This window comes from Miniopterus natalensis, unplaced genomic scaffold, assembly GCF_054644295.1.
Source record: "Miniopterus natalensis isolate mMinNat1 unplaced genomic scaffold, mMinNat1.hap1 Scaffold_75, whole genome shotgun sequence".
NCBI lineage: Eukaryota > Metazoa > Chordata > Mammalia > Chiroptera > Miniopteridae > Miniopterus > Miniopterus natalensis.
Window position 1 is genome coordinate 2,431 of NW_028270002.1, and position 141,317 is coordinate 143,747.

The following is a 141,317-nucleotide window of genomic DNA, read 5'->3' on the forward strand; positions in this document are numbered from 1 at the left end:
AATTTAACCTGGCAACAAAGAGACCACAATCAATCATATTTCTCCCCAACAAATCCCATCCTTTCCCCATCGCCCCCACTCTCCACACATACCCCGAGAATGCTCTAAGGAAACATGGGGTGTGTGGCCTTGAGCCTCCCGGTAATGGCGCTGCTGGAAGCGCAGGAGCCGGTCCCTGGGATGCCACAGGGCTGATCTGACAGCTGCCTATCAGGTATCATTGCCTAAGACTCCTGCTCTCACTGCCCAGTCACTGTTGCAACATCAATGTGGAAACCCCTGTCCCTGGGCACTTGTCCTCATTGACAGAACTCTCAGGAGGTTACGGTGAGAATTATCAGCCTGGTATCACAGCCCAACAGTCTTCACCTGTTCCCTTAACCATGGGATTGGAATTACGTGTTCTGTGCATCCTGGGGAGTGACAGTTTATTTTTCTCTTTTGACCTTAAGTAAGCTTCTCCCGGTCCTTGTATTCGGAGTTGATCGTGTCCCCGGTGTGTCGCTACAGAGCAGGTGGCGAGCACTTGTAAGACCACCGCCGTGGGTCTGCTGCGACCGAGCAATTAGACGATGCAGGAGAACGCTGTAGCTCACAGATTACACCGAGTTTCAGAAAAGCAAATACCTGAGCGCCCACCTTGTGGCAAACACTGGGTGCGCACACACAAACATACCCACAGGTAGGACGTCTGTCCTATGCACAGCTGTATGTCCCCTTAAGTGACTGGTACCTTTTCCACTTTATTCCTATTTAATCTCTTCATTGACTAATTTATCTCATCATTTTCAAATACAATTGGGGGTAAGGAGAGGAAAAACAATAGCAAGACCTTCTTGAAGGTGACTTGTAAGTCTTTTGCAGTATAAATGCAAGTGGATTTCAAATGAAAACCCCCTTTGATGAATCAAGGCCTTATTCAGGAAACGCTAACATCCTAGATGTCGATTGGTAATACACGCGTCCCCGGAATTCTAGAAACAAACGGGTTCCAGTCAGCTGAGCGATATCAGGTATTATATCCGAGTTGCAAACTTTTAAAAAGGCAAACCGACAGTCTTTACGTCCTACCTCATTGCCCCTTCTCGTCTCACCCAGTGGCAAACAGAAGGAAAAGCAAGGAAGGCGGCCACGCTTCAGAAACACTGTTTGAAAACCAGAGAAAGAGCTTTGCTTGACCATTAAAGCACAAATAGAAAATAGTAAATCTCCTTCCCTCCCCCTGGCCTCCTCCAAGCAAAGCACTAGCAGCAAAGCCCATGTAAGGTTTGACAAATACTCAAGGACAAGGCAGGGCGGCTGAGTAAGAGGGCTGGGCTGCGTGTTCAGCCCGTGTTGGCTTAGATCTGGTTCTGGGAAGAGGTTCCCCAGTCCAGCCTCGCGGGCACCCTCGGAGACCAGAGAGGGGGGTGGAGGGGCATCAGATGAGGCAGGCCTAGGTGCAGAGGCATCAGATGACCACGCTGAGTGTCATGCTCTGGTCCTGGGGCGGGATCCTGCGGGACCAGCGAGCAAGAGATTGCCCAGCTGCTCGCAAAAACTTGCGTGCTCAGCAGGGCCCCCTGGCGCCGGGGCCCGGTACTGCAGCGCCCCCTTGCATCAGGCCCCTGCACAGCAGCAGCGACTTGCATCATGCTCCGGTACTGCAGCGCCCCCTTGCATCAGGCCCCTGGACTGCAGCACCCCTGCACCGCAGAGCTCCCTTGCATCATGCCCCGGTACTGCAGCGCCCCCTGCACCACCCTCCATAACGCCGGACATGCCACAGTGCCCAGGGGCCGGGGCCTGTGAAAGAGCAAGGGCGGGGCCGAGATTCAGGGCATAGCCTCTAGACTCACTTGGATTGGAGCATTAAGAGTGAGGGAGAAAGGCAGGGGATGGGGTGTGAGGAAAGACCCAGAGTTTGGCAAGAAGTGGAGAGCCTCGTGGGTGACACAGGTGCGGGTGGCCCCAGGGACAGAGCAGTTGCAGGACACTGAAAAATGTGGGAGATGAGGCTCTGGCCCACCCAGTCTCTGGAGCAGGTGAAAGACATTCTATGGGTGGGATTGGGGGCAACAGATTGCAGGCGCCCGAAGCCGTGGAAGGAGCAGGGACTTGTGCGCCAGCGCCCCACCAGGAGCGCACGCTTGCGGGGTCCTGCCGTCCTCAGACGGGGCCCGAGCTTGCAAGACTCCAGCAGAGGCGACCACGGCGTAGCCTTGGTGTGGGTCTGGCGCTCTCGGCCACAGTGAGATCTGCTACAGAGGTGCCGGGGGCGCCGGCAGTGCGCAGCTCAGCTGGGGAACGGCCATGAACTCGTGGAGATCCACGAGGAGGACAGGAAGCCGAAACAGCCACACACACACACACACAGGGAAAGGGTGCAGGGCAAGGGCTGAGGGAGGACCCCTGGGTAGCAGAGGAAGGCGCTGTACACTAAGCGCTGCGATTCAGGGGCATAGGCCAAGGTCAGCGGCACGCTGCTGGGCACAGGAGAGGGTCCTGGAAGGCCAGGAGCTGGCCACTTTGCACAGGGTCCGTCTGCTGCTGCTGACCCAAAGGAAGTTGGTTGCTGGTGACTCCCTCCAAGACGTGGAGAGCACAGCCCACGACGAGCAGTGGCTTGCACACCCCAGGGGCCACAGGCCTGCCAACCACCCACCAGCGTGCTGCGAAACACCCTTTGCTCTGCGGCAGGAAGAATGACCCCAGCAGCCCAGCTGTGGACACTCAGCCAATCCTTGGAGCCCGCTCGCCCTTGCAGGTGGCCGAGGCACTCGTGGTGGCACTAGACGCGCTGATGCAGCACGCAGGCTCCACCAAAACTCCCGCTTCCCGATCCTCTTCCTCCACTCAAGCCAAACGCCTCCTTTGCCACGACGTGAGACCACAGGCACCTGCATGCTGCTGACCCAGCCCATTCCCTGGTGGCTCCGTCAGGCCACAGGACGTGCATCCAGCCAGGCTTTGGCTCGGCTGCACTTCAAGACTGCTTGTTATTAGTGTCATTTTAAGCCTAAGTAGACATCCGTCTCCCAGGAAGTAATCTTGATGTGTTATGAGTTCTGTTATTATGTCACAGAAAGGAAAAGCGGTTTGCTGGAGAAGCCTGGCGCAGGAAGCAAATGGGAATAAATAAGGGCGTGCTCTAAAGAAACAGTTATGGCCTTTGAAGGCGCTTACAAGGGCTGTCATTTCCCACCTGCGCCTGCGTTGAGTCTTGTAAGAAGCAGGAGGGCAGTGTGACCCCACGTTTGTTCTGCAAGGGCAGGGCCCCAGAAGGACTGGCGCCGCACAGGAACCTGCCTGCTGCACACCCAGCATGGCCAGGCCGCCCATCTGGCCGCCCTGGGGCAGGGGACGCTGCAGCCCTGTGCCTGCTACCCAGGTGCCTGGGCGAGCCTTGTAGTACGTGACCAAGGGCAACTGTGCTGTCCTGGGCTAGAGAAGGAGCCCAGCGCCTGCTTCTAACCCACAGCAGGTTTTACTTAATTTTTGTAGCTCAAAGGATTTTTTTTATTATTATATTACTTGGCAATAACTAATTGTGTGTGGTGAGAAAGAGTGTAGCTTTCCATTCATCATTAGATGCCGTTCCAGAAGGAAGAGATGAATTCATGGGTCGGTGAGTGGGGGGGGGGGGGCAGGCTTGAGTCACCAGCAATGAAGGATAGGGTTTTTGAGAGCTGAAGGAGGGCAGGAGGGGATGCCTAAAAGACTCTGTCACCCGGCCCTCGGGGCTCAGCAGTTGAGCATCGACCTATGAACCAGAAGATCGTGGTTCAATTCCCAGTCGGGGCACATGTCTGGGTTGTGGAAGCCCCAGTGTGGGGCATGCAGGAAGCATCAGATCAGTGACTCTCTCATCACTGATGTTTCTCTCCCTCTCTCCCTCTCTCTCTCTCTCTCTCTCTTTCCCTCCCTCCCTGTCTCTGAAATCAATAAAAACATATTTAAAATTAAAAAATAAAAAAAGACTGTTAAGTGCTTATTCTGGCTTAGGTGTCCGGGCTTCAACCCCAGACATCACAATGAAACACACTTGACCTCTCCTTGTTAGGCCCCTCTTGCAAGCTCTCGAGGAGATTTGTCGCATAAAGGGCCCTGCAGAGATTCTGAGCAAACTCTTGTTACTCACCTCTGCTTGGAGTCACCTGTGAAACGTTCAGTTGTGTGAGCTCCAAGGGCCCACAGTGGACAGGAAGTGCAGTGACCGCAGCCCTCCACTTGTTGGGTGCAGTCCGCCCTCTGCAATGGAATTAGCCAGGGTGGCTCTCCAACGCGACTCACCGTAGAAGGACCCACGGGAAGATGGATGTTTGAATCCCACCCGCTCCCCTTCACTCGGGTGGAGGTAGATTCAGAACGGACGTATTTCATAGATAATATGGGAAAGTAGCAGAAAAAAAAGGCAGAATAGAGATATCAAGAGTGGGAAATGAGAAATCGATTTGGAAAGCAGAGGAGAACCATTGAAAACCTGTTGGAAGTGTGCACGCGCAGTTCAAAATAAGGCTTTCTACTTACGAAGTCCGGTTGGGGGTGTGTGGTCTTTTAACAAACCAAGATGGCAACGCTCATCCATCCAAATAAATATTTTGCATTTCCAACATCTGCAGACTAGCTTATCTTAGCAAAATATATGGATCCCTGGGAAGGTGTGCCCAAATCCATTTTAAACTTTTATTTTGGATGTACCAGAAAATCCTGTTTGTGACTCTGTCGTGAAGGATTTGGAATCTGATCCAATTTTGTTTAAAGGCCCAAGTGTTGAATGTTCTTTAAATTTCACAAATTATGTGTGGAAGAGTGTGAGTAAATGCTAACACTTAAATAATGATCCAGATTCATGATGGTATAGAAATTAATCCTGGCCCTGGCCGGTTTGGCTCAGCGGTTAGAGTACTGGTCGGGGCTCCGACTGAAAGGTCGCGGTTCCGTTCCTGCTCAAGGACACGTACCTCAGCTGCAGGTTCACTCCCCAGCCCCAGTTCAGTCTCGTACTGAAGGCAAGCAATTGATGTTTCTCTCTCTTCTCTCTCTCTTCCTTCCTTCCACTCTCTAAAAGTCAATGGAAAAAAATATCCTCAGGTGAGGTTTTAAAAAAAGATACAAAAGAAGTTACTCCTGAAATGCTCTACTCTGTCTTTGATGAACCTGTGGATTTAGGCACATTCAGTCTTGGAGAGAACAGACAGAGCTTGGCGCCATGTACTGAGATGCTGTCCTTCCTGGGGTTGGGTCCAGAGGCTCACAGAAGACCCCAAATAACAGTTCGTTCCTGGAATTGCTGGAATTGACAAATCCAGATTGAGTAGCGTGTTTTTCTGGGCATGATTTATCCTTGCTTTAACCATGGCCATCTGAGGTTGTGAGTTATGCTGTGTGTGTAACTGGCTTGGTTTATTAATCCCACAACTGGAGACTCTACTACTGATTTAATATTTACTGAGCACCCAAAATATGTCAAACACAGTACAAGCCCCAGCTTGAAGAGCTTCACAAAGTGAGTCAGCCGCACATGCATCTTATACACATAGCAAAGGCATCAGCGCATGAAGGAAAATCAATGGAGGCACTGCCTTGGGGAACAGGTGCTCCTGACCTCTCATCTGTGGGGAATGGACCCTGGGCTCACTCCCAGATCTTTGCCTGGGTCCCCTTGACGTCAGTTCTGTGACTTGCCTTTGCAAGACTGCTTGATGTTCAGGAATGCAAGCCACAGGACAGAGGTGGTTAACTGGCCCACCTGAGAAGATAAACCTGGAACTCAGCACCCCCTCTAGAGGAGCAGGCTGAAAATCCACAAGAACAAAATTCAGGAAGGTTACATCAATCGGAATACTGTTACCTTAGCACCCCTCACAGTTGCTAATTCCAGGTAACTGTTGCCAACACATATTGAAACACTCCCCAGCCGATTTAGTGAGCTGCATCTATTGATTGACTGCCAAAAGTGAGACCTGGTGACAATGCTTGCAAAGCGGATTACAGACCCTCCCGTCAGCCTCGGAGAGGGCTGCTGCCAAGTGCCAGACTGGCTCAGTTCCCAGCTCTATGGCCCGTATGGCTCCTTGCAGGAGAGGATTGGATGCTCCGTATTACCTAAAGTGGATTATATTAAATAAAATTTTCTACTTTCAACCCTGTGTGGATTTCTCTAGGACTCACTTCTGATAGACTTTTTTAAAGTTAGTTTTTTCGTAACATTTTAAAAAGATATGTTCTTAAATTGTTTAGAACAATTTTTTTAAATATATATTTTTATGTGTTTTAGGGGGAGAGGGAGGGAAATGGAGAGAGAGAGAGAAACATCAATGAGAAAGAGACATCCATCGGCTGCCTTCTGCATGCAGCCTAGTTGGGATCGAGCCTGCAACCTGGGCATGTGCCCTGACTGAGAATCAAACTGGCGACCTCTCCGTGCATGGGACAGCACTCACCCAACTGAGCCACACCGGCCAGTGCTAAAGTTAGGTTTATAGCCAAACTAGTCCCAAAGAGATTTCACATAAGGTAAGAATTAATTAGTTGCTATTCATTTGCCAATTTGCTTAGTTTGTAAAAATGTTTATAAACAGCATAATTCTCCAACCTCATTGGGCTCTCCATAAAATCCATATAAATATTAAAAAGGTTAAGTTGTAAGCATGATAGAAACAGGTGGCAGCTTTTCTAGTAATTATTGGGATACCTTCTTCTCACAGTTGATATAGACTTACTTACATCAAGCTACTCAGGGAACACTTCAATTTTTGGATTTGGAATAATCCGTAGTGTATAACTTTATAATGCAGTTGATCTGACTGGACTCACGCAGTGCCTTACACATAGAAGACACGTAAGGAAATTGTTGAAAGCATACCTATATATTCCTGATGACAACGAGTTGTCTCTACGTGATTCATCAGGTATTCTCTGAAGGCTTAAAAGAGTTTTCCCCAAGTAACTCACTGTCAGAATTCAACTTCAAATTCTTAACACCCGTGACAGGTACAATGACAGCTTCACTCAGGTGTTTCTGAGACTAATTAAAAAGAGGATACTGCTTACCCTGGCCAATGTGGCTCAGTTGGTTGGAGGGTCATCCTGTCCACCAAAAGGTCACAGGTTCAACTCCCGTCAGGGCACGTACCCAGACTGCAGGTTAGAGCCGCAGTAGGGGCATGTACAGGAGGCAACTGGCCGATGTCTCTTTCACACATTGATGTTTCTCTCTCCCTCTCCCTTCCTCTCTCTCTAAAGCCAATTTTAAAAATTATAAAGTTGAATCTTGAACGTATATTCAAACCAACGAAAATGCTTTGAAAAGCCCTTATGCCCAGGCCCATCTCAAATCGACTGGACTCTCTGAGGACAGGGCCTAGTCAGTGATGTTATCTGGAAGCTCCCCAGGTGATTCTAGGAGCAACCAGAGCTAAGAAGCAGTGAATTTAACCTGGCAACAAAGAGACCACAATCAATCATATTTCTCCCCAACAAATCCCATCCTTTCCCCATCGCCCCCACTCTCCACACATACCCCGAGAATGCTCTAAGGAAACATGGGGTGTGTGGCCTTGAGCCTCCCGGTAATGGCGCTGCTGGAAGCGCAGGAGCCGGTCCCTGGGATGCCACAGGGCTGATCTGACAGCTGCCTATCAGGTATCATTGCCTAAGACTCCTGCTCTCACTGCCCAGTCACTGTTGCAACATCAATGTGGAAACCCCTGTCCCTGGGCACTTGTCCTCATTGACAGAACTCTCAGGAGGTTACGGTGAGAATTATCAGCCTGGTATCACAGCCCAACAGTCTTCACCTGTTCCCTTAACCATGGGATTGGAATTACGTGTTCTGTGCATCCTGGGGAGTGACAGTTTATTTTTCTCTTTTGACCTTAAGTAAGCTTCTCCCGGTCCTTGTATTCGGAGTTGATCGTGTCCCCGGTGTGTCGCTACAGAGCAGGTGGCGAGCACTTGTAAGACCACCGCCGTGGGTCTGCTGCGACCGAGCAATTAGACGATGCAGGAGAACGCTGTAGCTCACAGATTACACCGAGTTTCAGAAAAGCAAATACCTGAGCGCCCACCTTGTGGCAAACACTGGGTGCGCACACACAAACATACCCACAGGTAGGACGTCTGTCCTATGCACAGCTGTATGTCCCCTTAAGTGACTGGTACCTTTTCCACTTTATTCCTATTTAATCTCTTCATTGACTAATTTATCTCATCATTTTCAAATACAATTGGGGGTAAGGAGAGGAAAAACAATAGCAAGACCTTCTTGAAGGTGACTTGTAAGTCTTTTGCAGTATAAATGCAAGTGGATTTCAAATGAAAACCCCCTTTGATGAATCAAGGCCTTATTCAGGAAACGCTAACATCCTAGATGTCGATTGGTAATACACGCGTCCCCGGAATTCTAGAAACAAACGGGTTCCAGTCAGCTGAGCGATATCAGGTATTATATCCGAGTTGCAAACTTTTAAAAAGGCAAACCGACAGTCTTTACGTCCTACCTCATTGCCCCTTCTCGTCTCACCCAGTGGCAAACAGAAGGAAAAGCAAGGAAGGCGGCCACGCTTCAGAAACACTGTTTGAAAACCAGAGAAAGAGCTTTGCTTGACCATTAAAGCACAAATAGAAAATAGTAAATCTCCTTCCCTCCCCCTGGCCTCCTCCAAGCAAAGCACTAGCAGCAAAGCCCATGTAAGGTTTGACAAATACTCAAGGACAAGGCAGGGCGGCTGAGTAAGAGGGCTGGGCTGCGTGTTCAGCCCGTGTTGGCTTAGATCTGGTTCTGGGAAGAGGTTCCCCAGTCCAGCCTCGCGGGCACCCTCGGAGACCAGAGAGGGGGGTGGAGGGGCATCAGATGAGGCAGGCCTAGGTGCAGAGGCATCAGATGACCACGCTGAGTGTCATGCTCTGGTCCTGGGGCGGGATCCTGCGGGACCAGCGAGCAAGAGATTGCCCAGCTGCTCGCAAAAACTTGCGTGCTCAGCAGGGCCCCCTGGCGCCGGGGCCCGGTACTGCAGCGCCCCCTTGCATCAGGCCCCTGCACAGCAGCAGCGACTTGCATCATGCTCCGGTACTGCAGCGCCCCCTTGCATCAGGCCCCTGGACTGCAGCACCCCTGCACCGCAGAGCTCCCTTGCATCATGCCCCGGTACTGCAGCGCCCCCTGCACCACCCTCCATAACGCCGGACATGCCACAGTGCCCAGGGGCCGGGGCCTGTGAAAGAGCAAGGGCGGGGCCGAGATTCAGGGCATAGCCTCTAGACTCACTTGGATTGGAGCATTAAGAGTGAGGGAGAAAGGCAGGGGATGGGGTGTGAGGAAAGACCCAGAGTTTGGCAAGAAGTGGAGAGCCTCGTGGGTGACACAGGTGCGGGTGGCCCCAGGGACAGAGCAGTTGCAGGACACTGAAAAATGTGGGAGATGAGGCTCTGGCCCACCCAGTCTCTGGAGCAGGTGAAAGACATTCTATGGGTGGGATTGGGGGCAACAGATTGCAGGCGCCCGAAGCCGTGGAAGGAGCAGGGACTTGTGCGCCAGCGCCCCACCAGGAGCGCACGCTTGCGGGGTCCTGCCGTCCTCAGACGGGGCCCGAGCTTGCAAGACTCCAGCAGAGGCGACCACGGCGTAGCCTTGGTGTGGGTCTGGCGCTCTCGGCCACAGTGAGATCTGCTACAGAGGTGCCGGGGGCGCCGGCAGTGCGCAGCTCAGCTGGGGAACGGCCATGAACTCGTGGAGATCCACGAGGAGGACAGGAAGCCGAAACAGCCACACACACACACACAGGGAAAGGGTGCAGGGCAAGGGCTGAGGGAGGACCCCTGGGTAGCAGAGGAAGGCGCTGTACACTAAGCGCTGCGATTCAGGGGCATAGGCCAAGGTCAGCGGCACGCTGCTGGGCACAGGAGAGGGTCCTGGAAGGCCAGGAGCTGGCCACTTTGCACAGGGTCCGTCTGCTGCTGCTGACCCAAAGGAAGTTGGTTGCTGGTGACTCCCTCCAAGACGTGGAGAGCACAGCCCACGACGAGCAGTGGCTTGCACACCCCAGGGGCCACAGGCCTGCCAACCACCCACCAGCGTGCTGCGAAACACCCTTTGCTCTGCGGCAGGAAGAATGACCCCAGCAGCCCAGCTGTGGACACTCAGCCAATCCTTGGAGCCCGCTCGCCCTTGCAGGTGGCCGAGGCACTCGTGGTGGCACTAGACGCGCTGATGCAGCACGCAGGCTCCACCAAAACTCCCGCTTCCCGATCCTCTTCCTCCACTCAAGCCAAACGCCTCCTTTGCCACGACGTGAGACCACAGGCACCTGCATGCTGCTGACCCAGCCCATTCCCTGGTGGCTCCGTCAGGCCACAGGACGTGCATCCAGCCAGGCTTTGGCTCGGCTGCACTTCAAGACTGCTTGTTATTAGTGTCATTTTAAGCCTAAGTAGACATCCGTCTCCCAGGAAGTAATCTTGATGTGTTATGAGTTCTGTTATTATGTCACAGAAAGGAAAAGCGGTTTGCTGGAGAAGCCTGGCGCAGGAAGCAAATGGGAATAAATAAGGGCGTGCTCTAAAGAAACAGTTATGGCCTTTGAAGGCGCTTACAAGGGCTGTCATTTCCCACCTGCGCCTGCGCTGAGTCTTGTAAGAAGCAGGAGGGCAGTGTGACCCCACGTTTGTTCTGCAAGGGCAGGGCCCCAGAAGGACTGGCGCCGCACAGGAACCTGCCTGCTGCACACCCAGCATGGCCAGGCCGCCCATCTGGCCGCCCTGGGGCAGGGGACGCTGCAGCCCTGTGCCTGCTACCCAGGTGCCTGGGCGAGCCTTGTAGTACGTGACCAAGGGCAACTGTGCTGTCCTGGGCTAGAGAAGGAGCCCAGCGCCTGCTTCTAACCCACAGCAGGTTTTACTTAATTTTTGTAGCTCAAAGGATTTTTTTTATTATTATATTACTTGGCAATAACTAATTGTGTGTGGTGAGAAAGAGTGTAGCTTTCCATTCATCATTAGATGCCGTTCCAGAAGGAAGAGATGAATTCATGGGTCGGTGAGTGGGGGGGGGGGGGCAGGCTTGAGTCACCAGCAATGAAGGATAGGGTTTTTGAGAGCTGAAGGAGGGCAGGAGGGGATGCCTAAAAGACTCTGTCACCCGGCCCTCGGGGCTCAGCAGTTGAGCATCGACCTATGAACCAGAAGATCGTGGTTCAATTCCCAGTCGGGGCACATGTCTGGGTTGTGGAAGCCCCAGTGTGGGGCATGCAGGAAGCATCAGATCAGTGACTCTCTCATCACTGATGTTTCTCTCCCTCTCTCCCTCTCTCTCTCTCTCTCTCTCTTTCCCTCCCTCCCTGTCTCTGAAATCAATAAAAACATATTTAAAATTAAAAAATAAAAAAAGACTGTTAAGTGCTTATTCTGGCTTAGGTGTCCGGGCTTCAACCCCAGACATCACAATGAAACACACTTGACCTCTCCTTGTTAGGCCCCTCTTGCAAGCTCTCGAGGAGATTTGTCGCATAAAGGGCCCTGCAGAGATTCTGAGCAAACTCTTGTTACTCACCTCTGCTTGGAGTCACCTGTGAAACGTTCAGTTGTGTGAGCTCCAAGGGCCCACAGTGGACAGGAAGTGCAGTGACCGCAGCCCTCCACTTGTTGGGTGCAGTCCGCCCTCTGCAATGGAATTAGCCAGGGTGGCTCTCCAACGCGACTCACCGTAGAAGGACCCACGGGAAGATGGATGTTTGAATCCCACCCGCTCCCCTTCACTCGGGTGGAGGTAGATTCAGAACGGACGTATTTCATAGATAATATGGGAAAGTAGCAGAAAAAAAAGGCAGAATAGAGATATCAAGAGTGGGAAATGAGAAATCGATTTGGAAAGCAGAGGAGAACCATTGAAAACCTGTTGGAAGTGTGCACGCGCAGTTCAAAATAAGGCTTTCTACTTACGAAGTCCGGTTGGGGGTGTGTGGTCTTTTAACAAACCAAGATGGCAACGCTCATCCATCCAAATAAATATTTTGCATTTCCAACATCTGCAGACTAGCTTATCTTAGCAAAATATATGGATCCCTGGGAAGGTGTGCCCAAATCCATTTTAAACTTTTATTTTGGATGTACCAGAAAATCCTGTTTGTGACTCTGTCGTGAAGGATTTGGAATCTGATCCAATTTTGTTTAAAGGCCCAAGTGTTGAATGTTCTTTAAATTTCACAAATTATGTGTGGAAGAGTGTGAGTAAATGCTAACACTTAAATAATGATCCAGATTCATGATGGTATAGAAATTAATCCTGGCCCTGGCCGGTTTGGCTCAGCGGTTAGAGTACTGGTCGGGGCTCCGACTGAAAGGTCGCGGTTCCGTTCCTGCTCAAGGACACGTACCTCAGCTGCAGGTTCACTCCCCAGCCCCAGTTCAGTCTCGTACTGAAGGCAAGCAATTGATGTTTCTCTCTCTTCTCTCTCTCTTCCTTCCTTCCACTCTCTAAAAGTCAATGGAAAAAAATATCCTCAGGTGAGGTTTTAAAAAAAGATACAAAAGAAGTTACTCCTGAAATGCTCTACTCTGTCTTTGATGAACCTGTGGATTTAGGCACATTCAGTCTTGGAGAGAACAGACAGAGCTTGGCGCCATGTACTGAGATGCTGTCCTTCCTGGGGTTGGGTCCAGAGGCTCACAGAAGACCCCAAATAACAGTTCGTTCCTGGAATTGCTGGAATTGACAAATCCAGATTGAGTAGCGTGTTTTTCTGGGCATGATTTATCCTTGCTTTAACCATGGCCATCTGAGGTTGTGAGTTATGCTGTGTGTGTAACTGGCTTGGTTTATTAATCCCACAACTGGAGACTCTACTACTGATTTAATATTTACTGAGCACCCAAAATATGTCAAACACAGTACAAGCCCCAGCTTGAAGAGCTTCACAAAGTGAGTCAGCCGCACATGCATCTTATACACATAGCAAAGGCATCAGCGCATGAAGGAAAATCAATGGAGGCACTGCCTTGGGGAACAGGTGCTCCTGACCTCTCATCTGTGGGGAATGGACCCTGGGCTCACTCCCAGATCTTTGCCTGGGTCCCCTTGACGTCAGTTCTGTGACTTGCCTTTGCAAGACTGCTTGATGTTCAGGAATGCAAGCCACAGGACAGAGGTGGTTAACTGGCCCACCTGAGAAGATAAACCTGGAACTCAGCACCCCCTCTAGAGGAGCAGGCTGAAAATCCACAAGAACAAAATTCAGGAAGGTTACATCAATCGGAATACTGTTACCTTAGCACCCCTCACAGTTGCTAATTCCAGGTAACTGTTGCCAACACATATTGAAACACTCCCCAGCCGATTTAGTGAGCTGCATCTATTGATTGACTGCCAAAAGTGAGACCTGGTGACAATGCTTGCAAAGCGGATTACAGACCCTCCCGTCAGCCTCGGAGAGGGCTGCTGCCAAGTGCCAGACTGGCTCAGTTCCCAGCTCTATGGCCCGTATGGCTCCTTGCAGGAGAGGATTGGATGCTCCGTATTACCTAAAGTGGATTATATTAAATAAAATTTTCTACTTTCAACCCTGTGTGGATTTCTCTAGGACTCACTTCTGATAGACTTTTTTAAAGTTAGTTTTTTCGTAACATTTTAAAAAGATATGTTCTTAAATTGTTTAGAACAATTTTTTTAAATATATATTTTTATGTGTTTTAGGGGGAGAGGGAGGGAAATGGAGAGAGAGAGAGAAACATCAATGAGAAAGAGACATCCATCGGCTGCCTTCTGCATGCAGCCTAGTTGGGATCGAGCCTGCAACCTGGGCATTTGCCCTGACTGAGAATCAAACTGGCGACCTCTCCGTGCATGGGACAGCACTCACCCAACTGAGCCACACCGGCCAGTGCTAAAGTTAGGTTTATAGCCAAACTAGTCCCAAAGAGATTTCACATAAGGTAAGAATTAATTAGTTGCTATTCATTTGCCAATTTGCTTAGTTTGTAAAAATGTTTATAAACAGCATAATTCTCCAACCTCATTGGGCTCTCCATAAAATCCATATAAATATTAAAAAGGTTAAGTTGTAAGCATGATAGAAACAGGTGGCAGCTTTTCTAGTAATTATTGGGATACCTTCTTCTCACAGTTGATATAGACTTACTTACATCAAGCTACTCAGGGAACACTTCAATTTTTGGATTTGGAATAATCCGTAGTGTATAACTTTATAATGCAGTTGATCTGACTGGACTCACGCAGTGCCTTACACATAGAAGACACGTAAGGAAATTGTTGAAAGCATACCTATATATTCCTGATGACAACGAGTTGTCTCTACGTGATTCATCAGGTATTCTCTGAAGGCTTAAAAGAGTTTTCCCCAAGTAACTCACTGTCAGAATTCAACTTCAAATTCTTAACACCCGTGACAGGTACAATGACAGCTTCACTCAGGTGTTTCTGAGACTAATTAAAAAGAGGATACTGCTTACCCTGGCCAATGTGGCTCAGTTGGTTGGAGGGTCATCCTGTCCACCAAAAGGTCACAGGTTCAACTCCCGTCAGGGCACGTACCCAGACTGCAGGTTAGAGCCGCAGTAGGGGCATGTACAGGAGGCAACTGGCCGATGTCTCTTTCACACATTGATGTTTCTCTCTCCCTCTCCCTTCCTCTCTCTCTAAAGCCAATTTTAAAAATTATAAAGTTGAATCTTGAACGTATATTCAAACCAACGAAAATGCTTTGAAAAGCCCTTATGCCCAGGCCCATCTCAAATCGACTGGACTCTCTGAGGACAGGGCCTAGTCAGTGATGTTATCTGGAAGCTCCCCAGGTGATTCTAGGAGCAACCAGAGCTAAGAAGCAGTGAATTTAACCTGGCAACAAAGAGACCACAATCAATCATATTTCTCCCCAACAAATCCCATCCTTTCCCCATCGCCCCCACTCTCCACACATACCCCGAGAATGCTCTAAGGAAACATGGGGTGTGTGGCCTTGAGCCTCCCGGTAATGGCGCTGCTGGAAGCGCAGGAGCCGGTCCCTGGGATGCCACAGGGCTGATCTGACAGCTGCCTATCAGGTATCATTGCCTAAGACTCCTGCTCTCACTGCCCAGTCACTGTTGCAACATCAATGTGGAAACCCCTGTCCCTGGGCACTTGTCCTCATTGACAGAACTCTCAGGAGGTTACGGTGAGAATTATCAGCCTGGTATCACAGCCCAACAGTCTTCACCTGTTCCCTTAACCATGGGATTGGAATTACGTGTTCTGTGCATCCTGGGGAGTGACAGTTTATTTTTCTCTTTTGACCTTAAGTAAGCTTCTCCCGGTCCTTGTATTCGGAGTTGATCGTGTCCCCGGTGTGTCGCTACAGAGCAGGTGGCGAGCACTTGTAAGACCACCGCCGTGGGTCTGCTGCGACCGAGCAATTAGACGATGCAGGAGAACGCTGTAGCTCACAGATTACACCGAGTTTCAGAAAAGCAAATACCTGAGCGCCCACCTTGTGGCAAACACTGGGTGCGCACACACAAACATACCCACAGGTAGGACGTCTGTCCTATGCACAGCTGTATGTCCCCTTAAGTGACTGGTACCTTTTCCACTTTATTCCTATTTAATCTCTTCATTGACTAATTTATCTCATCATTTTCAAATACAATTGGGGGTAAGGAGAGGAAAAACAATAGCAAGACCTTCTTGAAGGTGACTTGTAAGTCTTTTGCAGTATAAATGCAAGTGGATTTCAAATGAAAACCCCCTTTGATGAATCAAGGCCTTATTCAGGAAACGCTAACATCCTAGATGTCGATTGGTAATACACGCGTCCCCGGAATTCTAGAAACAAACGGGTTCCAGTCAGCTGAGCGATATCAGGTATTATATCCGAGTTGCAAACTTTTAAAAAGGCAAACCGACAGTCTTTACGTCCTACCTCATTGCCCCTTCTCGTCTCACCCAGTGGCAAACAGAAGGAAAAGCAAGGAAGGCGGCCACGCTTCAGAAACACTGTTTGAAAACCAGAGAAAGAGCTTTGCTTGACCATTAAAGCACAAATAGAAAATAGTAAATCTCCTTCCCTCCCCCTGGCCTCCTCCAAGCAAAGCACTAGCAGCAAAGCCCATGTAAGGTTTGACAAATACTCAAGGACAAGGCAGGGCGGCTGAGTAAGAGGGCTGGGCTGCGTGTTCAGCCCGTGTTGGCTTAGATCTGGTTCTGGGAAGAGGTTCCCCAGTCCAGCCTCGCGGGCACCCTCGGAGACCAGAGAGGGGGGTGGAGGGGCATCAGATGAGGCAGGCCTAGGTGCAGAGGCATCAGATGACCACGCTGAGTGTCATGCTCTGGTCCTGGGGCGGGATCCTGCGGGACCAGCGAGCAAGAGATTGCCCAGCTGCTCGCAAAAACTTGCGTGCTCAGCAGGGCCCCCTGGCGCCGGGGCCCGGTACTGCAGCGCCCCCTTGCATCAGGCCCCTGCACAGCAGCAGCGACTTGCATCATGCTCCGGTACTGCAGCGCCCCCTTGCATCAGGCCCCTGGACTGCAGCACCCCTGCACCGCAGAGCTCCCTTGCATCATGCCCCGGTACTGCAGCGCCCCCTGCACCACCCTCCATAACGCCGGACATGCCACAGTGCCCAGGGGCCGGGGCCTGTGAAAGAGCAAGGGCGGGGCCGAGATTCAGGGCATAGCCTCTAGACTCACTTGGATTGGAGCATTAAGAGTGAGGGAGAAAGGCAGGGGATGGGGTGTGAGGAAAGACCCAGAGTTTGGCAAGAAGTGGAGAGCCTCGTGGGTGACACAGGTGCGGGTGGCCCCAGGGACAGAGCAGTTGCAGGACACTGAAAAATGTGGGAGATGAGGCTCTGGCCCACCCAGTCTCTGGAGCAGGTGAAAGACATTCTATGGGTGGGATTGGGGGCAACAGATTGCAGGCGCCCGAAGCCGTGGAAGGAGCAGGGACTTGTGCGCCAGCGCCCCACCAGGAGCGCACGCTTGCGGGGTCCTGCCGTCCTCAGACGGGGCCCGAGCTTGCAAGACTCCAGCAGAGGCGACCACGGCGTAGCCTTGGTGTGGGTCTGGCGCTCTCGGCCACAGTGAGATCTGCTACAGAGGTGCCGGGGGCGCCGGCAGTGCGCAGCTCAGCTGGGGAACGGCCATGAACTCGTGGAGATCCACGAGGAGGACAGGAAGCCGAAACAGCCACACACACACACACAGGGAAAGGGTGCAGGGCAAGGGCTGAGGGAGGACCCCTGGGTAGCAGAGGAAGGCGCTGTACACTAAGCGCTGCGATTCAGGGGCATAGGCCAAGGTCAGCGGCACGCTGCTGGGCACAGGAGAGGGTCCTGGAAGGCCAGGAGCTGGCCACTTTGCACAGGGTCCGTCTGCTGCTGCTGACCCAAAGGAAGTTGGTTGCTGGTGACTCCCTCCAAGACGTGGAGAGCACAGCCCACGACGAGCAGTGGCTTGCACACCCCAGGGGCCACAGGCCTGCCAACCACCCACCAGCGTGCTGCGAAACACCCTTTGCTCTGCGGCAGGAAGAATGACCCCAGCAGCCCAGCTGTGGACACTCAGCCAATCCTTGGAGCCCGCTCGCCCTTGCAGGTGGCCGAGGCACTCGTGGTGGCACTAGACGCGCTGATGCAGCACGCAGGCTCCACCAAAACTCCCGCTTCCCGATCCTCTTCCTCCACTCAAGCCAAACGCCTCCTTTGCCACGACGTGAGACCACAGGCACCTGCATGCTGCTGACCCAGCCCATTCCCTGGTGGCTCCGTCAGGCCACAGGACGTGCATCCAGCCAGGCTTTGGCTCGGCTGCACTTCAAGACTGCTTGTTATTAGTGTCATTTTAAGCCTAAGTAGACATCCGTCTCCCAGGAAGTAATCTTGATGTGTTATGAGTTCTGTTATTATGTCACAGAAAGGAAAAGCGGTTTGCTGGAGAAGCCTGGCGCAGGAAGCAAATGGGAATAAATAAGGGCGTGCTCTAAAGAAACAGTTATGGCCTTTGAAGGCGCTTACAAGGGCTGTCATTTCCCACCTGCGCCTGCGCTGAGTCTTGTAAGAAGCAGGAGGGCAGTGTGACCCCACGTTTGTTCTGCAAGGGCAGGGCCCCAGAAGGACTGGCGCCGCACAGGAACCTGCCTGCTGCACACCCAGCATGGCCAGGCCGCCCATCTGGCCGCCCTGGGGCAGGGGACGCTGCAGCCCTGTGCCTGCTACCCAGGTGCCTGGGCGAGCCTTGTAGTACGTGACCAAGGGCAACTGTGCTGTCCTGGGCTAGAGAAGGAGCCCAGCGCCTGCTTCTAACCCACAGCAGGTTTTACTTAATTTTTGTAGCTCAAAGGATTTTTTTTATTATTATATTACTTGGCAATAACTAATTGTGTGTGGTGAGAAAGAGTGTAGCTTTCCATTCATCATTAGATGCCGTTCCAGAAGGAAGAGATGAATTCATGGGTCGGTGAGTGGGGGGGGGGGGGCAGGCTTGAGTCACCAGCAATGAAGGATAGGGTTTTTGAGAGCTGAAGGAGGGCAGGAGGGGATGCCTAAAAGACTCTGTCACCTGGCCCTCGGGGCTCAGCAGTTGAGCATCGACCTATGAACCAGAAGATCGTGGTTCAATTCCCAGTCGGGGCACATGTCTGGGTTGTGGAAGCCCCAGTGTGGGGCATGCAGGAAGCATCAGATCAGTGACTCTCTCATCACTGATGTTTCTCTCCCTCTCTCCCTCTCTCTCTCTCTCTCTCTCTTTCCCTCCCTCCCTGTCTCTGAAATCAATAAAAACATATTTAAAATTAAAAAATAAAAAAAGACTGTTAAGTGCTTATTCTGGCTTAGGTGTCCGGGCTTCAACCCCAGACGTCACAATGAAACACACTTGACCTCTCCTTGTTAGGCCCCTCTTGCAAGCTCTCGAGGAGATTTGTCGCATAAAGGGCCCTGCAGAGATTCTGAGCAAACTCTTGTTACTCACCTCTGCTTGGAGTCACCTGTGAAACGTTCAGTTGTGTGAGCTCCAAGGGCCCACAGTGGACAGGAAGTGCAGTGACCGCAGCCCTCCACTTGTTGGGTGCAGTCCGCCCTCTGCAATGGAATTAGCCAGGGTGGCTCTCCAACGCGACTCACCGTAGAAGGACCCACGGGAAGATGGATGTTTGAATCCCACCCGCTCCCCTTCACTCGGGTGGAGGTAGATTCAGAACGGACGTATTTCATAGATAATATGGGAAAGTAGCAGAAAAAAAAGGCAGAATAGAGATATCAAGAGTGGGAAATGAGAAATCGATTTGGAAAGCAGAGGAGAACCATTGAAAACCTGTTGGAAGTGTGCACGCGCAGTTCAAAATAAGGCTTTCTACTTACGAAGTCCGGTTGGGGGTGTGTGGTCTTTTAACAAACCAAGATGGCAACGCTCATCCATCCAAATAAATATTTTGCATTTCCAACATCTGCAGACTAGCTTATCTTAGCAAAATATATGGATCCCTGGGAAGGTGTGCCCAAATCCATTTTAAACTTTTATTTTGGATGTACCAGAAAATCCTGTTTGTGACTCTGTCGTGAAGGATTTGGAATCTGATCCAATTTTGTTTAAAGGCCCAAGTGTTGAATGTTCTTTAAATTTCACAAATTATGTGTGGAAGAGTGTGAGTAAATGCTAACACTTAAATAATGATCCAGATTCATGATGGTATAGAAATTAATCCTGGCCCTGGCCGGTTTGGCTCAGCGGTTAGAGTACTGGTCGGGGCTCCGACTGAAAGGTCGCGGTTCCGTTCCTGCTCAAGGACACGTACCTCAGCTGCAGGTTCACTCCCCAGCCCCAGTTCAGTCTCGTACTGAAGGCAAGCAATTGATGTTTCTCTCTCTTCTCTCTCTCTTCCTTCCTTCCACTCTCTAAAAGTCAATGGAAAAAAATATCCTCAGGTGAGGTTTTAAAAAAAGATACAAAAGAAGTTACTCCTGAAATGCTCTACTCTGTCTTTGATGAACCTGTGGATTTAGGCACATTCAGTCTTGGAGAGAACAGACAGAGCTTGGCGCCATGTACTGAGATGCTGTCCTTCCTGGGGTTGGGTCCAGAGGCTCACAGAAGACCCCAAATAACAGTTCGTTCCTGGAATTGCTGGAATTGACAAATCCAGATTGAGTAGCGTGTTTTTCTGGGCATGATTTATCCTTGCTTTAACCATGGCCATCTGAGGTTGTGAGTTATGCTGTGTGTGTAACTGGCTTGGTTTATTAATCCCACAACTGGAGACTCTACTACTGATTTAATATTTACTGAGCACCCAAAATATGTCAAACACAGTACAAGCCCCAGCTTGAAGAGCTTCACAAAGTGAGTCAGCCGCACATGCATCTTATACACATAGCAAAGGCATCAGCGCATGAAGGAAAATCAATGGAGGCACTGCCTTGGGGAACAGGTGCTCCTGACCTCTCATCTGTGGGGAATGGACCCTGGGCTCACTCCCAGATCTTTGCCTGGGTCCCCTTGACGTCAGTTCTGTGACTTGCCTTTGCAAGACTGCTTGATGTTCAGGAATGCAAGCCACAGGACAGAGGTGGTTAACTGGCCCACCTGAGAAGATAAACCTGGAACTCAGCACCCCCTCTAGAGGAGCAGGCTGAAAATCCACAAGAACAAAATTCAGGAAGGTTACATCAATCGGAATACTGTTACCTTAGCACCCCTCACAGTTGCTAATTCCAGGTAACTGTTGCCAACACATATTGAAACACTCCCCAGCCGATTTAGTGAGCTGCATCTATTGATTGACTGCCAAAAGTGAGACCTGGTGACAATGCTTGCAAAGCGGATTACAGACCCTCCCGTCAGCCTCGGAGAGGGCTGCTGCCAAGTGCCAGACTGGCTCAGTTCCCAGCTCTATGGCCCGTATGGCTCCTTGCAGGAGAGGATTGGATGCTCCGTATTACCTAAAGTGGATTATATTAAATAAAATTTTCTACTTTCAACCCTGTGTGGATTTCTCTAGGACTCACTTCTGATAGACTTTTTTAAAGTTAGTTTTTTCGTAACATTTTAAAAAGATATGTTCTTAAATTGTTTAGAACAATTTTTTTAAATATATATTTTTATGTGTTTTAGGGGGAGAGGGAGGGAAATGGAGAGAGAGAGAGAAACATCAATGAGAAAGAGACATCCATCGGCTGCCTTCTGCATGCAGCCTAGTTGGGATCGAGCCTGCAACCTGGGCATTTGCCCTGACTGAGAATCAAACTGGCGACCTCTCCGTGCATGGGACAGCACTCACCCAACTGAGCCACACCGGCCAGTGCTAAAGTTAGGTTTATAGCCAAACTAGTCCCAAAGAGATTTCACATAAGGTAAGAATTAATTAGTTGCTATTCATTTGCCAATTTGCTTAGTTTGTAAAAATGTTTATAAACAGCATAATTCTCCAACCTCATTGGGCTCTCCATAAAATCCATATAAATATTAAAAAGGTTAAGTTGTAAGCATGATAGAAACAGGTGGCAGCTTTTCTAGTAATTATTGGGATACCTTCTTCTCACAGTTGATATAGACTTACTTACATCAAGCTACTCAGGGAACACTTCAATTTTTGGATTTGGAATAATCCGTAGTGTATAACTTTATAATGCAGTTGATCTGACTGGACTCACGCAGTGCCTTACACATAGAAGACACGTAAGGAAATTGTTGAAAGCATACCTATATATTCCTGATGACAACGAGTTGTCTCTACGTGATTCATCAGGTATTCTCTGAAGGCTTAAAAGAGTTTTCCCCAAGTAACTCACTGTCAGAATTCAACTTCAAATTCTTAACACCCGTGACAGGTACAATGACAGCTTCACTCAGGTGTTTCTGAGACTAATTAAAAAGAGGATACTGCTTACCCTGGCCAATGTGGCTCAGTTGGTTGGAGGGTCATCCTGTCCACCAAAAGGTCACAGGTTCAACTCCCGTCAGGGCACGTACCCAGACTGCAGGTTAGAGCCGCAGTAGGGGCATGTACAGGAGGCAACTGGCCGATGTCTCTTTCACACATTGATGTTTCTCTCTCCCTCTCCCTTCCTCTCTCTCTAAAGCCAATTTTAAAAATTATAAAGTTGAATCTTGAACGTATATTCAAACCAACGAAAATGCTTTGAAAAGCCCTTATGCCCAGGCCCATCTCAAATCGACTGGACTCTCTGAGGACAGGGCCTAGTCAGTGATGTTATCTGGAAGCTCCCCAGGTGATTCTAGGAGCAACCAGAGCTAAGAAGCAGTGAATTTAACCTGGCAACAAAGAGACCACAATCAATCATATTTCTCCCCAACAAATCCCATCCTTTCCCCATCGCCCCCACTCTCCACACATACCCCGAGAATGCTCTAAGGAAACATGGGGTGTGTGGCCTTGAGCCTCCCGGTAATGGCGCTGCTGGAAGCGCAGGAGCCGGTCCCTGGGATGCCACAGGGCTGATCTGACAGCTGCCTATCAGGTATCATTGCCTAAGACTCCTGCTCTCACTGCCCAGTCACTGTTGCAACATCAATGTGGAAACCCCTGTCCCTGGGCACTTGTCCTCATTGACAGAACTCTCAGGAGGTTACGGTGAGAATTATCAGCCTGGTATCACAGCCCAACAGTCTTCACCTGTTCCCTTAACCATGGGATTGGAATTACGTGTTCTGTGCATCCTGGGGAGTGACAGTTTATTTTTCTCTTTTGACCTTAAGTAAGCTTCTCCCGGTCCTTGTATTCGGAGTTGATCGTGTCCCCGGTGTGTCGCTACAGAGCAGGTGGCGAGCACTTGTAAGACCACCGCCGTGGGTCTGCTGCGACCGAGCAATTAGACGATGCAGGAGAACGCTGTAGCTCACAGATTACACCGAGTTTCAGAAAAGCAAATACCTGAGCGCCCACCTTGTGGCAAACACTGGGTGCGCACACACAAACATACCCACAGGTAGGACGTCTGTCCTATGCACAGCTGTATGTCCCCTTAAGTGACTGGTACCTTTTCCACTTTATTCCTATTTAATCTCTTCATTGACTAATTTATCTCATCATTTTCAAATACAATTGGGGGTAAGGAGAGGAAAAACAATAGCAAGACCTTCTTGAAGGTGACTTGTAAGTCTTTTGCAGTATAAATGCAAGTGGATTTCAAATGAAAACCCCCTTTGATGAATCAAGGCCTTATTCAGGAAACGCTAACATCCTAGATGTCGATTGGTAATACACGCGTCCCCGGAATTCTAGAAACAAACGGGTTCCAGTCAGCTGAGCGATATCAGGTATTATATCCGAGTTGCAAACTTTTAAAAAGGCAAACCGACAGTCTTTACGTCCTACCTCATTGCCCCTTCTCGTCTCACCCAGTGGCAAACAGAAGGAAAAGCAAGGAAGGCGGCCACGCTTCAGAAACACTGTTTGAAAACCAGAGAAAGAGCTTTGCTTGACCATTAAAGCACAAATAGAAAATAGTAAATCTCCTTCCCTCCCCCTGGCCTCCTCCAAGCAAAGCACTAGCAGCAAAGCCCATGTAAGGTTTGACAAATACTCAAGGACAAGGCAGGGCGGCTGAGTAAGAGGGCTGGGCTGCGTGTTCAGCCCGTGTTGGCTTAGATCTGGTTCTGGGAAGAGGTTCCCCAGTCCAGCCTCGCGGGCACCCTCGGAGACCAGAGAGGGGGGTGGAGGGGCATCAGATGAGGCAGGCCTAGGTGCAGAGGCATCAGATGACCACGCTGAGTGTCATGCTCTGGTCCTGGGGCGGGATCCTGCGGGACCAGCGAGCAAGAGATTGCCCAGCTGCTCGCAAAAACTTGCGTGCTCAGCAGGGCCCCCTGGCGCCGGGGCCCGGTACTGCAGCGCCCCCTTGCATCAGGCCCCTGCACAGCAGCAGCGACTTGCATCATGCTCCGGTACTGCAGCGCCCCCTTGCATCAGGCCCCTGGACTGCAGCACCCCTGCACCGCAGAGCTCCCTTGCATCATGCCCCGGTACTGCAGCGCCCCCTGCACCACCCTCCATAACGCCGGACATGCCACAGTGCCCAGGGGCCGGGGCCTGTGAAAGAGCAAGGGCGGGGCCGAGATTCAGGGCATAGCCTCTAGACTCACTTGGATTGGAGCATTAAGAGTGAGGGAGAAAGGCAGGGGATGGGGTGTGAGGAAAGACCCAGAGTTTGGCAAGAAGTGGAGAGCCTCGTGGGTGACACAGGTGCGGGTGGCCCCAGGGACAGAGCAGTTGCAGGACACTGAAAAATGTGGGAGATGAGGCTCTGGCCCACCCAGTCTCTGGAGCAGGTGAAAGACATTCTATGGGTGGGATTGGGGGCAACAGATTGCAGGCGCCCGAAGCCGTGGAAGGAGCAGGGACTTGTGCGCCAGCGCCCCACCAGGAGCGCACGCTTGCGGGGTCCTGCCGTCCTCAGACGGGGCCCGAGCTTGCAAGACTCCAGCAGAGGCGACCACGGCGTAGCCTTGGTGTGGGTCTGGCGCTCTCGGCCACAGTGAGATCTGCTACAGAGGTGCCGGGGGCGCCGGCAGTGCGCAGCTCAGCTGGGGAACGGCCATGAACTCGTGGAGATCCACGAGGAGGACAGGAAGCCGAAACAGCCACACACACACACACAGGGAAAGGGTGCAGGGCAAGGGCTGAGGGAGGACCCCTGGGTAGCAGAGGAAGGCGCTGTACACTAAGCGCTGCGATTCAGGGGCATAGGCCAAGGTCAGCGGCACGCTGCTGGGCACAGGAGAGGGTCCTGGAAGGCCAGGAGCTGGCCACTTTGCACAGGGTCCGTCTGCTGCTGCTGACCCAAAGGAAGTTGGTTGCTGGTGACTCCCTCCAAGACGTGGAGAGCACAGCCCACGACGAGCAGTGGCTTGCACACCCCAGGGGCCACAGGCCTGCCAACCACCCACCAGCGTGCTGCGAAACACCCTTTGCTCTGCGGCAGGAAGAATGACCCCAGCAGCCCAGCTGTGGACACTCAGCCAATCCTTGGAGCCCGCTCGCCCTTGCAGGTGGCCGAGGCACTCGTGGTGGCACTAGACGCGCTGATGCAGCACGCAGGCTCCACCAAAACTCCCGCTTCCCGATCCTCTTCCTCCACTCAAGCCAAACGCCTCCTTTGCCACGACGTGAGACCACAGGCACCTGCATGCTGCTGACCCAGCCCATTCCCTGGTGGCTCCGTCAGGCCACAGGACGTGCATCCAGCCAGGCTTTGGCTCGGCTGCACTTCAAGACTGCTTGTTATTAGTGTCATTTTAAGCCTAAGTAGACATCCGTCTCCCAGGAAGTAATCTTGATGTGTTATGAGTTCTGTTATTATGTCACAGAAAGGAAAAGCGGTTTGCTGGAGAAGCCTGGCGCAGGAAGCAAATGGGAATAAATAAGGGCGTGCTCTAAAGAAACAGTTATGGCCTTTGAAGGCGCTTACAAGGGCTGTCATTTCCCACCTGCGCCTGCGTTGAGTCTTGTAAGAAGCAGGAGGGCAGTGTGACCCCACGTTTGTTCTGCAAGGGCAGGGCCCCAGAAGGACTGGCGCCGCACAGGAACCTGCCTGCTGCACACCCAGCATGGCCAGGCCGCCCATCTGGCCGCCCTGGGGCAGGGGACGCTGCAGCCCTGTGCCTGCTACCCAGGTGCCTGGGCGAGCCTTGTAGTACGTGACCAAGGGCAACTGTGCTGTCCTGGGCTAGAGAAGGAGCCCAGCGCCTGCTTCTAAACCACAGCAGGTTTTACTTAATTTTTGTAGCTCAAAGGATTTTTTTTATTATTATATTACTTGGCAATAACTAATTGTGTGTGGTGAGAAAGAGTGTAGCTTTCCATTCATCATTAGATGCCGTTCCAGAAGGAAGAGATGAATTCATGGGTCGGTGAGTGGGGGGGGGGGGCAGGCTTGAGTCACCAGCAATGAAGGATAGGGTTTTTGAGAGCTGAAGGAGGGCAGGAGGGGATGCCTAAAAGACTCTGTCACCTGGCCCTCGGGGCTCAGCAGTTGAGCATCGACCTATGAACCAGAAGATCGTGGTTCAATTCCCAGTCGGGGCACATGTCTGGGTTGTGGAAGCCCCAGTGTGGGGCATGCAGGAAGCATCAGATCAGTGACTCTCTCATCACTGATGTTTCTCTCCCTCTCTCCCTCTCTCTCTCTCTCTCTCTCTTTCCCTCCCTCCCTGTCTCTGAAATCAATAAAAACATATTTAAAATTAAAAAATAAAAAAAGACTGTTAAGTGCTTATTCTGGCTTAGGTGTCCGGGCTTCAACCCCAGACGTCACAATGAAACACACTTGACCTCTCCTTGTTAGGCCCCTCTTGCAAGCTCTCGAGGAGATTTGTCGCATAAAGGGCCCTGCAGAGATTCTGAGCAAACTCTTGTTACTCACCTCTGCTTGGAGTCACCTGTGAAACGTTCAGTTGTGTGAGCTCCAAGGGCCCACAGTGGACAGGAAGTGCAGTGACCGCAGCCCTCCACTTGTTGGGTGCAGTCCGCCCTCTGCAATGGAATTAGCCAGGGTGGCTCTCCAACGCGACTCACCGTAGAAGGACCCACGGGAAGATGGATGTTTGAATCCCACCCGCTCCCCTTCACTCGGGTGGAGGTAGATTCAGAACGGACGTATTTCATAGATAATATGGGAAAGTAGCAGAAAAAAAAGGCAGAATAGAGATATCAAGAGTGGGAAATGAGAAATCGATTTGGAAAGCAGAGGAGAACCATTGAAAACCTGTTGGAAGTGTGCACGCGCAGTTCAAAATAAGGCTTTCTACTTACGAAGTCCGGTTGGGGGTGTGTGGTCTTTTAACAAACCAAGATGGCAACGCTCATCCATCCAAATAAATATTTTGCATTTCCAACATCTGCAGACTAGCTTATCTTAGCAAAATATATGGATCCCTGGGAAGGTGTGCCCAAATCCATTTTAAACTTTTATTTTGGATGTACCAGAAAATCCTGTTTGTGACTCTGTCGTGAAGGATTTGGAATCTGATCCAATTTTGTTTAAAGGCCCAAGTGTTGAATGTTCTTTAAATTTCACAAATTATGTGTGGAAGAGTGTGAGTAAATGCTAACACTTAAATAATGATCCAGATTCATGATGGTATAGAAATTAATCCTGGCCCTGGCCGGTTTGGCTCAGCGGTTAGAGTACTGGTCGGGGCTCCGACTGAAAGGTCGCGGTTCCGTTCCTGCTCAAGGACACGTACCTCAGCTGCAGGTTCACTCCCCAGCCCCAGTTCAGGCTCGTACTGAAGGCAAGCAATTGATGTTTCTCTCTCTTCTCTCTCTCTTCCTTCCTTCCACTCTCTAAAAGTCAATGGAAAAAAATATCCTCAGGTGAGGTTTTAAAAAAAGATACAAAAGAAGTTACTCCTGAAATGCTCTACTCTGTCTTTGATGAACCTGTGGATTTAGGCACATTCAGTCTTGGAGAGAACAGACAGAGCTTGGCGCCATGTACTGAGATGCTGTCCTTCCTGGGGTTGGGTCCAGAGGCTCACAGAAGACCCCAAATAACAGTTCGTTCCTGGAATTGCTGGAATTGACAAATCCAGATTGAGTAGCGTGTTTTTCTGGGCATGATTTATCCTTGCTTTAACCATGGCCATCTGAGGTTGTGAGTTATGCTGTGTGTGTAACTGGCTTGGTTTATTAATCCCACAACTGGAGACTCTACTACTGATTTAATATTTACTGAGCACCCAAAATATGTCAAACACAGTACAAGCCCCAGCTTGAAGAGCTTCACAAAGTGAGTCAGCCGCACATGCATCTTATACACATAGCAAAGGCATCAGCGCATGAAGGAAAATCAATGGAGGCACTGCCTTGGGGAACAGGTGCTCCTGACCTCTCATCTGTGGGGAATGGACCCTGGGCTCACTCCCAGATCTTTGCCTGGGTCCCCTTGACGTCAGTTCTGTGACTTGCCTTTGCAAGACTGCTTGATGTTCAGGAATGCAAGCCACAGGACAGAGGTGGTTAACTGGCCCACCTGAGAAGATAAACCTGGAACTCAGCACCCCCTCTAGAGGAGCAGGCTGAAAATCCACAAGAACAAAATTCAGGAAGGTTACATCAATCGGAATACTGTTACCTTAGCACCCCTCACAGTTGCTAATTCCAGGTAACTGTTGCCAACACATATTGAAACACTCCCCAGCCGATTTAGTGAGCTGCATCTATTGATTGACTGCCAAAAGTGAGACCTGGTGACAATGCTTGCAAAGCGGATTACAGACCCTCCCGTCAGCCTCGGAGAGGGCTGCTGCCAAGTGCCAGACTGGCTCAGTTCCCAGCTCTATGGCCCGAATGGCTCCTTGCAGGAGAGGATTGGATGCTCCGTATTACCTAAAGTGGATTATATTAAATAAAATTTTCTACTTTCAACCCTGTGTGGATTTCTCTAGGACTCACTTCTGATAGACTTTTTTAAAGTTAGTTTTTTCGTAACATTTTAAAAAGATATGTTCTTAAATTGTTTAGAACAATTTTTTTAAATATATATTTTTATGTGTTTTAGAGGGAGAGGGAGGGAAATGGAGAGAGAGAGAGAAACATCAATGAGAAAGAGACATCCATCGGCTGCCTTCTGCATGCAGCCTAGTTGGGATCGAGCCTGCAACCTGGGCATGTGCCCTGACTGAGAGTCAAACTGGCGACCTCTCCGTGCATGGGACAGCACTCACCCAACTGAGCCACACCGGCCAGTGCTAAAGTTAGTTTTATAGCCAAACTAGTCCCAAAGAGATTTCACATAAGGTAAGAATTAATTAGTTGCTATTCATTTCCCAATTTGCTTAGTTTGTAAAAATGTTTATAAACAGCATAATTCTCCAACCTCATTAGGCTCTCCATAAAATCCATATAAATATTAAAAAGGTTAAGTTGTAAGCATGATAGAAACAGGTGGCAGCTTTTCAAGTAATTATTGGGATACCTTCTTCTCACAGTTGATATAGACTTACTTACATCAAGCTACTCAGGGAACACTTCAATTTTTGGATTTGGAATAATCCGTAGTGTATAACTTTATAATGCAGTTGATCTGACTGGACTCACGCAGTGCCTTACACATAGAAGACATGTAAGGAAACTGTTGAAAGCATACCTATATATTCCTGATGACAACGAGTTGTCTCTACGTGATTCATCAGGTATTCTCTGAAGGCTTAAAAGAGTTTTCCCCAAGTAACTCACTGTCAGAATTCAACTTCAAATTCTTAACACCCGTGACAGGTACAATGACAGCTTCACTCAGGTGTTTCTGAGACTAATTAAAAAGAGGATACTGCTTACCCTGGCCAATGTGGCTCAGTTGGTTGGAGGGTCATCCTGTCCACCAAAAGGTCACAGGTTCAACTCCCGTCAGGGCACGTACCCAGACTGCAGGTTAGAGCCGCAGTAGGGGCATGTACAGGAGGCAACTGGCCGATGTCTCTTTCACACATTGATGTTTCTCTCTCCCTCTCCCTTCCTCTCTCTCTAAAGCCAATTTTAAAAATTATAAAGTTGAATCTTGAACGTATATTCAAACCAACGAAAATGCTTGGAAAAGCCCTTATGCCCAGGCCTATCTCAAATGGACTGGACTCTCTGAGGACAGGGCCTAGTCAGTGATGTTATCTGGAAGCTCCCCAGGTGATTCTAGGAGCAACCAGAGCTAAGAAGCAGTGAATTTAACCTGGCAACAAAGAGACCACAATCAATCATATTTCTCCCCAACAAATCCCATCCTTTCCCCATCGCCCCCACTCTCCACACATACCCCGAGAATGCTCTAAGGAAACATGGGGTGTGTGGCCTTGAGCCTCCCGGTAATGGTGCTGCTGGAAGCGCAGGAGCCGGTCCCTGGGATGCCACAGGGCTGATCTGACAGCTGCCTATCAGGTATCATTGCCTAAGACTCCTGCTCTCACTGCCCAGTCACTGTTGCAACATCAATGTGGACACCCCTGTCCCTGGGCACTTGTCCTCATTGACAGAACTCTCAGGAGGTTACGGCGAGAATTATCAGCCTGGTATCACAGCCCAACAGTCTTCACCTGTTCCCTTAACCATGGGATTGGAATTACGTGTTCTGTGCATCCTGGGGAGTGACAGTTTATTTTTCTCTTTTGACCTTAAGTAAGCTTCTCCCGGTCCTTGTATTCGGAGTTGATCGTGTCCCCGGTGTGTCGCTACAGAGCAGGTGGCGAGCACTTGTAAGACCACCGCCGTGGGTCTGCTGCGACCGAGCAATTAGACGATGCAGGAGAACGCTGTAGCTCACAGATTACACCGAGTTTCAGAAAAGCAAATACCTGAGCGCCCACCTTGTGGCAAACACTGGGTGCGCACACACAAACATACCCACAGGTAGGATGTCTGTCCTATGCACAGCTGTATGTCCCCTTAAGTGACTGGTACCTTTTCCACTTTATTCCTATTTAATCTCTTCATTGACTAATTTATCTCATCATTTTCAAATACAATTGGGGGTAAGGAGAGGAAAAACAATAGCAAGACCTTCTTGAAGGTGACTTGTAAGTCTTTTGCAGTATAAATGCAAGTGGATTTCAAATGAAAACCCCCTTTGATGAATCAAGGCCTTATTCAGGAAACGCTAACATCCTAGATGTCGATTGGTAATACACGCGTCCCCGGAATTCTAGAAACAAACGGGTTCCAGTCAGCTGAGCGATATCAGGCATTATATCCGAGTTGCAAACTTTTAAAAAGGCAAACCGACAGTCTTTACGTCCTACCTCATTGCCCCTTCTCGTCTCACCCAGTGGCAAACAGAAGGAAAAGCAAGGAAGGCGGCCACGCTTCAGAAACACTGTTTGAAAACCAGAGAAAGAGCTTTGCTTGACCATTAAAGCACAAATAGAAAATAGTAAATCTCCTTCCCTCCCCCTGGCCTCCTCCAAGCAAAGCACTAGCAGCAAAGCCCATGTAAGGTTTCACAAATACTCAAGGACAAGGCAGGGCGGCTGAGTAAGAGGGCTGGGCTGCGTGTTCAGCCCATGTTGGCTTAGATCTGGTTCTGGGAAGAGGTTCCCAGGTCCAGCCTCGCGGGCACCCTCGGAGACCAGAGAGGGGGGTGGAGGGGCATCAGATGAGGCAGGCCTAGGTGCAGAGGCATCAGATGACCACGCTGAGTGTCATGCTCTGGTCCTGGGGCGGGATCCTGCGGGACCAGCGAGCAAGAGATTGCCCAGCTGCTCGCAAAAACTTGCGTGCTCAGCAGGGCCCCCTGGCGCCGGGGCCCGGTACTGCAGCGCCCCCTTGCATCAGGCCCCTGCACAGCAGCAGTGACTTGCATCATGCTCCGGTACTGCAGCGCCCCCTTGCATCAGGCCCCTGGACTGCAGCACCCCTGCACCGCAGAGCTCCCTTGCATCATGCCCCGGTACTGCAGCGCCCCCTTACATCAGGCCCCTGTACTGCAGCACCCCTGCACCGCAGAGCTCCCTTGCATCATGCCCCGGTACTGCAGCGCCCCCTTACATCAGGCCCCTGTACTGCAGCACCCCTGCACCGCAGAGCTCCCTTGCATCATGCCCCGGTACTGCAGCGCCCCCTGCACCACCCTCAATAACGCCGGACATGCCACAGTGCCCAGGGGCCGGGGCCTGTGAAAGAGCAAGGGCGGGGCCGAGATTCAGGGCATAGCCTCTAGACTCACTTGGATTCGAGCATTAAGAGTGAGGGAGAAAGGCAGGGGATGGGGTGTGAGAAAAGACCCAGAGTTTGGCAAGAAGTGGAGAGCCTCGTGGGTGACACAGGTGCGGGTGGCCCCAGGGACAGAGCAGTTGCAGGACACTGAAAAATGTGGGAGATGAGGCTCTGGCCCACCCAGTCTCTGGAGCAGGTGAAAGACATTCTAGGGGTGGGAGTGGGGGCAACAGATTGCAGGCGCTCGAAGCCGTGGAAGGAGCAGGGACTTGTGCGCCAGCGCTCCACTAGGAGCGCACGCTTGCGGGGTCCTGCCGTCCTCAGACGGGGCCCGAGCTTGCAAGACTCCAGCAGAGGCGACCACGGCGTGGCCTTGGTGTGGGCCTGGCGCTCTCGGGCACAGTGAGATCTGCTACAGAGGTGCCGGGGCGCCGGCAGTGCGCAGCTCAGCTGGGAATGGCCATGAACTCCTGGAGATCCACGAGGAGGACAGGAGGCCGAAACAGCCACACACACACACACACAGGGAAAGGGTGCAGGGCAAGGGCTGAGGGAGGACCCCTGGGTAGCAGAGGAAGGCGCTGTGCACTGAGCGCTGCGATTCAGGGGCATAGGCCAAGGTCAGCGGCACGCTGCTGGGCACAGGAGAGGGTCCTGGAAGGCCAGGCGCTGGCCACTTTGCGCAGGGTCCGTCTGCTGCTGCTGACCCAAAGGAAGCTGGTTGCTGGTGACTCCCTCCAGGACGTGGAGAGCACAGCCCACGACGAGCAGTGGCTTGCACACCCCAGGGGCCACAGGCCTGCCAACCACCCACCAGCGTGCTGCGAAACACCCTTTGCTCTGCGGCAGGAAGAATGACCCCAGCAGCCCAGCTGTGGACACTCAGCCAATCCTTGGAGCCCGCTCGCCCTTGCAGGGGGCCGAGGCACTCGTGGTGGCACTAGACGCGCTGATGCAGCACGCAGGCTCCACCAAAACTCCTGCTTCCCGATCCTCTTCCTCCACTCAAGCCAAACGCCTCCTTTGCCACGACGTGAGACCGCAGGCACCTGCATGCTGCTGACCCAGCCCATTCCCTGGTGGCTCCGTCAGGCCACAGGACGTGCATCCAGCCAGGCTTTGGCTCGGCTGCACTAATAACAAGACTGCTTGTTGTTAGTGTCATTTTAAGCCTAAGTAGACATCCGTCTCCCAGGAAGTAATCTTGATGTGTTATGAGTTCTGTTATTATGTCACAGAAAGGAAAAGCGGTTTGCTGGAGAAGCCTGGCGCAGGAAGCAAATGGGAATAAATAAGGGCGTGCTCTAAAGAAACAGTTATGGCCTTTGAAGGCGCTTACAAGGGCTGTCATTTCCCACCTGCGCCTGCGTTGAGTCTTGTAAGAAGCAGGAGGGCAGTGTGACCCCACGTTTGCTCTGCAAGGGCAGGGCCCCAGAAGGACTGGCCCCGACAGGAACCTGCCTGCTGCACACCCAGCATGGCCAGGCCGCCCATCTGGCCGCCCTGGGGCAGGGGACGCTGCAGCCCTGTGCCTGCTACCCAGGTGCCTGGGCGAGCCTTGTAGTACGTGACCAAGGGCAACTGTGCTGTCCTGGGCTAGAGAAGGAGCCCAGCGCCTGCTTCTAACCCACAGCAGGTTTTGCTTAATTTTTGTAGCTCAAAGGATTTTTTTTTTATTATTATATTAAGGGACAGAACAGAATGTACGATGTCATGACGCCCAGCTCCTGCATCCAGGTGGGTGGTGTCCTCACTAATTCTACAAAGAACTCATCAGGGTTTCCTTTCCGCCCACAGGAGACAACGCGGTTTCTAGGCTAGGGTGCAGCTGTGAAAACAGGGCGTACGAGGACACTGTCACTGAAGATCCAGGCCAAAATTTAAAATAAGCACCGTCTCTCAAAACCATTGTCTGTTTATACTTTCAAGTGCCGTGACTTTGACGTGACTGGCCTGCTTCCTTTCAGAGTGTCTAGATTCAGTCTGCACGGACACAGGCGATTCAGCCAAATCAGCCGCATGTGCCGACGAACGAGACAATCGACCGGCACGCACGGTTTCCTGACACGGGCCCCACAGGAGCCGGTATTTAACTGGGGTGGAAAAGCTACACACTGTACTGGCAAGAACACAGGCAAACATGAGAAAATACTTTCTGGCAAACAGTGTTTCGTCAAAGCAAAATGGATGACAAACCTCCTTTCTTCTTATGCTGCAAACTAACTAGGTAAGAATCCCAGTGGAATAAGCAAGGTCGACTCAGGCTTGAGATAAAGAAGCGGGCCCTTCACCCTGTCATGTGCCTCGGTGTGGAAATGAGGAGCGACAGTCACGGGCCCCAGGACACGCAGATCCCCCTGCGGCCTCCCCTCCTGGCTTTGCAGGACCAGCCTGGCCCAGAGCTGGCTGCAGTCACCGCACAAAACTAGAGAAACTAAATTTCGCAGACTTTACTCTGCCCACTTTTTGTTTACACATATATTATAATAAAAAGAAGACAATATAAAATATTTCTCCATTAACTTAATAACGCAAAGACATCCAAAGGTTTTAATGCCAATTCACATCATGATACAATGCTTTCATAAGGAAAGTTCTGCTGTTGGCCAGACAATGGTCTCTCACAGAAAAAGCATCTGGGTAATTATTAAATTACTGAAGAACTCACCCACATTTTATATTTGGATTTTAAAAATTCCAATTTTATTCCTTGCAGAAATATTATTAAAACTACTCAGGAGAGACTTTAGTTGCAGGTGTTATTTATAAGCCTGCAGCAAGCATTCCATTGAGAAAAGTAAAATTTGGCCTTCAGGGTAAAATGGAATTTTCCTTGATACTAGAATGTTACTGGTGCAGCAAATCAAACTATACAGGGCATAGTAAGAGTCTGTATATATTCTTACAGTAATTCAGTGTTTATCAATACAATCCAAGATACTCACAGAGTTAAAGAGTCTAACTCAAGTCCTCCACAAAATCTATCAACTCTGGTTGGTAAGTATTTAAAAAAATAAATCTGACAACCTTTACTTTTACTTCTCTGAATAATTTTACAAACAGAGGACTTCTGGTAGATGACTGACTTGCTCCCAAGATCACACTTCTAACTCTCCCACTCCTCCACTCCCCAAAAAAGGACAACTGAATTGGCAGAGGCAACTCTTATGAAAAACCTGCAAATCAGAAGTGTGACGATCTCTAATGTCTTCCTTTTCGCTCCAAGTTCTCTGAAGAGGTAAATATCAGTCCCACATAGCCGAGTAGGCTTGAGCACAATACTCAATTTAGAGTCAAGCAGAACTGAGGAAAAAATTTTTCATTTGCCACATCTTTCTATTTTTCTTTGCCTTTCAAGAACAACTAGAATAAGCCTCAGAGTCTAAACAGGAACTAACTAGCACTGTGGGTGTAGAAAAACCAAACACAGCTTTGCCACAGTTGGGCGGGGGCCTCAGATCAGCAGTGCTACTTCTCTCTGACTCCAATACGATGTCTGAAGCTGCAGACTGCGGCCTTTTTTCAAAAGCACTTATCTTACCCATTTAAAATGAAACGGATCAGGAATCCCACACCACTGACTATATTTGGATTTAAAAACCGTATCTGCTTCTAGAGCATCACCAGAGCCAGCTTTCACTGTTGGCTGATTCTCAACCTTACGAGGGGAGTTTTATTGCTGGAGTCCTGGCGACGCCTGAACTAGCGTGATGCTGGTACTACAGCAGCTGGTGAGTCATGTAAGTGATAGAGGGAATGGAAATGTCCTACAAGAGTTGGTCCCCAACATTAACATGAATGTGCCATAGTGAGGCGGGGGGAAGCTGACCATGAATGTGCAACAAGGTTCTGTTCTCCCACTTGTTCAGATTCCTGCTCCGAAGCCATGCCTGACATCTGGTGGCATCTTGGCGGGTTAGTCCATGATACCGTAAGCTTTTCCAGGAGGCATTTGTGAGTTTGACATGGTCACAGAGTTGCAAAGTGCACAAAGCTCAAGGCACAGAGTAGAAAAAGGTTGTGGACTAATGGGGGGAAAGGTAGAGCAAAAGCAGAGTTAGCATTTTCCTTTCACGAGACTTTCTAATGCTAAACAAAGACCAACTCTTTTCAAGGGGCTTCTTTTAGTTATGGGTGAAAAATACTGTATTGTAATGATCTGCTTGATTTTAAAGCAAAGGGTATCTTGATGTGTGAAACCAATATACCGAGCGCCAAGTCCACAAATGAATAAAACAGTGCTTAAAAAAATTCTCCTGCTCCTATATTTTTGCAGGAAGCTGCTGGTTTGGGCCGCCCAATTTCACTTAGCAATGGTCACCTTTCAAGATGCCTGTTCCTCACGGAATCTATAGAGAGATTCATTAAAGGATTGTCCCATTTCAAAATCATCCCCAAGTCTAGCAGCAACTGACAGTTTTTTTGTTTGTTAGTTTTTTGTTTTTTAAAATTACAAATCAAAGTAAGAAGTCTGACATCCTCTTCCGAGAACAGCTTTGTGACAGTGCCCGAGTGCAGGACCCACTGTGCTCGGAATACAATCTCTGCAGCTCCAGTGTGTCCTTGTGGCAGGAAGGAAAGTACATTCAACACATTCACTATCTGTAGCCTCTGGAACTCGCACATGCTGAGGAGCTGTCTGAAAAAAATCATCAAAACAGGAAAAGGTATGAATAGCAGACGGCACTGGATCATGGTAGGAACCTATTTAACACATATTCCTACCCCTCTCCCAATCGCCAAAAAGGAGATTTTTTAAAAAGTGGTTTTGAGTGGAGTGAAAGGTGAAAGGGGGCTAGGTCATCAGGAACTGAGACTGAGTCACTGGCAGCATCCTGACAACTGCCTGAGAGCCACCACCACCCACTGGACCTCAGATCGGCCGCAACTCACAGAACAGCCTGTCCTCGATCACACACAGTCCCGATGAGCCCGCCATCAAGAACACTGTGGGGATCATCATACTTGCTGCACGGTCACTGCCGGTGGCTATCTACACCACAACCCCCACAGATGGTAAGGAACCTTATTACTTACCATAAGCCAACTCATCTCCAGCTCTCTTCCGGGACTGGGCAGCTCTGCGGATCAAAAAGGGAAAGTGAGTCAACAGAGCTGACTGACACCTCCACGTACCAACAGGAGAAATGAACCGCACAGCTGATGATGGAAGTGCAGCAGGCATTCCCATGCTAACCCAACAGCCTTAAATTGTGAAACAGACATTAGATTGCACAGTAACTGAGTCATTTACAAACTGATATTCTTAGCTAAAAGGTGTTCTTTTAAATACAGAAAGCTATTAAATGAAGGAGGGGTTATCCATGAAGACGGTTTACGCTAGGTTCTAGAAACAGCTCAGACTGTCTATCTTTGAAGACTGCCCTGGGCTCTGCTGCCAACGTGCCTAATGACCTTGCACCAGGGCAAACTCCAAGTCTGAACTACGAAGGGTAACTTAAAATCTTACCCTAAGAAACGGAAAACTGCTCAAGCTCTGAAAGTCTCAGGCTCTCCTTAGAATGAACATGAACACTCTTCTTGCAGAAGAACACAAACCTTTCCCTACATTACCCAGTTTACCTTCAAACACCAAAGAAGTCCTGGTTCCACTTTAGAGGTGAGAGAACAGGTCTGATTAGGACCTATGCTACCCATAAATGCTATTTTTGTGTCTCTAGTTTCCCAGACAATAATTCAGACAAGTGACTAAAATGCCCGAACCATGAGTAGTAACGCCCAACTCACTAGCCTGTTCATCTGGCCAACATTGTCCTCAGTCGCCTTTCTCTCCCTTGTATAGTCTCCTTTGTCTAGAACAGTGATCACACCAGTCCTGTGACTTGAAATACTTGAGTGGGTTTCGTGGATTTCCATTACAGTTAAAAATCAATTCAAATTCACATGCCAGTGGGCCCCAGACTTCCATCTCCTGCTCTGATATTTCCTCCCTTGCACTTCAGACACAGATCAACTGCCCCATGACCACTGCCACCTGGATAATTTATACACACCACCAATGTACCATGGCCAGAAGGAATACTGCTGACTCCACGCCACCCCCACTCCTTCCCCAGTCTCACTCAATAAATGAATACCCACCCAATTCCTCAGACCAGAGCCCTAGCTCACCCTTGATTCCTCTCTTTCCCTCTCTCTGGAGCATTTACCCCCAAACAAAATCCAAAATAAACCACCCCTCACCTACTCCACAGCAAAAACCCCAATTCAAGATACTATCATCCCTCCCCTACACAACTGCAAGAGTCTTACTATTAGTCCAGACAAGAGCCAGAGTGATCTTATGTAAAAGCATAAATAAGATTAGTTCATGCCTCTGATTAAAGCCTTTCACTGGGTTTCCACTACAACTACAAATCAGTTCAAATTCATTTCCCTGGTCCTGTGAGATGCGGCTCCGTCTGCCTCTCCATCCTATCTACCTCTGGTCACTACACCCAAGCCACTCTGGCTTTCTTTCCATCCCTTGGACACGTTAGCACTTCTGTACGTACTTAACCCTGCCTGCAGTATTCTTCACTTAGTCGACCAGTGGCTATCTCCTGATCACCAGCTCCCTGGCTGGAGGCCTTCTCCTCGGGAGGCACGACATTACCAAGTTAGCAGGAATAGCCCCTCAAAATGCCCTGGTCACCCGTTCTCTATCCCACACACAGTTTCATTTCCTCAGAACACTTATTATTATTTGAAATAAACTGTTTACATGTTTATTATTTATCTCCCTACACTGAAGCACAAGCTCCATAAAAACAGGAACTTTGCTCCCTTGTTCCCCCAGTACCTAGAACAGTATCGAGCACATAGTAGAAAATAAGTATTTGCTAAATTAACAAACTAGTGAATAAATTCATAAACAGCCTCTACAGATGATTAAAATGCTAGCTCAAATAATTATTTCCTGCTTTTGAATAATCTTCCAGATGACCAAAATTTCCCACTTTATTTCCCTGGTTTTGCTCAAGATGAGGAAAGAAGCCTCTTGCTGGGCTGGGTGAGAGGAGTCCTAACGACCCAGAGAGAGAACACAGCAAATGGCCTTGAAAGGGTTTGTTCTTGGCAGGGCACTTAAGGGAAAAACATGCTCAACTTTTAGCATGAACTGGCCTCACGCAGTTAAAGGACTTGAAACAGAAGTTCTAAGGCCACTTTTTGAACATCTCTACCGTGAACACTGCACCTGCGCAAAGCCAGCTGAGCATCTTACACGATCACTATTTACAGGATATCATCACAGCAGCATTCGCCGAACATTCTGAAACAAGTTAACACTGATCAAAAGGAAAATGTAGGATTTGAGATATGGAGCCTCAACTTCTACAGACAACCTGCATTCCCAACCCCCAAATGCCAAATAACTGAAGATGCCAAAAATAACAGGAGAAAAACAGAAGTGAGGACAGGAGACAGGAAGCGGCCGTGCACACGGCGTACGCGAAGGCTGCCAAAGATCAGCCGGCGAATGCGGCAGGGAAAGCTGCAAGCGGCGCTCCAAACCAGGCCCTGCTGCTGAAGGGAAAAGCCCCGATCTAGAGGAACCCCCTCAGCTGAAGACCAACAGTACCCCCGCCCTACCAGGTTCTATTTGGGTTCAGAAACCCAGGCACCAATTCCTCAGAAAGAACATTTCATTTGCCCTTGAAAGCTCTCTGGCACTCGCTTTGAAGAGGACCCCAGGCTGGTTTGAATGAGATGTTCCGCCTCAGGGCATGCACGCTAGAAGTTTCCAGATGAGCTCATCTTCCATAATGCAGTCTGACAACACCGAACTCCAACCTGCCTTCCCTGACAATAAGCAATTCAATTATGCAGGTAACAGAAAAAGGAAAATGTCGCTCTTAGCTTAGATGTTAATTGTAGCTTTGAAATAAGTCCACATGGTATTTCCATGCACCTGAAGATATTTCGCATAAACTCAGCTCAAATGAGGATGTGTCCATTAAATGCAAAAGAGGATATATTTGACAACATTCACACGATTTCAAAACACTTCAAAGACTTACTCTGTGCCGTCCACATTAAAGCTGTGAACTGCCTACTCAGGACTCCGTACATCGTGTAAGTGGAACATAATCTTAAATGAAAAAACAGTTTGCAAAGCTGAAAGGAATCATGTGGTTGGTCAGGCATAAACCATAAAATGACTGCTCATGTCAGAACGGCCAGTAATAGAATTCTTGTTAGACAGCCTGTACTATATTCCCAATTTTTATTTTTATTTTTGCATCAGTGGACACCATTTCTTCTAAAACAATTCTAGCCAAATGCTGAGCAAGGAAGGCATCAAGCTGGCCGGGCAGAACGTGGAACGAGGGCCGGAAGCACAGGCTGACTCTCCCAGCGGCCGCGTGGACGGCGCTGCGCATCCTTTCTGCTCGGGATGGGCCAGCTCAGCAGTGCGGCGAGCGAGTCCAAGAATGTCAGCTTGGGAAGGGCCTTCTCTGTGCTAAGCACTTATCAGAATAACTTATGAGGCAGGCCTTAATCTTCACAGTAAATGTATAATAAACTGCCAACTTAATTCTAGAAATGCCCAATTCAGTTTGTAAAATAAAACATTTTAATGTTATCACCTCTTGGAATACTAACGTTTTAAATTTCAGGCAGAAGGCATACGAAAGAATTCCACTAAGAGAAACAAAAAATCCAATTTATACCCAAACCCTGAATGTGTTGGCCTTGGCAGAACAGTCCATGTTAGTCCATGTACCAGGGCAATGTTACATGAAGCTACTTATGGAGTCAGTCACTCACCCCAAGCAAATTTTACATATGAGCTACTATACAGCACCAAGCAGTCCTGCACCCTGCTGTCTTATTCCAATTCCAAAATTAGGGTTAGGGAATGTCTCTGGAGGTGTTTAAAAAGTTGCCCACACTGCTCGGAAAGGTGAATTCAAGGTGTTCAGAGAAATCCACACGAGCTAACTTCCTCAACTGCATCATAGAAATAAAAAGTTTTCAGAAGGCCGTTTGTTTTCTAAAGACACCAATAAGTTCATCTCTAAATTAAAAGCAAACATTCAAATAAAACATGAATAAAAGCATAAAAGACTTCAAATTTATGGTGATTTTTCTCCTACATTTATAGGGGGGGAAACATAAAAAGTATACTCAGATTATTCTACATGTATTTTTTAAAGTTTTAAGGAAACACTTTTAACTATAATTCAAATTAAAAAGCCAGAAAAACACCTGACAAAGTTAGTTATACAAAAATAAAAACTTCTACATGACTTAAAATTAAAAAGAAAAACCAACACCAAAAGTAAAGTCAAAAAACAAACTGGGAAAAAAATAACTGTCTTCTCTCAGGCAAAGCATCAATCTCTATCCTACAGAAAGAGCACCTAGAAACTAAGATTAAAAAAAACACTGACCACCAATAGAAAAATGAGTCCAGGGCATGAACAGGCAGTTTACAGAAAAAGAAATATACGAACGTGAAAATAGGCTCTGCCTCACTCATAACAAGAAATGCAAATTAAACCAACTCTGAGTAATTATGTTTCACCTGCTAGAGTGGCAAAATACAAAGGTTTAACAACAGGCTCTGCATGGAAGGCCACGGAGAACAGGTACGTTCAGACTCTGCTGGGCACATGCAAGATGACACAATCCCCTATGGAGGGCAATTGGGCAATATTAGTCAAAATTACAACTGCATTTACTCTTGACCCAGCAATCCCACTTATGGGACTTTACTCTCCAGATATACCTGCAGCAGGTATAGAATTACGCACGGACAAGGCTATTGACTGCAGCAGTCTGGGTAATAGCAAAAGATTGGAAATAATCCAGTTGCCATCTACTGGGGACTGGTTAAACAAGGTGTAGTAGATCTACGCGATAGGATGTGTAAGAGTTGAATAAAAATAAGAAAATACATTGTATTTGCTTGTATCTATATATTAAGAAAAACATTGGAAGGAATCACAAGAAACTTAAAAATTTATTACCTAACGGGGTGGGAGTAGATGGAAAGGCAGGTGAGGAAAAAACTTCTCAGCGTATATTTTTTATTTTCAATGTATATCATTTTCATTTTTGAACCACACAAATATATTAGTTCTTCAAAAATGATTAAGTAAAACTACTATGGCATGAAATGGCCTCATTCTGTGTATAAAAATAATCCTGCTGTTAGGGACATTACAGTTAATGTCAGGAAACTCGTGACCACTGGACATCAGAGAAGAACTAGCTGTCTGCGCGCTCCCATTTCCCATGGCCTTTCCCTCCCTCACTTGCTGCAAGAAAGCCAGGCCTGTCTACCCCCTGAGCGTCACGGAGCCTTTCCAGCGGGACCTGATGGTGAGCGGGGCAAGTGGCCAGTGGACTGATTACTCAGTGCCCCACTGCCATACGCACAGAGGTGCCACCAGGAAAAAATGGGGGGAAAGCCAACCCATGGGCCAACCAGTCAGCTCTTTTACTTCTTAACCTGTGCTGAAACTAGAGACTTGGTACCAGTGATCTTGGTCGAGACCAATATCCTGAGACTTAATTTGGCCTCAAAATCTATGGAAGTGAATGTCTCTCCCCAGTCCCAGCAAGAAAAGTGAGTCAATGATCCGCCTACTACTGTGGTCACAACTGTGTCAAATGAGGAGCCAGGTGCCTTCCTTTCCACAAACTGGACATATTTTGTCACAAAAGAAAATAAAACTTGCCTCATAAGACCATTCTGTATAAGTTCTCTCTGAAGTTTCTGATCTTGAGCAGCATATTCAGAAAGTTCAGATTCCACCGCCGGAGGGAGAATGTTTGGAATAAATTTAGAAAATAGAGTTGGAGCCATCTGAACCCACTCTGTGAGGGAAGGAAAAGATTCTTTAAGAAAATCATATAGACAAATTAAATTAAATATATATTAAACCAAAGTTAAGTGCAAGTTTATTCTGATAAAGAAGATACAAGAGGTTAAACTTCCTTTCTAAAAAGAATTTACAGTGTAAAGAAAACAGATGTCTTTACATTTTACCGATATAACAAAATTTAATGAAAATCTCTAGAGGTTTTTAAATGGGCCTTATCAAAAATTCTAAATATGAGGGAAGGAAATATTTGCATCAAAGGTGAATTAATATCTTTATTATAAAGCATTTTTACAAATCACTAAGACCAGATAAGTGAAAGACAGGACTGAATAACTTATAAGAAAAACAGAATAAAAGCCTTGTTAATATTTATGCAAACTCAGGCTAAAATAAACACAACCTCCCCCCCGCTCACCGACCTGCAACTGTAACGAAGGCCCACCTGTGGCAGGGGCGTGAGGGAACCAGCGCCCGCCTCCCTGCCGGGGCCCTGCCTGTGAGCACTGCTGCCCTTTTGGAGCCTATTAATCTGGCCCTTTCAAATTTTCACTCTCTGAAAACATCTTAGCTGTGCATATCAAAAACCATAAAATGTCAATGCTCTATTTATTCCAGTGAGCTCAATTGTAAAATTGTAATCTTAAGTAAATATAATTATAAATTTGAAAAAATTTACGCTAATGCTGTGCAATGCTGGGTCATTGGTAAGTTAAAAAAAAAAAAAAATCAACAGGAGAACAGCCAAGTTAGAAATGGCAAAAAAAAAAATAAAGACTGAAAATGACACAAGGGCCACCTCACTCAGCCCTGAACAAACTCATGGCAAAACGCCCTCAATCGTGTCCCTCCACCTCGCTCAGCTCAAACAGGGTGCGGAAAGAGCCTCGGAACAGTGCTCCGGGGACCACAACCAATCGGTGTGAGCCGCCAACCAGACCTGCCGTTTCATGGAACTCCAAGCAGTGATTAAAATAAAGATAAAGAAACAAAAAACGTGTATTAAATGAAGGGCAACTATTTTTAAGCTGAGTTTCTAAACACCAAATGAAAACACACTTAAAATGTTAAGTCATCAGGATCTCCAAGGATTAGGGCCCAGGAATCTAGAGTTTAGAAAACCTTCTTGGCTGATTCAGATGCATTCACTATACAAAGATCAGCACGTGAGATTCACTGCAATGAAAGAAACTTTTACATTTAAAATTCAAGTTTTAAAATATTTTAACCTTAATCTTTCAGGTGAATAAAACTGCTTTAACAAACCAGGAACACAATGGGTGAGATGTGTAAATGTCAAAATACGTTTAACAGTATCTCAGAAAATGCCAATGGTTACAAAAGGTTTGCCTTTGCAAAAGGACAATTCGTAAATACAGACTCTTCACAAGTAGCACGAATCCTACCTAAGAGCTCAACCTTAGAACAACAGCATTTAGATGAACACGTATCTCTGAGTGTTTCTCCCCTGATTACTTTTAGTCTGCATTTCGTTATTTATGATAAAAGCCAGAGCTTTTATGATAAAGCTGCTTACTTGGGAGGCAGAATTTAGAAATTTGTCAAACTGCACTTGGATGCCTTCCAAAATAAAATAAAATAAATCATTCATAACCTAGCACTAAAAGCAAAATCCATGAGCCATTTCATCACATTTAGTAAAATGAAATTCAAAATTCTGAGAAACTACAAAAAGAGAAACATCAGCTTATTGGAAACATGAAATAAAATATTTTGCTACTTTATATAAATAATTACTTTATACAGATAATTTGTTTAAATTTTATGAATAGAGCGAGACCCGACCAAATTTAAGTAACACTGAATCTGAGTACTGAAGCCACTGTTTAAAGTAGCCTGAGAAAGAAGCATTTACATCACACTCTACTCCTACTACAGTTTTCACCAAATTTCCATTTTTAGCAAGTTAAATTCTGACGGATCTTTTAAATTTAGCAAACAATCAAGCCACCAATTAAAATAAAATAACCACTGGGCCCAAGTGTACCGTAATACCTTAAGGTTAGTAAGCTTATTATATCATCAGGTATTGTGTTAAGCAATTTAGATCAGGTTTTATTTCACTCCATCTTCAAATGACAAAAGAATTTCACAAAAAGGTTATTAAAGTAGTCCCCCTTTCCCGAGGGGGATACGTTCTGAGACCCCCAGCGGACTGCTTGCAAGTTATTCAACAAGCCTGAGAAGACGGCATCGTGAGTGCGTCCCGAGCGTGTGCGCCTGTGCACAGCACCCGCAGTGTGGGCAGAATGAAGGAGGCTCCGCAACCAAAAAGACAAAGATTAATGCCAGGCGCGAGAGTCAATTTTACCAGAAGTGTCTCCTACAAACTCTTCTGTGTGTTTCCTAAACAAGTTGGGTTTCACTAGAATAGAGAGAATTCCACCTGAGTCCTGAGCTTACATTTCACAATGATGAGTATCTACTCAATTTTTTTTGCCATAACCAACCCAAATACCATTAGGGCTCAGAAACACACAGAGAAACACTGTTTCTTGGGTAGGGCTGGAGCCACCACAAACAAGCAGTCCAACCCCAAAGGAATGATGTACAGTTTACCTGGTCTGAGAGTGTACAGGCCTTGCACGATATCTGCCATAGTTGGAGGTGTGACCTGAAATGTGTTGACTGGGCTTCTAAAAGTAAAGCTGAAAAAAGAAGAAAAACTGGGACATAAAAATGGTGCAACATTTACTGGTTTTTCTTTCTATTACTATTTCTCCCAAAGATAGAAGGGTAAACAAGTGCAAGAAAAAAGCACCCCAAGAGGACAACCCAAGAACTGATTCAGTGAAGGCTGCCTTTAAACCCAGTGCAACGGAGCTCAGTCCAGCAGTAAACACATACAGGCTGTGGACACACCGATGGAAACGACTCAGTCCCGGCGGCTCTGAAAACAAGGACAGCTTCCTAAAAGCAATGGTGTTCCTGGTACTTAGGGAGCCAGAAGTGCTTCCCGTTATGCTCATGACTCAAAAGACTTACATTCGGGGGAAAAATGGTCTCTAATTCTCTCAGCCATTTCTCTCTCCCCCAGGTCACTGTATTTGAGGCTCTTGGGATTTCCCTGAAAGACATGTTATTGGTAATGTCAGTGGCCGCAGTCAGAGGCAGGCTGACTTTCTGAGTCAATGTGACTTTCCCAAATGCTACAGCTGTATGTGTGTTTTCTCTTACTCAGGGTAACAGCAGGGAGACCATGCTCGCTCCCCCTTCTCACTCCCATGACTGGGAGCTGCAGGGCCCTGACTGAGCCTGACAACGGAGCCAGCTTTCTTTTAGGTTATCTACGGCCGAACAAAAACTTTATCAGAACATTTTTAAATGGATAGAAATAATTTCTCTAGATAACATCATTAACAAATACAAATAAATTCCATTATTTAGTGGGTACAACAGATACTACTGACTCAAAACAGTTCTTTTTTAAAAAAAATTTTTTTAAACATATCTTTATTGATTTCAGAGAGAGGAAAGGAGGGGGAGAGAGAGAGAAACATCAATGATGAGAGAGACATTGACTGGCTGCCTAGCCCGCAACCCGGGCATGTGCCCTGACCGGGAATCGAACCCCGATCTCCGAGATCCTAGGTCGATGCTCAACCACTGAGCCACGCCTGGCCGGGCAAAGCAGCTCATTTTTAATTTCTCTCTCAAAGACCCGCAATTTACTAACCAAAATACTCCATAAAACTTGGCATAATTTTACTGTGTGCTAGGCTTGTCACATTGGACAGGCTGTTTTCACCTGTCCATGTCTCTTTCAACAAACAAATTCCATTTAGTGGGTACAATAGATACTACTGACTCAAAACAGTTCATTTTTAATTTCTCTCTCAAAGATCTGCAATTTATTAACCAAAATACTCCATAAACTTGGCATAACTTGGCTTGTCAAATTGGACAGGCTGTTTTCTTCTGTCGGTGTCTTTTTAAAAATGGAAACGCCATCTCACTTGGCCAACAATGACTTTACAGTTTCAAACATACACTGTGAGTTACACTTGAATTTACATGAAAGCTAAAAGTGCATTGTTCAAGTTTATCCTTTGGATTTTATCATCAGTAGGTAGTTACAATTATAAATAGCATAGAGAAATTTTAAGGAGACAAATGCTAATTTGAGCACTCCAGAAAATACTTTAAAAATATAATGTTTAAAACTGAAATTCTAAATTTTAGGTTCTAAGAGAGTCTCTTCCAACTCAAGGTTCTCTCTAATATCAACAGGCACTCGAAACCCATACTCTATTATTCCCTCTCCCTACTTTTGACCAATTGTCTTGACCTCCAGTAAGTCCGACTGAAGGTTGCCAGATGGGAGGGTAGCTGGGGGAGGCCGGGTGGAAAGGGGGAGAGACTATGAAGCACAAACTGGCAGTTACAGAATAGTCACAGTGCCTGGTAACTGCGTAACAAATATCTCATAAGTTCAGTTTTATCCAACTTACAAAAGCTTAAGGGCCTTTTCAGTTTACTTGAAAAAGAAAAGATATATCCACCTTTAAGTGTACTGTTTATTAAAAATCAGATTCTATAATAAACGAAAGGAAGAAGTAATCCGTTTATGTTTTCTCTCACTAAATCTGGATTCTCTCTGAATATTTTCTTTGCATACGCCCAATAAAATTGATTTCCAAATTACTGACAAATATAAAAACATATTTACATAGTAAATATGCTTTTCTACCAAATGACAGCACTGGTCTAAAGAATTTTAATAGGAAAAACTCCAAAATGCTGTATTTTCTTTTACAAGGAAAACAAAGACAATGTCGACATCAGAGATAATACTTAAGTGGTTATAATTAATAGTTGGGATACCTCACAAGATCATATTTAAAGATACCTGTAAGCATCTGGAAAGCCTTTTTTTAAAAAGGCCATACTCCCAAGATTCTAGATCTCCAGGATGATTCTGGAATCTCTTGAGGACATAATGAAATATATTATCTTCATCTACAGTATTACTTGAAAACCCTGCCTTTCTAAAATAAATTGGCCCAATGTTTAATATTCCTTCCCTTTATTTACACTCAAAAATGAAAGAGTTTGTGGTCAAGCTTACAACAATTCTTTTGTAAGTTCCAGTAAAAGTTCATTGTGGTAGAAACTATGACTATTAGAAAAGCAAAAATTACTGCAAATCCAAAATGTGCCAAATTCTAAAACATGACTTGATGATTTACTGCATAAAATATGAGCTTTTAAAGACTGCTGACACATTAGGTTGTAGGGGACTCCTAAATTTCACTTGGAGAGGTGTATTCCTTTAGGAAAGGTATAAGATGCCGCCTACTGTAAGGGGGCAGGGGCCTGGGAATGGGGGGAAAGGAAAAACTGAATTTGGCACTATGCTCCGCTTACTTACTAATCTACATAATAACCACGTTAAACATTTTACTAACCCCAATTCACAGAAGAGAAAACACAGGGCCAGAGGGTAAGAAACTGCCCTGAGATATAGTTAATAAATGCCAGAGCCAGAGGGGAAGTGTTTTTGCATCAAAGAGTAAACATCAGAGAGGATTCTGTGCTCCGGCTTCAAAGATATCACACTGGGCTCCTCCTAGAGTTACCAGTGACAAAGTTAGGGGCACACCCCTTCCTTGCTATGTCCCCCATTGTCAGAGGAGGGAAAGTCAGCAAGTATCAGGCACTGTCCGGGCACGTGGCTGAGCAGCTCCCAGCTCACGAGGCGACCTCCAAGTCACACCTTCAACTCCTCAGGCCCCCTCTACAGAACTGGGCTTCAACACCTTCTGCTGCATGATTCAGAAGATGCCAACATGGGGTTTATGTGCCAGTGCTCGCTGACCAAAAACTATGCACATCACTGCTGGTGTTCTCTCACCCCAGCAAGGTGAATTACTCACGCAGTAGGCTGTAAATGTGCTTTTCTGCAACGTTCCGTAAACAGCTTTATAAGGTCATCTTTTAAGTCTCTGTTAAGCTTCGTTTCGATGTAAAACTTATTCTGAAAAGGAAAATAAATTATTCTTCAGCGAATCAATTAGAGGAAATGATTAGTCTAAAGCTGAAACACTAAAAATAAATTATTTTTGGGAAACAATTCATAAAAGCATCAATCAAAACATAAAAACCCAACACCAAGCAACAAAAGAAAGCCCTATCCTATTTACATGTCTTTCCGGCATGGGGTTAAAAGTACATAAAGATAAAATGCCATGAACCACACACCTCCAAAAGAACAAGGGGGAGATACCTGGCATAACCTAGAGAGGGATGATGGACAGACACACAGAACCCACTGTGTGAGGCACTTAATATGCCCTTTAAAAATACCGGATCATCTAAAGGCAACACCGGGTATCACTAACAAAAGTTCCCATTTATCCATGATCTAGGCTGAAAGCAGGAGGCGAACGTGCACTGGCTGGGCCCCAACATACACTCCACTCCAGCGCTTAGTGTAAGTCACTCAGCGTGTGGTATTCCCTGAGAGAGAGCCTGGTTCAAAGGGAGACGCGTGACCACGGCAGCCCCGTAAGGCTGAGAGAAAGCTAGGCTTGAATGAAAAGTATCTGACAGTCATCTCAGCATTGTGCGGAGAACAGGTGAATCAGATGTACACAGCAGAGACGAAAGCCCGAGTCCTTGGCAGCACTGTTAGGCCACAGATTCGGCCAAACTGGAGACTGCCTTATATCTGGATTTTGCTGTAAGAGCTAATGCTTTCCCTTATTTACTTAAATCACTTTGAATCTGGTCTTCTGTTTCTGGCAGCCAGAAGCATCCTGATTAGAATTACTGATAAGTCAAAACAATTGAATTTGTTCATGTTTAAATGTTAACTCAATGTACAGGAACGGAAAACGCAAAGAGGAATGTTAACAAGTTGCTGATTCTCTTAATTCTTAACACAACTTTTTTTTTTCTCTTTAAAAAATTATAAAAATAACATGTACATGGTTAAAAATTAAAACCATGCAAAAGGTTATACAATAAAAAGAACTGTCCCACTGCAGGCCCTCTGTCCTATTCCAAAAGGTCCCACCCTACACTGGGAAAACTTCTGTATATTCTTCCTAAAAGGTTGCTTGCATATGTGGATATGCTTTTTTCCAGAAGAAAACACACTTGCTAATGGAGAAATATTATACCCTGCTCTGCATCTTACTTTTCCACATAATGTCTCTTGGGAACGATTTTTCTCTAAAATAACATAGCACGTCATTATTTTTAACTGCGTATTTTTCAACTGTAAGTATCTTCCATAAATTACTTAAATAATGGCCCCTGGTGATAATGGAAATTTCTCCCAGTGTTCTGTTTTGTATGGCTTTTTTCTAGTAGTTTTGGGGTTTTTTTTTTTCAGTGAAGTATATCTTATGGAGCATAAATAAATCATTTTGAAGATGGGTATAAGACATACAGCAATCTCTATGCTATAGAATACAGGCTCAACCTACACACCCCAGTCCCTAATCTAATAAGCAAAGAGGAACTGGGATGATGGCTTCACTCCACTGGGATAACGAGCCCCTCCACTTGACAGGAACACTGACATTAAGATTCTGCAACTTGATATATTTAAAGGGAAGAGGGACTAATCAACAAAGTCAACAGACCACAAATTATACTCGAGGCATAATTCTCCAAGTGGAAGAAATCATCAGAACGCAAGTAAATTTTGTCGTTCCATATTTTTATGAGATGACTTACTTGGCATTTATCATACTTCACATTTTTAGATACACGTCTTAATTCTTTTTCTGAGGACAAGAAATCTTTCTTATACATCTTTATTTTCCAAGCACAATATCTTCCATATGGCAGAAATAAAATAAATGCTCAACGGATAACTGCTGATATTCATGCCTAATTGTGTATATAGCAATATTATTTATGGAACTTTAAAACAGAAAAGGGGTAAATAATTCTTCTATGGCAACACTTTCAAACATTCCTAAAATAGATTAATTTCCATTTCCACCATAACATATAGCAAAAGAAAAACAGAACATGCTTCGCTCTTGATGCTTAGACCAGTAAACCAAGCTCTAACTTACCATATAAATGAAAAGAGGCACAATGCTCTGCAATGCTCCCATACACTGTCCAAGAGCTATATTAAATCTTTCAATATAGAGATCTGGAGGGCTGGCCTGTGAGAAAGAACATAAATGTGGTAATTCCGGGAAACCAGGCCTACAGACCTTCTGTCAGTCTAAAATGCAAATGGCTTAGAATACGTGTAGGGAACTCTCCTTACTTCTAATTGGGTCTCCACATGCAGTACTTACCCGTTCGGGATACACTAGTGTTTTTTATTTTTCTTAGTCCCCCTAAATGCCTGCAAATTGAATGTTATCTCCACTTTTACCTATGAAGCAACTGGGGCTCAAAATATTTAATCACTTGACTACAGTCCCATAGCTAATAAGCAGAAGAGCTAAGTCTCAAACTCTGGTTAATCTGAGTCCTTCCGCCTACTTACATTCCTCTTTCAGCGCCTTGAAACCTTTAGAACAAAGTTCAAATTTCCAACTGAGGGCACACTGTTTGCCTCCGTGTTCATACCCGCTCCTCACGCACAGCCCAGCGCAGCAACATGCGGAACTGGCGGCAGTTGCCCAAGTGTGACGTGCTCTCAGGCCTCCCTGACCGTACCTTCTGCCTGAAGTCTTTAACGCCCCCAGCCAGCTTCGCCTGGCTAACTTCTGTGTGTCCTTCAAGATTCGTCGCTTCCTCATAAATATCTGGGATATATGGCCTCTCAACTGGCACTATGACACTATTCACTTCTCCCACTGGGTGGTCTCTGTCCCTAAGCTTCAGGTCCCTGCAGGGCAAGATCTACATCTTGCCTTTGCAGCTTCAGTGCTGACCACAGAGCCTGGAACACAGTAGGTATATATAGAGGCACGTCTTGCAAGGACAGAGCCTTGCTTAAATCTAAACTTGTTGAAATCTAACCCTAACCTAGCCTTGTTTAGATCTAAATTATTTTGCTATTGAACAAGGCTGTATGGCATTATGCAATTCTTTTAGTCCTCTGAATTTCAATTTCCACACATAAAATAGGAAAAATACTAATTGTGCTATTTCTGAGATGAGTTTAGATTCAAAGAAAATAATGTGTAAGGGCTCACATGAAACCTGTTTATTTTATGAAGACTCTTCAGCCCAGTCTTGTGCGGGGGTGGTGCCAATCCCCTCTTTTATCATGAAATTTTCCAAGTCTTTGTCAGATAATTGTATTTAAAGGTTCTCCCTAAATTGCTTGATCTCAGGTATGAAAACCCCACGGGCAGCCACCCCTGACTCCCCTTCCTGAAACGCCAGGCTGCCCGTGGTCCCTCCATCACGGCCACAGATTATTCTAGCCTTCTTCTACAGCAGCTGGCAACTGACAAGTGTCTTATAGGATAGGCAAGAAACTCCTACAAACATAACAAAAAGGTAAGACCACCCAATGAAAACATTGCCAAAAGCTTCAACGAGCAACTGACAAGAGAAAATGTACAAATGCGTAACTAGCATAAAAAAGGTGTCCACTGCATCGGGCACCAGGAAAGTGCACGTTAGGGTCGCCCAGCAGAAGGGCTCCATTTAAGGAGTTTATACACTGTTGTGGGTGACCGGCCAGAGGAGGGGAGAGGGTAAAGGGGGGTGAGTGGCGATGGAAGGAGGCTTGGCCTGGGGCAGCCGACACACTGTGCAGAGTGCAGACGATGTGCTGCACAATTGGGCACCTGAAACCTATTTAACTTTATTAACCAATGTAACCCCAATAAATTCAATAAGAATGTAAAACATAATACAAATTTTAAAAATAAGGAGTTTATACACTGTTGATGAGAGGGCTTATTGGTAGTCATGTTGGAAGATAGTTTGGTATTTTAAATAAAATATGAATATTTGTATATTCTATGACCCAGAATTTCCACTTCTAGGTATAAGTTCAAAGAAAATGATGACTGCATACACTAAGAGACATGCATGAGAATATTAATAGCAGTATTATGGTTTCAACCCCAAATATCCACCAACTGTAGAGCAGAGGAAGAATCGTATGTCCGTAAAGTAGAACAGCACTCAGCCGTGGAAGCGAGTGGACCACAGCTGTGGGCAACAGGCTGGATTAACTGCACAAAGAATACTGGAGAAATTCATCACAAAAGAGTACCTGTTAGATTATTTCATTAATCCAGAGTTTAAAATAGTCCCAATTGATCCCCAGTGTTGGCAATCAGGAGAGTGATTGCCTTTGGGGTGTTGTCACTTGGAGGTGTCTGGAGGGGCCCATAGGATGCTGGCAGTGTTTCATTTCGTGACCTAGGGGACGATTACGCAGGTGTGTTCATCTAGGGATCACTTTCTCTGAAAGTGCTTCCTGTCCACTTTTCTGCCCGTTTCAGTTATCTGCTGCTACGGAACAAACCTCCCCAAACTCAGTGACTGGAAACAAGTAACCATTTATTGTTTCCACAGACCCGTTACTGGGACAAGGCTCAGCATGCACAAGTTGTCCCTGTCCCCTGCTGTGCCCTGGCTTGGAGAGTTAGAGTGACTTGGACTTACCCGAGGACTCCTTCACTCCAGGTGTGGCAGGTAATGCTGGCTGTTGCCTGGATGGACAGGGTGCATTTCCACATGGCTTGTGGACTCTGTTAGGGCCCAGTGGCTGGGTTCCAAGGCTCTGCGCACCCACAGGGCAGGGCAGGTGGGCATGACATTTTATGACCCGCTCACTTACGATCGCTTCCACCGTATTGCAATGGTCAAGGCAATTACAGAAGTTCCTCCGGTTTCAAGAGGAGGGGCACAGACCCCGCCACTCAGCGGGAAGAATGTCAGTGTCACCATAGGAAGAGCATGTGAGATGGAATGTACCACTGTGGCTTTCTTGAGGAAATACAATATGCAGCTCTGTGTTATCGTTTTAAAAAGCATCACAGCAGCCCTGGCCAATGTGACTCTGTTGATTGGGTGTCATCCTTGCATGGAAAGGTTGGCAGTTTGATTCCTGGTCAGGGCACATGCCCAGGTTGCAGGCTCAATCCCCAGTAGGGGGCGTGCAGGGGGCAGCTGATCGATGTTTCTCTCTCACATTGATGTTTCTCTCTCTGCCTCTCCCTTCTCCCTCTCTAAAAATCAATAAAAATATATTTTTGAAAAAGTATCACAGCAAAGAACTGGCAAGCTAAAAAAGTATAAAATAGCAACCTCTGCTGGTAATTTGAAGTCGAGGGAGTCCCTAGGACAAACAATCATTGCAGGTACAACATGGTGACCTCCATGTCACCTTGGGTGTCCCCCCATCTCCCCAGCTTCTGGGAATGGGTGACTCTCATTGATACTGATGAAAGGGTTGGAATTGTCCACACCAGCTGTGCTCAGAGGTTCGTGCCACCATGATCCCCTGGTGGAGATATGAAAACACAACTTTGCAAATCTTCCTGTTTACAGTGTGGCAGGCCTGGGGGAGGCCTGAGCCCCTTCCTTTCGGGCAGGTCCCCGCCCTGTGATGCTGCTGGTCTGAGGCCCTCAAGGAGAAGCACTGATTGGGGAGGTGTCCCTGGCGCTGGTCACCGGAATCCATCATCAGAGCAGCACCACAGTGATTAACAGGGAACCAGTAGAAATGCGGCTTCCTCCAGGAAGCTTGTCCTGATGCATCAAGGCCTGTGTCCCCTGCACCACCCCCAGGTCCCCCACAGCGACCACTTCTGATCACATGACCCACTGTGCGACCTTAGGTTGGGGAGCTGGGGAGGTCAGAGGCCACTTCACTTCTGTCTGTAGCCCCCACAGGGAGCCAAGCGCTTGACGTCCCCAGACACTCAGTCACTTCAGAGGGACTGACAATAAATACAGTGTGGCAATTACTTCTGTGGGTACCAGAAAGCTATGGAAATAGCTAGTATGCCTCACAACATAGAATCCACAAAAGGCTAGAAAGGTGTGGGCTGAAATGAAAGAGATAATGCAGCGTTTCCAATTCAGGCTCAAAGGAAAAGGCGTTTGGAAGAGTCTGTGTCGAAGCTGATGTGGACATCTCGGGGTTTTAGTTAAATCTCAGGTGAGTACGAGCCAACAGTCTGAAGTAGCAGATGGAGCATCTGATAAACCAGGAGGGGAGAGTATTTATACTTAGTAGAGTCATATTATTTGCTACTTTTTAGTTTAAGGACAATTGCAATGTCTGAAGAAGAGCCCAGTAGGAGCAGGTACCAGAGCCAGGTTACCTGGAAAGGGGGAGTCTTCTGTGTGCTCCTGTTGAAACTTACTTCTGGAAGGTATACTGATTTTTTTTTTTTTAATTGAAGAGCTGAAAACATTTAAATGCAGGTTCCCTTTCTTTTTCTAGCTGGGAGGAATCTGTAGGCAGGTTCTCATTATCACGGCCACCATTGAACAGGGGCCTCCGCTGTCCAGGCCTCCTTTCGCCGGCTCCTATTTTCAGACGGATCTCTCTTGCACTGAAGGTTCTTAAGCTGAGCCTCAGTCCAGGGGAGGGCGTTGTCCAGGGGAAGGGGGTTTAAATGAAAACCATTTACTTTTCCAGCCATTGGTATAGAGGTAACCGATGTCCTGTTAGAGAGAAAAAAACCCTGAGAAATATTTCAGGAAATATTGGCGTTTAAATAACTAACATTTAAAATTGGAAAAAGGTGTTAGTTTCAGAAAAGAAATGAAGACTGGAATAAAGGAATGGGAAAATGCTGGCTGGTGGAGCCTCCCCTCTCTGAAGATGGGTTGGGGAGATGCCAGCAAAGCCCAGAGAGAAGCTGGTGCTCTTTTCTCTGTGATGATGTAATTCTATTCCTATTTTTCTTGTTTCCCAACCACTCATCTTCTGTTTTCCTTGCTGGGCATTTATTTAGGGGCCACCGACCCTCCAGTCCCAGGCTCCGTTCTTCTTGCCCGTGGTCCCCTTGGAAGGAATCTTTTCTCGCATCATTAACCGTCACCCTGGTGCAGCTCATTGTAGTGCAGGGTCAGGCCCACGTTTCCCTCATCCCACACCTTGCGCGATGCTGTTTCGTCCACTCCACCCCGCGGGTCTTATCAGGCACAGACACCCGCCTGACTGCGCCCCCTCATTGCTCAAGGCCCAGCTTGTGCATTACCGGGTTCAGAAAGCTGACCCACGGTTTTGCAACAGTCCCCTCTTATTTACATCATTGCCCCAATATTGTATCAATATCCATATCTAAGCATCATTTTAGACATTTCCAGAGTTTGTCACACTGTAGATACATTTTCATGCTATTCCAAACATTTCTGCTTTCCTTGGAACTTTCTCTTGGACTGAGTGATTTAGCTTAGTTTCCAAATATTTCAAAAATTTTCAGATAGCTTTCTCGTTAATTTTCAATTTATTTCTAATATGGTCAGAAAACTTGCTTTGCATGATCTCAGTTCTTCTCAGTCTCCTGAGGTTTTCACAGCGCAGGATAAGGTCTCTCCTGGTCTGTGCTCTGTGTTCTTGTACATGCGTGTTCTGTGCGTGTCGGGCTGCGGGTTCTAGAAAAGCTAAACCGGTAAATGGCTGTTCGGGTCCTCTGTGTCTTGGTGACTGTTTTGTCTCCTTGTTCTGTAACTTGTTGAAGGAAGAATATCAAAATACTCAACAGCAATCGTTTACTTCTGTTATTTCTCCTTTCAGTCTATCAGCTTTTGCTTCAGGTATTTTGAAGCTGTCTTGTAAATATATACAGATTTGAGATTTTTACTCATTTTGGATGAATTGGCCCTTTTGTTCACTTAAGTACCTCACTTCTTGGGCAGGTTCACAAAAATGAATTTGTACTTTGTTTGGATTTTTCTTATTGTTACTGAGGGAGCAGCAGTCTTTCCAGCTACATTCGATACAAAAGCTGACTTTATTTTTATTTCTTCTATAGTCAACTTTAGGTAAACATATCTTTAAAAAATCTGGTACCGAAAATTCTGTTTTTAAAATTTTCACTATCTGGCATAGATGTTAGAAGCAAGACTGGAGATTATTCACATTGTGTTTCCCTCAGTGACAGTGGCCAAACTCCGGGTAGGTTTCCTTTTCCTCCAGTGTAGCCCTGACTCCAAGTCCATTTCCCCCAACCAGTTATTGCAACACACAGGGCCCCTTTACCTAAAAATGTCACAACATGATTAACTTAGAAACCCAACTCCCCAGCACATAAAAAATATAATCTAGTGCACTAAAATTCAAACTATAAGAAATCAGTCAGGGTCAGTGCTATCGGGTGACGTCCGAGACAGAACTGGTCACTTCACAGACTTTCTGCTGCTGGGGATCCAGCAGCCAGACCCCACCCACAGTGCGATAGAGAGCACAGGACGCAGAAGGGCAGGAGCTGGCACTTCTCCGTTAAACGCACGGTTCCAACAACGACACAAGGAAGCGGATTGTCTCACAGGAGCCTGGATGAATTTTTTTATCACATAAAACAGGACGAATTAATTTGAAATAGGCTCCCCTTTGGCTCCCCATTTCGAAACCTTGCGGGAGTTTTTAGATGCACTCCTGATAGAAGCCTGCTCGCCAGCACTCGGTTGCTACAGAGACGGTGTCCCTGCCAGGGCCCTCCATGGCGATGCCTGACGCCCTCTCCTTTGGGAAAGCCAGCCCTTTACAGTTACAAACATGGGGTGTGGGGGAGAGACTATGAAGATGGTCCAACATTTCCCTATGTCTCATAGAAATGCTAACAATCTCTGTTGAATGAGGTTGGGTTACTCTCTCCCGAATGGGTGGTGTTTACCTGACAATTTCTGTCAAATTGAACTCCAACTGCATGCGGTAACTATCTGGGGTGCTGATGGTGACTTCTAAACTACCTCTGACCCCCTGGCCAGTGTGGCTCAGTGGTTGAGTGTCCACCCATGAACCAGGGCACATGCTGGGGATGCTGGGCTTGATCCCCAGTCGGGGGCATGCAGGAGGCAGCCGATCCATGTTTCTGTCTCCCCCTGTCCCTGCCCAGGAAGCTTGGTGAGACCACCCTTCTATTTGTTTTGGTTTCCCATCAATGTGCTACTTTCCCCACATTTCCTGGGATTGGAAATAAAGGACATCGATGGTAACAGACCTGCCCTCCTTGCTTCAAGTCCCATCCACAGTGAACAGTTTCTGTTCAAATCAGGATTCTTGGGACAGAGCGTGTATGTTGCTTTCTAATTTAATTTTGTTCTATAAATGGGGCTCCCTCTCCTTGGTTTCCCCCTTTTGCCCTTCTGTTCCCTGGAATCTCTGGATTCTCTCTCCCTCCCCTGTCTCATCTATACGGATGCTGCCCTAAAGTTTCAGACCTAGGCTGTAGAATAACTTAAAGCCCCACTGTTTCCTCTACAAAAGTATTAACTACACACAAAAAAGTAGGAATTCTAGATGAAAGAAGGCTGGACGGACGTGGGGACAGAGAGTGACAAATCTTTCACTTTTACTGCAAACACCTACATTTTCCTCGAGCATTGTCCTTTTCACGTAGCTCTTAGCAAAGGTGTATTAGAGCTGGAAATCCCCATACATGGTGCAGAGAATTGAATTTTGCTGCTAAATCACAGCAATATTTTCCTCTACCTTTGAGCACAGATGGAGACCTCACCATACAATGGTCCATTTCATGACTTTCAAAAAGAAAATGTCAATTTTGTCACCTTGTAATAAAATGGAACACCAAAGACACAGGTCCTGCATCTGCCAGGGAAGGTCAGCAAGGACAATAAAATTCACATCTTTATTAATGAATGTTGGAAAAGCGACATGGACAAAATAGATGCAGAAAGGACAGTGTTAGCAAGAGTCTAGAACAAAGGCTGCATATTACATTTGAAGGAAAATGCATCACTCATTTTAAACCTGGAATTTTTAAAAATGGGCAAAAGCTTTGAACAGGCTCTTTACAGAAGAAGATTGATAGGTGACAAAAGACCAAAAACAAACAAACCCTAAACAAAAACAAAAAACACGTGAGGAAGTTCAGTGTCGTTAGTCCTCAAGGAAATGCCCATTGTAACAACAGTGAGACATCAGTTGTCTGAGTGAACTGGGTCTTCCTGACCACCAGAGGGAAATGTCGAGTGGTATGAGTCCCCAACATCCTCCAGATCTTAGTAGGTTGGACACTCACGACCTGAAGGCAGGTGCAGGCAGGTGGGAAACAGAGTCTCTTTCCCCTGCTCTGAATTTCTTGGTTGGCCCTGACCCTGGAGAACCCAGGGCCCACCTCAGTCACTGTGACCCCAGCAGTGTCCCTGGACCTGACCGGGCAGTGGGGTGGAGATCTCCACTCCTGTTTAAGATTTTGATTCTTCCAGGAGGTGCCTGGGGTAAGACTAGGCCAAGCCATCTGAGCATTTGCTCAGTAACTGAGGGCCCTGGCCAGTTTTCACAGGAGGGTGACTGCCCAGCAGACACACCTGGAGGCGTCCAGGGCCCCAACCTCACCAAGTACCCAGGTCACGTTCCCAGCCACGAGCTCATCCTGATTTGGAGGAGTTCCCCTTGCTGCACTGAAGGAAGATCTCAGGCTGTGGGAAGGTTTTCCAGACCCCGAGGTGGGGAAGTAACTCTGGCCTGATTCGGGGTGCAGCCAGTGGGTTGGTAGCGGTGCACTGGGTCTCGGGACCCCCAGCCATGCACCTGCTTCAGAACCTGCCAGGGCAACTCTGCAGGGGCTCCAGCCTCTGAGGGGGCCGGAGCCTTACTCTGCTGTAGCTCAGGCCCGCTTTTGCATTTCCAACTCTGCCCAGGTGAAGCAGGCTGGAGGAAATGGGCCTCCTGGCTGGTGACAGAGACGGCAGCTTGCAGCCAGTTCCTGGCCGGTGACCTCAGGGTATCAGTGAGCCTTTCCAGCAAGTGAAGCGCATTTGGAATCCAGATGTACAACACTGTTAAGTGTGAATGAAAATAAAATACAAAGAATAGATTGAAATTGGTGTGTTGGTTGAAATCAATGCTTTGAAAATATATTCATATACAACAGAATTTTTAAAAACACACTTCTAATTTTGTATCATGTCATAGACAGGTGGCGTCATTTTATTCTTGGGTTTGAAAGTTTGCTTCTGTATGCTTGAAATATTTATTCTAGAATCAGTGATGACTTAAACACTACTAAGCAATATAAGCTTATTTGTACTTAGTACATTTTGGCTTATAAAACATATTTTGTATAACTTGCTTTATTTTTTTTCTCACCTCACACATTTAAATACTTTTCTTAAGCTTCTCTTCACACAGAATTAAACAGAAAGTGTTGTCTCACTGACCAGAGGCTGTCTCATCCCTGGAAATAAGAGCTTCTTGTAGCTTCACACAGATGAAGATTAACTGCTCTCTGACTGTGGCCTTTCTCGTAGCTCTAACTGAATTTACTGCATTAACTCTGCACATTCCTAGAGTTCTGCAGCATAGTCCTGAGAAAGGCTCAGTGTATGGTTATGTTCACACAGTTATTTCCACCGTGTTCCTCGGAACATGCGCCAGGAGGAACTTACCACTTCCGCCCATTTTACAGATGGAAAAAGAGTTCCTGACAAGATCAGGTAAGATGCCCAGCATTGGTCGGTGGGCCAGGGTTGCCCTGGTTAACACAACCGACAGGGACGGGCCCTCCTCTGGGCGTCCTGTGCTGTCCTGTCCCCAGGGCTCAGGACACCCTCGTGCCCCCAGCCGAGCCCCCCATAGAAGCACCTCTTCTCCCCGGCCCCACACTTTTTACCCACCACAGGGATTTTACATTCAGCTCAACTCTCTGGATCGTGGAGAAATGTAAGTCAGTAAACACTTTAGACAGAAGTCCGTGCCCAGTAGCATCGCGATAGTTGGGGCCTATTGCTATACCTCCCAACTCTCGCGAGAGTGGCTGCCTCTCACAATGCTGCCCAGCTCCCACTCTAGATGAGGCCTCTCGCGACACTTCCCAACACTCGAGAAAGCAGCTGCCTCTCGCGACACTTCCCAAATCTCGTGATAGTGGCTGCCTCTCGCGATACTGCACAACTCTCGTGATAGTGGCGGCCTCTCCTGATACTTCCTAACTCTCACAATAGTGGCTGCCTCTCACGATATTTCCCAACTCTTGCGATAATCGCTGCCTCTCGCGATACTTCTCAAATCTCACGATAGTCGGGGTCTATCATGATACTCCCCAACTCTCGTGACAGTCACACCTCTCGCGATACTGCGCACCTCTCGCGCTTGTGGCTGCCTCTTGCCATACTGGCAGCCTTTTCAAATAGTGCCTGCTTCTCCCAATATTTTCTTCTTTTCAGGATACTGGCCAACTCTCACGATAATGGCTGCCTCTCCCAATAGCGCCTGCCTTTTCTGGTACTTTTTGCCTCTCATGATACTGGCCAACTCTCCCAATACTGGGTATCTTGTCCAATAGTGCCCATCCATCAAAATAGTTCCTGCCACTTGTGATACTGGCCGACTCTAGTGACCCTGGCAGAATCTCAGGGTAACGAATGCCTCTCACAATAGTACCTGCCTTTCAAGATACTGGTTCCCTCTCGAGTTAATGGCTGCTTCTTGATGTAGTGTCTGATTAGGAAGCACTCTCTGGAATAGTAGCTGATGCTTTCCATAGTTGCTGCCTCTTTTGACATTGCACAGTCCTATGACCTTTGTCCTTGGACCCTTGAACTGTGACCTCTGACCTATGCATTTAGACCTCTCCGTATGACCCTGGAATCGTAGTGAAAGAGGAACACACTTCACACTTAACACACACACAGCCAGGGAAGCACAAATATTTGGAGCTTGTGCAAGTTTGCCCTGGGGAGGCCTGTACTGGATTAAGAATCAGAGTTTGCTGAGCACATTCATGTACACTGGGTGTCACTCATTTAAACAAGAATCTTTAGGATACTTGAGCATCTTCAATTTGAATACAATGATCTCTCTACTAATTACAAAAACATGACTTATTCATTGATATTAGGACTCTGCTTGGTCTGTGTGGTCTGAGAATGATTGTACTGCAAAGGAGTAAAGCTGCTTTCGTGCACAGAAAAAATTCAAAATTTTTACCCATTCTGACTGGATTCTTCCCAGTCAGGGTAAACAAGCCAACCTCACCAAGTCTTTTTCGGGGTTTCCTTTGTGTGCTAGTGTCATTCTGTCTTCCTTTAGATACAGCTTTGACAACCATGCGGGCCTGGGTACAAGAACACCAAAAACATTTGGATGAGGAATGTAAGGGCAATACGTTAATATCATGTTCAATCCATCCTTCTTCTGGCCACAAGGTTCAGGTTCCAAGCTTCTGAGAGGCAGTGGCCCCCACTGGCCTAGATGTCCTTTCACCATCCCTGCAGGGTATGCCTAGAGGTAACAAAGTCCCAGAATTGGCCTCTGGGTACCATCATATCAGTTATTTATCTCCTGTAAAATGCTTTGTGCAGGAAGATGAGCCAAAAGAGCTCCATACAGGCCAATTTCCTTGTGTGAACTGCAAGGAGCATCCAGCTGGTCAAGAGGAACCAACACCCACAACTGATAGTGTGTTCATTTCAGATATCACCTAGGAACTGCATGTGGGTTAACTCTTTAGTAATCTCTGCATTATGCATTTCCTAGTGTGAGCACATGCATTCACTACAGTGGATTGTCTAGATTTCACACCCTCAGTTAGAGCACTATTTCTGGACCCCTGAGATCCCAGGGGTGAATCTTCAGGTTACCCATTCATCCTCAGTTATGTAGAAGCATTCCTCTTTACAAAATTGAACCTGAATCACACAGCTTTTAAAGCTCCAGTCGCACAAATGTGATCTATCCTGTCAAACCAGGTGGACTGATGACACCCTCTCTACCCAACCTGAGTCCCAGCAGGTGTACTCTTATAACTCACCTGGAGTCTGCACTGGACCCCCACACCATGATCGCCTGTGGTCTTTGTTCTACCTGCCTCACTTCTGTCTGCTCTGATACTCACAGATAGGGGTGCAAAGCCTGGTCCTCCACCTGATCTCTCTGTTTGGGAAACAGCTCTGCTGAGCTGGGCTTTGAGGACAGGAGCCCAGTGGCTCAGCATGATGTCATTATGAGGAGGTCTTTCCTTCATCCATTCATGTGAATTCATCCAGTAACTGGAGTGAGGCCCTGGCAAGGTCCATTGTGCTACTCGACTGTGAGGATGAAATTCAGTATGTACGAAAACACAGAGAATGTTTCCCATTCACAGGCTCAGCTCTGAAATGGGACATGTTCCTAGCAGCATGGGGCCTAAAAACAAGCCAGTGGTAAACAGATTCAAGTTCAACCTCAGAGAGCCATTAAATACCCTGCCTTTCATTCAACTGGCACCCTTCACATCTACTCTTCACCCTTATCTACTCCACTCTATTGTAAAATAGGCTCCCCAGACTCCACTGGCCTCTAGAGTCCGGCTAAGTTTGTCCAACCAGACGTACTGGCAGGAGTCTGGGACGACATAGAATGTTTCTTTCCCGCTCTGCTTTAGAGGATTCTCTGGAAGCTTCTGGGGCCTCTTTTGGTGTGCTTTGGATTCTCTGAAAGGGGAACTGAAGCTTCCAGAGAATCCACCACACCTGCAGTCGCTCCTGCTTAGAGGAGAGGCTTCAGCTTCACCAGGTAGAACACATCCTGTGCCTCCTTCATCCCTCAGTCCCTCCAGTCCCAGGGTCACTAGCAATCCCTTCATTATGCAGATATCTGCCTTCAGTCACATCCTTTGTCTACTTTTCAGCTTTTTCCTCTCATGTACCATTACCTGTGCTAAATTTACTGTTGAAAACCACATAAAATGGCTGATATTGAATTGAATTGAACCTGTTTAACAAAAATTACAATCATGGCTGGTTTGGGCAGACATCCCTGGAGGTGGGGAGGGCTCTCTCTAAAAGAGGAAACAGGAGGCAAATCAAGTTTACTTCATTTTGAGGTAGTTATTGTTTGAGAGATAGGAATGAAAGGTACACAGTTGGTTTTGATAGCTGAAGTTTGGAAGCCCATGCAGAGCATGTCCCTGGAGATCTCCAGGAGACCCTGAGAACATGGGGTTTTGGCTTCAAGGCTACATATCCTGGGATCAACTCCCATCTCATCTTCCACTGTCAGGTTGAAGTACTTAGCTTTCTCAGCTGCAGGTTTCTGATCTGTAAGATGTGGTGGTTGGAATGTTTCCATGGCTTGTTGGGGGATGAAAGATAGAAGCCATGTAGAACAGCTTCGCGCCTGGTGCTAAAATTCTTTACTATCTGGTGTTTGTCATCATGGTTACTACAGCTGTCCTGAGCAAGTCACATAAAACGTGAGGTGGGATTCTCCACTTTGCCACCTAAATGTTCTCCTTATTCAGGTGTGAGGCAAAGAAATCCTCAAAAAAATGAGGGCAGGAAAACAATTCTCAGCAAAAGGATTTAAAAGGTATATAAAATTTAACTTCAAAATAAAAATCTAAGGTCCTGGGTGGTGTTCAGTTACTTAGAGCATCATCCCGCCACAACAACGGTGTGAGTTGTGGTCAGGACATATACAAGAATCAACCAGTGACTGTGTAAATAAGTCTCTCTCCCTGTATCTGTCTTCCTCTCTAAAAATTAATGAACATATCCTCAGATGAGGATTAAAATAATAAATAAAATAAAAGTCTAAGAATAAAAGGGATTTTTGAGTAAAGAACTCGATGAAGGGTAAATGACAACTACTGTACATTATTAAATTGTTGCTATACATTAAATTAATACATAAGCTAGAATGACTTCTACTCCATCACAATGGTCCAGTCCTGAGAGAGTGCTCTTAGACAGTTGTAAGTGATCGTTGAGTTCAATTGTTTATTTTGGGCCATCATGTTGAATTTTGAATGAATATTTTGAATACTACAAGAAAGTCAAAATATTTCTGTAATTTTTTTGTGTGGTTTTATTTATTTATGAATTTATTTTGCATTCTTTCATGAAAGTATTATTGAGAAAGTCTAGCTACTCTGTTCATTTGTATCATAACCTTTTTTCAATAATCGATGCTATTTTAATCCTCAGACCTTGGTGCATTTGTTCTTGTGCAAATACACACTTATTCTTAATAATTAATGTGCTCTTGCTTCAAAATGTATCTCTGTGTAATATGATAAATATTTGGCACCATGAAGTCCAAACCTCACATTTCTGTGCTTCTTCTCTACAAAGAGATGAATAGTGTGCTCTGCCCTGCCATCTCCACTGAAAACAGATTATCTAATGGCGGTATAGGGAAAAGAGCTATCTCAACAAGGGCCAAAAGGGTACCCAGAGAGGCCTAACCCACAGAAGTGCACTCTCTCCATCATCAACAGCATCTTGCTACCCAACAGAGATTTGGTGATGTGTGCTCCCTTGTTCTGCCTTGAGCATGTATATCAGTCAGCATCTGGTCAACCCAACAACTATGTCTGTCTTCTGTGGGGAGAGTGTGGGCCACCTTCCATTATGTCCCCAGAGGGGTTCATATAGGCCACTGGCCCTGTGTGAGCCAAGAGATGCCTCCAGCTGCTCAGGAGAACCCTCTCCCCACAATTGATAGTGTGTTCACTTCAGATAAGACCTAGGAACTGCATGTGGGTTAACTCTTTAGTAATCTTTGCATTATACATTTCATAGTGGGAGCACATATATTCACTACCGTGGATTGTCTAGATCTCACGTCATTAGTTAAAGCACTATTTCTGGTTTCCTGAGGTCCCAGTGGTGAATCCTCAGGTTACCCATTCATCCTCAGTTATGTAGAGGCAATTCCTCTCTACAAAATTGAACCTGAATCACACAGCTTTTAAAGCTCCAGTCACACAAATGTGATCTATCTTTTCAATCCAGGTGGACTGATGACGCCCCTCTCTACCCAACCCGAGTCCCTGCAGGTGTGCTCTTGTACCTCACCTGGAGTCTGTCCTGGAATCCCACACCATGATTTCCTGCAGTCTTTGTTCAACCTGCCTGACTTCTGTCTCCTCTGGTATCTACAGGTAGGTGTACAACCCCCCCTTCCACCTGCCAGCTACGTTGAGTCAGTGTGGAGACTGAGTGAGGTGGCTCATGGCATAGCTGACCTGCACATCTGGCCTAGCCACTGCACAGATGTAGATGGTAGCTTGCTTATGTCCAGGGCCCCAAGGCCATGTCTTAGTCAACCTGGGCTGCCATAACAAAAATGCCACTGAATGAGTGGCTTGAAGAAGAGAAATTTATTTCTCACAGTCTGGAGGCTGGCAGTTCAAGATCCAAATGCCGGCCGATTTGATTCCTTGTGAGAGCTGCCTTTCTGGTCTGCAGGTGCTACCTTCTAGCTGTGCCCTCACACGACAGAGGGGAGAGGTCGTTTCTCTCCTGTCTCTCCTTAGAAGGGCACTCAGCCCATTCCTGAGGGCTCCACCTTCATGACCCCTCCAGATGCCAGCACCTGGGGGCTGGGCACTGACGTGATGTGGAGGGCACAAGCATTCAGCTGTGACAGACTGTGTGGATGGCTGATAGAGGCTGTGTGCCACTCCTTAGAGACACACAGCATGATGATGGAATACACTATACACTCCTAAACAGACACTACCTCAACAGACAGCCATTATCTTGAGAGGAAGCCAGTATCTGGAGAGGCAGCCAGTATCATGAGAGGTATTCATTATCCTGACATTCAGCCGCTATCACGAAAGTAGGCCAGTATCACAAGGGGCAGGCACTATTTTGAGGCAGGCACTATTGGGAGAGGTACCCAGTATTGGGAGAGTAGGCCCCTATCGCAAGAGCCAGGAACTATCTCGAGAGACAGGCACTATCATGTGAGGCAGCCAATATCTTGAGAGTCGGTAAGTATCAGGAGAGGCAGCCAGTATCACAACAGGCAGGCACTATTGTGAGAGGCACCCAGTATCCTGAGAGTAAGCCAGTATAGAGAAAGGCTGGCACTATGGGGAGAGGCCAGCATTATTGCAAGAGGCAGGCACTATCCCGAGAGTCACTCAGTACCATGAGAGTCAGCCAGTATCGAAAGGCTGGCACTATCATTAGAGATGGCCAGGATCAGGAAAGGCAGCCAGGATCTCGAGAGGTGCACACTATCGCTAGGGTTGGCTAGTGTTTGGAGAGGTAGCAAGTATCATGAAAGGCAGCCAGTATTGTGAGAAGCTGGCACTCTTGGGAGAGGCAGCCAGTATCCTGAGTGGCAGGCACTTTGGGGAGAGGCATGCATTATCACAAGAGGCATCAGTTTCACAAGAGGCAGCCAATATCTCAAGAAGCAGCCAGCCTCACAAGAGGCAGGCACAAAATATGGGCCTCCTTGAAATCTGGAGGAGTTGGAAACAGAGTCAGAGGCATCCAATCCAACTCGTAGAGGCCAAGGAGTCCCCTGCTTAGCCCACACCTAACACATGGGCACCAAGCCTGTATGGGAGCTGCCTCAGGGATGGGAGCCTCCTACCCACCAGTGACTCTCATGCGCCCAGCACACTCTGGGTATAGACAGTCCTGTTATTAGAAGGATCTTTATTCCACTGAGACTGAACATAAAAAAACATTCAAACCTGTAAAGATTTTTGTGAGATTATTTCAACCAAATTGTCCACAAATATCAGGAAACAGAATCTCAATAAATTGAATTTATGACCAAAAGGGAACTCTATGAATAAAAGAGACCCAGTGCTAACCTGAAAAGCTCAGGCAAGGACTGGTTGGCAGCCTCGTTATCACCAGAGATTCTGGCCCCGTCAATCCTAGCGCTGAAGCCACTCTGCCGTGCACTCAGCAGGAAGGGAGTGCAGAAATGGGTGAGGACCGCCCCCAAAAAACCAAACAAGCAGAGCCGATGGACTCTGAGCTTGCTGTAGCGAGGAGCCTGTGTTGAGGGGCTTCCTGTGTGCCCTGATGGGGGGCTGTGGGCCGGGGAAGCTCGAGGCAGGCTAACTGGAAGCAGGACACCCTGTGTGCTTGGTGTGGGCACATTTGACCTCCTGTGGTTGGTCCCGAGTTGAAAGCAGAGACATAAAAATAGGAGCACTGGCGTCACTGACCAAGCCCTGCCCGTTCGGGGGCAGCTGCTGCGGAGGTTTCTGCTCAGAGCTCTGCTGTCGTGTTCGGCCTCGCTGCTGTCCACTCAAACTCTCCGTCTCTGGAGAGCAAGTGGGGCTGGGGCAGCACCGGCCTCTCCCTTGGGCTTGTATCTCCGTATGGTGAATGGTGCCTCCTAGGTTTATGCCAGTGGGGGGTTACCCTTGCTCATATTGCCCTTGAGTAGAACTCAGTTACTTGGCTGCATTCGTCGCAAGGGAAGCCGGGATGCACGATGGTGTTGGTCTTGGTTCCTGCTCCTGGAACAATGAGGATGAGTGCCACACCTGCAGATTCTTACCCTACAAGGTAACAAACTGAAGTCATGTGATAGGGGCACAGGGAGGAGAGCAGGGACTTTCCTGGTCTCAGAGGGTGAGGAGATCCCCTTTTGGAGAAGGGTGGTAGATGGCAGTCTGACATGCCCCTAGGGCACAATATTTATAGGTGGGGTCAACTGGGACCAAGGATTAGGGCACTGGGCTAAATTCTGGTCACTGGATTGGACCCTGGGCCCATCTACACCACACTCAGTTTTTCCCCAACTTGAGAGTGTACCTCACACCTGCCTACCTGGTCCGAAGGGCAGAAATGCAGACTCACTCTTTTTCCAGGAAAAGATGAGCCACTAGTCCACTTAGACTCCTGGGACGGATGTAATTTTCACACCCTCCCACCCACCTCACAGCACCCAAAACAAAGTTAGGAAAAATTTATTCCACTTTTCTAGTGAGAAGTGAAATAGGAATGTACCACTTAGGAATTGATTTCTAACTGCTTTTTACTAACAGTTGTGTCTTAAGTGAATTAGGGATTTATTGTCTCAAATGGAGGAAGTCAGTTAAAAAAGCCTTGAGCTGAACAGCCCAGGCCCGGTACAGTGGTAGCTCCATTCTATCGTGCCAGCAGGGACTCAGGCTCCCTTTGTCTTCCTGGCACATCAACCTTAGTCCCTGGCTTTCATCCTCATGGTTCAAGACAGATGCTGGTGCTCCAGCCACCACACCTATGTTTCAGTCAGAAACAGGAAGGAAAGAAAGAAGTCAGGAAAATACTCCTCTTTAGCAAGTCAACCCACTTGAGGATATTTTCCAGAAATTCTGCCCAGTAATTTGTACCTCCATCTCACTTACCACTTCTGCCTGAAAGGGAGGCCAGAAAAATCCAGTCTCTTAGCTGAACACATAGTCTCCCTGACAACCCAGGATTCTGATGCTCAGGAAGGACAGAGTGGGTATTGAGAAGGCAATTACCCTTCTCTGTTACAACGAAGCTCCAGCAATTTGAAAAAGCTGTCTCTTAGATTATCAATATTTCCCAATCAATCTTCAAAATGCCTCCAGTACTTCCCATGTGTGAGACCTCCAGCTCGTCTCCCTACACTTTCCACCAGACTTCTCAAGACAGATGCCCCAGGAGGAAGTTCTTCCTGCATATCTAAATGTGGGCCATGTCAAGCTACCCCAATGCAACAAGTTCCTGGAGGAAAGGTGCTTCTATGACACAACCCTCCAGAAGATAGCAACATTATACACAGTACAGAATGCATATGAATTCCAGGATGAAAACTCACTCCAGAAGGATGAAATGCATGTATTTCTCTCTGAAAGAACAGTCAGTCACTACATTGGTGCTTGCTCCTTCAAAGTGTTTTGAGAAAAGTGTATTTTCCCTGGTGAATTAAGTTGTGGGCTGCATTGTTTAATCTCTCGCAAGCGTGATGCGCAGCCTTCAATATTGTTTCCTTAGAGAATGTGGAAAAACGCGGATTTGTAGCCCAAATGACTTGCAATCCAGGAAAATGCACACTGCATACCTCTTGCACAAACACACTCTTACACCTAATGCATTGAGAAGATGCAAGAGAGCAGAAAAGAAGGGCATTTTGCAGTGAAATTCAGACGAACATATACAAAACTTCATTTCTATAGGTTGCAGAGAGCTAAAGCATGAATTACTTCATGTTGTCAATGAAACCCTTACATTTCCATGTTCTCTAAAGAAGGACTGAAGAAAACGATGTCTTTGCGTGTCAATTCACTTTAAGCTTCCTAAAGGAGCTCTAAGGTGTGTATTCAGTCCTGGAGAGTTACACACTCTACATATGTTGAACAGCGTTTTTAGCCACCAACAGGTTTCAAACTGAAACTGCTACAAACTGTGTGAAGCATGGAGAAAGAGGTATCTTTCTAGGAGAAATTTACCTAATAACACATCCCAGAGAAGAGGAGCTTTCAATAATGGACTTCCATTGTCAATTTCTTCAAAGATGGGAGGACCCTGGAAAGAAGGCTTGTAATTTAAAAGAAATAACAGGAAACCAATATCTAGGTAGTGAAACGAGCACACTAGTATGGGAGAGGTGCATGTGTAGGATTTCAAGCACCAGCTCTTTGTGGACACTTGGAAAGAGCACTGTGAGAAAAATTTGTACGAAGCAGGATTTGGCCAAAGTAGAAAGACCTTCCAAAACCACCCCTGGAGAACTTATCCAAACAATGAATGTTGCAACAATCTCCTGGAGGAAAGGTGCTTCTATGACACAGACCTCCAGGAGATAGCAACATTCTACACAGTACAAAATGAATATGAATTCCAGGAAGAAAACTCACTCCAGAAGGATGAAATGCAAGTATTTCTCTCTGAAAGAACATTCAGTCATTACATTGGTGCTTCCTCCTTCAAAGTCTTTGTAGAAAAGTGTATTTTCACTCTTAGAATAAGTACTGGGTTGCATTGTTTCATCTCTCGCAAGCGTGATGTTCAGTCTTCAATGCTGTTCCTTAGAGAATATGGAAAAACCCAGATTTGTAGCCCAAGGAACTTGCATCTAGGAAAACGCACACTGCATAACTCTCACTCAAACACGCTCTTACACATAGTGCATTGAGAAGATGCAAGAAAGCAGAAAAGAAGGGCATTTTGCAGTGGAATTCAGACAAGCATACACAAAAGCTCATTTCTATAGGTTGCAGAGAGCTGAAGAATGAATTACTTCATATTGTCGATGAAACTCTTACATTTCCATGTGCCTTGAAGCAGGACTTTGAAGAAAAAGATGTTTTTGCCTGTGAATTCACATTAAGCTTCCTAAAGGGGCTCTAAGGTGTGTATTCAGTGCTGGAGAGTTACACACTCTACATATGTTAAACAGCGTTTTTAGACCACCAACATGCTTAAAACTGAATCTGCTACAAACTGTGTGAAGCATGGAGAAAGAAGTGTCTTTCTAGGAAAAATTTACCTTATTACACATCCCAGAGAAGAGGAGCTTTGAAAAATGGACTTCCCTTGTCAATTTTCTCAAAGATGGGAGGACCCTGGAAAGAAGGCTTGTAATTTAAAAGAAATAACAGGAAACCAATATCTAGTTGGTGAAATGAGCACACTAGTATGGGAGAAGTGCATGTGTAGGATTTCAAGCACCAGCTCTTTGTGGAAAGACCACTGTGAAAGAAATTCGTATGGAGCGGGATTTGGCCAAAGTAGAAAGACCTTCCAAAACCACCACTAGAGAACTTATCCAAACAATGAATGTTGCAACAATCTCCTGGAGGAAAGGTGCTTTTATGACACAACCCTCCAGAAGATAGCAACATTATACACAGTACAGAATGCATATGAATTCCAGAATGAAAACTCTCTCCAGAGGGATGAAATGCATGTATTTCTCTCTGAAAGAACACTCAATCACTACATTGGTGCTTGCTCCTTCAAAGTCTTTTGAGAAAAGTGTATTTTCCCTGGTGGAATAAGTTCTGCGTTGCATTATTTAATCTGTTGCAAGCATGATGTGCAGCCTTTAATGTTGTTTCCTTAGAGAATGTGGAAAAATGGGGTTTGTAGCACAAATGACTTGCAATCCAGGAAAACGCACACTGCATACCTCTTGCTCAAAAACGCTCTTACACCTAATGCATTCAGAAGATGCAAGAAAGTAGAAGAGAAGGGCATTTTGCAGTGAAATCAGATGAGCATGTACAAAAGTTCATTTCTATAGGTTGCAGAGAACTAAAGCATGAATTATTTCATGTTGTCGATGAAACCCTTACATTTCCATGTATCCTGAAGAAGGACTTTGAAGAAAAATATGTCTTTGCATGTCAATTTGCTTTAAGCTTTTTAAGAGAGCTCTAAGGTGTGTATTCAGTGCTGGAGAGTCACACACTCTACATATGTTAAACAGCGATTGTAGTCCACCAACATGCTTAACACATTACGTGCCGCATAGAAATCTCTAAGACATACGCCTGGGACCTCATGATTTGGGGCAAACTGCACGTTATTTAAATCATAACTACAGATCATAATACACTTTAGGTGCTGTTTTTCAATAATTATAACATTTTTATTTACAAAAACAATTAAACAATTAAACAATTAAAGTTCCTAGTACTTTTTAAACATATGGTACTGCGTAAAACATTTTCCTCTATGAAGAGGGACCAAACAAAATTTACATAAGTATCTAGATTCACTCCTTTTTCCATGGGCTGCCCAAACTCTGCAGGCTCTCGTGGGAAATTTTTTCTTTTCACTCGCTGGAATACACGTAGGTTCATGCTGCTTCATATCACCTGACAAACTTTTGGGTGGATCTTTACGAGGTGCTCTCCTTGCACTCCCAGGGGAAGGGCTGGACAGATTTGTCTCTGGTTTTGGACAGCCTTCATTATTGTCATCCATTATTCAGTCTCTCGCCACCAATAGCAGAAACTGTTTATACTTCATTTTTGCTTTTGGATTGAGGATGTTGTACACTCTAAATGAATTGAAAAGTCCACAGTTTATAAGGTACAGCACTACTTTTTTTGTCCATTTCTTCGTTTTCCTTAGAATGGAACAACACGAGGAGGGGAGGCAAGAAGGTGGCACTGTGAGAAGCAGCAGAGCGCCCCCTCTCCCAGCCATGGACTCAATTTCCTCCTAAAATCCTACGTAGCCAGCTTGGAAAAACCAGAGAAACATACCTGAGTGGACGGAGTGCGAGTGGGGAGCACTGAAGAGACATCACAGAGTCTGGTAGGAGAGGGCGGCCATAGAAAGGGGGAGTCCCCCTGAAAGTTGTCCCCAGCTCCAAGCCCGGAGCCTTGGAGACTGCAAAGCTCCCTCCCCTCAGGAGCGTGGTTGGCATTCAAAAGCGTCGGTCCCCACCTGGAGCTACCAGAGGGGAAGGAGCACCGGTACACAGGGCAGAGGGTCCCAGGGGAGCTATGAGGCCTGGAGGGAACAGCGCATTCCTAGGAAGCAAAGCCTCTAGTGGTGGCTGCGACTGGCATCTAATGCTCGGGGTGCTGACCATAGGGAAGGCTGTCCCAAGGTCTGTGGCACTCAAGTGGTAAGGAACCAGAGGATTGTGCTGAGCACCTGTGCACGGGGATCCTCTGCCTCCCTGTGGGGCAGTGTGTTGAGCCCCAGAAAGCACTGAATCTGCGAGGTGCAGGGAGGGGAGGAGCCCTCCTGCCCTGAGCTCCCGGTGCCAGGAGGCTGAAATCTGTGACCAGCCCTGAGGGTGTCATCCCTCCCTGAGCTCCCAGTGTCCAGAGGCTGGGATCTGTGACCAGCCTTGAGGGTGCCTCCTGCCCTGAGCTCACAGTGCCGAGAGGCTGGGATCTATGACCAGCCCTGACAGGCGCCGTGGTGGCGCATGGTGCTGCACCAGCTTTGCTGAGACCAGCGGTGCAGGGAGCTGTGTGGAGCTGACTTTGGGTCCCCTCCCGCTGGGTGCCTTGGAGCAAGGGCGGGGGGAACTTGCAGGGTGGACTCTCTGCCCATGTGTTGCTTTGTGTGTTTGTGAGTTTGACTGAGGAACTGACTGCCACCTTCCAGGCATGCACTGCACAGACCAACCAGCGGAGGCTGTAACTGGGGTCTGCACAGTAGATGGTCTGAGGGGCAGGCCTAGTGTGACCAGCTAACCAGAGCTGAGCAGGGAGTGGCAGAGCCCACCTGCCTCTCCCACAGCCAGGAGCCCCGCCCCCAACAGGAAAGGGGCGGGTCCCACTCACTGAGGCCCCAGACACACCAGCAGGGCACAGTCCTGAGGGGGAAGGGAGAGCAGATCACAGGAGGACTTTACAGGAATAAGACTCTGGGGACTGTTGTTTGGGAACTGGAGGAAACACTGAAAACCCCTGCTGGGGGCTGGGCAGGCAAAGGGCTCACCAGAATGTGCTCTTAATCGAACCCAGAGCCCAGGCTGCCGAAACGGCCCATACAGAAAAGGCAACAGGCTGAACACAATCTGAAGCTGCAGCAGGCCAGAGCCTGGGGAACTAGAATCGGCGGACATGGTAGGACTGAGGAGCTGGCGGTGGAGCAGAGATTAACTCACTCCCGCAGAGTGAGTGCCTGACAGCGGCACCTCTAAGGAGAATGATACCCTGGGCTACACTAGCCACACTGCACCCTAAAGACTCCACAGGAGACTCTGGAGTAAGACCAGGCCACTACAAGGTTGCAAAATAGCTGACAAGAGGAGGTGGTCCACAGAGAGCCTCAGATCAGCCATCTGCATAAGGACACCAGAGCCAAACCTAGACGGCTCCTCACATTGGCTGCTACACAAGCACCTCCCAGGAGAACTGAAATCAGCACACAAAACAGTGACCCTCAGACAACATAACTTGCCCAGAAAAAACTCACCTAATTGACTATTTTTTTTTATTTTTATTTTTTTGGTTTGGTTTTGTTTTTTTTGGTTTTTGAGTCTTTTGCCTTTTGTTTCTGGGTTTATTTTTTCTCTTTTTTCCTTAGGAAGAAGACAAAGGGGAGACAATTCATTTTTTCTTTTTTTTTGAAATTTTATAAAAATTTTTTTAAATTTTTTTAAACATTTTTTAAACTAATTTTTCTTTTCTCTTTTTTATAAAAGAATTTTGTCTTGCTTAGCTTGTTTTTGGTTCTGTCTCAGTTATCAGCTTTGTTTTGTTTCATCCTTGCTTCTAATATCAAGACTTTCTTGATATCCCTGCTTACGACTGGGACTTTATCATTATAACCAAGTTTACTGCTTTCCTCTATAGTTTCCCACAAATCTCTTACTGGATTCCCTCCTTGCCTGGGCTTTGTCTCTCTCTCTCCTCTCAATCCATTGGCATAACTTTTTTCTTCTTTTTCTTTTGTCTTTTTCTACTTTTCTTTCATTCTTTCATTATGCCCCGTTCTGTCTTCCTGTCCGATTGTTAGTTTCTCTTATTCTCTTTATTGTATTTTTGTTTTCTCATTTTCAACTATTATCCTATTCCTATTTTCTCCCTTAATTTTTTGCTGGACCTTCTTTCAGAATCTTTTCTCTGCTTCTGTTATCTCCCAGTAGCTTCTTCATTTTTTACATTTTAGTTTATTATTTTCTAAATATTCACCAGTATTAACAATAATATACATCTCTCTCTCTAAGCATTACTTTTCTTTCTTTCTTTCTTTTTATGCATTTTCTTTTTGTGTGTGTGTGTTCTCCCTTCACCCTTCCAGTTCTATTTTCACATGGGTTATTTTCATTGTGACTGTCAAGATATTTTGTAAGATACCTCTTGTTTCCTGAATTTTAGTTGTGTATTGTCCTGCCTTGCCAGCACCCATACAACAGCTTACACATCGAGGTTGGGGCTGAGACACAGTTAGCCAACCTGAGAGGAGGGTTCTCCCAAGGACTGATCTACAACAATCTAGACCCAACCACAACAGGAGAACATAAAGAAATCACAAAAGGAGCACCCACAAGAGGGACACGCCAGGAGCGAAGAGCTCAGAGGTGTAAGGAAAACACACCTCTGGGCTCCACTGGACCCACAAGGCAAAATCCCATCCCACAAGACTGGGGGACAGCAAATATATCTAATATAGAGATACAAACACTAAGACCTACCAAAATGGGGAGACAAAGAAACAACCTCCAAATTAAAGAAAAGGAACATCGTCAGAAAAAGACTTTGATGAGATGGAGTTAAGCAAGTTATCAGAAACAGAGTTCAGAGTATTGATGATGAAGATGTTCAAGGAACTTAAGAAGACTCTAGATGATAAGATCGAGGACCTTAGTGAAAACATGAGAAAAGAGATACAAAATATAAACAAAAATCAGACAGAGAAAAAGAATGCAGTATCTGATATCAAGAATGCACTGGAAGGAATTAAAAGCAGGCTCAATGAAGCAGAGGATAGAATAACTGACTTAGAAGCCAAGGTAGAAAAAATCACACAATCAGAGCAGCAAAAAGAAAAAAACACTTAAAAAACATGAAGACAGTCAAAGGGAGCTTTGGGACAACATGAGTGAAACAACATTCGCATTATAGGAGTGCCAGAGGGGGAGCAAAGAGAGCAAGGGATAGAGAACTTCGTGGAGGAAATAATGATAGAAAACTTCCCTAGGCTGGCGAAGGAGAAAGCCACATGAGTTCAGGAAGCACACAGGGTTCCAAACAAGAGGGACCCAAAGAGACCCACTCCGAGACACATCATAATTAAAATGGCAATGTCAAGGACAAAGAGAAAATATTAAGTGCTGCAAGAGAGAGACAAGCAGTGACCTACAAGGGAACCCCCATAAGGCTGACAGCTGATTTCTCAACAGAGACTCTTCAAGCCAGAAGGGAGTGGCATGAAGTTCTGCAAGTAATGAAAAGAAAGAACATGCAATCAAGATTGCTTTATCCAGCAACGCTATCATTTAACATTGAAGGTGAAATAAAAAGTTTCCCAGACCAAAAAAAAGGCTAAAGGATTTCAGTACCACTAAACCAGCATTGCAAGAAATGCTAAAAGGACTGCTTTAAGAAAAAGAAGGAATAGTGAGAGAAAGGTACATCAGCATAAAGGGGGAAAATGGCACTAAGTAAGTCGATATCAATAGTAACCTTAAATGTAAATGGGTTAAGTGGTCCAATGAAAACACAAAGGGTAGCTGAATGGATAAGACAGGACCCAAATATATGCTGTCTACAAGAGACCCACCTGAGAGCAAAAGAATCACACAGGCTAAAGGTGAAGGGATGGTGTAAAATATTCCATGCAAATGGAAAGGAAAAGAAAGCTGGAGTAGCAATTCTTATTTCTGACTAAACAGACTTCAAAATAAAGACCATAACAAGAGACAAGGATGGTCACTACATATTACTAAAGGGATCAATCCAACAGGAGGAAATAACCCTGATAAACATTTATGCACCCAATACAGGAGCACCTAAATATATAAAAAAATTCTTGGGGGACTTTAAAGTGCAGATTGACAGCAACACAATCATACTGGGGGGCTTTAACACCCCACTGTAAGCACTGGACAGATCATCAAGACAAAAAATCAACAGGGAAACGCAGACCTTAAATGAATCACTAGACCTAATGGATTTAATTGACATTTATAGAACATTTCACCCCAAAGCAGCAGAATACACATTCTTCTCAAGTGCACATGAAACATTCTCAAAAATAGACCACATGTTAGGGCACAGGGCAGTCTCTACAAATTCAAGAAGATTGAAATCATATCAAGCATCTTCTCGGATCACAATGCCATGAAACTAGAAATCAACCACTATTAAAAATCTCAAAAATATTCAAACACATGGAGGCTAAATAGCATGTTATTAAACAATGAATAGGTTACCAAGGAGATCAAGGAGGAAATCAAACACTTCGTGGAAATTAACAAAAATGAACAGACAACAACCCAAAACTTATGGGATGTGGCAAAAGCAGTCCTGAGGGGAAAATTCATAGCATTACAGGCCTATCTCAAGAAACAAGAAAAAGATCTAATGAACCATCTAACACAACAACTAAAAAAACTAGAACGAGAACAGCAAGAAAACCCCCATAGAAGTACAAGGAAGGAAATAATAAAAATCAGAGCAGAGATTAATGACATAGAGACAAAAAAACAATTTAAAAAATTAATGAAACCAAGAGCTGGTTCTTTGAAAAGGTGAGTAAGATTGATGTACCTTTATCCAGACTCACTAAGAAACAAAGAGAGAGGACCCAAATAAATAAAATCAGAAATGAAAGACGCGATATAACAACTGATCCAACAGAAATACAAAGGATTGTAAGAAAATATTATGAGCAACTATATGCCAACAAATTGGACAACATAGGGGAAATGGACAAATTCCTAGAAGCATACAACCTTCCAAAGCTGAATCAAGAAGAGTCAGAAAACCTGAATAGGCCGATAACAACTAATGAAATTGAAGCAGTAATCAAAAAACTCCCAACAAACAAAAGTCCTGGACCCAATGGATTTACAGGTGAGTTTTACCAAACATTCAAAGAAGAATTAACACCTATTCTATTCAAACTATACCAGGAAAATTCAAGAGGAGGGAAAACTCCCAAATATTTTTTATGAGGCCAGCATCACCCTAATCCCAAAACCAGATAAAGACACTACAAAGAAAGAAAATTACAGGCCAATATCCCTGATGAACATAGATGCTAAAATCCTCACTAAAATACTAGCAAACCGGATCCAGCAATACATTAAAAAGATCATACATCATGACCAAGTGGGATTTATTCCGGGGATGCAAGGCTGGTACAACATCCGCAAATGAGTAAATGTGATACATCACATAAATAAAATGAAGGACAAAAATCATATGATCATATCAATAGACGCAGAAAAAGCATTTGACAAAAGCCAGCACCCGTTTCTGATAAAAACTGTCAGCAAAGTGGGAATAGAGGGATCATCCCTCAACATAATAAAGGCCATATATGACAGACCTACAGCCAACATCATACTCAATGAGCAAAAACTAAAACCATTTCCATTAAAAACCAGAACAAGACAGGGATGTCCACTTTCACTACTCTTATTCAACACAGTACTGGAAGTCCTCGCCATAGCCATCAGACAGGAAGAAAACATAAAAGGTATCCAAATTGGAAAGGAGGAAGTAAAACTGCCATTTGCAGATGACATGATACTGTACATAGAAAACCCTAAAGACTCCATCAAAGTACTACTAGATTTGATAAACAAATTTGGCAAGGTAGCTGGATACAAAATCAACATCCAGAAATCAATGGCATTCTTATACACCAACAATGAACTTTCAGAGAGCGAAACTAAAAAAGCAATACCATTTACCATTGCAACTAAAAAAATAAGATACCTAGGAATAAACTTAACCAAGGATGTAAAAGACCTGTACTCAGAAAACTACGTGACACTGAAAAAAGAAATAGAGGAAGATTTAAACAAGTGGAAGAATATACCACGCTCATGGATTGGAAGAATTCATATCATTAAAATGTCTATACTCCCCAAAGCAATTTATAAATTTAATGCAATGCCTATGAAAATACCAACAGCATATTGCACAGACCTAGAACAAACATTTCAAAAATTTATATGGAACCAAAGAAGAGCCCGAATAGTTGCAGCCATCTTGAGAAAAAACAACAGAGTGGGAGGGATCACATTACCAGACTTCAAACTGTATTACAAAGCCACTGTAATCAAAACGGCCTGGTATTGGTACAACAACAGGCACATAAATCAATGGAACAGAACAGAGACCCCAGAAATAGACCCACACCATTATGGTCAGTTAATAGTTCACAAAGGAGGCAAGAGCATCCAATGGAGTAAGGACAGTCTCTTCAATAAGTGGTGCTGGGAAAATTGGACAGATACATGCAAACAAATGAAACTAGACCACCAACTTTCACCATACACAAAAATAAACTCAAAATGGATAAAAGACTTAAATGTAAGTCACCAAACCATAAAAATCCTGGAAGAAAACATAGGCAGTAAAGTCACAGACATCCCACGTAGTGGACTTTTCACTGATACATCTCCTAGGGGAAGAGAAACAAAAGAAAAAATAAACATATGGGACTACGTCAAACTAAAAAGCTTCTGCACAGCAAAAGAAAACAGCCTCAAAATACAAAGGAACCCCATGGTCTGGGAAAACATATTTGCCAAGGATGAATCTGATAAGGGGGTAATTTCCAAAGTGTACAAAGAACTCATAGCACTCAGCAAGAGGAAGACAAACAACCCAATTAAGAAATGGGCAAAGGACCTGAATAGACACTTCTCCAAAGAGGACATACGGATGGCCAAGAAACACATGAGAAAATGCTCGACGTCGCTAATCATCAGAGATGCAAATTAAAACCACAATGAGGTGTCACTTCACACCTGTCAGAATGGCTCCATCAACAAATCAACAAACAACATGTGCTGGCGAGGGTGTGGGGAAAGGGGAACCTAGTACACTGCTGGTGGGAATGCAGACTGGTGCAACCACTATGGAAAACAGTATGGAGGTTCCTCAAAAAACTAAAAATGGAGCTGCCGTTTGACCCAGTGATTCCACTCCTAGGAATGTATCCTAAGAATCCTGAAACATTCATCAGAAAGGATATACGCACCCCAATGTTCATAGTAGCACAGTTTACAATAGCTAAGATCTGGAAACAGCCCAAGTGCCCATCAGTAGCTGAGTGGATAAAAAGCTGTGGGACATTCACACCATGGAATACTACGCAGCTGTAAATATGAAGAATCTCCTACCCTTTGGGACAGTATGGGTGGACCTGGAGAATATTATGCTAAATGAAATAAGCAAGGCAGTGAAAGACAAATATCACATGATCTGGCTTATATGAGGAATCTAAAGAACTTAATAAACTGATGAACAGAATAGATTCAATGACATGGAAGCAAAGATGAGACTAACGAATGTCAGAGGGATGGAGGAGGGCGGGTGGGTGGAGGGGGAGAGAATAACCAAAGAATTTATATGCATAAAGGCATAACCCAAGGACACGGACAATGGTGGGGAGAGGGACTGGGGAGGGGGAAAGGATGGGGTGGAACGGGCCATTGGGGAGAAAAAGGGACATCTGTAATATTTTAAACAAAAATTAAAATTTTTTTTTAAAAAAAGAATGGAACAACACGAAAAGAATTGATCTGCAAGGTCAAAGCCTTTCATGTGGGCATTGTATTCCTTGATGCAGGTAGGTTTTACAATATTCTCTCCCGTTTTTCTATTTTTTTTCCTGTTGTCTAGACAGAAGTGTCATGGATCTTTGATATCCTTCAGACAACCCGCTTGTCTTTCCATGCTAAGAGAAGAATATCGCCTTTTCTGGAAAATATTATGTCACCTTTCTTCATTCTTGATGTTTTCATTTTCAAATTTGACGATAAACCGCTACTCTTCGTAATAGTCCCACAGAATCTAGTTTTGTTCTGTAACAGCAATTCAGCAGATGTAGCATTGTAATAATTATCCTGGAAAATATGGTACCATATGCCAAGATAGGGTCCAAGGACTGAAAGAACAGTTTCTTGCAATTTCTTTCTTTCAGCAGTGCATATCTCCATAGTGCAGATATAGCCGGTGTCACTCTCGCACACCATCCGAACAAGTAAACCGTATTTTGTTATTTTCGCTGGGTTGTACATGAGAAATTTTAAACCTCCTCTCCATGGAATCATTGACTCGTCCAAAGACAACCGTTGCTTTGTTTTGTATATTGTTCAAAATTTATGCAGGAAATAATCCAGCACAGGTTGAATCTTGGAAAGTCTCCCCGAGCTACTGTACATTTGGGTGTTATCATTGAAATGCCAGAATGTCCATATTTGCTCAAATCTATGGCAACTCATTATCTGTGGAAATATAGGGGTACATATCAAAGGATCTGTTGAACAACAGTCTTTCAAGCTATCTTTTCTTGTTTGACCCATCAGAATAATTAGCTCAAGGAATTTCTTGGTGTCCTTCTGTGTAACTGGAGACCACTTTAGTGTTCTAGATGGTGTTTTGCATTTCATTGCGGTTTGATCGTGATAGTTGGACAGCTCTTTGCACATCTCAAACAATTCATCACCAAAAAAGAGATTGGTCACCGAGGTACAGAGTCACTCTGAGAAGGAAATGTAGTGACCCCAGCATGACCTTCAAACATCTGTAAGCGTGGTGGTGTGTCAATTTCAGAACAACAATTATCAGTAGCTTCGTCCATGTCAGAATCACTTGAAAGCACCTCCACCTTGCACTTCCTTACAAGTCTAATAATTTCACTGTCAGTAGAGTCAGTAGAATCGTCTCCGGAATCGTCAAAACAGTCATCCGCATCTTCTTTCTCACTAGGAATATCTGATAAATTATTGTTAAATACTTCCAGAGGTGTATCAGTTTCGTTGGTTTCCTTCCTTTTTCTGAGAGAGGGAATTTTTAAGCGCCAGGAACTTGAAGACAAAGACTACTCGAATGACCAAAATACAATGTAACTGCAATGCTTTATGGGTTGGTGCAATTATATAGTTTTTTTGTAGATTGACCTGCACGGTTTCCACCAATGAGATTGCTTCATTCGATGTAGACAAGTCACTGTGTTGACATCTAAGGTCCAAAACAGATGGCGCGTGAAAAACGATAAAACTCGTGAGCGGTCCTTAACAGATGGGGCATGAAACACGAGAAAACTTATGAGTGGTCCTTAAAAGATGGCGCAGGAAAACAAGAAATCTCGTGAGCAGTACTTAACAGATGGGGCGTGAAACATGAGAAAACTCGTGAGCAGTACACAATGTGTTAAAACTGAAACTGCTATAAACTGTGTGAAGAATGGAGAAATAGGTATCTTTCTTGGAGACATTTACCTTAGAACACATCCCAGAGAAGAGGAGCTTTCAAAAATGGACTTCCCTTGTCAATTTCCTGGATGGGATGACCCTGGAAAGAAGGCTTGTAATTTAAAAGAAATAACAGGAAACCAATATCTAGGTAGTGAAACGAGCACACCAGCATGGGACAAGTGCATGTGTAGGTTTTCAAGCAGCAGCTCTTTGTGGACACTTGGAAAGAGCACTATGAAAAAAAATTGGTACGAAGCGGAATTTGGCCAAAGTTGAAAGACCTTCCAAAACCACCACTAGAGAACTTAGCCAAACAATGAATGTTGCAATAAGCTCCTGCAGGAAAGGTGCTTCTATGACACAACCCCCGAGCAGATAGCTACATTCTACACAGTACAAAGTGCATATGAATTCCAGGCTGAAAACTCACTGCAGAAGGATGAAATGCGTGTGTTTCTCTCTGAAAAAACACTCAGCCACTACATTGGTGCTTGCTCCTTCAAAGTCTTTGTAGAAACGTGTATTTTCACTGGTGGGATAAGTTTTGGGATGCATTATTTCACCTCTTGCAAGCCTCATGTGCAGCCTTCTATGTTGTTTCCTTAGAGAATGTGGAAAAACGCGGATTATGTGTCCCAAATGACTTGTAATCCAGGGAAACACACACTGCATAACTTTCTTGGAGAAATTTACCTTATAACACATCGCAGAGTAGAGGAGCACTCAAAAAAGGACTTCCCTTGTCAATTTACTCAAAGATTGAATGATCCTCGAAATATTCCTTGTATTTCAGAAGACATAACAGTAACCCAATGCCTACGTAGTGAAACGTGCAAACCAGTACTGAAACAGTGAATGTATGGGCTTTCAAGCAGCATATCTTTGTGGGCACTTGGAATGAGTGCTGTGAGCTGAATTCCTATGAAGTGTGATTTGGTCACAGTTGTAAGCACTCCCAAAACAACCAACCAAGAAGTTAGGGAAGTAATGAGTGTTGCAACATATTCCTAAATGAAGGGTGTTATATGACACAACCCTCCAGAAGATATAAACATTCTACACAGTACAAAATGTGAGTTAATTCTAGAAAGGAAACTCACTGCAATGAAATGAAATGCATGCATTTCTCTTTGAAGAACACTAGTACTTTCTCCTTCATCGTCTTTGGAGAAATGTGTTTATTTCCTGGTAGAATGATTTTTGTCCTGCATGGCTGAACCTCTCGCAATGGTGATGTACAGCCTGCACTGTTTATACTTAGATGCCGGAAGCCGTTCCATCCTTGCTCCTTGACATAGTATGCAAGGAGGAGACATGTGCACAGCAAATGCTCTGTGGGACTTCGTGTATGGCATAGCCCTCTTCCTATGCTTGTTCCCCTTTCTAACACTCTGTGTCTTACCCGAGTCACTTCACCAGAAAAGAGTTTTGCCCTAGCTGGAAACTTTTCCCTAGCAGGGGAATCAGACAGAACTGGAAAAGACAATGATTCAGTAAAAGCCCCAAAGAGTACGGGAAAATTATGTGCCGCTTATGAGGAACTCAGACTGTCAGCAGAAAGTTTGGGACGTGTTAGGCCCACTACCACAGGAAGTTTCCCACCAGGGAAGAGGCCTTGGTTGGGGCCTCTGCTGATTTGCTGGCACAGGGCAATCCACAGGGAGTCCATCAGTGAGTTCCCACTAAGGAATGTATTACTGGGCGATGTTTATATTAATGAAAAACTCTGGGAATCCCCACAAGGAAAGAGCAGTCTAGGAAAGAGATTATTTCAATCTACACCTGAACCCTTATCATACACAGAATAACCATACACAGGGTATTACAATGAGGATGGACTGCTGCAGGGAATGTAAGCAGAGAGACTGAGGCTGGGTGCCAGACAGGCAGGCAGTCACCATAGCTAAAAACAATCATGCGCAAGCTGCAGAACCTTTACTTAGGACTCGCATAACCTTTACATAAGAAAAGCTGGCCTAGTTATTCTCCTTTTAGCTATACGGTAGAGCAATAAAATAGTAACTTCAGAATATAAATAACAAACTAGAGATGAACCTGTAGAATAGCCTACAGAAATACAAACAATAGATAAGACTAAAATTAACATACCTAAACAGATGTAAATTCTTTAGCAAAGGTCAGATAAGAAGGTACAATCGTTAACTGTGAAAGGCCAAAACAGAAACCATAACAAAGCATGATGTCATGTTGTTTAACCAGCAATAAAATCAAATAGTATAAATACAGTTGTAACAAGGCAATAAAGAGAGAAGCTGATTGTCCTGATGCTCCGAACGCTGTCTCCGTGTCCTGCATTCTTCCCCGATGCCATTCACACCTTTGGGGACCCCTGGACCACTGACTGGGGCTGGACCCTGGCACTTAGAGTATCTTGAAAAAATGAATCTGTAGCACAACTTACTTGTAATCCATAAAACCCCACAATAGGCATCTGTTGTTCACACACGATCTAAGGCATCTAAGTATACAACAGTGCAGGCTGTACATCACCATTGTGAGAGGTTCAACCATGCGGGACAAACTTATTCTACCAGGAAAGAAACACATTTCTCAAAAGACTTTGAAGGAGAAAGTGCCAGTGTAGTGACAGTGTTTTTCAAAGCATTTAGATGATCAAACTAACCAGAAAATAAGGTCATTTTGCAGGGAAATTGAACCGTGTCTGTACAAATGTTCATTTCAATCATCGCCTCCAGGGAAGTAAAGCATGAATTACATCATGTCATCGACCAAATCCTTACTTTTGCACAAGCTCATAAGAAAGACTTTGAAGAACAGTAAGGTTTCAGTATTTCTGTTTACCTTGAGTTGCCTAAAAGAGGTATAACATGTCTATTCAGTGGTGGAGGGTTACACACTCTACACATGTGTAACAGCATTTTAGTGCATCATCATGTGTAAAACTGAAACTGCTCCAGAGTGAAGCATGAGGAACAGGCAACTCTCTTAAAGACCTTTACTTTATAACAAATCACAGAGGAGAGGAGCACTCTGCAAAGGACTTCCCTTGTGTATTTACTCAAAGACTGAATGTTCCTTGAAATATTCTTTGTATTTCACAAGACATAACAGGAACCCAATGCCTAGGTTGTGAAATTAGCAAACCAGTACTGGAACAGTGACTATTGGGGATTTCAAGCAGCAGCTCTTTGTGGACACTTGGAATGAACGCTGTGAAAGGAATTCGTATGAAGCGAGATTTGGGCACAGTTGTAGGCACTCCCTAAACAACCAATGGAGAAGTTATGCAAATAATGAATGTTGCAACATATTCATTGATGAGAGGTTGTTATATGGCACAATTCTCCAGAAGATATTAACATTCTACATAATACAAAGTGTGTCGTTAATTTCAGGATGGAAAATCATTCCAAGGGATAAAATGCATGTATTTCCCTTTCAAAGAACACCCCAGTCACTACATTGGTGCTTGCTCCTTCAAAGTCTTTTGAGAAAAGTGTATATTTACTGGTTGAATGAGTTTTGTCTTGCATTGTTTAACCTCTCACAACGGTGATGTACAGCCTTCAATGTTGTATACTGAGAATATCTTGAAAAACATGGATATTTAGCACAAATTACTGTTAACCCATGAAAACCCACACTAGGTAACTCTTGCTCAAACACATTCCTATACCTAAAGCATTTAAATAATAAAACTAACCATAAAAGTCATTTTGCAGTGAAATTCAATAGTTTCCAGTGAACCAAAGCATGAATTACTTCAGGTTATTGATGAAATTCTTACATTTTCACAAGCTCATAAGACAGACTGTGAGGAATAAGATTTCAGGGTTTCAATTTGCTTTGAGTTTCCTAAAAGAGGTAAAACCTGTTTATTCTGTGCTGGAGGGTTACAAATTGTACATATGTGAAACACCACTTTTAGAGTCTCATCATGTTTAAAACTGAAACTGCTACAAAGTGAGTGAAACATGGGGAAACAGGCAACTTTCTTAAAGAACGTTTCCTTGTAACACATCACACAGGAGAGGAGCACTTTGCAAAGTGCTTCACTTGTGTATTTAATCAAAGATTGAATGATCCTCTAAATAATAGTTGTATTTTACAAGACATAACAGAAAACCAATGCCTAGGTATTAAAATTAACAAGCCAAATTGGAACAGTGTATGTTTAGGATTTCAAACAGCAGCTCCTTGTGGACACATGGAATGAGCAGTGTAAAATTAATTCATAGGAAGCTGGATTTCAGCAAAGCTGTAAGCACTCTCAAAGCTACAAAAAGAGGAGTTATCCAAATAATTAATCTTGCAACATGCTCTTAACATGAGAGGCTGTTATATGACACAACTCTCCAGAAGATATCAACTTTCTACACATTAAAAAATGCTTGTTAATTCCAGGATGGAAACTCGCTGCAAAGAGATAAAATGCATGTATTTATCTTTGAAACAACTCTCAGTCACTACATTGGTGCTTTTTACTTCAAAGTCTTTGGAGAAAAGTGTATATTAACTGTTGGAATAAGTTTTATCTTGCATTGTTTAACCTCTCGCAGCAGTGATGTACAACCTTCAATGTTGTATACTTAGAGGAGCTTGAGAAACGGATTTGAAGACTATACTTTCAGGGATCCTTTCTATAGTTTGTTACTAGAGAAGTTTCTCTGAGCGTGTAGAGCATCTGTTCTTGGGGTACTTTAAGGGGAATATTGACAGCAACACAATCATAGAGGGGGATTTTAACACTCCACTCTCAGCATTGGATAGATCATCAGGACAAAAAATCAACAGGAAAACAGAGACCTTAAATGACTCACTAGACCTAATGGATTTAAATAATATTTCCATAACATTTCACCCCAAAGCAGCAGAATACACATTCTTCTCAAAAGCACAGGGAACATTCTCAAAAACAGACCACATGATAGGGCAGAGGGCAAGTCTCTACAAATACAAGAAGCTTGAAATCATATCAAGCATCTTCTCGGATCACAATGCCATGAAACTAGAAATCAACCACTATAAAAAAGCTCAAAAATATTCAAACACATGGAGGCTAAAGAGCATGCTATCAAACAATGAATGGGTTACCAATGAAATCAAGGAAGAAGTCAAACACTTCGTGAAAAGAAATGAAAATGAAGAGAAAACAACCCCAAATCTATGGGACATGGAGAAAGCAGTCCTGAGAGGAAAACTCATAGCATTACAGGCCTATCTCAAGAAACAGGAAAAAGATCTAATGAACCATCTAACACACAACTGAAAGTAGTAGTACAAGAACAGCAAGAAAAGCCCCGAGGAAGTAGAAGTAAGGAAATAATAAAGATTAGAGCAGAAATTAATGACATAGAGACTAAACAAACAATACAAAAAATCAATGAAACCAAGAGCTGGTTCCTTGAAAAGATAACTCAGATTGATGCACCTTTAGCCACACTCACTAAGAAACAAAGAGAGAGGACTCAAATAAATAAAATCAGAAGTGAAAGAGGCAATATAACAACTAACCCAAGAGAAATATGAAGGGTTTTAAGAAAATACTATGAGCAACTATATGCCAACAAACTGGACAACATGGGGGAAATGGACAAATTCCTAGAACCTTCCAAAGCTGAATCAGGAAGAGGCAGAAAACCTGAATAGGCCGATAATAACTAATGAAATTGAAGAAGTAATCACAGAACTCCCAGCACACAAAAGTCATGGAACAGATGAATCTACACACGAGTTTTACCAAACATTCAAAGAAGAATTAACACCTTTTCTATTCAAACTATTCCAGAAAATTCAAGAGAAGGAAAAACTCCCAAACTCTTTTTATGAGGCTAACATCATCCTAATCCCAAAACCAGATAAAGACACTAGAAAGAAATAAAATTACAGGCCAATATCCCCGATTAATATAGATGCTAAAATCCTCACTAAAATACTAGCAAACTGGATCCAGCAATACATTAAAAAGATCATACATCATGACCAAGTGGGATTTATTCTGGGGATGCAAGGCTGGCACAACATCTGCAAATGAGTAAATGTGATACATCACATAAACAAAATGAAGGACAAAAATCATATGATCATATCAATAGACGCAGAAAAAGCATTTGACAAAATCCAGCACCCATTTCTGATAAAAACTCTCAGCAAAGTGGGAATTACCAACTTATCTGTTAAGGAACATTCTTCTTTATTTTTAAAAGTTATAGGTTCCAAGACATAAGATATCTAAATTAACAATAATAAAAAATACATATATATCCTATGACACTGACAGGAAAAGAGGTTATGTACAGTGAAGAGGCACTACACTATCGGGCAAGAGTGTGCGGCCTTTGGAGTCAGGCTGGGTTTACTTCTTAGCTCTACCACTTAATAGTTATTTAACCTAGTTGTTCCTGTCTCCTCATATGTAAAGTAGGAGTAATACAAGTACCTACCTCTTGGGTTAAGAGGTTTAAATGGGATAATACATATAAAGTATTTAGAATAGTACCTGCTACATACTATACCACAGGCTAGCACACTGTGGCCCACAGGCCTGCTGCCTATTTTTACAAAGTTCTACCAAAACACAACCACACCCAATTATTCATGTCTGGCCCTTTTTCCACAACAGCAGCATAGTCATGAACAGGAAAGAGTAATGTTATCAGTCTGCAGCCCTACAGTGGGACTTTCCTACAGACGCCTAAATACAACTTTGTTTTTTGGCTAAAAATGATTTTTCTCAACTGCCTTTTAAGATCTTTCACATTCATATGCTAATTTACCAAAATTCTAGTTAATGGTGTAGTTTTCTATTCAGCTTACTTATATAATTGCTAAAAGCTCATCTCCAGAATCACGCAGACCCAAAGGAAGCTCTACCATTCCTTAACTAGTTCTGTGACCTTAGGAAAGTTAAACTTCTCAGTCTATTTCCTTATTATAAGAATCCTAATCTCGCCCGGCTGGGCGTGGCTCAGCGGTTGAGCGTCGACCTGGGATCCAGGCGATCGGGGTTCGATTCCCAGTCAGGGCACATGCCTGGGTTGTGGGCTTGATCAATGACTCTCTCATCATTGATGTTTCTATCTCTCTCTCTCCCTCTCCTTTCCTCTCTCTGAAATCAATAAAGACATATATATATAAAAAAAAAGAATCCTAATCTCATAGGTTGTTGTATTAAGAGAAACAATTCAGATGAAGTGTTCATTGCCTGCTTAACTTTGTTATTTTTTATTTTTTTAAATCATCTATTACTTGAATTAGACAATTTTGTATACTAAATGCAAATGAGGGCACAAGCCCAGCTGGTGTGGCTCAATGGTTGAGCATCAATATAGGATCCAGAAGATCAAGGTTTGATTCCTGGTCAGGGCACATGCCCAGGTTGCGGGCTCGATCCCCAGCAAGGGGAGTGCAGGAGGCAGCTGATCAATAACTCTCATCACTGATGTTTCTATCTCTCTCCCTCTCCCTTCCTCTCTCTGAAATCAATAAAGACATATCTAAAACGAAATAAAAAATGAGAGCCCAAAATATTTCAAAATATTCTAATTAAATCCCAAAGAAAATAATATCTTCCCAGTCTAAGAAAAAAAAAATTAAAAATTAAAAATAACTGTTTTTAAACCCATACATGTCTGTGAGGATTGCTTTCCATCCAACATACACTGGGATGTCTATTGAAGTGCAGTCAAATGAATAACAAAATAGTTTCCAAACTTTTTCTTCCACTCATTAATCTATTCAACAAATAATTATTAAGCAACAACTTGCTGTGCTTAGCATTCTGAGGCTAAAAATTGATTATTAAAACAGTGTCTGTCACCATGAAGTATATCCTGTGGGGAGATAAGAAGTGTCACAAACAACTGCCATATTTCCTCCTATTAAAGATTACACAGAGGTTTTGGCTCAGAATGTTTTTATATTCTTTCCTGAAGATATAAATTTTCCTGCTGATACACTGGATTAAACACTGGAGTGACTCAGGGCTTGGTGCTGAGCATCATCTTCTCACTGCACCGTCCAGCACAAAGAGCTCACACATGCAAGCGGTAAGAGAGACGGACCCTAAGGTCCTGACAGCACGAGGCTCCATGCCATCCGCTTGGACTTTTACGTAAAAGGAAAATGGGCTTCTAGCTCACTTAAGCCAATGTTCTTTGGGAGTGCTTGCTGCTCCCTGCAGCTGAATCAATTCCTAACTGATGCAACGATCCAACCAAATTCTCAACGATGAAAGGAAAGAAGCAACAAAGAAGGAAAGGGACATGTGGGACAAAGGTTGGAATTCACTAAAAATACCTAAGTATCTACTATACATACAGGTAGTAGGCACTGAGCTCGGAGCTGGTTAATTTAAAAACAAAAACACTGTCTTTGGGTAAATAAAACTGAGAAAATGCATTCTAGTAAGGAAATCAAAGGTGCTACTCTGTCTCCAACACCTCAAACATGGTATGCCAAAGACAGTCATTATCTTCCCCCCAAAAGATACTGCTCATATGTGTGGGGCAAGGGGTAGATGGGACATCTCTGTATCTTCTCCTCAATTTTTCTGTTAACTTAAAACTGCTCTAAAAAAATTGTCTCAATTTTTTTTTTAAGGTCAGGTCCCCCTCCCTCCATATTTCCTACTTGTCTAGTATTCACACTCAAAACCTGTGTCATATCTGATTTCTCATATGCACTAACCCTCATATCTGACTATTTATCATATTCTAATACGAAAGTATACTTTGTTTTAAGATTATCCTCTTTAAAGCATGATTTCCAGTAAAATACTGTGTTCTTTTAAGTGGAGAATACACATATTTAATTATTTAGTATGTACACACTCTCCCTTCAGCTAGACTATAGGTTTGTCATTTTGTTTCTCTTTTTTTGGAGGGCAGACACCATGTTTTAATCCACAACACACAGCCTAGTCCTCAATAAATACTGAAAAACAATCAATAAATGAGTCCCAGTTGAAAAAGCTGCTTTGTTATGTGTTCTTAGAAAGGCCTATATTTCACATTCAGCTTGCAGTGTGGTAACTTCAGGTAACTCCAACTGCTGTGTGGGGTGCTTTTTAGATTCGATATGGTAATAACTAGTACAGAGATCAGAGCTAGTTCACAAGAAACTGAGGAAGCTTTGGGATACACCAAGTGCATGGGCTATAAAAATGGACACTACTATTACCTATGAGAATATTGTGGCCCAGCCAGGCGTGGCTCAGCAGTTGAGCATTGACCAAGGATCCAGGTAATCGACGTTTGATTCCCAGCCAGGGCACATGCCCAGGTTGCGGGTTTGATCCCCAGTCGGGGGCGTGCAGGAGGCAGCAGATCAATGTTTTTCTCTCTTTCTCTCTCCCTCTCCCTTCCTCTCTCTGAAGTCAATAAAGATATATTTTTTAAAAAGAATATTGTGACACAACCCATATATTAAAGGTACTACTGAAAAATTAAACCAACCATGGTTCTGAGATTTAATTTTTTAAATGAAAAAAAATCCTTATGATAAATAAATTTAAGACAGCTTTTTAAATAGGTTGTCTCTCTTTCTTAATATAATATAAATGTACATTACCCAAACATACAGATTTATGCAACATTCCCCCCTCTCCCATTTCAAACTGAGATCATATGTTCTTGGGTCACCTTTTCTAGCTACAAATGTGAAATTTGAGATAGGAATAAAAATCCCTTTAATATTAACTAAAGTAAGCTGTAAAGTGGGAATGGAAATCTGCCATTACTAATTAGCACTGTTAAAAGTTAATTTTACGCCCAGCCGGGCGGGGCTCAGCGGTTGAGCGTCCACCTGGGATCCAGGTGATCCGGGTTCGATGCCTGGTCAGGGCACATGCCCGGGTTGTGGGCTTGATCAATGACTCTCTCATCATTGATGTTTCTATCTCTCTCTCTCCCTCTCCTTTCCTCTCTCTGAAATCAATAAAGATATATTTTTTAAAAAAAAAAAGTTAATTTTACTAGAACAGACATTTGTATAACAAAAGATATACATCCGCTTCTTTATAAATGATAATGAACTTGGAAATATAGCCTATCAATTTCATCTGTGAAACGACATCATTCCGCAGTGTTAAATCATTCATTATAAATGCTAGAGGCTCAGGTGAGAGTCAAGATGAAAGAGGATCCAGTAGCCACTTGTGTTTAATTTTAGACTTTTCTGCCTCAGCTCACAAAGAAGCACCCTTGACTAAGGGGCCCTTTGTAAATTCCACAGCTTCAGAGTTAAAATGTCCAAATGATACTTCACAGATACAGGGCAATTGAGACTAGAGCAGCATCTTTAAAAGAATAATCTAGGACATGTGTGGGGAGCCGTTGTGGCCCCAGGCACAGAGGAGCTGCTTGGGTGAGCTGCAGAGGTGCTCTCCTGCTCCCTGACCCAGTCCTTGAGGCACCAAAGCAATACTAATTTAGCTTGCGGCCATAAATTCTAGAAAGGCTAATTAGGAAGCTGGCCCCGGCCTGAAAGGGTTAAGGGATAGTCAAGCCACATGCCAAGCCAAGGACTCAATCCTCCCCGCAAGTTCCCATTAGAAGCCGAGATAAAGATAGTTCCCAAGGCCTGAGCTCCTGCAGGAGGCAGGGTGTTTACTCTGAAAGAGCGTTCCTAGGGCCTTGGAGGAATTACTTAGTATCGGGCAAGGGGGAGGACTGCGGGGCGGGGTGCTATTCAGCACAGTCAGCAGTGCCTCTATATATTGAGCAGAGAAAATGAACTCGGGGCTGCGGCAGCCAGCCACGAGCTGCAGTCCTCCCGATCCCATCTTTTTTGTGTCTGTCTTTTCTCCATCCTCACCCCTTCCTCAGGACCGTTCGACTCTGCCGGCGGGCTCCGGCAGGCATGAGAGTATAACAGAAAGTAACATGTACTTGTGTGAGAACCTTCTTTTATAAATATTTGGAAGCATAACTTCTTTTCTTTGCATTGACTGAGACCTGCTATGCAGTATTCCTTGAATAATTTATCATAGTGTTTCTTTGCAAGTCTCTTCTCCCTAGATTCATAAAAAATATAAATTTTCATTTAGAAATTCAACTGTGGTTTGCTACTTGGAAGCAATGTCAAATAAATAATGCATATGATATAAATATTAATGTTTTAAAAGAGGTCTATTACTTATATGTGCCTAGAATATTGGGACATTAACTCTTACAGTTCTCTCAGAGAGGGAATCTACAAGACTGACAGTCAGAAGGAGAACCAGCCCACTCTTCACTTTTCAGCCTTTGTAATGTTTGGATTTTTAGAACCATTTTCAGGTTATTTTTTCCCCAAAATAGTTTTAGAAATTTTAAAGAAGTCCTAGCTGGTCTGCTCAGGGGTTAGAGTGTGGGCCAGTGGACTGAAGAGTCCTGGGTTCAGTTCTGCCAGGGCATGCACCTCGTTGCAGGCGCATTCCCCGGCCCGGGTCAGGGCATGTGGGAGGCAACCAATCGATGTCTCTCTCACACTGGTGTTTCTCTCCCCCCTCTTCCACTCTCTCTGAAAAGCAATGGAAACAATATCCTCAGGTGAAGATAAATAATAAAAATAAATTTTTTTTTAAAGAAACATATTATAGGACAACAGACAATATTCTTCTAAATGTTTTTTAAAGACAAACTCAAGCAATGAGAAGTCAGTTAAAACTGCTAAAAATTACCACAAGTACCAAACTAGAGTCAGACCTGAGACACGGTTTCATGTCCTCAGTTCAGCGCTGTTGCACGCAGGGTGGCAGAGGGTGAGAGCACCGGCCGCGCCCTGCGCCAGCCGGATGGCTGAAACCACCAGCTCTCGTCCACTCCCTCCTCCTCGCTCCAGAGAAATCTCATTTTCTCATGACAGCCATGTCTGTCTTGTCGTTTTCCCTGGAAAATAAAACTATTTCAATTTAATATAAACAATTAGTCAATTTAGGAGGTTAAGCAGTCCTGTGAGATTTTTGGACACCTGAGTAAATATATAATACACAGAGATAAAGACAGTTTTATGCGTATGCATATATGTACATATGTTTGTAAAAACCATTTCAGTGCACCATAAAGAGTGCCACTACAGAAGCAATTTAAATGGATAAGAAATTCATCCATCTCTAGCACTGGTTTCAGTTATACACAAGGTGATAAATAACCAAAGCTGGGATGAGAAATCTGAGGAAACATTAAATGGACAGGGAAAAATGTATGAAAATTTTAAAAAGCCAATCACCGCACCCTATTGAGATCTAATTTTTAAAAACATATGAAGAGTGTTCCATCCCTCATTTTACTACCGTGTCTTAGGAAGAATAAGTAAGAAAGAGAGTCGAGGAATATACTTTTTCCAGATGCTAAGTTTGGGGGTAGAACAGGGATTGTTGGGGAGTACAGGCCAAATTGAGAAGGGAGTAAGTTTGGGATAGATAAGATAGCATAAAGTTTTTCAGGGCTCTCCCAGTTCAGAAAATTGTTAAGTCAGAGGGAAAAACCCACACAAAACCAAGAGGCTCTGAAGAGCCCCAAATAGAGGAAGCAATTTCATGTGTGGGAAATATTAGAGTGAGGTTTCTTGCTTTCCCTACACTTAAAAAAGCAATCCCAAATGCTGAGGTTTAAAAAGGTCAAAGGCCCTCCCTAAGGGGAAAAAAAATTCCGTACGATCAGGCACATCTGTATTGCTCACAAATTCTGTTATTGCCAGGGGCAGATCTGGCTCAGCAGGCTACCTGTTGCCACAAAAATGGGGTTCATGAGAAGCTACTTAGCTAGGAGCTATGGACGGTCTCTCCACCTTGTGATATAACAAGGAAATCAGAATGGGAAGCAGAGGAAAATTACAGAACCAAGAAGACATAACAGCTGTGGGTCTTCAAAAGATCTATCTCCACAGCCCCCTCTAATTCTACCTAAACCTCATGGCACTTACCCAAATCGCTTGAAATCTTCTCTTTTGCCTCCATAGTATAAAATATAGTCATTTACAAACTTTGCATGCCTTTGATACTGAAATGCAAAAAATTAAGGATTTTATTTGTTTAAAAGTTGTCCTATGTCCATGATGTATCAGTGAGTAGAAATCAAAAGCATAGTATGAGTCTATTTAGTTTTTTTAATATGCAAATATACATTATACATGCTTATAAATTCAAAGGTAGAAAAAGGTAAGTATTAAACTATTCCATATGAACATTATAGAGTACAGGGACTTTCACTTTCCACTGAATGCTGTTTATATTGTTTGGAACATTTTTCAAGCATATACTACTCATGATAAAATATATCTCTATCTAGGGAGAAAGCTTCCTTTTCTATTGCTAAACTACATATAGCCTCACACCACCACTCATTTTAATCATCACAATATGAAAAAATATAGTTTCTAAAATTACAGGTAAGGAGTAGAATTTACCTTTCATTATTATAAAATATAATTGACCTATTCCAGTAATAATAAAGCCTCTAATAATAGAAGATGAAACTTTATAATACTAAATCCTAACTTTAGGCTTTCAAAAAAAAACACAGCAAATATAAGAAATATTATTTTTTATACTTTAATATTCAAAGAATCCACAGTCACGTTTATTTTCAGTGCAGTGTAACAAGATACGTGAGATTAAAATGTTTTCTCTTGAAAAGCTTAATGGTGCTCTCTCTAGAGGTGAGTTTGCACATACTAGAACTGACCTCATCTATAATATCGTCTGTGACTACATCCTATTAAAGATAGTGATTTAATTGAACAAAATGTGTTCCAATAGAGTACCAAATCAGAATATACTTCCAAAACTGGAAACAAAACAGTTAACATTTCAGAAAAGAAAAAAGAGACAGCCAAATACCTGAAGATACTGGTTTTAGCTCTTGGTCTATCACGAACTGATCATGTGGCCATAACAAGTCACTTAAATCTTCTAGAGATGGGGTCAGCAAACATTTTCTGTAAATAGTAGATGTGCAGGCCATCTGGTCGCTGTTGCAACTGCACGGATCTGCCATTTTAGTATGAAAGTTGGCACAGATAACGCCTAAATGAATGAGCATATCTGTGGTTCCACAAATCTATTTCCAACAGGGAGTGGGTGGGACTTTGCTTCCAGGAAGATGAAGTAGACAAAGATGTACTTCTCCCTACTCTTCCCACTAAGAACAGCTAAATCCCTTGGAAGTTATATATTTATTTTTTTATTTTTAAATATATCTTTATTGATTTCAGAAAGAGGAAAGGAGAGGGAGAGAGAGAGATAGAAACATCAATGATGAGAGAGTCATTGATTGAGCCCGCAACTGGGGCATGTGCCTTGACCGAGAATCAAACCCCAATCGCCTGGATCCTAGCTCGATGCTCAACCACTGAGCCACGCCCGGTCGGGCGGAAGTTATATATTTAAAAAACACAGGAAGCCCTGCTGGTGTGGCACAGTGGTTCAGCACTGACTTATGATCCAGGCAATTGAGGTTCAATTCCCAGTCAGGGCATGTGCCCGGGTTATGGGGCCTATCCCCAGTAGGGGGCCTGCAGGAGGCAGCTTATCAACGACTCTCTCTCATCATTGATGTTTCTATCTCTCTCTCCCCCTCTCCCTGCCTCTCTCTGAAATCAATAAAGTCATATTTAAAAATACAAAACAACAAAAAACAAATAGGAAGCCCTGGCCAGTGTGGCTCAGTTGGTTGTATGTTGTCTCATACGCTGAAAGGTTGCTTGTTCAATTCCCGGACGGGGTACCTGTCGGGGTTTCAGGCTTGATCTCCAGGAAGGGGGCATGCGGGAGGCAGCTGATCAATGTTTCACTCTCATATCAATGCTTCTCTCCTCTCTCTCTCTCCCCCCTTGTTCTAGCTCTAAAAATCAATTCAAAAATCTTTAAAAAAAAAGAAACACAGGAAGACTCTGAAAGGTGGAGAGAAGGCATATTAGCTAGGGACCTCAGGACCCATGGTATAACATGGTGGTGAATTACCCTTTTTGCCTTTTAAATCCCAGATTTGGAGGTGAAGAAAGCTGGAGACCTGGAAATATCAACTAGCACAGATTTTTTAAAATCCCAAAAGCCTTCTCTAACTGAATAACTAAGAGATAGGCAGTCTAACAAGATAGATAACTTTTAGACAATAACTATTCTACTCCAGCCAAACACTCCAGAAAAAAACTGTGTCCCACCTCTACCCATGCCAGAAAAGGGGACCTAGACTTTCATCTTTACCAGGCTTTAAGTAGATGCCCCAACACCCCCAGATGAATGGTGTCATAAAAGGCAGAGTAGACATTGAAGTGCTAAAGGAACAACTGGGTCAGGAGATAAGAGGAATAAATAAGTTGTTGACAAAAAAACTTCTATAACTTAAAGTATCAGAAATTATAACAAAGTGAAACAGATTACTCCAGGTGGGAGGGAGTGTATCTAACTGACATCATATCTCTCTCCCAATCCTGACCATAGCAATACACACCTAGACATACTTCAGGTCTTCCTTGGCCTCTCTCACTCTCCAATATTCAGGAATACGGAAGGTCAGTGGTAGCAGTTACTGTAATGAGCCACAGTCTTACCAAAAAGTTGAGCTGATACATGCCATAATAGGGAAGCAAGGTATGGCTTAAAGAGAGCCCCAACTCATGCCTGAGAGTTGAAGCCACAGCAGACCTGAGAATAGACCTACCTTTAAATACAAGTTTTACAAAGGCCTTAACTAGCCAAGAACCAGGTAAGAAGAGAATGAGAGTTAAATGAGACATGTTGAGAGCTTGGCAAAAACAGGTTGGAAAAATATTTGCAAGTTCATGGACTTTGTAAACCTATTTATAGAACATTAGGAATATGTTTTCTTATTTTGTCTCTAAATCTTTCTTATATATTAGTAAGAGAGAATTCAAAGGTATAAATGGCAAAATTTCATATCAATAAAGACTTATCTTTAAAGATAAAAACTCAATCTGACTTTATAAGATTTTATTAAATAAAAAAGATTTTAAAATATTCTACTAGTTATAAAAACCTAGAAATATAAAAAGAATACAGCATCCATCGCTATGAAATGAAACCTTCTATTTCTTGCTTCTTCCTTGTTAAGACAAATTTTATTTTAAACAAATTTCAAGGTCATCTTTTGGAGCAGTAAGTCATCTTCAACAGTCCTGGTTTATTAAGAAGAAAAATTACTAAAAGAGCTTATCTCAAAGGGTTTCCTGCTTCTTTATATTTTCACAACTGGAACATGTTTTAAAGAATTTAAGTCTTAACTTAAAAAAGACTCACTGAGGAGGAAAACAAGCTGGCGGCGTAACAGCTGCACTGCTGCCTCCCGCAACCACATCAAAAGTAAAACTAAAATACAGAACCGCCATCACTCTGAGCCTTCTGAAATCTGGCTGCACAGAAGCCCCACAACCAGGGACCTGAAGAAGCACCAAGACCAGTAGGAGGGGCGAAGACATGGGCCAATCGGGGCTGAATCACGGAGACGCGGCCGCGGGCCCACACCCGGTGCTGCAGTTGAAACTGGGAAGGGAATCTCGGCGGTGGAGGTTTGCAAGAGGAGGGAGGGGTCCCAGCCCCACAGCAGGCCCCCAGCCCAGGGCTCCAGGCCGGGAAGAGACGTCCCCACAACTCTGGGCTGTGAAACCCGCCGGGACTGTCCCTGAGGGTCACGGAGGCTGCGGGAGCCCCAGCAGCTCCTCCTAAAGGGCCGCGCACGGACTCACTCGGGCGCTCCCTCTGAGCCCAGCACCGGGAGCAGCCTAAAAGGACCTGGGACACTCGGGGAGGAACTAACCTGCCTGAAGTTGGGCTGAGGGGTGGAGGGGCGGCTTCCTCCCAGGCAGACGGGCTGGCGGAGGCCATGGCTCCTTTGGTAAGTCCTCCCTGTACACAGCTGGCAGGCAGGCACCATATTTGAATCGCCAGCACCTGACTCGAACCATTGGCCCCGCCCCTCCCCACCTGCAGCTCATCCAGGCCATTTCCAGGGGCTTTTCTGTGCAAGTGGCCTCTCAAGCCTCATGCTTAGGACTTTCCTAAAATCTCTCAAACAAGCAGCATCGGGCCCCATACAGCTTAATAAGTGGCCCCAGGCCTGGCACTAGTGGCGGCCTGCATTGGCTCATAGCTTGGCCTCTTCTGGGCTCCTCCAAGCCCAGCACAAGTAGCAGCCAACTACGGTTTGCTGTGTAGCTTATGCTGGGTGGCCCTGGGCAAGGCACTGGCACAGGCTGACTTTGCACCTCCTGGGAGGCCCAGAGACAGTGCACCTGGTGATCAGACTCGACCACGTGGATTACAACCCTACCACATCCATGAGTGACACACTCAAGGGGTGCACTTGGTGAACACCAAAGCTCCACTGAAGTAAATCCTGCTCCATAGGGGTGTCTCCAGCACAGCAGCTCTCTGGCTGTAGTTGCAGCTGGTCCTCACAGCTGATTGGCCTGGGGGTCAGTTCCTCCCAGTGACACCAACAGCAACCAAGGCTCAACTACAACAGGACAATGCACACAGCCCACACAGGGGAGCACCTAGAAGGCGCAGCTCAGGTGACTGGGGAGGCTGAGCCACTGGTCCCTACAGGACACCTACTACACAAAGCCACTCTACCAATTCCAGGAGACATAGCAGCTCTACCTAATACATAGAAACAAACACCTGGAAGCAGACAAAATGCGGAGGCAACAAAGGAAAGAACAGAAGAAATCTCTAGAAGAGGAACTAAATGAAATAGATCCAAGCAAGCTAACAGATAGAGAGTTCAGAATTTTGGTTATAAGGATGTTTAAGCATACTATTAGGTAAATAACTGAGAAAATTGATAACATAATAAAGTACCAATTTGAAATGAAGGCTACAGGAACTGAAATGAAGAATAATTAACAGGGAATCAACAGCAGAGTAGAGGACGCCGAGAATCAAATCAGCAATTTGGAGCATGAGGAAACAAAAAACACCCAATCAGAAGAGCAAAAAGAAAAAAGAATCCAGAAATATGAAAATAGTATAAGGAGCCTCTGGGACAACGTCAAGAGGCCCAACATTCATATTATTGGGGTGCCAGAAGGTGAAGAAAGAGACCAAGGAATTGAAAACCTATTTGAAAAAATAATTACAGAAAACTTCCCCTACCTGGGGAAAGAAGTCAACTTACAAGTCCAGGAAGCACACAGGGTCCCAAAGAAGAGGAGCCCAAAAAGGCCCACAGCAAGACACATCATCATTAAAATGCCAAAGGTTAAAGACAAAGAGAGGATCTTAAAAGCAGCAAGAGAAAAGCAGTTAGTTACCTACAAGGGAGCACCCATATGACTGTCAGCTGATTTCTCAACAGAAACCTTGCAGGCCAGAGGGAGTGGCAAGAAATATTCAAAGTGATGAAAAACAAGGAACTACAACCAAGACTGCTCTACCCAGCAAAGCTATCAATTAGAATTGAAGGTCAGACAAAGAGCTTCACAGATAAGAAAAAGCTAAAGGAGTTCATCACCACCAGACCAGCACTACAGGAAATGTTGAAGGATCTTCTTTAAGAAGAAGCTAATGAACAAAGGAACCTGACGAACTAAATAGATCCAGAGACACTGACGCAGGCAACAGACGATCATATTTCAGAGGAAAGAGGGAAGGGGGGTGGAGGGTGGGAAGAGATTAACCAAAGAAGTTATATGCATAACCCATGGACACAGTCAATAACAGGGTGAAGGCCTGGGGAGGGGGTGGGAGGGAAGTGGAGGGGGTCAATTGGGGAGGGGGGGAAATGGTACACCTGTAACACTCTCAACAATAAAGATAAATTTTAAAAGTAAAAAGAAAAAAAGACTCACTGATCTTTAATGAGACATTTTATGTCTCCTTAAATGGCTTAATATCTTAACCTTATTTTATACCTATAAAATGGAGCAGCAGATGAAACTAACAAATGTATGAGTCCTGGTGTCTGACCACCTAGATTCCTGGGTTCAAATTCTGGCTCTGTCATTCACTATCTTAATCTTAAATCAAATTAAGTTACTTAAGTTCTTTGTGCCACAATTTCCCTGTTTGTAGAGACAACAAAGTTTCTGGCAACTGATGATATGAAGAAAAGAGCACTGATTACAGATGCGGTAAACTGTACACGATTAGCCCTAGTCATGTAGACATATGTAACCCTAGAGCAGAGAAGGCTAGCTAGCTAGACTGAAGTTCTAGTCTTACAAAGTCGTATTTTTGAATAAAAAAATCTTAAAAATGAAAAGCAACGTAAAATGTAATTTGTTATAATTTCTTCTATTCTTTTGGTTATCCACGAAGACTTGAATACCCAACAAAAATGCTCAGTCTCAGGAGTATGCCTCCTGTGTGCTCTCGGAGTGAAACAACGGACCGGTTTTTATAAGCCCGACTCACCAGTCAGTGCCCCGCGCTCAGCTAACGGTGAAGCCCAGTTTCTGAGCACTAAGAGCTAGAGCCACGCCGCCAAAGGCGCTTCCACCGAGACACAGGAGCCTCCGACAGCCCAGGCTTCGTCCGCGGACAGGTCCCGTCGCTTCCGGTCAATCAAAGTCCCACGAACCCCTCTGGACAACTGGGTCTGTCCGTCCGCAGCCGGGAGAGCGCCGCCCGCAGGCGCCCCGCCCGAGCCGCCGGGGTCCCCGCCGAGCCCCCGCGCGCCCGCAGCCCCCCGCCTTTCCCCCGAGACCCCGCCTTTCCCCGCCGAGCCCCCGCCTTTCCCCCCGAGACCGCGCCTTTCCCCGCCGAGCCCCCCGCCTTTCCCCGCCGAGCCCCCCGCCTTTCCCCCCGAGCCCCCCGCCTTTCCCCCCGAGCCCCCGCAGCCCCCCGCCGAGCCCCCCGAGCCCCCGCAGCCCCCCGCCGAGCCCCCCGAGCCCCCCGCGCGCCCGCAGCCCCCCGCCTTTCCCCGCCGAGCCCCCGCGCGCCCGCAGCCCCCCGCCTTTCCCCGCCGAGCCCCCCGCGCGCCCGCAGCCCCCCGCCTTTCCCCGCCGAGCCCCCCGCGCGCCCACAGGCCCCCGCCTTTCCGCGCCCGCAGCCCCCCGCCTTTCCCCGCCGAGCCCCCGCGCGCCCGCAGCCCCCCGCCTTTCCCCGCCGAGCCCCCCGCCTTTCCCCCCGAGCCCCCCGCCTTTCCCCGCCGAGCCCCCCGCCTTTCCCCGCCGAGCCCCCCGCCTTTCCCCGCTGAGCCCCCCGCGCGCCCACAGCCCCCCGCCTTTCCGCGCCCGCAGCCCCCCGCCTTTCCGCGCCCGCAGGCCCCGTCCCCGCGTGAACGTGTCCTTTTCCCGTAAGTGTTCGCGGACTTCTCAGTCAATTCATCGTGAACAAGGCTCCCCCGCAGAGCGCCGGTGCCGCCACGCGCGCAGGGCGCACTCCCGCGGCCCGTTTGCGCGCCTCGCAGCCGGGACGGGCCCGCGGCGCGGCCAGCGAAGGGTCACCTTTCCCGCCGGTTCTCCGGCGCCGCCGACCAGCCGCAGCCTCCAGCCCGCGTCGCGGGGGACCGTCGGCTCCGGAGCCCGGGTCGCTGGGGAAGGAGACGGGTCAGCGGCAGGTTCCCTTCAACAGCGCGGCGGCGTGAGGGCGCCGGGGGACCCTGGCCGGGCCGCGCCCCGTCTGGCGACGGACCTGCCCCTGGAAAGCGCGTCGGCGCCGCCCCGCGGGCCTCGGACCCTCCCGGGGGCCGCCCGGGACCGGCCGGCGGGCGCCGCCGCGACTCGGAGGGACAGCGGCCGCGCGCTGACCGTCACCCCGCGGACACCGGGGACGCCGCACAGACGCCGCTCCCAGCCCCGCGAGCGGAGCTGCCCACCGAGGGAGGCGTCCCGGGGGCGGTCAGTTCCGCAGGGCGGGGGCGGCTCGGCCCCTGGCTCCCAGCCGCGGCTTCAGCTCCTCCAGCCCGCCCCCGGAACCGCTCGCCGCGGTCACTCCTTAGGCTGACCGCCCTGGCAGCAGCGCCCGTCCATTCTCCCCGGCCCCCTGGGGTGCTGGCTGGGGGCACCGCGGGAGGGAAGCGCCGCCGGCCCCCGCACTGCCCGCCCGGGGTCGGCCGCCCGGCCGGGGCCCAGGACCCGCCCCGCCGCTCGCCGGACACGCTCGGCCGCCGCCGCCGCGCAGGCAGGGACAGGACGACCTCCTGAGTGGGCACCTTGTCCAGCGCGGGCGGGACTTCCTTCTTCTCTTAGACCTCGGTGTGTGTTTTCCACGCTCAATCGCCCTGCTCTTTGCCTCGTCAACCTTATTTTCTTTCATTTACTAATGAAATTCTCAGAAATACTCAAAGATTTCAATGGTCAGTAAGTTGTGTCGGAAGCGGCTCCCGGTTTAGCCTGATGTTGAATTTGGGACACACATGAACGGGGGTGTTAGTTGGCTTCTCGATGTTGTAAAGACCAATTCTCCCCGCGATGAGAAACCAGGCCCAGCCGAATGGGGCGCCGAACTCCTTAAACTTGAACATTCGCGGGGCAGGCGGCAGGAGGCGGGGGCAGCGCTGCCCGCGGGGTCCCGCGGGGTCCCGGCGCCGCCCCGGGGGCGCCGGTCCGCCGCGGGGGCCGCGGGCTCAAGTCCCATCGCGGCGCCGACGAAGCCGCGGGCGGGCGTTTCTCCCTGATGCGCAGGTTCGTCTCTCTCTCCTTTCCTCTCACACACAAAAAGCAATTAAAATATATATATATATATATCCTTGGGTGAGGGTTAAAAAAAAAAAAAACTCCCTACACCTGACTGCGCTGGGCCGAGGACACAACGCGCGTTTCTACCCCGGGACCCTGAATAAGCCGCCCCGTCCTCGGCCTCCTGCGCCGAGCAGCCCGTCTCAGGCTCGGGGGCGGCGCCCTCCCCGGCTCCGCGCTCACGGCGAGGCCCCGGCCCCGCTGCAGCTCCGCCGGACACCCGCCGCCCGCTCCGGCCTCACCCCCCGTGGTCAGCGCCCTGCACCGCCCGCAGCCCGCTGAGGCCCCGCGGCCGCGCTCCGTCCTCACTCTCCACGTCTGGCGGGCCCACCCCTGGGTGCTCCGAGCTGCTCTGAGATGAGCCCACGCGACCGCAGGTCCCGGCTCTGCACGTCATTGTCTTTCCGCCAGCGGGTCTACAGCCTGGGAGCCTCGGTCCCGTTTACATAACGAGGGCGGTGAGGAAAACCCGCCTCGTGGGACTGGACGCTGAGCTACCACGTGTGACAGCGTCGGGCCCAGTACCCGGCCCCTGTTCGCCGCCGCACTGTCCTCCTCCCGCCCGGCCCCTGTTCGCCCTGCACCGCCCTCCTCCCGCCCGGGCCCTGTTGGCCGCCGCACCGTCCTCCTCCCGCCCGGGCCCTGTTCGCCGCCGCACCGCCCTCCTCCCGCCCGGCCCCTGTTCGCCGCCGCACCGCCCTCCTCCCGCCCGGGCCCTGTTCGCCGCCGCACCGCCCTCCTCCCGCCCGGCCCCTGTTCGCCGCCGCACCGCCCTCCTCCCGCCCGGGCCCTGTTCGCCACCGCACCGCCCTCCTCCCGCCCGGGCCCTGTTCGCCGCCGCAGCGTCCTCCTCCCGCCCGGGCCCTGTTCGCCGCCGCAGCGTCCTCCTCCCGCCCGGGCCCTGTTCGCCGCCGCAGCGTCCTCCTCCCGCCTGGCCCCTGTTCGCCCTGCACCGTCCTCCTCCCGCCCGGCCCCTGTTCGCCGCCGCACCGCCCTCCTCCCGCCCGGCCCCTGTTCGCCGCCGCACCGTCCTCCTCCCGCCCGGCCCCTGTTCGCCGCCGCAGCGTCCTCCTCCCGCCCGGGCCCTGTTCGCCCTGCACCGTCCTCCTCTTGTTCCCGCGCCCCAGGCTCCACCTCCCGCGCGGGCCCCTCCGCACCCTCGTCCGGCGGCTTCGCCCGTCCCACACCCGCCTCGGCCCAGGGGTCGCACTAAAATGCTCTCGCTCCCTGCAGGCTACGGACACAGACAAGGGCGGAGAAACTCAAGAAGGGAAAGCCCGCTGTCTCCAGAGCCTGACGGGAGATAATCACCGAGGAGCACACGAGTGACAAGCTCGACGTCCCTCCCCCGACGCCAGACACGCGCCGGCTCCGCGCACAGCCGCCCCGCCCCCTGCTTTGCACGTCCGCCCGCAGAGGCGGCGTCTTCTCCTGCCCTGGCGGCTGCAGCAACAGCCCGCGGCCCGAACGAGCCGCCGCCAGGCCACCCCGGCCGCAGAGAGGGCACCCCGGCCGCAGAGAGGCCACCCCGGCCGGAGAGAGGGCACCCCGGCCGCAGAGAGGCCACCCCGGCCGGAGAGAGGGCACCCCGGCTGGAGAGAGGGCACCCCGGCCGCAGAGAAGCCACCCCGGCCGGAGAGAGGCCACCCCGTCCGCAGAGAGGGCACCCTGTCCGCAGAGGCCCCCGAAGCGCTGCCGCCACCCCGCGCCCCGTCTCCCGCCTTCCTCCTTCCTCCTCTCCCTACGGTCCCCACTGGGCGCTGCTTCCGGTCCGGCTTGGCCGCGTGTCACACCTAAATGGCACCGTCCCCGACAGTGCCGAACTTGTGCTACAGCCAGGACATTCCCGGGAAACAAAGGCGGCAGAAGAACAGGGCCGGAAGGGGGGCGGAGGCCCCCGAGCCGCAGCCGGAGTGTGAGCCTGAGCCGCCGGCCCGCGGCTCTCGGGCGCCCAGTCTGCTGTGCGGCGCTGCTCTCGCTCAGGACGCAGCCTCATTTGAAATGATGTTTTGTTTTAGCAAAAACCCTGCCTGAATATCATCTGCCGCCTCTTTGCAGGACCCTTAGTACCTCTCCTCGGAGCACCCTCGCTGGGCGTCTCTGTCCCAGATCCCTTTCCCTTCATTCTTCCCTCCCGCCCGCACCCCCAAAGAAACCGTTCTCATAATTAGAACAAAAGCAACTTTCCTTCGTGTTACCACCCGCACAATAGACACCATTCCAAATGCGGTGCTGGCGGCAGAGGCGAGCTCATCAAAAATGTGAGGAAGGAAGAGCAGGGAGGGGGAGGTTGTACAGGCCGCGGACAGGCGACCTGGCGCGTGTGGGAACAGACCCGAGACAGTTCCTTTCAAAAATAAAAGAAAGAAAGAAAAGAAACAAAAAGAAAAAAGGGGGGTAGAGGAGGGTAGGGAAGGAGAAACGCAGGAAGGAAAAGAAACTGTTCTGAGCTCCACCGGGGTCCCCTGTGTCCGACCCTTTCTACATTCCGACGCTTCCCCCGCTGCGCCGCCTAGTGGCCGGGGGAGGAGTCGCGTCTCCCTCCGGCTGACGCCCGTGGTCTTTGCTTCCTCCTCAGTGCCCAGCACGGTTCCTTGGAAAGCACCAGCGCTAATTAAGTATTTGCTGAACTGAACTGGCACACCACTGACTGTAGAGAAAACCATGGCTCTTAGTACACACTCATTTTATCTGTTGCCCTACACAGTAGATAACAATATCCTTATTGATCCAAGCCGCCTTCTACCTCTGACAATAAATTATACATATATCCTGCTTTACCTAATGCAGTGACTGTGATCTTTAAAATCTGTAAGTTAAGTTACTGTAAATTCTAAAAATATATATTTAGTGCTTTTATTTATTATCAATAAAATCAAACACACCTGTACCTGGTATTCAATTTACTTTCTACCAATATTTGACATTTAGTACCACTTTTATCTAATCCTTAGTATATTTTCATTTGTTCCTTCATTTTATCTTACAAGACTACTGCTGCATTATTAGCCCTGTTTTGCACATGAGAAATAGAAGCACAGAACTTAAAGCCACAGACCTGGCGAGGATTTAGAACGAGACCCAGTTTTCTCTGTCTTTCTCCCTGTGTCTCTTTGTGTGTCAATTTCAGTCTCTCTTTCTCTCTTTTTAACTCATCAATTGTATGGGAAGTAGCTCTTGGTTCTAACATTTTAAGACGTTCAGATCTTTAGCTACCAGACCACTCACCCACAGATCTGCATTTTCCCCTTTGAGACAAAAGTTATTGAAAGAGACAAAATAGATGCTAGGAATAGATCACATGATCTGAACTAAAAACAATACAGAATACAAAACCTACTTGACCAGGAAATCTCAAGTTAGCAATTACAGGTCAACAACTATAAACACAACTATGTTTTTAAGTGCCTGCTCTGCGCACACCAGTGTCCTTAGTCATCAGAATTACAAATATGTAAAAGCCACTCCTTACTCTTGAAAGTTGACTAGTAAGACAGAAAGAATACATAGAATAATAACAACATACTCTATCATATGCCAAGTTCCTAGTAAATGGCATGAATCTGTGGTTCCCAATCTGTGAAATGGGTTATTTCAATTAATGTGAAATTTTAAATGTGCACCAAGACTGAGTAACTGAAATAAAGCCACAAAATACTCTGATAGGTGTATGGTGGGGGTGAAGGGAGATGGTCCCAACTCTTCTCCCTTACCCTCCCCTCCACACATCTTTATTGCCTCCCCACCAAAGGAACTGCTCTAAACAGTATAGTAAAGAGACGCACTTCAAAGTCAGCCAGACCCTGTGCAAGGGTAAGATTGATGAAACCCGTACCCGTGCACAAGCTCATAAGAAAGACTGTGAAGAACAATAGGGTTTCAGTGTTTCAATTCACTTTCAGTTGCCTAAAACAGGTATAACATTTCTACTCTACATGTGTGAAACACTGCATTTAGAGCATCATCATGTTTAAAACTGAAACTGCTACAAAGTGAGTGAAGCATGGGAAACGGGCAAAGTTATTAAAGACCATCACCTTATAACACATCACAGAGGAGAGGAGCATTCTGCAAAGGACTTCCCTTGTGTATTTACTCAAAGATTGAATGATCCTAGAAATAGTGCTTGTATTTTACAAGACATAACAGGAAACCAATGCCTAACTAATGAAACGAACAAACCAGTTTAGGATTTCAAGCAGCAGCTCTTTCTGGACACTTGGAATAAGCGCTGTGAAATTAATTCATACCAAGCGGGGTTTGGGCAAAGTTGTAAGCACTCCCAAAACTACCAACACAGAAGTAATCCAAATAATAAATATTGCAACAAGCTCCTTGATGAGAGGCTGTTATATGACACAACGCTCCAAAAGATATCATCATTCTGTACAATACAAAATGTGTCTTAATTCCAGGATGGAAACTGACTCCAAAGGGATGAAATGCATGTATTTCTCTTTGCAAGAACATCAGTCACTACATTGGTGCTTGCTCCTTCAAAGTCTTTTGAGAAAAGTATTTATTTACTGGTGGAATGAGTTTTGTCTTGCATTGTTTACCCTCTCTCAATGGTGATGTACAACCTTCAATGACATATTTTTAGAGTATCTTGAAAAACAGAGATTTGTAAGATTGAAACATCCTCAAAATAATTCTTATCTTTAACAATACATAACATGCAAGTAATGCCTTTGTAATGGGAAGAGCAAATCAATATTGAAACAGTGTAGGTTTAGAGGTTCAAGTATTAGTTCACTGTGGACACCTGGATGGAACATGGTGAAAGTAATTTGTATGAAGAGGGATTTCTGCAAAGTTTTAAGCTCACTCAAAACTACCAACAGAGATGTTATGCCAATAATGAATGTTGGAACATCTTCCTCAGTGAGAAGCCGTCATATGACACAACTGCCCAGAAGATATCAGCATTCTTCACAATCTTAAATGCCTGTTAAGTCCAGGATGGAAACTCACTCCGAAGGGATGAAAACCATGTATTTCTCTGTGAAACAACCTACATTTGTACTAACTCCTTTAAGATCTTTTGAGAAATGTCTATTTTTAGTGTTGGACTGAGTTTTGTCTTGCCTTAAGTAAGAGCAAAGGTGATGTACACTTTTTGAATGTTTTATACAGAGTATTTAGAAAAACATGGATTTCTAGTCCAAATTATTTGTATTCTACATTAAGTAATATGTGGAAGACATAGTTTAAGAAACACCCTCAAAAGCATGTTCAATAACAAAGAAAAGAAGACGTAAGAAACATGGTGACCATTTTGGAAGATTGCTCCAGGATTTCCAGCATCCACATAACATCTGCGCTCAAGAGAGAGACCTGAGAACACGGAGGGAAGAAGTTTTCAAAGAGACTATCGAGTCAGATGACCAAAAAAAATGCCCAGAGCTTAAAGGAGACCTTGATGTCTTACTTTAACTCAAAAGCTTAGCACCAAGGTGAATTAAAAGGTCTCTTACCTAGGACTAAAAATCAAAACAAAACCCTCCTTTTCAGCTTAGCCATTCACGGTGGATGGACTGTAAAACAAAAAGAGTAACCAATGAACTGACAAAAAATCCAACTCATAGATCCAGATCCCAGAATGGTGGTTACAGGGAGAAGGGGGTGGGGGAGGGAGAATTGGGTAAAGGGCTCAAAATATACGGTAACAGCTCAGGCGGGGTGACTCAGTGGTTGAGTGTCAGCCTATGAACCAGGAGGTCCCAGTTCCATGCCTGGTCAGGGCACATGCTGGGTTTCTGACTCGATCCCCAGTAGGGGGTGCGCAGGAGGCAGCCCATCAGTGACTTTCTCTCGTCATTGATGTTTTTCTATTTCTCTCCCTCCCTCCCTCCCTTACTCTTCCTCTCTGTGAAATCAAGAAAATCATAATAAAATACATATATACAGGCAAAGAAGGTGAAACGCACAACTCAGTATACAGATACTAAATTATGATGAACAGTACCTGCCAATGACGTGATGTTAGTAACCAATGCTACCGGCCTAGCTTTAATCTCTTCAAAAGCTCCAATAAAGGAATCGCAGCTGACCTGCAGAGAAAGAAACGTCCGAGCGACTTGTGACTTATCAAGGACCCTGGTTGTTGCAATGATACGAGGCCTTCAGGTTTCTAGTGGGAAAAGTACTTTAAACTCTGAATTCTGTCCCTGTCAAATCATTAGTCCAATGTGAGGGCAGAAAAAGACACCTGAGAACAACTTGTCAGGAAATTTATTTTTCACTCACCCTTTACTGAAAATTAGCTGAAGATGGTCTCGAACATAAGACATGTGTCGGGACAGAGAGAGTGAGACCTGTGACTCGGGACACCCTGGAGCCGACCCAGGGAAGCTACTGCAGGGGCTGTCGGGAGGACGGCCTCACCCCTGGCTCGGGGACACACCCCTGGGATGGGGACAGGGAGGAGGGCTGCAAGCAGCAAGTCTTCACTGGGGACACTTCAAACACTAGAACGACTAAAGGATGTGAAGAAAAGCAGGCAATGGGAGAAGAAAAGGAAGACAATTAGAAAACCCAAGAAAGCATGTCTGTAACCACAGAAGACTCAGAAATGTGGGGGAGGGGCCGCAGTCATAGCCCAGGCACCTTCCTGAAGAGGTGGGAGGTCTCAGGATGCTATTGTACTGAGGACAATACAGATACACCTATCGCAGTGCACATTCTTTAAAGGGACTGATGACGGCAATGACCCCTAGGAAATAAAGCAAGATAATGATGTTTCTACCATGGGGTGAGAGTGGGGGGAGGCGGGTCTCAGAACCTCCACCCTCTGCTGCAGGGCAGGAGCTGGCAGGTCCTCAGGGGCACTGCAGTGGGGAGTGCAGGGCTGGCGCTGCGTCCTTTCATTTTCTGCTCTTTCCTCACTGTCCTACTTTGTTTCATGTGCATATTTTATTTTGACAAATAAAAGACATGAGAACACTAACCTGGGCAGATTAAGGGTGGGGGAGGACTGAGTGGAAGCTACCCTGCCGCTCTCCCAGGACCAAACTGGAATGAGAGCTAAACTACACAACAACCATCCTGAATAACCAACTGCAACTGAAGACAAGCTGGACAGCACCCCCATAACCAAGGAAGAAAAGGGGAGATCGCATAGAGATGTGTAGGAAGTGCGGAGGCACGAGAGGGCTGGCTGGGCTCCCACAGGCAGCAGCTGAAGGTCCAGAGGGAGATCTCAGCTGTGGGGGTTCCCACTGAGGACTCTGGGGCCTAAACCCCTGACAGGGCTCCCCAGCCCAGAGCACCAGACCTGAGACAGGTGCCCACATAACATCTGGCCCTGAAAAGCACCCGGGTTTCTATCTGCCAGGGAGAGATGGCTGGAAATGCAGGCCCCCTCCTAAAGAGCCAACACACAAAGTTTCGTGTGCAGCCACTCACCTTGGGCTCCAGCAGAGGGAGGGCAGAGTGGACTAGAGCTGTGTGAGAACCTAGGGCTGAGGGCCCTGGACATGGAGCTCAAAGGGCAGGCCTCTGGACTCTTGGGCCGAGTCATTCCCCCAGACTGCAGAGGCAGACATTTGCCTCCCCAGCAGCTTTTGCCTGAGGAAAAGGCCATTGCCCCACCCTGCAAGAAAACCTCTTGCCCTATCCCCCTGGAGTTTCTACAGCCTGAGGCTCATTAAGAGAATCAGATTAATCAGCCTGCAGGCAGAGGCAGACCTCAGAGTGCTTTGAGTCTTTGCCTGACCTGCTTCTGGACAGGGGCTTGCAAAAGCAGACTTTGGTGTGCATCTCAGACCTGTTAGAACACACTCAGCTCCAACAGAGGGGACCTCAAGCTGTGGGCTGCTGATAGCTTTAAACAGGTTACTCAAGGCCACTCACAAACAGTGTCTGGCATTGGCTTGCATTAGAGACCCTCCACAAGGACAGCTTGTCCTAGCAGGCCAACCTAATGATTAGAAACAAACGCCAATAGGCAGCTATTATGGTAACCATCAGCTGCTAACGGACCCTGACATGGAACCCTAACACAAAACCTAAAGCAAACTTTCATCCTAACACTAAACCTAACATTAGCCTAAACACTATCCCTAAACCTAGACTTACCTCTAGACGTAAACCTAACCCTAACCTTAGCCCAAACCCTAACTCTAACCCTAACGCTGGACCTAAACCTAGCCACAACCCAATCCCTAACCCTTACCCTAGTCATAGCCCTAACCCTAGCACTAACCCTAATGATAACCACAAACCTAACCCTAACACTAGCCCTAACCATACTCCGAGCCCTAACTCTAACCCTCCCCCTAAATGTAACCCTAACCCTAACCAAAGCCCTAGCCTTAAACTTAACCCAGCCCCAACCTTAACCCTAATCCTAACCCTAGCCCTATCCTTTAACCCTAACCCTAACCCCTAACCCTAACCCTAACCCTAACCCCTAACCCTAGCCCCTAGCGCCTAGCCCCTAACCCTGGCCCTGGCCCTAACCCTAAAAGTGAAAGAAAGTCGGGTGTTTTCCAGCCGCGCGGGTGGGAGAAGGGGCGGGTGCGAGCGAGGGGCGGGATTCTGTCCCTGGGGGCGGGATTTGGGGGCGAGGGGGCTGCTCCCCAGTTCTCCGAGTCCCGCCACGCCTCCCTCCGTCGCGCTTTCTCATTGTCTCCCTATTGTATTTTCTGTCGTCGAATCCGGAGCTCCTTCCCCTTTGCTTGGGGACTGAGTTTGCTGAAAGTGGGACTGTCGCGCCCCGCTGGGGGCCTTCGGCCTGCGGGTGAGGGCTGCGCCTTGGCTGGGCCCAGGGGCTCGGCGCTGCGGGGTTTTAATTTCCCTCCGCCGAGGCCGGCCAGCCCGCGCCCCGCCCAGGCGGCTGTGGACCCGCCGGCCCGGACTGGAGTGTACGCGGGCGCTCTCACCCTTCACGCCCCGCCCCGCACGCAGGCCCTCCCCCGCGCCGGCCCTGGCCGTGAACAGCGACGTGTCGGGCGCTGGGGCCGCGGCGCAGCCAGACCCTCCAAGGCTCGTTCCGCAGGCCGCCTCCGCCTTCAGCCCCCACCGCGGCCGGAGCTGCCGTACAGACGCGAATGGCCCTTAAGAGGCTCTGGCTAGAAACTAAAAAGCTGCGGCCAAGGAGGGCAGACGAGCCGCAGCCCCAGGGCAGCTGGAGGGCCCTTGGAAGCTCAGCCAGCGGGGTGGCCCTTCCCAGCCTGGGGCCCTCTTCTCTGTCCTCTTCTCTGGCACCTTCGGGGTCCACCAGCGGAAGTTCCCTGCACCTGGGACACCTGGGGGTGCAGAGGGGTTTTCTGGTTCGAGCCCCGTTCCTTGAGATGGGCCTGAGCCAGGGCCGCTGGGACTCCCCTGGTGCAGGATTGAGAGTGGCTCCATCCCGCAGGTGCCGCGGGGTCCCCCAGCAGGTAAGGTCGTGTCACCCGACAAAACCGTGGGCACCCAGGGACTGGGTGCTATGGGCCTTGCAAGCCTGGGAAAGGCCCAGTGGCTGGGGAGGCCGGGTGAGGGCTCACCAAGGGATCCCAGAAGAGAGGGCAGGATCCAACAGTTTTCTTCTGAAATCCCACTTGAGGCAAAACTTGCTAAGGCTCCAAAACTGGGTCTCGCCCCAGTGGCAGACGCACTGGGACAGAAGAGACTGGGACTCAGAGGGGCGGGGTAGAGGGTGAAGTCACTGCCCCCTTCCCCGGCGCTGGGCTCCGCGGGTGCGGGCTCCGGCTGCACCTGGTGTGTGTGCAGAGGCGCCTTTAGGAGAAGCAAAAAAATGACACCCCCGGCCCTCATCAAGCTCTCCCAGGACGACCAGCCGCCAGCCCGGAGAGACAAGGGCCTCCAAGGAAGGTGGGGCTGGATCCAGCCAGGCTCCCAGCCCTCCCCGGAGTCCGGCCGGCCCGACCCTTCCCTCGCCTGGGCCCAGCCAGGGATCTGGGCCAGAAGAGACTGAGCAGTGTCCTCCGACGCCTAAAAGGCACACTGGCGACACGAGCCCCCTGGGCCTCCCAAGGCAAGTGGCTCCCATCAAGGGTGGCCCCAAACTGGCGGGGGCAGGGTGGAGGGCACAGGCCAGCGGCTGGTCTTCTGGGGGGTGTGGAGGAGCCCCCTGCAAATACTACAACTTCACAGCCGAGGGTCTTCAATCGCAGAGGCCCCCCACTGAGAAAGGGGAAGCGAAAAGGCATGGAGAAACGGGGGGCGGAGGGGGCTGCAGGACACCAGCTTGGTGAAGCCCCTCCCTGGGAGCGTCAGTACCTGAGGCTTTCTCCTGAGCTGGGCTTCAGCTACCCCCCCCCCCCCATAGCCCTGGGCCTCCAGCTCCCAGCCCCAGGTGGGGCTTATTTCACTAGCCCCAAGGTCTGCAAGATTATCCCCAAACTCTCCACCCCCTCAGGCTCCCAGAGCTGGGCCGCCTGGAGGCTGAGGACAGAGCCTCCCCACAGCTCGGCACCGGGGCACTGCCCTTGGGCTCCTCACGCCCTCCCTGGGCAGAAGGCCCAGAGAAATGAGGGTCCCTGGGTGCGATTCTGGAGGGGGGCCAGCGTCCCTGGGGCGCTGGAGCGGGAACCCCGCATCTCAGGGACAGGCGGCGCCTGTAGGGGCTGAGCAGACCCTCGGCTGAGACCTGGTGATGTCGCCGTCATGAGGCCCATGTGGCAGCGGGAAACCTGGGTTTCAAGTGACATCTGGGCCGGGGCGAGCCGCACAGCAGGACCTTCCTCATTCCCGGCCTGACACGCCTGAGGAGCTGTAGCCTTCCCGGCTGGAGGGACAGTGCCCGCCTCCCTTTAGGGCAGAGCCCCCAGCAATCTCTGAACCCCCCCTACAGTGCGCACCTCGCTGCCCCAGGTCATGTGAGGAAAGGAGTCCCCCCCCTGCGCTCCGCCTCAGGTGAAGCCCCTCTTTATTAGACCCTGGGCCAAGGCCCCACCCCGCAGTTATGAGTAGGGACCCTGGGGCCTTTGACACCTTGCTGATGGCAGGTCCCCTCAGGCACTGTCCCCACATCTGTAGGGGAGGCCAGAGTCAGGCCTGGCGGTTCCCAGGTGGCGGCTGCGCTGAATCCGGCCCCCCCCGGGAGACAGGCGGTCTGCAGGCCGGGAGGCCCCGGGGCTAAGCCCCTCCCGTCGGGGTGGCGGCTGCGCTGAATCCTGCTCCCCCCCCCCCCCCCCCCCCCCCCGTGAGACAGGCGGTCTGCAGGCCGCGAGGCCCCGGGGCTAAGCCCCTCCCGTCGGGGTGGGGCTGCGCTGAATCCTGCCCCCCCCCCCCCCCCAGACAGGCGGTCTGCAGGCCGCGAGGCCCCGGGGCTAAGCCCCTCCCGTCGGGGTGGGGCTGCGCTGAATCCTGCCCCCCCCCCCCCCCCAGACAGGCGGTCTGCAGGCCGCGAGGCCCCGGGGCTAAGCCCCTCCCGTCGGGGTGGCGGCTGCGCTGAATCCTGCCCCCCCCCCCCCCCCCCCGGAGACAGGCGGTCTGCAGGCCGCGAGGCCCCGGGGCTAAGCCCCTCCCGTCGGGGTGGCGGCTGGGCGAGGCCGGGCGGAGACGGGGACCACCCCTCACTCACCCCCAGCCCCAGCTCTCTCTCGGGGGAGGCCTCTTGCTGTGGGGCCAGTGGATCCCGGGCAGTTAAAGGCGGGGGGGGGGGGGGGCGCTGCGGTAGAACCGGCGCAGGGCTGGGGGCGGGGGGCAGCTGGGGCGGAGCCTGGGGCAGTTCAGTCTCTGAGTTACCCCAGGGGAGGCGCCCAGTGACTGAAGGCGGGAGCCCGGGCGTTGCTAACGGACCCGCGCCCGCGGCGCCGCTTTGAGGGAGGGGCTCCTACTATTCCACTTTGCAGGCGAGGAAACTGAGGCGCGGAAAGAGTGCGGGACTTGCTCCCTGGCACAGCCAGGGCATGGGGGCGGCAAGGTTGCACCCTGGAGTCTGGACATCGCCCCGCCCTCACCCCGTCCCTCTGCACCCCGGGGTGCCCAGGCTCTGGCTTAGTCGCCCCCAGGACCCGCCACCCTAGGCGATGCTCCTGCTGCTGCTCCCCCTGGGCGTCCGGACCTGTCCGTTCCCAACGCCGGGTCTGGGCGGGGGGTGGGCAGGGGAGCGGAGGCCCCTCAGGGTGGCGGCGCCGCGGGGACCGTCCTCGGGGGTGGCGGCGCCGCGGGGACCGTCCTCGGGGTGGCGGCGCCGCGGGGACCGTCCTCGGGGTGGCGGCGCCGCGGGGACCGTCCTCGGGGTGGCGGCGCCGTGGGACCGTCCTTGGTGCGGGACAGAGGCCGCCCACCGCCCGGGCCGCGTCCCCGCGGGGGCAGCGCAAACCCGCGCGGTCGTCGGGAGGAGCCGGGAGCCTCGGTGCCCGCGGGGCCCAGGCCGACACCCGCCGGGTGGGCTCGGACCGGCGAGGACGCGGCAGGCGCGCAGCCGGAGCGCACGCTCCCCCCGGGCCCCGCAGACCCGCCGGCCTCCAGGCTGCAGCCCCGCACGCGGCGCGCTGACCGACCGCCCAACTGGGCGCAGGGTTTGAAGGCCGCTTCTGCTTTGGGGACCTCGGGGGCGGGGGCTGCCCCGGGGACGGGCTTGCCGGGCGCCCTCGCCCCCTGCGCGCCGCTGTCCCCCTCGGCCCCTGGCGTCCCGGAGCCGCGGGCGGAGGCCGAGTCCGCGGGGCCAGGCCCCCGGCAGCCTGTGCGCCCGGCGATGGCAGCTTCCGTCCAGGCCGCCTCGGGGCCTCTTCCATAGCTGGGGAGAGGGTGGGGTCCCCAAGAGGGAGGCACGCAAAACCCACTGGAAGCGCCTAAGTTCGCGTGGGGGTCCAAACAACGCCCCGAGGGAGCCCCGGGTTCACCGACCCCCAGGGGCGCCTGCACGGGAGCCCGCGCTCAGGGACACGGGGCCGCCACCCGAGCTCGGGCCCACGGGTCCGGGCACCTCGGGGAGCGCGGAACCCCCAGGTAGCGGCCTCGGCCTGGAAGCCTCGGGGCCTGCTGAGCGCGTGGGGCCGGTGAACCAGCGGCCGGCCTGAGGCAGCTCCGTCTACCTTCCCTTCCTTGGCTGGCCCCAGAGCTGGGAATCTGTCCCCGTGGCCATACTGCTAGGCCCGGCCGACGCGGGGCCCCCTACCCTCCGCTGCCCTCCCGGCCCTGTCAGCTCTGAGCCCAAGTCCTGAACTGCAGCCGCCAGTGGGCGCTCTCGGAGCCTCAGGCCCCGCCTGTGGAGTGAAGCCAGGGTGGGTGCTCGCCCGATCCCAGCTGGATCGGGCTCTGTCTGCGGGCTGAGCCCTCTGGGTCCCCTGGTCCCCCCCAGGCAGAGGTGCTGGGAGCCCTGGCCAGCAGGGAGGGTGTGACCTGGAGACAACTCCCCTTGGTGTCCTGCCTGTGCCTCAGTGAAATCCAGCCTCTGCCTCAGCGGAGCAGGGAATTCTGGAAATGACTCCCGTCCTCAGTGGTGAGGCGGTGAGGCCCCCTCCCCCAAGCGGCTTGGATGCCTTTGCATCTAGGCACCTGCAAAATGTAAGCCTGAGGGGGGAAACGGGTGGATGGACAGTGGGGGTGAGTGGAGGACTCCTTGACCCCAGGAAAGGCTCAGAAGTGTCCCTGAGCTCCTATCAAGAGTCCAGTTCCCAAACCCTCAAGGCAGGGCAAGATCCCGGTTCTCACCTTCGCATGCCCCCAGGGGCCTGGTACAGGGCCTGGCACACAGCTGGTCCTCCAGTGAAAGGTCTTTGCGTTGCGACCTGGGGAAGGCCCCACGCTCTACAGGGAAACCAGAAATGGGTCTGGTTTTAAAGGAGGGGGCCAGGGCCAAAGAGGAATTAACTGAAGGAAAGTTGCCCCAGCCTCACAGTCTCCCCACTCTCATCTTGGCAGGAGCCCTCCCTCTCAGCACCAGGCCTGCTGGTCCCCGGTCTGTGCCCCTCAGATGCCCAGTGCAAGGGGTCAGCTGGCAGGTGAAGGATTCTCCCTGCTCTAGAACTGCGGCTGGGAGCCATGGGGGGGGGGGGGGCTCCTGGGACTTGAGCTGGGGCTCCTCTCACCCTAGTTGTGAACTCCCCAAGCTATTCAGGCCAGTGCAGCTCATGGAGCACTGGGCAGCTTAGCCCAGACAGGAAGGAAATAACTTGGTGTAACCCAGGCGCTGGCAGATGGCAGGGCAGGGCGTTCAGAAAGCTGCGAAGGCAGACCTGGCTGGCCAGCCCCTGCCCCTCCTCCCCACCTCCGTCCCGGGCTCACCCCCTCTGCCTCCCTCCTTCCCAGCACCCCTCCAGCAGGCCGGATCAGGGCTCGCAGATCTGCTTGTCATCAGTCCCACATAGTTTGTGTTTGCCCCATGGGCACTCACGTCTTCAGTTTGTTTAGCTGGGGTGAAATTCACATGACATAATAGTAACCATTTGAAAGGGAACAATTCAGTGGCAGTCACATCGTGCAACTTCCGCCTCTATCTAGTTCCAAAACACAATTATCGCCCAAAGTAAAGCCCTGTACCCACTAAGCAGCTACGCCCCACTCCTTGGCCACCAGCCTGCTTCCTGTCTCTATGGGTTTACCCACTCTGACATTTCATACAAATGCAATCACACAACATGTGACCTTTTATCTCGTTTTTTTACACCTAGCATAATGGTTTTGAGGCCCACCCATCCTGTGGCGTGTGTCTGTACTTCATTCCTTTTGAAGGCTGAATAATATTCCACTGTATGTATGGCCCACACGTGGTTTATCCATCCACTTGCTGATGGTCGTGTTCACTTCTGAACCATCCCTGGTGCTTACATGTACCTGTGATGCCTAGGAGGCATTATGCTAACAGAATTAAGTCAGGCAGAGACAGAAAAGGCCGTACGATCTCACTTAATTGTGGAATCTAAAGAACAAAATAAATGAACAAACACAAAAACAAAAAAATTGAGATAACAATTTCACTTTCTTCTCTTCAATTCTCCAACCTTACCCTGGGATTGCAATCCCTTACCCCACTCTCCTTTCCTTTCCCACGCCATATTTTTAGTTTATTACTTTTGTTGTTTATTGTCTGTCTTCCCAGTGGAGTATAAGCTCTACGAGGCAGAGATTTTCATTCATCCTGATCACTGATGGAGAACAGCACCCAGGACATAGTAAGTGCTCAACAAGCATTCCCTGAAGGAAGGAGTGAATGCAGACACTTTGGTCATAGAGCCCCTTCTTAACTAGATGGGAGCATCTCGAAGCTGCACCGGGACTCCCACACAGGAAAACATAAGCAAAATCCGACCCTGTCAAAAGTGCATCGCTCAACCCTTTGCCTTCCCAAAAATGATTGTGAAAAATTGCTAAGTCTCTGAGGCTGGTCTTGTCCGAGTGGGAATCAAGCAAGGAGTTTCCTAAAGTAATTTATTAGTGAGGTCAACAAACTTACTAACACTGCAACACTTCAGAAAATGACTGAAACTGTAACATTTCACAAATTTACTAAAACTGTAACGTTTCACAAATTCACTAAAACTGTAACGTTTCACAAACTTACAGAAACTGCAACGTTTCGCAAACATACTGAAGCTGCAGCATTCTCCACTGACTCATCCAGTCCCTTGGGTTAGTCCTTGAGCACAATTAGGATCCAGACCTTGAGGCCCAAGACCGACCTTAAAATTAAATGGGCTCCTAGTTCACATTTTGTTCTAATCCTCTGGGAAGCCAACCCCTTGGGGTAAAAATAGGAAAGCAAAGAAAAAGACAGATGTTTAATTTGGTGACTCTTTCTGATGGGAAGCACATCAGAAAGAGGAGAATCACCTCCTGGCGAGTGAGCCCCCCACGACACCACCCGTGTCCGTGTCACAGACAATGAGAACGCGTGGGAGGGGGTGGGAGGGTGGCTGCAACGCTTCAGCTCAGGCAGCCTAAACCTAAACATTGCATATCCTAAGGGGAAAAATCCTCCGTGGTTGTACTGATCCCAAATGCAAAACCGTCCCTCTGTTGGGGCCGGCCGAGCCACCTGGGCGGCAGGACATGGCCGGTGCCGATGGCGCACTCATGCCTCGCCCGCCGCAGATGCCCGGGCGCGCGGGCCACCGGCCTGGTCAGGACACGGAGCCCGGCCCCTTCCCACTCTGTCCCGCCATCAAAACTGCCTCTCTGTGGAGATGCCGGGCTGTCCGGGGGCCACGTGAGAGCGAAGGAGCGATGAGTGCGGCTGGATGGTGGGGCTGAACCAAGTGGCAGAGCTGGAAAGTGTTTTCACAGAATGGAAAGTCGGAGAAGGGAGGCGCGCGCTGCGTTGTCGCGGGTCAGCCCCGGCGGGCCGCACTCTGGCCTCCTCCGCCCGGGATCTGGCGTTTTGCGTGTAGCTCTAACCCCTCTCCCTTTCCCTCTGAGGGCCATCTTCTGGCCTCCCCACATCCCAGGCACTCATGGAGAGAAAGTAGCCCCGTCCCCCCAACGAGCAAGCAAAACCAAAAACCAGGCCAGGCTCTCTTGCACCCCTAAAGTGAGGCTCCCGAAAACCCCTTTGGGGCACGTGGCGAAGTGGGAGCAGCCGAGCCACTCCGCCGCCCCCTCCCTGCTTCCCTGCTGACAGAGGACCCACATCAGCGTTGCTTTTGCTGTCCTAGGGGGCTGGCGCTCTAACCAGCTGGCCACACAGCCGGGCTGTTCACACCGACTGTAACCGAACCACAGAGTCTGTCTGGATTTTGCCAGTTCTCCCTGGAAAGGCCTGAGTTGTTCCAGGGCTGAGTGGCGGGACACAGGCCCAGAAGCCACACTGCATCTCGAGGCTTATTTTTAACAGTGTCCACCGAAGACTTGCTTGAAGCCACGGCCACCGCTGCTCCTACGGAACATGCTGGGCAGACTCCGCTGCTGTGAGACCCGGGCGCTCGGAAGCTAATCAGCACGGTACCAGATCTGGGGGAAGGAGGCTGATGAGATTAGGGGAAGTCACGTGAGCATGGGACACGGGGGAAATATGGTGACCCCAAGAGGGGAAAGGGGGAGCACCCTGGGGGACGGCACAATTACCGCCAAGCAGATGACAGGGCCCCCAGAGGAGGCTGCCCGGAGCAGCGGAGGGGCCCCCCGAGCAGCAGAGGGGCCACTGTGCAGGGCGAGAGAAAGGAGACTCCACCTCCTAAATCTCCCACTAGGGTCTAAGTGCCACAGTGCAGGGCTGCTGGGTGAGTTTCCAGGGGCCAGTGGGAGGAGAAAGCAGCGGCGGAGCCTTGGCCCGGGCGCATCCGTGCAGGTGCCTGTCTCAGCTGCGGGCAGACAGCGAGCCCGCTCCTGCAGGCAGGGAGCTGGCTGCTTTCACTCTGCTCGGGAAACACCCAGAACCCGCCGCATCAGGGCCAGTGAGGAACCTGGGCTAGAGGCATGGCCAGGACACCCCGCCAAACCCTTAGAAAGTCAGGGAAACACTGAGAGCAGGGGTAGGCGCCAGGTGTGGACACACGCGAGATGATGGTCGGGCTATTTCTCTCTCCAACACCAGGCAGGCGCTCTCCAGCCCATCATGTCAATGTCATAACTGGCACTTACCAATTTTTAAAAATAACTAATAATAATTTCAGCAGAATGAGAGGAAAGAGAGATGAGGAGACTGGAAAACAGGGAAACGTGATACAGTGGGAGCAGCTTTCTCCATCTGACCCATGGCCCTGCCCCCGGCTCCCTCCTGCCCCAACACCCCCCCCACCTGCGCCTGCCTCCATGCCCTGCCTCCTTCTCGGGTATCTGGAGTCCCGTGCCTGCGGGTTGTGGTGCTGGAGCTTGGAAGCCCAACAAGCGTGGAAAAGCGCCAGTGATCCGCTGCCCAACGATAGCAATACAGCTAACGCGACCGAACTGTGCTCTCAGAAATGGTAAATTTTATGTTATGTGTCTTTCTTTTACCACAACTAAAGCAAAACAAAACCAAGCAGCCCAACAGGACTCTTCCACATTCTTCCCTGAGGAAAACAAGCCATTTCCCAGGGACCTCGGCCCCAAAGGGGTCATTTTCCACAGAGAGTGTGGGGTGGGCAGGGGCCTGAGGCAGAGGAGTTGGGACCTTGGCGGCCACCGCGTCTGTGTGTGTGTGACAGGGACACAGCAAGCAAGGGACAGCAAGCCACGAGCAAGGGCACCCCAGCGGCTGGGCCAGGCAGAAGCCAGCTGCAGCCAGAGGTCTCAACATCTGGGCAAATGCTAATCGAGGCTTTTGTTTCTTGTTTTGTGGAGGAGGCAGGAACCCTGCATCTTCCCTTCCCTCCCCTGGCGCTGACGGGCTCATCAAATGCACAGTTCTCAGTAGCGAGCTCTCCGAGCCGATAGCACCCTGGACGGGAAACAGTAAAGCCATCTTTACACCTTGAGTGAGAAAACATGTCTCCAAACATGTTTTCAAGACACAGCTGCCAATGCTGTTGGCCCTGCTCCACTCTTCTAATCCATCTGGTGGGATGAGCAAAATAAATGGGGTCCATTTTCACTTCATTTCACCCCAACTGAGCACCTTCCCTGGGCTCATGGGCTGTATGAAGGTCAGGTTTAGCATGGGCTCTTGTCTCCTCCTTGCCCCCTGTCCCCACGAGGACAGAAACTGGCTCTCGCAGGGCCGGGTTCATGGGATGAGACCCATGCAGTCACTCGCTCAGGGCCCCACGCTCAGCAGAGCCTGCGCGTGGTGCGGTGCTTTACCGTGACCGCCTCGAAATCCTTGATGGTTTTTACACGAGGCATCATTTCATTTGCACTGGGCCCCGCAATTACGCAGCCAGTCCTGCTCTTGGTAATGAGACACTCTCGGGGTGTTTGTCCAGTTTTCCACGTGCCAGCCGTGGGGCGCTCGCACTGTCCCCACTTCTACGGCCAGCATCCAAGTTTCTTCCCAGTCCTGACAGTAGACGGCAGGCAAATCATCTCTCAGGTTCAGACCAAGATGCATTTCCCCTGTTAGAAATTACAGTCCCTTTTACAAAGTAGCCAAATGAGTCTGAAATGGGGCACAGCACGTCAGTTCATCGTACTGGAATGACTCCGCTTTAAAGAAAATAAAAGTTCCCTTGCCCGGCCCGAGCGGCTCAGTCAGTTGAGAGTCGTCCTGGGCACAGAAAGGCTGCCAGTTAAACTCCCAGTCGGGGTTCGTGCCTGGATTCGAGGTTAGATCCCCAGTCAAGGCATATACGGAGGGTGGCTGATTGTCGTTGCGATCTCGTGTCAATGGCCCCATGTGGTCCCTGCAGCCCCCCCCCCCCCCCGCTTTCTCTAAGCATGTCCTTGGGCAAGGATTAAAAAAAATAAAGAAAAGACAATTTCCCAGTGAGTCCCAACACTGCTGGGGTAAGGAAAGGGAAGGCTAACTTGAGAAAAACATGTTCAGTCCTTAAAACTCCTAAACATTTTGGCCCCCATGCAGTATATACAACCATTTCTGTTCATATTTAGCAAAAGACAACTTCCACCCCTAAGTTCCTGACTCAACAGGAAAACAATGGGAAATCAAGTTACACTCAACACTGCAATGAACCAACCAGCATCCCCAAGAGCCCTCCCTCACCAACCCCAGCCCCTCCCACAGTGGCACTTCGAGTATTGTTGGGAAAACAGCCTTAGCAGTTTCTGTTTCCTAAGGGGTGGGAGTGAGGATCTAAATGAATTCTAATATATTTCAAATATATTCATTATCATGCACGAAAAACGAATTCCCATCCTGCCATTCTCTGAGGAGAGTGACAGGGCCTTGTTTGCGACAGCCTGGGTGTGGGGAGCCGCTGTGGCCCCAGGAACGGAAGAGCTGTGTGGGTGAGCTGCAGATGTGTCCCCCTGGTCCCTGGGAGATGTAGGTGAGCTGCTGTGGCCCCAGGACAGTGATGGGTGAGCTGCAGATGTGCTCCCCTGCTCCCAGGGAGATGTGGGTGAGCTGCTGTGGCCCCAGGCACAGAGGAGCTGTGTGGGTGAGCTGCAGATGTGTCCCCCTGCTCCCTAGGAGATGTAGGTGAGCTGCTGTGGCCCCAGGAACAGAGGGGCTGCTTGGGTGAGCTGCTCATGTGCTCCCCTGCTCCCAGGGAGATGTGGGGAGCCGCTGTGGCCCCAGGACAGTGATGGGTGAGCTGCAGATGTGCTCCCCTGCTCCCGGGGAGATGTGGGTGAGCTGCTGTGGCCCCAGGCACAGAGGGGCTGCTTGGGTGAGCTGCTCATGTGCTCCCCTGCTCCCAGGGAGATGTGGGGAGCCGCTGTGGCCCCAGGACAGTGATGGGTGAGCTGCAGATGTGCTCCCCTGCTCCCGGGGAGATGTGGGTGAGCTGCTGTGGCCCCAGGCACAGAGGAGCTGTGTGGGTGAGCTGCAGATGTGCTCCCCTGCTCCCTGGGAGATGTGGGTGAGCTGCTGTGGCCCCAGGCACAGAGGGGCTGCTTGGGTGAGCTGCTCATGTGCTCCCCTGCTCCCAGGGAGATGTGGGGAGCCGCTGTGGCCCCAGGACAGTGATGGGTGAGCTGCAGATGTGCTCCCCTGCTCCCAGGGAGATGTGGGGAGCCGCTGTGGCCCCAGGACAGTGATGGGTGAGCTGCAGATGTGCTCTCCTGCTCCCTGACCCAGACCTTGAGGCACCAAGGCGATACTAATTTCGCTTGCGGCCATAAATTCTAGATAGGCTTATTAGGAAGCTGGCCCCTGCCTGAAGGATTAAGGGACAGTCAAGCCACATACCAAGCCAACCACTCAATCCTCCCCAAAAAGTTCCTATTAGAAGCCGAGACAAAGGTAGTTACCAAGGTCTGAGCTCCTGCAGGAGGCAGGATGTTTACTCTGAAAGAACATCCATAGGGCCTTGAAGGAATTACTTTGTATGGGGCAAGGGGAAAAATGACGGGGGAGGTGGTATTCAGCAAACAAAAAGCGCTGATAGAAATTGAGCTTGGAAAATAAACTCGGGGCTGCAGCAGGCACGAGCTGCAGCCCTCCTGATCCCATCTTTTTTGTGTCTGTCTTTTCTCCATCCTCACCCCTTCCTCAGGACCATGCGAATCTGCTGGCGGGCGCCGGCACCCTGGGCGCAGGCAATCATTGTGGAGCTGAATTAGACATTCCCCGAGCAAGTGTGAGGGACATATGTGTGTCCAGTGTGAAAAATCCCACGGGGGCTGAACCCGGTCACACTGCGGATCAACGTAGATGAGGACACGCGAGTCACAGCTCTCCCAGAGACCTGCATCCCAGCCACGGGGCCGCTACATTCAGCAATCAGTCCCTATGCCCGGAAGACCGCAGAGTCCCCCTTGGGGGACCCGGTGCCCCGAAAGGCGGGGAACGGCGTGATCCCGCGCGCCGCCCGCCGCGGAGGCACCCGGCAGGGGGCCCAGGCAACGCCGCGCACCCCCCACCCCACCCCCCCGGCGGCTTGCGGGGGGGGCCCGGGAGGCCGGGGGCGGTCCCCGCCCTCCGCCACCCGCAAGGGGGCCGCGTCCGGAGCGGGTGGGGAGGGCACCCCCTTGGGCGCCCCCCAGGGCGTCCCTCCCGCAAAAGCGCTGTCGTCGTCGTCGTCCCCCCCCCCCCCCGCCCCCCGCACCGTCCCTGGGCTCGGGAAGGGAAGCGCGCGCCGCCCCGGCAGGGCCCCGCACCGCGGGGGTCTCCGGGGTCCCGGGGAGGCGCGCGGCAGGCGGCGCGGGCGCAGCCGGGGCGTGCGGGGGCCCGGGGGCCGCGGAGGGGAGCAGGCGCGGGCTCTTGGGGCGCCGGGAGGCCGCCTCCAGCGTCTACGGCCATACCACCCTGAACGCGCCCGATCTCGTCTGATCTCGGAAGCTAAGCAGGGTCGGGCCTGGTTAGTACTTGGATGGGAGACCGCCTGGGAATACCGGGTGCTGTAGGCTTTTTCTTTGGCCCTCTCTCTCCTTTTCCTTCCTTGCTCTCTTTCCTTTCTCGGCCGCCCCGTGCCGGGCGGCCCGCCGAGCGCCAGCGCGCCCGCGCCCGGGGCCCGCTGCGCGCTCAGGCCGCCCCGGCCTGTCCTGCCCGCCAGATGTTTCCACGGTCCCCGGGGCAGGGCCCCGGGACCCGCCGCCCGCCGAGCCGAAGGCGACCGCTCCCCTCCCCCCGCCGCAAGCGCCCCGACGCCGCCGGCCCCAAGCCTCCCAGCCCCGGCCGTCTCCCGCCCTTGCCAGAGACCCCCGTGGGCTGTCCCAGGAGCAGGCGGCCCCCGGCGCGTTTCGTGCGCCTGGAGAAGGCGTCTGGGAGGGGCGGGGCGTGCGAGGCGACGTCCGGTGGCATCCTCTGGGAACCCGGCTCCCGGATGGGAGCCCCGGCCCCACCATCACTGAAGGGCGCCTCCCGGGATCCACAGGGCACGCCCAGACGGCGTGGCGCCCCGTCGGACCGCGCTATGCCGAGGAAAACCGCAGAGTCCCCCTTGGGGGACCCGGTGCCCCGAAAGGCGGGGAACGGCGTGATCCCGCGCGCCGCCCGCCGCGGAGGCACCCGGCAGGGGGCCCAGGCAACGCCGCGCAACCCCCACCCCATCCCCCCGGCGGCTTGCGGGTGGCCCGGGAGGCCGGGGGCGGTCCCCGCCCTCCGCCACCCGCAAGGGGGCCGTGTCCGGAGCCGGTGGGGAGGGCACCCCCTAGGGCGCCCCCCAGGGCGTCCCTCCCGCAAAAGCGCTGTCGTCGTCGTCGTCCCCCCCCCCCCGCCCCCCGCACCGTCCCTGGGCTCGGGAAGGGAAGCGCGCGCCGCCCCGGCAGGGCCCCGCACCGCGGGGGTCTCCGGGGTCCCGGGGAGGCGCGCGGCAGGCGGCGCGGGCGCAGCCGGGGCGTGCGGGGGCCCGGGGGCCGCGGAGGCGGAGGAGGCGCGGGCTCTTGGGGCGCCGGGAGGCCGCCTCCAGCGTCTACGGCCATACCACCCTGAACGCGCCCGATCTCGTCTGATCTCGGAAGCTAAGCAGGGTCGGGCCTGGTTAGTACTTGGATGGGAGACCGCCTGGGAATACCGGGTGCCGTAGGCTTTTTCTTTGGCCCTCTCTCTCCTTTTCCTTCCTTGCTCTCTTTCCTTTCTCGGCCGCCCCGTGCCGGGCGGCCCGCCGAGCGCCAGCGCGCCCGCGCCCGGGGCCCGCTGCGCGCTCCAGGCCGCCCCGGCCTGTCCTGCCCGCCAGATGTTTCCACGGCCCCCGGGGCGGGGCCCCGGGACCCGCCGCCCGCCGAGCGGAAGGCGACCGCTCCCCTCCCCCCGCCGCAAGCGCCCCGACGCCGCCGGCCCCAAGCCTCCCAGCCCCGGCCGTCTCCCGCCCTTGCCAGAGACCCCCGTGGGCTGTCCCAGGAGCAGGCGGCCCCGGCGCGTTTCGTGCGCCTGGAGAAGGCGTCTGGGAGGGGCGGGGCGTGCGAGGCGACGTCCGGTGGCATCCTCTGGGAACCCGGCTCCCGGATGGGAGCCCCGGCCCCACCATCACTGAAGGGCGCCTCCCGGGATCCACAGGGCACGCCCAGACGGCGTGGCGCCCCGTCGGACCGCGCTATGCCGGGGAAGACCGCAGAGTCCCCCTTGGGGGACCCGGTGCCCCGAAAGGCGGGGAACGGCGCGATCCCGCAAGCCGCCTACAGGGGAGGCACCCGGCCGGGGGCCCAGGCAACGCCGCGCCCCCCCCACCCCCCACCCCCCCCATCCCGAGGCGGCTTGCGGGTGGCCCGGGAGGCCGGGGGCGGTCCCCGCCCTCCGCCACCCGCAAGGGGGCCGCGTCCGGAGCGGGTGGGGAGGGCACCCCCTTGGGCGCCCCCCAGGGCGTCCCTCCCGCAAAAGCGCTGTGGTTCCCCTACCCCCCCCGCCCCCCCCCCCCGCACCGTCCCTGGGCTCGGGAAGGGAAGCGCGCGCCGCCCCGGCAGGGCCCCGCACCGCAGCGGTCTCCGGGGGCCCGGGGAGGCGCGCGGCAGGCGGCACGGGCGCAGCCGGGGCGTGCGGGGGCCCGGGGACCGCGGAGGGGAGCAGGCGCAGGCTCTTGGGGCGCCAGGAGGCCGCCTCCAGCGTCTACGGCCATACCACCCTGAACGCGCCCGATCTCGTCTGATCTCGGAAGCTAAGCAGGGTCGGGCCTGGTTAGTACTTGGATGGGAGACCGCCTGGGAATACCGGGTGCCATAGGCTTTTTCTTTGGCCCTCTCTCTCCTTTTCCTTCCTTGCTCTCTTTCCTTTCTCGGCCGCCCCGTGCCGGGCGGCCCGCCGAGCCCCAGCACGCCCGCGCCAGGGACCCGCTGCGCGATCCAAGCCGCCCCGGCCTGTCCTGCCCGCCAGATGTTTCCACGGCCCCCGGGGCGGGGCCCCGGGCCCCGCCGCCCGCCCAGCGCAACGCGGCCGCTCCGCTGCCCACGACGCCGCCGGCCCCAAGCCTCCCAGCCCCAGCCGTCTCCCGCCCTTGGCAGAGACCCCCGTGGGCTGTCCCAGGAGCAGGCGGCCCGGGCGCGTTTGGTGCGCCTGGAGAAGGTGTGTGGGAGGGGCGGGGGGGGGGGGCGTGCGAGGCGACGTCCGGTGGCATCCTCTGGGAACCCGGCTCCCGGATGGGAGCCCCGGCCCCACCATCACTGAAGGGCGCCTCCCGGGATCCACAGGGCACGCCGAGACGGCGTGGCGCCCCGTCGGACCGCGCTATGCCGGGGAAGACCGCAGAGTCCCCCTTGGGGGACCCGGTGCCCCGAAAGGCGGGGAACGGCGCGATCCCGCAAGCCGCCCACAGGGGAGGCACCCGGCAGGGGGCCCAGGCAACTCCGCGCCCCCCGCAACTCCCACCCCCCCATCCCGAGGCGGCTTCCGGGTGGCCCGGGAGGCCGGGGGCGGTCCCCGCCCTCCGCCACCCGCAAGGGGGCCGCGTCCGGAGCGGGTGGGGAGGGCACCCCCTTGGGCGCCCCCCAGGGCGTCCCTCCCGCAAAAGCGCTGTCGTCGTCGTCGTCCCCCCCCCCGCCCCCCGCACCGTCCCTGGGCTCGGGAAGGGAAGCGCGCGCCGCCCCGGCAGGGCCCCGCACCGCGGGGGTCTCCGGGGTCCCGGGGAGGCGCGCGGCAGGCGGCGCGGGCGCAGCCGGGGCGTGCGGGGGCCCGGGGGCCGCGGAGGCGGAGGAGGCGCGGGCTCTTGGGGCGCCGGGAGGCCGCCTCCAGCGTCTACGGCCATACCACCCTGAACGCGCCCGATCTCGTCTGATCTCGGAAGCTAAGCAGGGTCGGGCCTGGTTATTACTTGGATGGGAGACCGCCTGGGAATACCGGGTGCCTTAGGCTTTTTCTTTGGCCCTCTCTCTCCTTTTCCTTCCTTGCTCTCTTTCCTTTCTCGGCCGCCCCGTGCCGGGCGGCCCGCCGAGCGCCAGCGCGCCCGCGCCCGGGACCCGCTGCGCGCTCAGGCCGCCCCGGCCTGTCCTGCCCGCCAGATGTTTCCACGGCCCCCGGGGCGGGGCCCCGGGACCCGCCGCCCGCCGAGCCGAAGGCGACCGCTCCCCTCCCCCCGCCGCAAGCGCCCCGACGCCGCCGGCCCCAAGCCTCCCAGCCCCGGCCGTCTCCCGCCCTTGCCAGAGACCCCCGTGGGCTGTCCCAGGAGCAGGCGGCCCCGGCGCGTTTCCTGCGCCTGGAGAAGGCGTCTGGGAGGGGCGGGGCGTGCGAGGCGACGTCCGGTGGCATCCTCTGGGAACCCGGCTCCCGGATGGGAGCCCCGGCCCCACCATCACTGAAGGGCGCCTCCCGGGATCCACAGGGCACGCCCAGACGGCGTGGCGCCCCGTCGGACGGCGCTATGCCGGGGAAGACCGCAGAGTCCCCCTTGGGGGACCCGGTGCCCCGAAAGGCGGGGAACGGCGCGATCCCGCAAGCCGCCTACAGGGGAGGCACCCGGCCGGGGGCCCAGGCAACGCCGCGCCCCCCCCACCCCCCACCCCCCCCCATCCCGAGGCGGCTTGCGGGGGGCCCGGGAGGCCGGGGGCGGTCCCCGCCCTCCGCCACCCGCAAGGGGGCCGCGTCCGGAGCGGGTGGGGAGGGCACCCCCTTGGGCGCCCCCCAGGGCGTCCCTCCCGCAAAAGCGCTGTGGTTCCCCTACCCCCCCGCCCCCCCCCCCGCACCGTCCCTGGGCTCGGGAAGGGAAGCGCGCGCCGCCCCGGCAGGGCCCCGCACCGCAGCGGTCTCCGGGGGCCCGGGGAGGCGCGCGGCAGGCGGCGCGGGCGCAGCCGGGGCGTGCGGGGGCCCGGGGACCGCGGAGGGGAGCAGGCGCAGGCTCTTGGGGCGCCGGGAGGCCGCCTCCAGCGTCTACGGCCATACCACCCTGAACGCGCCCGATCTCGTCTGATCTCGGAAGCTAAGCAGGGTCGGGCCTGGTTAGTACTTGGATGGGAGACCGCCTGGGAATACCGGGTGCCGTAGGCTTTTTCTTTGGCCCTCTCTCTCCTTTTCCTTCCTTGCTCTCTTTCCTTTCTCGGCCGCCCCGTGCCGGGCGGCCCGCCGAGCCCCAGCGCGCCCGCGCCCGGGGCCCGCTGCGCGCTCCAGGCCGCCCCGGCCTGTCCTGCCCGCCAGATGATTCCACGGCCCCCGGGGCGGGGCCCCGGGACCCGCCGCCCGCCGAGCGGAAGGCGACCGCTCCCCTCCCCCCGCCGCAAGCGCCCCGACGCCGCCGGCCCCAAGCCTCCCAGCCCCGGCCGTCTCCCGCCCTTGCCAGAGACCCCCGTGGGCTGTCCCAGGAGCAGGCGGCCCCGGCGCGTTTCGTGCGCCTGGAGAAGGAGTCTGGGAGGGGCGGGGCGTGCGAGGCGACGTCCGGTGGCATCCTCTGGGAACCCGGCTCCCGGATGGGAGCCCCGGCCCCACCATCACTGAAGGGCGCCTCCCGGGATCCACAGGGCACGCCGAGACGGCGTGGCGCCCCGTCGGACCGCGCTATGCCGGGGAAGACCGCAGAGTCCCCCTTGGGGGACCCGGTGCCCCGAAAGGCGGGGAACGGCGCGATCCCGCAAGCCGCCCACAGGGGAGGCACCCGGCAGGGGGCCCAGGCAACTCCGCGCCCCCCGCAACTCCCACCCCCCCATCCCGAGGCGGCTTGCGGGTGGCCCGGGAGGCCGGGGGCGGTCCCCGCCCTCCGCCACCCGCAAGGGGGCCGCGTCCGGAGCGGGTGGGGAGGGCACCCCCTTGGGCGCCCCCCAGGGCGTCCCTCCCGCAAAAGCGCTGTGGTTCCCCTACCCCCCCGCCCCCCCCCCCGCACCGTCCCTGGGCTCGGGAAGGGAAGCGCGCGCCGCCCCGGCAGGGCCCCGCACCGCGGGGGTCTCCGGGGTCCCGGGGAGGCGCGCGGCAGGCGGCGCGGGCGCAGCCGGGGCGTGCGGGGGCCCGGGGGCCGCGGAGGCGGAGGAGGCGCGGGCTCTTGGGGCGCCGGGAGGCCGCCTCCAGCGTCTACGGCCATACCACCCTGAACGCGCCCGATCTCGTCTGATCTCGGAAGCTAAGCAGGGTCGGGCCTGGTTAGTACTTGGATGGGAGACCGCCTGGGAATACCGGGTGCCGTAGGCTTTTTCTTTGGCCCTCTCTCTCCTTTTCCTTCCTTGCTCTCTTTCCTTTCTCGGCCGCCCCGTGCCGGGCGGCCCGCCGAGCGCCAGCGCGCCCGCGCCCGGGACCCGCTGCGCGCTCAGGCCGCCCCGGCCTGTCCTGCCCGCCAGATGTTTCCACGGCCCCCGGGGCAGGGCCCCGGGACCCGCCGCCCGCCGAGCCGAAGGCGACCGCTCCCCTCCCACCGCCGCAAGCGCCCCGACGCCGCCGGCCCCAAGCCTCCCAGCCCCGGCCGTCTCTCGCCCTTGCCAGAGACCCCCGTGGGCTGTCCCAGGAGCAGGCGGCCCCCGGCGCGTTTCGTGCGCCTGGAGAAGGCGTCTGGGAGGGGCGGGGCGTGCGAGGCGACGTCCGGTGGCATCCTCTGGGAACCCGGCTCCCGGATGGGAGCCCCGGCCCCACCATCACTGAAGGGCGCCTCCCGGGATCCACAGGGCACGCCCAGACGGCGTGGCGCCCCGTCGGACCGCGCTATGCCGGGGAAGACCGCAGAGTCCCCCTTGGGGGACCCGGTGCCCCGAAAGGCGGGGAACGGCGTGATCCCGCGCGCCGCCCGCCGCGGAGGCACCCGGCAGGGGGCCCAGGCAACGCCGCGCAACCCCCACCCCATCCCCCCGGCGGCTTGCGGGTGGCCCGGGAGGCCGGGGGCGGTCCCCGCCCTCCGCCACCCGCAAGGGGGCCGTGTCCGGAGCCGGTGGGGAGGGCACCCCCTAGGGCGCCCCCCAGGGCGTCCCTCCCGCAAAAGCGCTGTCGTCGTCGTCGTCCCCCCCCCCCCGCCCCCCGCACCGTCCCTGGGCTCGGGAAGGGAAGCGCGCGCCGCCCCGGCAGGGCCCCGCACCGCGGGGGTCTCCGGGGTCCCGGGGAGGCGCGCGGCAGGCGGCGCGGGCGCAGCCGGGGCGTGCGGGGGCCCGGGGGCCGCGGAGGCGGAGGAGGCGCGGGCTCTTGGGGCGCCGGGAGGCCGCCTCCAGCGTCTACGGCCATACCACCCTGAACGCGCCCGATCTCGTCTGATCTCGGAAGCTAAGCAGGGTCGGGCCTGGTTAGTACTTGGATGGGAGACCGCCTGGGAATACCGGGTGCCGTAGGCTTTTTCTTTGGCCCTCTCTCTCCTTTTCCTTCCTTGCTCTCTTTCCTTTCTCGGCCGCCCCGTGCCGGGCGGCCCGCCGAGCGCCAGCGCGCCCGCGCCCGGGGCCCGCTGCGCGCTCCAGGCCGCCCCGGCCTGTCCTGCCCGCCAGATGTTTCCACGGCCCCCGGGGCGGGGCCCCGGGACCCGCCGCCCGCCGAGCGGAAGGCGACCGCTCCCCTCCCCCCGCCGCAAGCGCCCCGACGCCGCCGGCCCCAAGCCTCCCAGCCCCGGCCGTCTCCCGCCCTTGCCAGAGACCCCCGTGGGCTGTCCCAGGAGCAGGCGGCCCCGGCGCGTTTCGTGCGCCTGGAGAAGGCGTCTGGGAGGGGCGGGGCGTGCGAGGCGACGTCCGGTGGCATCCTCTGGGAACCCGGCTCCCGGATGGGAGCCCCGGCCCCACCATCACTGAAGGGCGCCTCCCGGGATCCACAGGGCACGCCGAGACGGCGTGGCGCCCCGTCGGACCGCGCTATGCCGGGGAAGACCGCAGAGTCCCCCTTGGGGGACCCGGTGCCCCGAAAGGCGGTCAACGGCGCGATCCCGCAAGCCGCCCACAGGGGAGGCACCCGGCAGGGGGCCCAGGCAACTCCGCGCCCCCCGCAACTCCCACCCCCCCATCCCGAGGCGGCTTGCGGGTGGCCCGGGAGGCCGGGGGCGGTCCCCGCCCTCCGCCACCCGCAAGGGGGCCGCGTCCGGAGCGGGTGGGGAGGGCACCCCCTTGGGCGCCCCCCAGGGCGTCCCTCCCGCAAAAGCGCTGTCGTCGTCGTCGTCCCCCCCCCCGCCCCCCGCACCGTCCCTGGGCTCGGGAAGGGAAGCGCGCGCCGCCCCGGCAGGGCCCCGCACCGCGGGGGTCTCCGGGGTCCCGGGGAGGCGCGCGGCAGGCGGCGCGGGCGCAGCCGGGGCGTGCGGGGGCCCGGGGGCCGCGGAGGCGGAGGAGGCGCGGGCTCTTGGGGCGCCGGGAGGCCGCCTCCAGCGTCTACGGCCATACCACCCTGAACGCGCCCGATCTCGTCTGATCTCGGAAGCTAAGCAGGGTCGGGCCTGGTTATTACTTGGATGGGAGACCGCCTGGGAATACCGGGTGCCTTAGGCTTTTTCTTTGGCCCTCTCTCTCCTTTTCCTTCCTTGCTCTCTTTCCTTTCTCGGCCGCCCCGTGCCGGGCGGCCCGCCGAGCGCCAGCGCGCCCGCGCCCGGGACCCGCTGCGCGCTCAGGCCGCCCCGGCCTGTCCTGCCCGCCAGATGTTTCCACGGCCCCCGGGGCGGGGCCCCGGGACCCGCCGCCCGCCGAGCCGAAGGCGACCGCTCCCCTCCCCCCGCCGCAAGCGCCCCGACGCCGCCGGCCCCAAGCCTCCCAGCCCCGGCCGTCTCCCGCCCTTGCCAGAGACCCCCGTGGGCTGTCCCAGGAGCAGGCGGCCCCGGCGCGTTTCCTGCGCCTGGAGAAGGCGTCTGGGAGGGGCGGGGCGTGCGAGGCGACGTCCGGTGGCATCCTCTGGGAACCCGGCTCCCGGATGGGAGCCCCGGCCCCACCATCACTGAAGGGCGCCTCCCGGGATCCACAGGGCACGCCCAGACGGCATGGCGCCCCGTCGGACATCGCTATGCCGGGGAAGACCGCAGAGTCCCCCTTGGGGGACCCGGTGCCCCGAAAGGCGGGGAACGGCGCGATCCCGCAAGCCGCCTACAGGGGAGGCACCCGGCCGGGGGCCCAGGCAACGCCGCGCCCCCCCCCCCCCCCCCCCATCCCGAGGCGGCTTGCGGGTGGCCCGGGAGGCCGGGGGCGGTCCCCGCCCTCCGCCACCCGCAAGGGGGCCGCGTCCGGAGCGGGTGGGGAGGGCACCCCCTTGGGCGCCCCCCAGGGCGTCCCTCCCGCAAAAGCGCTGTGGTTCCCCTACCCCCCCGCCCCCCCCCCCGCACCGTCCCTGGGCTCGGGAAGGGAAGCGCGCGCCGCCCCGGCAGGGCCCCGCACCGCAGCGGTCTCCGGGGGCCCGGGGAGGCGCGCGACAGGCGGCGCGGGCGCAGCCGGGGCGTGCGGGGGCCCGGGGACCGCGGAGGGGAGCAGGCGCAGGCTCTTGGGGCGCCGGGAGGCCGCCTCCAGCGTCTACGGCCATACCACCCTGAACGCGCCCGATCTCGTCTGATCTCGGAAGCTAAGCAGGGTCGGGCCTGGTTAGTACTTGGATGGGAGACCGCCTGGGAATACCGGGTGCCGTAGGCTTTTTCTTTGGCCCTCTCTCTCCTTTTCCTTCCTTGCTCTCTTTCCTTTCTCGGCCGCCCCGTGCCGGGCGGCCCGCCGAGCCCCAGCGCGCCCGCGCCCGGGGCCCGCTGCGCGCTCCAGGCCGCCCCGGCCTGTCCTGCCCGCCAGATGATTCCACGGCCCCCGGGGCGGGGCCCCGGGACCCGCCGCCCGCCGAGCGGAAGGCGACCGCTCCCCTCCCCCCGCCGCAAGCGCCCCGACGCCGCCGGCCCCAAGCCTCCCAGCCCCGGCCGTCTCCCGCCCTTGCCAGAGACCCCCGTGGGCTGTCCCAGGAGCAGGCGGCCCCGGCGCGTTTCGTGCGCCTGGAGAAGGAGTCTGGGAGGGGCGGGGCGTGCGAGGCGACGTCCGGTGGCATCCTCTGGGAACCCGGCTCCCGGATGGGAGCCCCGGCCCCACCATCACTGAAGGGCGCCTCCCGGGATCCACAGGGCACGCCGAGACGGCGTGGCGCCCCGTCGGACCGCGCTATGCCGGGGAAGACCGCAGAGTCCCCCTTGGGGGACCCGGTGCCCCGAAAGGCGGGGAACGGCGCGATCCCGCAAGCCGCCCACAGGGGAGGCACCCGGCAGGGGGCCCAGGCAACTCCGCGCCCCCCGCAACTCCCACCCCCCCATCCCGAGGCGGCTTGCGGGTGGCCCGGGAGGCCGGGGGCGGTCCCCGCCCTCCGCCACCCGCAAGGGGGCCGCGTCCGGAGCGGGTGGGGAGGGCACCCCCTTGGGCGCCCCCCAGGGCGTCCCTCCCGCAAAAGCGCTGGGGTTCCCCTACCCCCCCGCCCCCCCCCCCGCACCGTCCCTGGGCTCGGGAAGGGAAGCGCGCGCCGCCCCGGCAGGGCCCCGCACCTCAGCGGTCTCCGGGGGCCCGGGGAGGCGCGCGGCAGGCGGCGCGGGCGCAGCCGGGGCGTGCGGGGGCCCGGGGACCGCGGAGGGGAGCAGGCGCAGGCTCTTGGGGCGCCGGGAGGCCGCCTCCAGCGTCTACGGCCATACCACCCTGAACGCGCCCGATCTCGTCTGATCTCGGAAGCTAAGCAGGGTCGGGCCTGGTTAGTACTTGGATGGGAGACCGCCTGGGAATACCGGGTGCCGTAGGCTTTTTCTTTGGCCCTCTCTCTCCTTTTCCTTCCTTGCTCTCTTTCCTTTCTCGGCCGCCCGGTGCCGGGCGGCCCGCCGAGCCCCAGCACGCCCGCGCCCGGGGCCCGCTGCGCGCTCCAAGCCGCCCCGGCCTGTCCTGCCCGCCAGATGTTTCCACGGCCCCCGGGGCGGGGCCCCGGGCCCCGCCGCCCGCCCAGCGCAACGCGGCCGCTCCGCTGCCCACGACGCCGCCGGCCCCAAGCCTCCCAGCCCCAGCCGTCTCCCGCCCTTGGCAGAGACCCCCGTGGGCTGTCCCAGGAGCAGGCGGCCCGGGCGCGTTTCGTGCGACTGGAGAAGGCGTCTGGGAGGGGCGGGGCGTGCGAGGCGACGTCCGGTGGCATCCTCTGGGAACCCGGCTCCCGGATGGGAGCCCCGGCCCCACCATCACTGAAGGGCGCCTCCCGGGATCCACAGGGCACGCCCAGACGGCGTGGCGCCCCGTCGGACGGCGCTATGCCGGGGAAGACCGCAGAGTCCCCCTTGGGGGACCCGGTGCCCCGAAAGGCGGGGAACGGCGCGATCCCGCAAGCCGCCTACAGGGGAGGCACCCGGCCGGGGGCCCAGGCAACGCCGCGCCCCCCCCACCCCCCACCCCCCCCATCCCGAGGCGGCTTGCGGGGGGCCCGGGAGGCCGGGGGCGGTCCCCGCCCTCCGCCACCCGCAAGGGGGCCGCGTCCGGAGCGGGTGGGGAGGGCACCCCCTTGGGCGCCCCCCAGGGCGTCCCTCCCGCAAAAGCGCTGTGGTTCCCCTACCCCCCCGCCCCCCCCCCCGCACCGTCCCTGGGCTCGGGAAGGGAAGCGCGCGCCGCCCCGGCAGGGCCCCGCACCGCAGCGGTCTCCGGGGGCCCGGGGAGGCGCGCGGCAGGCGGCGCGGGCGCAGCCGGGGCGTGCGGGGGCCCGGGGGCCGCGGAGGCGGAGGAGGCGCGGGCTCTTGGGGCGCCGGGAGGCCGCCTCCAGCGTCTACGGCCATACCACCCTGAACGCGCCCGATCTCGTCTGATCTCGGAAGCTAAGCAGGGTCGGGCCTGGTTAGTACTTGGATGGGAGACCGCCTGGGAATACCGGGTGCCGTAGGCTTTTTCTTTGGCCCTCTCTCTCCTTTTCCTTCCTTGCTCTCTTTCCTTTCTCGGCCGCCCCGTGCCGGGCGGCCCGCCGAGCCCCAGCGCGCCCGCGCCCGGGGCCCGCTGCGCGCTCCAGGCCGCCCCGGCCTGTCCTGCCCGCCAGATGTTTCCACGGCCCCCGGGGCGGGGCCCCGGGACCCGCCGCCCGCCGAGCGGAAGGCGACCGCTCCCCTCCCCCCGCCGCAAGCGCCCCGACGCCGCCGGCCCCAAGCCTCCCAGCCCCGGCCGTCTCCCGCCCTTGCCAGAGACCCCCGTGGGCTGTCCCAGGAGCAGGCGGCCCCGGCGCGTTTCGTGCGCCTGGAGAAGGAGTCTGGGAGGGGCGGGGCGTGCGAGGCGACGTCCGGTGGCATCCTCTGGGAACCCGGCTCCCGGATGGGAGCCCCGGCCCCACCATCACTGAAGGGCGCCTCCCGGGATCCACAGGGCACGCCCAGACGGCGTGGCGCCCCGTCGGACGGCGCTATGCCGGGGAAGACCGCAGAGTCCCCCTTGGGGGACCCGGTGCCCCGAAAGGCGGGGAACGGCGCGATCCCGCAAGCCGCCTACAGGGGAGGCACCCGGCCGGGGGACCAGGCAACGCCGCGCCCCCCCCCACCCCACACCCCCCCCATCCCGAGGCGGCTTGCGGGGGGCCCGGGAGGCCGGGGGCGGTCCCCGCCCTCCGCCACCCGCAAGGGGGCCGCGTCCGGAGCGGGTGGGGAGGGCACCCCCTTGGGCGCCCCCGAGGGCGTCCCTCCCGCAAAAGCGCTGTGGTTCCCCTACCCCCCCGCCCCCCCCCCCGCACCGTCCCTGGGCTCGGGAAGGGAAGCGCGCGCCGCCCCGGCAGGGCCCCGCACCTCAGCGGTCTCCGGGGGCCCGGGGAGGCGCGCGGCAGGCGGCGCGGGCGCAGCCGGGGCGTGCGGGGGCCCGGGGACCGCGGAGGGGAGCAGGCGCAGGCTCTTGGGGCGCCGGGAGGCCGCCTCCAGCGTCTACGGCCATACCACCCTGAACGCGCCCGATCTCGTCTGATCTCGGAAGCTAAGCAGGGTCGGGCCTGGTTAGTACTTGGATGGGAGACCGCCTGGGAATACCGGGTGCCGTAGGCTTTTTCTTTGGCCCTCTCTCTCCTTTTCCTTCCTTGCTCTCTTTCCTTTCTCGGCCGCCCCCTGCCGGGCGGACCGCCGAGCCCCAGCACGCCCGCGCCCGGGACCCGCTGCGCGCTCCAAGCCGCCCCGGCCTGTCCTGCCCGCCAGATGTTTCCACGGCCCCCGGGGCGGGGCCCCGGGCCCCGCCGCCCGCCCAGCGCAACGCGGCCGCTCCGCTACCCACGACGCCGCCGGCCCCAAGCCTCCCAGCCCCAGCCGTCTCCCGCCCTTGGCAGAGACCCCCGTGGGCTGTCCCAGGAGCAGGCGGCCCGGGCGCGTTTGGTGCGCCTGGAGAAGGTGTCTGGGAGGGGCGGGAGGGGCGGGGCGTGCGAGGCGACGTCCGGTGGCATCCTCTGGGAACCCGGCTCCCGGATGGGAGCCCCGGCCCCACCATCACTGAAGGGCGCCTCCCGGGATCCACAGGGCACGCCGAGACGGCGTGGCGCCCCGTCGGACCGCGCTATGCCGGGGAAGACCGCAGAGTCCCCCTTGGGGGACCCGGTGCCCCGAAAGGCGGGGAACGGCGCGATCCCGCAAGCCGCCCACAGGGGAGGCACCCGGCAGGGGGCCCAGGCAACGCCGCGCCCCCCGCACCTCCCACCCCCCCATCCCGAGGCGGCTTGCGGGTGGCCCGGGAGGCCGGGGGCGGTCCCCGCCCTCCGCCACCCGCAAGGGGGCCGCGTCCGGAGCGGGTGGGGAGGGCACCCCCTTGGGCGCTCCCCAGGGCGTCCCTCCCGCAAAAGCGCTGTCGTCGTCGTCGTCCCCCCCCCCCCCCCCCGCCCCCCGCACCGTCCCTGGGCTCGGGAAGGGAAGCGCGCGCCGCCCCGGCAGGGCCCCGCACCGCGGGGGTCTCCGGGGTCCCGGGGAGGCGCGCGGCAGGCGGCGCGGGCGCAGCCGGGGCGTGCGGGGGCCCGGGGGCCGCGGAGGCGGAGGAGGCGCGGGCTCTTGGGGCGCCGGGAGGCCGCCTCCAGCGTCTACGGCCATACCACCCTGAACGCGCCCGATCTCGTCTGATCTCGGAAGCTAAGCAGGGTCGGGCCTGGTTAGTACTTGGATGGGAGACCGCCTGGGAATACCGGGTGCCTTAGGCTTTTTCTTTGGCCCTCTCTCTCCTTTTCCTTCCTTGCTCTCTTTCCTTTCTCGGCCGCCCCGTGCCGGGCGGCCCGCCGAGCGCCAGCGCGCCCGCGCCCGGGACCCGCTGCGCGCTCCAGGCCGCCCCGGCCTGTCCTGCCCGCCAGATGTTTCCACGGCCCCCGGGGAAGGGCCCCGGGACCCGCCGCCCGCCGAGCCGAAGGCGACCGCTCCCCTCCCCCCGCCGCAAGCGCCCCGACGCCGCCGGCCCCAAGCCTCCCAGCCCCGGCCGTCTCCCGCCCTTGCCAGAGACCCCCGTGGGCTGTCCCAGGAGCAGGCGGCCCCCGGCGCGTTTCGTGCGCCTGGAGAAGGCGTCTGGGAGGGGCGGGGCGTGCGAGGCGACGTCCGGTGGCATCCTCTGGGAACCCGGCTCCCGGATGGGAGCCCCGGCCCCACCATCACTGAAGGGCGCCTCCCGGGATCCACAGGGCACGCCCAGACGGCGTGGCGCCCCGTCGGACCGCGCTATGCCGGGGAAGACCGCAGAGTCCCCCTTGGGGGACCCGGTGCCCCGAAAGGCGGGGAACGGCGTGATCCCGCGCGCCGCCCGCCGCGGAGGCACCCGGCAGGGGGCCCAGGCAACGCCGCGCAACCCCCACCCCATCCCCCCGGCGGCTTGCGGGTGGCCGGGGAGGCCGGGGGCGGTCCCCGCCCTCCGCCACCCGCAAGGGGGCCGCGTCCGGAGCGGGTGGGGAGGGCACCCCCTTGGGCGCCCCCCAGGGCGTCCCTCCCGCAAAAGCGCTGTCGTCGTCGTCGTCCCCCCCCCCGCCCCCCGCACCGTCCCTGGGCTCGGGAAGGGAAGCGCGCGCCGCCCCGGCAGGGCCCCGAACCGCGGGGGTCTCCGGGGTCCCCGGGAGGCGCGCGGCAGGCGGCGCGGGCGCAGCCGGGGCGTGCGGGGGCCCGGGGGCCGCGGAGGCGGAGGAGGCGCGGGCTCTTGGGGCGCCGGGAGGCCGCCTCCAGCGTCTACGGCCATACCACCCTGAACGCGCCCGATCTCGTCTGATCTCGGAAGCTAAGCAGGGTCGGGCCTGGTTAGTACTTGGATGGGAGACCGCCCGGGAATACCGGGTGCCGTAGGCTTTTTCTTTGGCCCTCTCTCTCCTTTTCCTTCCTTGCTCTCTTTCCTTTCTCGGCCGCCCCGAGCCTGGCGGCCCGCCGAGCCCCAGCGCGCCCGCGCCCGGGGCCCGCTGCGCGCTCCAGGCCGCCCCGGCCTGTCCTGCCCGCCAGATGTTTCCACGGCCCCCGGGGCGGGGCCCCGGGACCCGCCGCCCGCCGAGCGGAAGGCGACCGCTCCCCTCCCCCCGCCGCAAGCGCCCCGACGCCGCCGGCCCCAAGCCTCCCAGCCCCGGCCGTCTCCCGCCCTTGCCAGAGACCCCCGTGGGCTGTCCCAGGAGCAGGCGGCCCCGGCGCGTTTCGTGCGCCTGGAGAAGGAGTCTGGGAGGGGCGGGGCGTGCGAGGCGAAGTCCGGTGGCATCCTCTGGGAACCCGGCTCCCGGATGGGAGCCCCGGCCCCACCATCACTGAAGGGCGCCTCCCGGGATCCACAGGGCACGCCGAGACGGCGTGGCGCCCCGTCGGACGGCGCTATGCCGGGGAAGACCGCAGAGTCCCCCTTGGGGGACCCGGTGCCCCGAAAGGCGGGGAACGGCGCGATCCCGCAAGCCGCCTACAGGGGAGGCACCCGGCCGGGGGCCCAGGCAACGCCGCGCCCCCCCCACCCCCCACCCCCCCCATCCCGAGGCGGCTTGCGGGGGGTCCGGGAGGCCGGGGGCGGTCCCCGCCCTCCGCCACCCGCAAGGGGGCCGCGTCCGGAGCGGGTGGGGAGGGCACCCCCTTGGGCGCCCCCCAGGGCGTCCCTCCCGCAAAAGCGCTGTGGTTCCCCTACCCCCCCGCCCCCCCCCCGCACCGTCCCTGGGCTCGGGAAGGGAAGCGCGCGCCGCCCCGGCAGGGCCCCGCACGGCAGCGGTCTCCGGGGGCCCGGGGCGGCGCGCGGCAGGCGGCGCGGGCGCAGCCGGGGCGTGCGGGGGCCCGGGGGCCGCGGAGGGGAGCAGGCGCGGGCTCTTGGGGCGCCGGGAGGCCGCCTCCAGCGTCTACGGCCATACCACCCTGAACGCGCCCGATCTCGTCTGATCTCGGAAGCTAAGCAGGGTCGGGCCTGGTTAGTACTTGGATGGGAGACCGCCTGGGAATACCGGGTGCCATAGGCTTTTTCTTTGGCCCTCTCTCTCCTTTTCCTTCCTTGCTCTCTTTCCTTTCTCGGCCG

General features: G+C 51.3%; 1 long non-coding RNA gene, 15 other non-coding genes and 1 pseudogene across 16 annotated transcripts; 16 read left to right on the forward strand and 1 right to left on the reverse strand.

The window, feature by feature from the left end:
* Positions 1-45,040: 45,040 nt before the first annotated feature.
* On the reverse strand, positions 45,041-96,308 carry LOC148090217 (uncharacterized). The gene is made up of 3 exons (XR_015713895.1): positions 93,794-96,308; positions 48,358-48,458; positions 45,041-45,129 (listed from the first exon to the last, which is right to left on the reverse strand). It is a non-coding gene; the product is annotated as an uncharacterized LOC148090217 (long non-coding RNA).
* LOC148090218 (small nucleolar RNA U3) lies at positions 86,722-86,794 on the forward strand (annotated as a pseudogene).
* A 29,086-nt stretch (positions 96,309-125,394) lies between the features above and the next one.
* LOC148090219 (5S ribosomal RNA) lies at positions 125,395-125,513 on the forward strand. Its single transcript, XR_015713940.1, has one exon. It is a non-coding gene; the product is annotated as a 5S ribosomal RNA (ribosomal RNA).
* Positions 125,514-126,515: 1,002 nt separating this feature from the next.
* Positions 126,516-126,634, forward strand: LOC148090220 (5S ribosomal RNA). Its single transcript, XR_015713896.1, has one exon. It is a non-coding gene; the product is annotated as a 5S ribosomal RNA (ribosomal RNA).
* A 1,011-nt stretch (positions 126,635-127,645) lies between these two features.
* LOC148090221 (5S ribosomal RNA) lies at positions 127,646-127,764 on the forward strand. The gene has a single exon (XR_015713944.1). It is a non-coding gene; the product is annotated as a 5S ribosomal RNA (ribosomal RNA).
* Positions 127,765-128,767: 1,003 nt separating this feature from the next.
* Positions 128,768-128,886, forward strand: LOC148090222 (5S ribosomal RNA). Its single transcript, XR_015713909.1, has one exon. It is a non-coding gene; the product is annotated as a 5S ribosomal RNA (ribosomal RNA).
* Positions 128,887-129,895: 1,009 nt separating this feature from the next.
* LOC148090223 (5S ribosomal RNA) lies at positions 129,896-130,014 on the forward strand. Its single transcript, XR_015713924.1, has one exon. It is a non-coding gene; the product is annotated as a 5S ribosomal RNA (ribosomal RNA).
* Positions 130,015-131,023: 1,009 nt separating this feature from the next.
* LOC148090224 (5S ribosomal RNA) lies at positions 131,024-131,142 on the forward strand. Its single transcript, XR_015713935.1, has one exon. It is a non-coding gene; the product is annotated as a 5S ribosomal RNA (ribosomal RNA).
* Positions 131,143-132,144: 1,002 nt separating this feature from the next.
* On the forward strand, positions 132,145-132,263 carry LOC148090225 (5S ribosomal RNA). The gene has a single exon (XR_015713946.1). It is a non-coding gene; the product is annotated as a 5S ribosomal RNA (ribosomal RNA).
* Positions 132,264-133,272: 1,009 nt separating this feature from the next.
* Positions 133,273-133,391, forward strand: LOC148090226 (5S ribosomal RNA). Its single transcript, XR_015713910.1, has one exon. It is a non-coding gene; the product is annotated as a 5S ribosomal RNA (ribosomal RNA).
* Positions 133,392-134,394: 1,003 nt separating this feature from the next.
* LOC148090227 (5S ribosomal RNA) lies at positions 134,395-134,513 on the forward strand. Its single transcript, XR_015713957.1, has one exon. It is a non-coding gene; the product is annotated as a 5S ribosomal RNA (ribosomal RNA).
* A 1,008-nt stretch (positions 134,514-135,521) lies between these two features.
* On the forward strand, positions 135,522-135,640 carry LOC148090228 (5S ribosomal RNA). The gene has a single exon (XR_015713902.1). It is a non-coding gene; the product is annotated as a 5S ribosomal RNA (ribosomal RNA).
* Positions 135,641-136,636: 996 nt separating this feature from the next.
* On the forward strand, positions 136,637-136,755 carry LOC148090229 (5S ribosomal RNA). Its single transcript, XR_015713913.1, has one exon. It is a non-coding gene; the product is annotated as a 5S ribosomal RNA (ribosomal RNA).
* A 1,010-nt stretch (positions 136,756-137,765) lies between these two features.
* Positions 137,766-137,884, forward strand: LOC148090230 (5S ribosomal RNA). The gene has a single exon (XR_015713916.1). It is a non-coding gene; the product is annotated as a 5S ribosomal RNA (ribosomal RNA).
* A 1,011-nt stretch (positions 137,885-138,895) lies between these two features.
* On the forward strand, positions 138,896-139,014 carry LOC148090231 (5S ribosomal RNA). The gene has a single exon (XR_015713906.1). It is a non-coding gene; the product is annotated as a 5S ribosomal RNA (ribosomal RNA).
* Positions 139,015-140,015: 1,001 nt separating this feature from the next.
* On the forward strand, positions 140,016-140,134 carry LOC148090232 (5S ribosomal RNA). Its single transcript, XR_015713941.1, has one exon. It is a non-coding gene; the product is annotated as a 5S ribosomal RNA (ribosomal RNA).
* Positions 140,135-141,142: 1,008 nt separating this feature from the next.
* On the forward strand, positions 141,143-141,261 carry LOC148090233 (5S ribosomal RNA). The gene has a single exon (XR_015713945.1). It is a non-coding gene; the product is annotated as a 5S ribosomal RNA (ribosomal RNA).
* Positions 141,262-141,317: the final 56 nt, after the last annotated feature.